The sequence below is a fragment of the Botryllus schlosseri genome, chromosome 6 (assembly GCF_051294905.1).
Source record: "Botryllus schlosseri isolate E-star chromosome 6, Bs_hap1, whole genome shotgun sequence".
Taxonomy (NCBI): domain Eukaryota; kingdom Metazoa; phylum Chordata; class Ascidiacea; order Stolidobranchia; family Styelidae; genus Botryllus; species Botryllus schlosseri.
In genome coordinates, this window is record NC_137241.1 from 28,670,736 (window position 1) to 28,777,739 (window position 107,004).

Below are 107,004 nucleotides of genomic sequence, written 5' to 3' on the forward strand. Positions count from 1 at the left end.
GTATCCCGCCGGCCATCCGACAGTCGACGAGCATGTCCACATTCAAGTCGAAATACAAGCAATTACTACTAAATAAATACAGTCCATCCTCAAGATTACCGGACCACGACTGACCTATCGATCTCGCTTCCCATGACATGCCGCCCTATTTCTTGTCGCTTTCTTTTTCTATACTGTATTCTTTACTTTCATTCAGTGTGCATGCCTCCTTTTTTACTACGCCTAGGCCAAGGTGGGTGTCCGATTCCATTGACAAATCCAAGTCGCTTCGACATCTTCCTGTCTATTCATTGTATCGCATTTTTTGTGGTGTATTGAACTGATAAAATTGCTAATAAACCAATGATGATGATGATCCAATCCAAATCCGAAAAAATTTCCCAAATCCTGTTTTTTCAAATCTCAATCCTAATCCATGCTCATTGCTCATCTCTGTTGGCCAGCCTACTGATGCGAGTAGTTTTAGTCGATATGAAGCAAACTGCTTTATATGATCAATTTGTCGGTGTCCGGTCAATACCGAGAATGGACGTTACCGAGAATGGACAATGCCGAGAATGGACATTACCTAGAAGGCAATGGGCCTATAAGCAATGCACAATGCAGGCATGTTATGCATATGAACAGGTCGTGTGTGTGCATCACGGCGTGGCCACATTCGCTATCGACTCTCAGGTATAAATTTCTCTACAAACGTCCGTCCCAGTAAGCTAGATTCTTGGCATTGGCCATTCTCGGTAATGTCCGTCCTCGGTAATGTCCATTCTCGGTATTGTCCGTTCTCGGTAACGTCCATCTCGGTAATAGCATTCTCGTTAATAGTACGGAACCCAATTGATCTGCCTTCGCTCAGAAAATCATAGGCTAAATTAGGTTAAGTTATCAATCATGTTGCAAATTTTATGGTTTTGCGGACAGGCAGATATAACCGCTGAATTGAGCCGAAACGCCGGATAATCTAATTTGCGAAATGCTTCTATGCTATAATTCCAATCTAATTTTTGTTATTCCTGAAAATGACACAGGAGAACTGTATTGTGCGATGCAACGAGTCAAGCTTGGTGTAGCTCTAACTCTAATCGACTTTTTTGAAAGTGTCATCGGAGGACGCCTAGCTGTTCCCTTCTTTGAGAATTTGTCCGTTTTTTAGAATTCTGGTTAATGTACGTGGAGATTGGACTGAGATATGGGAAATCAGCGGCCAAGTAACGCTCCGACGGGTATTTCGGGTCTGGAGCCAGAAAAACGACATTTTTTTGGTCAACCAACGCAAAATCTCATAGCAAGCCGGTAATTCGGGATTTGAGCTGGAAAATTTACCTTTGTTTAGTCGCCCCACCATATAGTCGGGAAAAATTTACGATTTTTTCAAGGATTTTACTCCAAGAGCTTCTTGGAGGTACAGAACTTCAATATACAATTGAATAGTATATTCATATTGCAATGAATACACTATTCGATTTTACTCCGGTATTGCAAACCTGAAAATTTTGAAAAAGTGTCCTCTATTCAGATTACCAAAATATGGTAATCGCACGGCGTTTGTGTTCGGAGTAGGAAATTTAGAAAGGGCATGGGCACTTGTAGCCCAGACGATTTCACTGACAACACATCCTTGCAAGCTCCGTGAACTGACAAGATAACAAATCTTCGAAGCTGCGCAAGTAAACCACCTTAACAGCAAAGACACAAAATTGAACCACGATTCATTTGATGTTTATTTGTCGCACAGTGAATCAGGTCTGCGATCGGCAATGTCTCGACCGCCGATGGCAACAACATTCGTAAGACACGTTACGACGGCTCCGACAAGCCGAAGTAAGACAGTGACAAAAAAAAGAAACCGCGAATGAGCAAATGAAACAGGCGAAAGAACAAATAAACGCAATGAAGACCCGTCTCGACTACAGTTCGAGTTACGGGATTCCGTAAACGCTGCACCCTCTCCACCGTAAAATATAAGAAATGGCAAAATGATAAAATAATGGCAATCGAGCGATTCGAGGTCTTGGCGCAGCGGACGGCCGATGCATCTACGAAAAGATGTCATCCTCCTTTTTGTGACGTACGCTTAGCATAGATTTAGCATTAAAGAAAGAAATGGATTCGATCATTTCGGCCAAATTTGGACACGAAATTACACGTAACTTTCCGTTTTCAAGCGACTTTTTGATCTAATTTCAACCGTTACCGGATTCGATCCCGGATACATTAATTTTTTTTATTTTACAAATATTGCTGCATCAATATTGCATTCAAAACTCGGAAATATATATATTTTACTGAATGTAGTCGCGGTGGAATCAAAGTAACTTGCCCAATTTTATCTATTTTCGAAATGCATTTTCAAATTGATCAGAAAATCGAGATTTAGTAAAATCTCCGTATCTTGCCAATGTTCATGTTTGTCACGTTGTTTCAAAGTTAATCGTGGCCGACATAGGGCCGAAAAAAAAATCGAGTTCTATGAATGCACTGCACACTTGCACAGCGACTATATCAGCGTGAATTTTGATATAAGACGCTTAATGACAATGGGATGTCAAATTCGGCGCTTGGCGGCCCGTAATCACAACACTAACCTAATTAGTACATGCATACCAAGCGTCGTATATCACAATTCACGTTCACATTCCGTGAAATGTTAATTATCGAATTTAATGGACTTGGCTTGTTTTAGCATTGAACCGCTACCATGTCGTCTTTAATAGCAAACAATACTGCATCGTTCAGGTGTTATTAATGACTATAGATGACAGGGGACAACAGACGCTTACTGCTCGCAGTTCTCAGCCTTGAGCAGGATATTATTGGCTCCAGATCGGGCCAGAACACAAGGTTAGATTCATGACGCGAAAAACCATCACCATAAATACACCTGCTCTTAGATCATGACAAAAAAGCGCATATCTAGGGCCCGACCGATTATCGCTTCGTCGATGTCACACGTTGTAAGAAATATCTATATAGGCAGTCAGAGGGAACGAAAATATCAGCAATTTTCGCGTCGTCACAACACGCAGTTAGGGTGCCAGAGAACATAATAATTTGCGACTGCTATACAGGGAATATTGATCTATTGCTTACACCTTACAGGTGCCAAGGCGCAGACTCCTAGTTAATTTCAAGCCCGAGCATACCAGTGGTCTTAAAGCAGGGTTGTTGAATTTCCGACCGTAACTACTGTTTTTTCATATCCAAAACTTCGCTTCTACAAGTGATAATGGAGCCAAATTGCTTGTACACGGGGTTGACAGTAAAATGCGATATTTGTTTATAAAACATAAACTTTTCGACTCCAATAGCTTTGCTTCTGCAGGTTGGAATTAGTACAAATTTGGTGTGCGGCATTCTTTTATCCCAGCTATTCAATCAAATAGCCAGTAGAATTTGAAGAAAAACGTTATTTTTGAACATGCCTATTGTAAAGCCGTGCAGATAAATGCCGAGAAGTTTTGGAAACGCGCCTTAAGCTGTAGAGTAGACGCCATATCTTTTGAACATCGGCTGAATATATCGGCGAAGGTGCTAGTAGTAAGTGTTATCAATATCTACACCAAAAACTGATATCGGTCGAAGCTCTAGTCATATCGAAAAAGCATCGAAGCGTAAAAGTCACGTCCAGCGCTCGAATTCGGAAACGAAAACATACGAGATGAAATTGCGTCACACAAGAAAAGATAAAAACGCGACAAAATGCGGATTTCGTCTAATAAATAATAAAGGCAGCTGCTTCCCAGTCTACAAACAGTCTGTTTTTTCTCGATAGTATACCAAGACAGCCGATGCTATTGAGGCGGTTGCCAGATTAGCTTGACATATCCCGGGTCGCCTTCGATGGGGGTGGCGCAAAAGGGGCAGGCGGCGTTGAAAGCCTGGGTCCCGTGCGGTAACGGGGTGCACGCCCAGAATCTGCAGAGAAAACAGCGTGTGAACAGAGTTTCTAGGAGGCACAGAACTTCAATACACGGTTGAATAACATATTCATATTGACATAAACCAGTATATCGTCAGCAACCAGTAGAGAATTGAAGTGAATATTGCTGATCAACAATCGTATCAATGTTGACACAATGTTCTTTCCAATTCACTACTAGTCGCTGACGAATACCCCTGAAGTAACAAGCAACAGCCGAAAATAGTCGGGTGTATTTCAATATAAATACACCACTCAATCGACCCTCAAACCATACACTAACAACAGACACCGACTGCTCGCGCCTACCAGTGAATTAATCAGGTTGAATTCGGCATTATTATTATTATTATTACGAGAGCGATGTATCAATAGTTCATTAATAAATTCAAAGGCTTAGAATATTTAATTGAATACGAGTGTGAATTCTCTGATATACTGCACTCGGCATGTTTAATTTAACAATTGGCGCGCTCTTACCCCGATTGTAACCGAAATACATTAATAAATTACCAAGTACAGCACATCACACTTAATTGCATTGTGATTATCGTGGGCCACGCGGAACGCCCACAATTTCATTGGGCCTTTATCGGAGTATTGTCTGTCCATATTGATTAGTATTCTTTGAAGGGTCGCGCATTTCAACATTAGTCCAAATATAATGAAACGATGTCGTACGTAGCGAGGCTAGCTATAGGACATTACTGACAATGGCAATAATCGTCGACTGATCAGCTTTGAAATAATCAATCAAAAAAGCGTGTGCTGTCTTAATTAAAACGCCTGCGTATAGAAGGCATAGTCGTCAAAACTAGGGTATACCAGACGCATACAATGTAAATGTAATTATCCTAAGTATGCAGCGTATTCACTATATCGTTGGGCATATATCAAGCGGCCGCCAACAGCCGAATTCACAGGCAACCATCAGAACAACCTTGCCGGCCAATTACGCGGCTTGACAAAACACGAGCGCTATCTATTTCACCTAACGTACTGATGCTTATCAGCGCAAACGTCAGCCTCGCCGGTCAGCGATGTTCCCGTGTGAACTGTACAAGCGTACACGGTTCGGCGCCCGCAAAACAAATTCCGCCAGCCAGCCGGCCATAGGCGCATTTTCGAGCGCAAATTGACAGGATGGCGCTGTAGCGAAACACGGATATCCTACACCAAACTTTCGAAGGAATTGGATTAGAGAAAGACGCCGAGCACGACTCAAAAGTATAAACTCTTTAGGTACATAATTCGATATACAACTGGATAACATATTCATATTGCAATGAACCCTTAGTAGAGTTTTCAAAAGAACTTTGCACATCAACAGTCGTATCACCAAATATCGCGTCACAGGCATAAAAATAATCGACGGTGACGACATAGTTAGTGATACGACCGTTGATATTTAAAGTTCTTTATCGCAGTATGAATATATTATTCAATTGCATATTGAAGTTCTGTGCCTCCAAGAATATCTTCAGTGAAAATAAGCGTTTGGCGATTCAAAAGAAACGCGTTTATCAACCTGCAACTTGAACAAAAGCTAATTGATGTTGAAAAGAGATCAATACTATTCACACAATGCCGTTGAAACGATACTGCAAATGTAAGTATTAAACACGCGCGTACTTTGCCGTAACTTCCGAGCAAACATGTCCGCAAGGCACCAGACAATGGGTCGGAGGTCCGTGGTCGTAATAGAATGCGGGCTCGTTACCCATCCACAAAGGTACGTATTTGCCGACCTGCGGAGAAAAACCAAGAATACCGAATTAAAACGAATGTATTCGCGCGACTCATCATCGTCAGGGTAGGGCAAAATTCGATCCTGAATCTATGGTATATTACAAAGATCTTTCCAATTCTCTACTAGCTGCTGACAATTACCCCGAAAATATCAAGGTATACTTCAATATGAATGTACTATTCAATTGTATGTCGAAGTTTTGCACCTTAAGAAGCTCTTCCCATAACATCATAACAGTATGAATGACGTTGGAAGTTAAAATATGCACCTTTTATGTGAGCACAAAGAATACGACGCCAGTTTTACATCGTATTAATGGCAATTTGGTATCATTTCGTTGGACTTTACGACAATACTGCGGGGGTTGAGATATGACCATTTCCAAACGTGCGTGGTGGAGTTGTTCAAAAAAATTTTTTCTCCAGATTCCGGGGATTCACTGATTACATTGTTAGGTTGCCTAAAAAAGCGCTGCACACCAAATTTGGCTCAATTCCAATCAGTAGAAGCCGCCGCATAGCCTATTGAGGTATTTGAATTTATTATAAAGATAAAAAAAAAAAAAATTTCAAATTTTACTGTCAACGCCATGTAATTGTCGAGTTGCCTGCAAAAACAACGCAAAACAAATTTGACGCAATTACAATCCGTAGACGCGAATTTATTTGAGTTTTTCATTCATAATTCTAGGTTTTCCCACCGTCGAGGCTATTTTTGCATATCCAAAAGTTGCAGCTCCAATAACTTCGCTTCTACTGGTCGGAAGTGAGCAAAAATTGGTAAGCATCGTTCTTTTAGGCAAATTAACAATTATATGGGGTTGACGGTACTCAAATCCCTTGTGCCCATCCCTAGTCGTCATTCGAGTCCTTACCGTGCGGCATAGCGGGCACATTCTTTCCTCGCCCCGACGGCCCCAATCGATTCTGCCGTGGACGTGCCCGCACGCTAAATACACCCAGGGCTGTTTGTCGTTTTGCTGCTGGGTCTCTCCGCGCCGGGGAAAAGCCAGTGTAGTCAATCCGACTGGACATTGAGGTCGGTCGCCATTCAAATCTTCGATTAATCGATCGATGTGGCGTTGCGTCTGGAATAAATCAGGAGGATATGCTTACACAAGTCAAAAAAGCAGATCTCACTGAATAAATGAATGATATATACATATCGAAATGAACGCTGTGATAATCATCAATTACTAGTAGAGAATCGATAAGAACATCGTGTATTCATATATCATATCACCAGATAGGATGTTACCGGCATAAAAGTTAAGAGTAATTGATACGAACAGACTGCTGAAGCCATCAAGCTTCGAATTAATTTGATATTTGGTAATGTGTAAGCTACGGAATGTGGGTCTCTACAAAATCAATATTGAATATTTACGCAATTAGTGTAAACAAATGTAGACAGCAAGGGCATACCACGTTACTAAAACCGTTATTCAGATGATCATCTTCAACCTAGAAGCCCGTTACTTTGTTACAAAGTAGAGAGCTCAAGCCTGTTATTAGCATCTTTGATTAGCAACAAGCGGGGGAAACTATCATCAAACGGATTTGCTCAAACACAAAAAGACCGCCAATGACACATAATTTCGAGTTGTAAAACGAGAGAAACAGCAAAGCTTGCAAACGTTCCCATCGTAATTATGTTCCCGCTTGAAGAGCTTTTTCCTACCTTGCTAAAAAAACACGGTCATCGAAGTTGATGACTATGGTTACAGGGTTGGTAGCACAAAGAACAATCCTCATGGTATTGCTGAACAGTGAAGTCAGAATTTATGCCTAGGATTACAGAGTTCAATGATCAGTGCAATGGGCTATGTTTGAACGAGCATTTACAATACAAAGTATTGCAATATGCATCTCATTAACGAGTCATCTATATAATCATCTTCTTTAACATTGGAAGAGCTTCCTGGAGGCATAGAACTTCAACACCAATGAACAATTGAATAATATATTTGTATTCAAATTGACCGACAAGATAGCGTAATTGTTAAATCCAGCTTCTTGATTGGTAGGTCGTGGGTTCAATCCCCGGTCGGGTCAGACCAAAGACCTGATTAGTAACACTGGTATCCATGACTTCCCTGCTTGGCGCCCATGCATTACTGGGATAGCATGGAGGGGTGGTGCAAGACTTAAAAAGCCATAAAAGGCTATATCTGCACCTTCCTTGTCCAGCAGCATATGCACATCATGCACACATGGTATGCATATGCACTGATCGTGTGTATATGTATCATGAGACGGTATATGTGCCGCAAAAACATCAAGGACAGAAATAAACTACATTCTTTCCTTTTTTTCCTTTCAAATAAATCCCAATATTTCTGGCTGACACTTGTTAGGATCACCGTCAGCAATACAATGTTATTTCCAATTCTCTACCAGTTGCTGACGATTACCCCTGACTAGTGTCAGCCGAAAAGATTCGGGTTTATTTCAATATGAATATATTACGCAATTCTTTGACATTTGTTAACAACTTTCGCCCAAACATCTAGGTCTGAAGACGAAAAGCTTTTTAGCCCAGAAACAAACACTGTATACTGATTGCATCAATGCTACAATCACAATTAGTGTGTGTGATATTTGGATATGATATCAAAAACAATTATTTTGTGCACAATGTAACACAACACAAGGATGTATTATCATATTGGTACACGGGAGTAATTTTCATGTTAGGCATCGAAATTCCAGACGAAAGTAAAGTGCTTGTTGTTGATACGCTGAACCCACCCTAAACTCAAGGGCAAACATGTAACCTGGAAAATTCCGTGACGAAACAGACTTCGCCAACTTATATTAGAATTGGGATAGTACACAGACCACTTGAGTGATTGTATACTATCAATGGTCAAGTTACTGAACCTTGCAAGTAATATTTACGAGGAACACAACACACCATTGCAAACTGCATATTACACTGATAGTACAGCGTGCTACTATGCGCGGTATATTTATCTACTGATCAGAAACATTTACAACATAATATCCGTCACCGAGCAAACACGCCATGAAATACTTAAACAAAACTTACTGGCATCCGTTGCATTCTGGCCGCAGAACGCCATAATAGCGTTGCGCCGCACAAGTCTATCAACGTTCCGTCTACCAGCACGTTGTCTTCACCTTGCATCTGAGTAAAGATGTGTATTTGAATTAGTTTGACGTCAGAATGCGTGTAACAAAATTTGTCACATTGTCAATGCTTTTAAAGCACTCGAATAAAGTGACTATATCTGCAATTATTCAGTGATAGACAAATATAACAAAATCAAACAAGCCCAGGCCATATAAAATATTATCGGCAGTAAATGATGGTTTGGCGTAGCAAATATTCGGCAATTTGACCTATATACACTATACAGCCACCGGCAAGAGAGGCAACATCAGAAAATAAGCGGTGTTACAACAAAAATATCTACATTTGATTACAACTTCATGAAAGTTGGTTGGATCGAGATTGTTATATCATTAGATGTCGGAATATCCCATTCATCTTTGTGCTCTAGACAAGGAGTGTGCAGCCTTTTTGATAAGTGGTCCAGATATAAATAACGCAATGAAATCATGTGTAGATTGACTTTTTAGTAGTTGTAACACCCACCATCTCATTAAAGAACTGGTAGAGTGTTATCAGACATGAAAACAATTTCAGTGTTGTTTGAATGAATCTTGTCAACCATATTTGAGTGCAAACTCAGCATACGCATATTATTGTGATTTTGGTGTTTTCGAGTCCTTATCTCGCCCCACTCAACCTTGGCGCAAATGTTTTGAACTAGGTTAAATTTAAAGCCCATCTCACGCTCCATGCAAAATTGGCACTTCTCTGCAGACCGCACAGTTTTACTCTGCAGGCCACACATTGTACACCCCTGAGGCTCTTGACCACAATTGTGCAACACTTCTCCACTGCTGTCAAAATTCCCACACGTAAGAATCCAACCATTGATATTTGTTTTATGTTACCTGATGATTCATTTTCACAGTTACATTTTGTTACCAACGAATCATTTCATCTTACCAAGGGAAAAATTCTCAAATGCATCAGAATAAAATTATTTTCATGTATGAATGAGTCATTTCAGGAAGTGTGAACTATTATTATGAATAAAAAACACTTTGAAAACAAGTTGCAACACAGGATTTTTCGTATTTTTAAAATTACTGTCCAACAACAATCATAAATTTGATCAAACACCTCGTGACATCTGATAAACAATAGCGTCACTAGCTATCTCATACGCTTTATGTTTAGAAATTTCCACATATCACACATTTAAAGAGCTTCTTGAAGTTACAGAACTGCAATATACAATTGTATATTATATCCATATTGAAATGAACCCGAATATCTTCGGCTGACACTCGTCAGGGGAAATCCTCAGCAACTAATTATTATTAGGATGCTCTACTAATGGCTGGCGGTTACCCCTGATGAGCGTCAGCCAAAAATATTCAGGTTTATTTCAACATGAATAAATATTCAATCACACATATTTCCTCTACTGCCTTTACTCGTGGATTGAATACCAAGTTGTGGACGAATACTGTTATATTTTAATGATGTGTGCGTGTTTGAGAATTCATGCTCTAGTAGTGTGACACATTAAACTTGCAATAAAAATTGTTTGAACCTTTTTATGACGAGTTCCCTCAAAGTTATGATGTTTGTAACACATGAACTGGCAACTAACGCAGGACGATATCTATTATGAACGCTGGAATGTAAACGGATAATCTGCATTGTCAGATCAGTTCAGGAGAGGTTAAGATGATATTTTGATTTGATTGCATGCGCTGATATGAAACAGATTTATTACCAGCCAAATTAAACACAGCCAACGAGGTATGCTATTTGACACCGCAAGACTTCTGAATGCTTTGAAGTTCCAGTTTCGCACAAATGCAGTCAAGATGAGTTTGAAATTTACATGACATAAGAGCTTCTTGGGGTTACAGAACTTGAATATACTATTGAAGAGTATCATCATCGTATTTAGCGATACGATTGTTGATATACAATGTTCTCTCCAATTCTCTACTAGTTGCTGACGATTATCCTTAACGACTGTCAGCCGAAAACATTCGGGTTCATTTCAATATGAATACACGTTCCAACATTACATAAGCATATCTCAACTTGGATTATGTTTATCAGGAAAGTGTCACCAGTGTTTGTCTTGTTAGAGTCCACACTACTGAACAGGGGTCGTGCGGACAATCAGTTCGCCTTGAAAACTCAGAGGTTCGCATTTGCAAAGAAATCTTGACAGGTTCCACCATATGAACTTTTTTTTGTAAAACGTCAGTATTTTAAATTAATCTTTAAACCAATGACCAAAATTCATACGATTTCAACTGTACCACGAATACAGCAAAGCAAATTCAACACAATATTTAGATGAACCTTGTGACCTTGTGATAATGCCACTTGAAATATCAAACTGTTTCAGCTGTTACTAATAAAATTACTTACTTCACTATTGATACATCACATTAATTTCAATTCTAATCTAATTTCTGGTTTTACTGAAAATACTATAGATAGGGAGAACTGTATATTGCGAAATGAGACAAGCTTGGTGAACAGACATGTTCCATTATCACGCTATAAGATTGAACTCAGATTTGATATCATGTGAACATGATTTGTATTGTATTTCATTTGAGAATTCGGTAATTCTAATTTCAATCTAATTGAGGGAAAATAAGCATCTATATTTGTAATTATAAATTTGGAAAAACTATGCAGCTGCAATGTTAATTCTAATCTAAAAGCCGAACATATTCTTCTGGTCAAACTCTGCCTGTAGGCCTATTTTATTCATGTATGTGTCTGATGAAACCGAAATGGTATATTGGTTTGGAAGTAGCCTTGAGAGTTGTGAGGTCGCATGACTTCAAAAGTTGGTGTTCATCATAAACTCAAGAGTGACAATAGCCCAATTTATCTAAATATTATAAATCTTAACCAGAGAGCCCAGAGATCCTTGAGAGTTGTGAGGTTATATGACTTCAAAAGTTGGTGTTCATCATAAACTCAAGAGTGACAATAGACCAATTTATCTAAATATTATAAATCTTAACCAGAGAGCCCAGAGAGGCGTCAAATCTTCCTTCTTACATAGAATGACATGAAATTTGTGATGCTGCAGGATATAAACATATTCAGTGACTCACAAAACAGCGAGGCATGAAATCATAAGGCATTAGCAGTGAACTCGGGCTTTATATGGAAAACAGTTACGAGGCAAATTCCAGAACGAAAACTAGGTATCTGAAGACCAAAACATAGCTCGGAGTCAGAACTTGAGACCGAATTCCGTCATGACGACACTTCCAACTTGAGAACGTCGAAAACAGCCCGGCAAGCAAAACGGAAACGAGTACAGGCCATTAAAAAAGAGTAGAATTACCCAGGAACGGCAAATAGCATATTGGCCAATAATCGAAGAATCTAACAGAGACATCAACACAATTTGCCGTGCATGTCCACTACTAGGGTTGTCCAAAAATAACTCTATTCGACAAAATCATTCGGATGGCTAAAATATGCTGCAGTTAGAAAAGTTAGTAAGAAAATTTCAAATTTATTACAAAAGTAAAATTTTTATTTTCAAATTTTACCGGCAACCTCAAGAAATTGCTCAGTTGTGTAAAAAAAACGATGCATAGCAAATTTGACTCAATTCCAACCGGTAGAAGCTGAGTAATTGGTGTTCAAAACTTATGATTTGAAATAATAGTATTTAGGTAGTTCGTTTTGACTCCTTATTTTATCCCAATCTTGTGGGTGTTTTGAAATGACGAAATAATAAAAAAAAACTCTACGGAACGCAAAAATTGATAACTCACAGGAGAACCGGGTTTCTGCGCGGACCGCGTTTCTCGAAGTCGATACATTCCTCCGTTAACCGAGACCTCGTTCCATCCGGCCGGATCAGGAATACCATTATCGGACACTCTTTTAGGCTTCATCAGTAATATTCCGTTCGTCGTGAGCCCATCCATTGCACCGTTGGATTTCCATTTGGGAGCTTTCTCCTATTAACGGGCAATGGAATAATCCTGAGGTCACGCAAGCCACACATCAACGATACATAATCCTGATGCAGGCTAATTACGTAGGCTACTCATCAAGCAAGTAGCTTATTTTTCTACTGCAATTAGCAACCTTGGCTTATAGGATTGGCTAAATGACTAAACCAAACCTTGATTCTGTTGTGAGAAACGCATATAGCATATTCCTATACTATAAGTCTCATGTCCAAACCAAAATTTTAGCAGTAATGTAATGGAAGGTTAACAAAAAAATGAATTACATCATTGCCGACGTGGTTCTAAAACTGCTGATAAAATGTAAAGCCTTAAAACAGCCATCTTCACAAGTAAAATAGCACTCAGAGCTCAACAGAATGTGTCAATTACGGGCTAAAAGCACACAACTTTGGTCAGTGACCTACGCAATCCAATCCAGTAGAACAAGTACTATATTGTATGTAATCTTTTTGTATTTGCGTAATGCCTCTTGGGGACAAGAAATGATTGATGTAATCTGGTCAGTGTCAAGTCAAAAATTGAGTAACGCACAGGCTCGGAAATTCACTTATACACATATAACACATGAAGGTAACGTCATGAATAATGCAACGCTTCGAAGTTGATCAATCAAATGTTCTATCCTTACCCCCAATATAATATTCGTGGACGTGTCGAAGCCTGCTGCATATATTCTCGCCGTGTAGGGTGGTTCGCGGTCACACAATATTCGACATGAAAACCTTCAAAGATAATTAAACAGTTGAATATATCCTTTTTGTAAGATCATATTTGTCGAAAGGCGCCGTACCAGCGATGAAAAGATGTAACTATTTAATCTCAAGACGGCCCCACACCGTGTCGTCTATTATGACACTGAAATTGCATATTTGAGTAAGAATTCAAATGAAAAAGGGTGTGTGGTTCAATCTATCAAGACGAAATCCGTTTAAAAAGGTGCATGTGACAAAGTGCAAGAAGGAATACAAAAGAATATTTGGAATGTGGACCATTTATTAGCACACATAAGGTTGATTTTAAGCAGACCTATTTGTGTAAAATTATATCAACACGGCGACCAACATTGCCTTTTCCGGTATTTATTTGCATCTGATAGCGAGTATTTGTGCAGACTACCCAAGATCCTGAAGATAATTATAAATTTACGCTCTGTTACAACAAACATTCGAGAGACCATGGGAAGCGCTATTTTTTACAATAAATTGAATACATTAACCACTATCAATACAGTGGAGGAAAAAGACAATATGGCCAACACCAAAAAGTTTGAATTATTTTTGCTTATTGGCCCCACAGAAAATGACAAATTTTCAAATTACAAAAATAAAAGTATTTGTATTTAGACAACAAACGACGCTTTGCTACTATTACCGATTGTAAAACTGAACAAGAAATTAGTAATATATCAAGCATTATTCTATAACAGTTATAGGTATGGGAAGCCTACTATGTAACACTACTATAACAGGCTGTCAAAGCTGACATATTTAGGACATACATCAGCCTAGCTTGTTTTTGACTTGCAAAGTATCCTTTTACCTACTAAACGACACTTGAAAACAAACTCAAAAGCCACAAATTAGCATACCTGCAAACGCTATCTTCATAATGACAAATCATTCGTGATAAAAGGGTGTCATAAATAACTGCACAAGACAGGCACGGCAGAATGCGCGAAGCATTAATACAACAAAACCGCCAAAGCAAGCAACATTATCGACGCTGGGTCAAGACGATTGATATTAGCAGTAGATAAATGACACTCCACAAGACTGCAATCACGGTTATCATGCCACGAAGTTTACCGACATTGCCGACTAGATTTGCACGCATGATAATTAATCTGTAGTCACATATTTACAGGACGTGTTTTCAGCGCTACATTGGTCATTTCAAGCTCTAATTGAAGAGTCATATTTACCTTGATATGGTGCTTTGCTGGTGCTGATGGTTTTGATTGTGATTGGACGGAATAGACGCGCCGGGGAATATATCCATTACCACGAAATCGATAGGATCTTCCGTTGAACGGCCGATCTGATGAAACAATACATAGTTCAAAAACTGATGAATGGGAATCATCCGATGCTGTGTTTGTGTGTGAGATAACACGTGGTGAGGGTTGACGAAAATGAGACTGAATCACACTCGTTTTACCCGTCTGCGCGAGGTCGAATCGTGTACAGACACACGCAGAACGCGATATTCAGACTCGGTGTTCTGTCAAGCCGCAGTTACGTCATTTGCACTAAAACCAAAACCATCCGAGCTAGTTGAAAGTGCTTTTAATGACGACCAACAGCCGCTAGTATTTCCCAAGCGTAGCTCGCAGCTATTTACTACGGTGCGGCGCAGCGATTTTGAAAGACAAGCCAAGCGAGAAGAAATGGCGCGAAAAAGGCGATCGGGCAAGCTCAGACTTGTCCTCTCGCTCGCCGCCTGCCAAATGCCGGCGTATACCGGAAAACAAAATCTGCGGGGCATCACGCATCCATTATCAGCTCACAATGTTATCAACTAGTATTTCTCAGCGTGTCTCAATCCATACTCCATCCAGCGCACATCAACAAGCTATGAAAACCAACGTAACGTCAGGCTTGGATCACTAGATAATTATAGTATATCCAGACAGATTACAGCGGAATGCCGGTGAATTCAACTCGAATTGGTGAAACGTTCCCATGCCCGAATTTTTATCCCAATGTAATTTCTGGTTTTTATAAAAATGCTATACGAGAACCGCATCGCGCGAAACGAGCCAAGCTCGGTGTACAGACCGTTGCAATTCTCGTGCTTCTGTGAACGAACTCTGCTTTGGTGTGAACCGAATTAGATTTTTGTCTTAGCAATTCGGAATTGGTAGTGTTAAATTCTAATATAATTTGGAAATAAACGTAGCTATAAATCTAGTATAAATTAGAAAAGCACCATTGAAATATACCCAAATATTTTCGGCCGACCCTCGTCAGATGTTGTCGTCAGCAACTATAGTAGAGAATTGGAAATAACATTGTACATCAACAATCGTATCACCAACATGGAAAACGTGGTCGGCGTTCTCAGCGTGATATCGTCTCGGGAATTTCAGCGAATAATCGCAAAGGAAACGTGAGGTTTATTCCGGGCGACCGCTGGAATTCACGCCGCGATAGCGGACAAAGAATATCCCATCACCAAATATGTGCGGAATTACGTTATCGATTACGACAACGTCTGGTAAAAGCGATCGATTTGAGCCTGGCCGAATCTCGACACGACGCAGACTAGGTGGTGTGCGGACATTACCTCAAAAACCCATTATTGATAAGTATTGAACCGCGCGGTATGTGACCCGAGGCTAAAAGTCCAGAGATACACGCCGCCCGATTACGTAGCCGGCTGATATTCAAATTGCCCGGACGAATAATGTGGGGAAGTCCTTAGAAACTATCGGTATTCAACGTATTCCGCGCGGTAAACATAACATGGCACGATTGACATACATTAATCGAAACTAGGGTCCACACAAAGCAACTAACTCTACCGTATTTCACTGTGGGAGTTATCCAACCGCATAATAAATAGCGTTAGGCCTCGTTATACTACTTTTACAGCCTAGAAACGGTCTGTTGATAGACGTAACACCGTTTGACTCAGGCGGAAGGGCAGCCTTTCGCTAACTTTTTCCCGAATTCCTGTGCAAATAAGCGAGACGCAATAACTAAAATTCTGTAGACGAGACGAGACTTGCCATCTTGGGAGGGCAAGAAGGTGCATATCAACGGTTTTATTTCAACTCTTCGATATAAAAGATGAGTAATAATAATAATATTTCTACAGTGTACACATAGATCGTAACGCACCGCAGTTTAGACAGAATGATTGCTGGCAGCACAGCAGTGCAGAATCACGTACAGGCAAATTCGGAAACTCACTTGGAACATATCAGTACTTGAACTGGGTTCGTAAGTCACACAAATGACATTCCTGGTGAGCGTGTAGAATACACTATGATGCTCTTTGCTGGAATAGATCTGAAAACAAAATTCCATCCAGTGTCACTGGAGCAGAAATCTTTTCCACGTACGTTCCGGATAGAAGGGTATCTACGCTACGATATACCCACAGAATCTGAAGGGTGTACTTCTATAAAATTCTCATCTTCATTCAAAATTCATTGCGTTCGCTAGGTCCGTATCTCACTGGGTATTTACTGTCACGGTCATCTCGTTCAGTACGTCTGCCTATGTAATTCAGAAGTGCATAAGACATGGAACTGGATTTCATGCACAGTTAAATATTGCGGTAAATGGTTACAAATGCAATGATAACCTAATAGGTTACACAAAACCGCATCAAAATGAGAATATCCAATCAAGTGTTCAGACTCATGAACAGTCATGTGGAAACAACATATATCCCGAATTCAAAACAATATTTGTTGAGTATGAGTATGTTCACGAGATATTCAGCATCCTCAATTAATTTGTGCTCACAAGTATCTTTATTGAGCATTTCTTTATTCATAAGATAATACGGCACCTTTTCTAAAAATCGTGATTTTGAAGAGCTTCTTGGAGGTACAGAACTTCAATATACGGTACCATTGAATAAGGTATTCTATATTCATATTGCAATAAACTTGAATATTTTCGACTGACGCTCGTCAGTAACTAGTGGAGAATTGGAAAGAAGATTGTATACAGTATCAACAATCGTATCACCAAATATGACGTCACCGGCATGCACTTTCGAATAATAATATTTCCGATTCTCAACTAGTTGCTGAAGATTACCCCTGACCAGTGTCAGCCGAAAATATTCAGGTTTATTTCTATATGAATATTATTCAATCACGATTTTTCATGTCATAAAAAAACAATTAAGTTTCCCACCCAAACTCATTAACTCAATTCGATTAATGAATACCGTAAACCGGGGTAACTTTGGACTTAAGGGTAACTTTGGACATTAAGCAGTAAAAGATTTAAATGGTTATTGATGGAAAATGGTTGCCGTTGGATGTCCAATTCTTTTTCATGAGGCAAGAGTACCACACGTAGTCTCAATAAAAGATGGATTCATTTCATTACAAGTTAAACTTGACCCAACATTGATAAATTAATGGCGGGGGTCAATTTCATCGAAATTGATGGCCATCAAACTTCTTACAACCAAACATAGATAGCATGTGATTCATAGATTCAAAACTTGGCAGCAGATACCTCTAAGTAGTCTTAATCCATGGCAAAAATCTCAGTAGGCTCACCCTTAGATCAATACAAGAAAATGTGATGTCCAAAGTTGCCCCGTAAAATTTCATCAGAACGGGGCAACTTTGGACAGTGAAAAATGTGATATTGAGAGCTCTGGAAAGTGGCTGCTTCATCTGTGTCAAAGTGTATCGTCAACTATAGTCATTATGACCGGCCTGATGGCTTTTTAAAATGGAATGAGACGGTCAACAAATTAAGAGTTTGCCAAAATATGAAAAATGGGTAGGCAATGAGTTGAGAGATTGTAATCGGGCGTAAGCTACTTCAAAAACTTATCACATACTCCTAAAGATGTGCCTGCTGAATATGGGATATCGTAAATCATGACAAATATATCCATCAGAGGACATAATAAAGGAAATGTGATTCTTCTAAAGAACAGTAACATATTTGAAATCGGCAATAATTCACGGTAACATGCTTAATGTTTGCTGTCGATTGCTGACACTGCCAGTGGGATACCCCTCATCACCATATAGGCCTATATGTTATTAATAAGTCCCAATTGGTGAAGGCATGAGGGGAAATTGAGATAAGGGATGAATAAGGGAGCATTACCCTTCATAAACTACCTAATTTTTTTTTTTTGGGGGGGGGGGTGGATTAGGTAAAAATCATGCAATAGGCCAGACATAAACTATTTTGTTTCAGTTTTAGCCACTGCTCTCATCTACTCTTGCCAAATAAGCCTTATTTACGAGGTTTCATAAACAATAGAGTGTAAAGGCATACAGAAAACTGCATGTCCAAAGTTACCCCACATGCAGGGGTAACTTTGGACACGGATAATTTAAGAAAATAAGGTACTTATTTATGACCATGAAGATTTTGGATTAGGTAATTCTAATCTTTGCTCCATGACCCATGAAAAACACAAAACTGGCCTCCCCTACACCCCAGCATTTCCAAGATACAGAGCGGAATTGTTGAAAATTGTCCAATGTTACCCCGGTTTACGGTACAACAGTATTGTTAGCAAAATGTGGTGACGTAACCACGCATGCGAAAAGGAAATACACATAGTCATTAGACAGTTGCTACTTCCTCAAAATGACACAACGTACTGGATAGTGACCTATCTTGATTTCCGATTGTGTTAGGCTACTCAGCCAAGAGATTGAAACTATATACGAATGCGTGTTTCAGGATTCAACAAACAAATAGGCCTAATGCACATAATTGCATTATCAAGAGACTCTTGGAGATACCGAACTTTCATTGAATAATGCATTCATATTGAAATTGACCAAAATATTTTCAGTTGACACTCGTCAGGGGTGATCGGCAGCAACCAGTAGAGAATTCAAAGGAGCTTTGCATATCCAGTTATCCACAATCATATGGCATTTGAATGCAAGAGGACCAAATATCATTCAAAATCTTGACCACACACATCTAGTTAGAGTAAACAATCACGAGATTGTGGTGGAACATGCACTAGTAATTTTGCAATAGTAGAGAGGAATTATGATTATCGACTCACACAGTCACAGGACATGACACTAATGATACACAGCTCACATGAATAATGTCAGCTTAGAATCTACAACATGCTTTATGACGCCGCTTTGCGATATCGCATAAACCGGGTGAGAAAATCAACTCACATCAGAGTTGGAGGGTTTGTCATAGACTTGATGATTTTTCGAGGGCTTGACGCCATTTGGTTGGAGACGTTTCTTCAACGTAAAGCTGTTTTTTCTCCGTCCCCGGTCGCCGCCTGGCAAACTACCATTTGTTCTGTAACAATGACAGATTACTTCACACAACTAGTTGGACAATTAGAAAATGATCAGTTTTCCAAATTACTATCAGAATTACAGAATTCGCAAAAAATGAATCCCGGATTAGAAGGAGGTACAACAAAAATCAAGTTCAGTTCATACCAAATTTGAGTTCATTTGCATAAGCATGAGAATAGGTACGTATCTGTACACAAAGCTTGGTTCGTTTCGCACTGTACAGTGATCCTGTAGCATTTTCAGAAAACCTCAAATTAGATCAGAAGGAAAATTAGAGCATAAAAACATTCCATAAATTGGCATAAAATGGAATTACCGGCATCTCACTCTCATTAGACAGCTAAAATTATCTAATTATCCAAGTCTTCTGTAGAGATGAAGTATATAGTATTATAAAATTTATGATTCTTTTCGACATGCAATGAAATGGCTTATATGTATAGATATTATATTAGCGATTTTATTGATTATATCAAGAATCAGTGAAGAAAATGGAAACAAGCACACTACGTTGATCATTCCTAAGCTATTTAGAGTCAATAAACGAACGGCTTACCCTAGGACGATCAGCTCTCCATATACCATGGGTTCATCAACCTCCATCGAGGAAACGGTGGCTTCAGCCATGGATTTAGATATGGAGATGAAACAAATCGCCGCGACTTTCAAACAAATATGTCCGCCTCAACGTCTCAATATCTAACCACAAAAATACCGGCAGACGAATTACATTATTACCTGATTTAACAGAATTCTTGATAAGATTCCGCTGAACCCTATTATAACACAAAGCGACCTGAAATCTAAACTTTACATTCAACTACGGCTTTCTTATACGCTGCAGATTAAAACGATACATATATCAAGAGCTTCTTATAGAGGTACAAAACTTCAATACACAATTGAAAAATATCTATTCATATTGAAATAGTTGTAGTAGATAGTTGTCATTTTTATGAGATTCCATCTGATACACACACATACCGATTTACGTATTAATTACGCGAAACATTCGGTGTTAATTTACAGAACTGCATGGTCAAAGATAGCCATATTATGATAGCCTACTCAAGTAGAAGCAATGTCATTAATTTCTACACAAGTAGCCGGCTGTACAGAGAGAGTCCATTGCCAACGATTTTTAACATAGCTACATAACTAGAGCAAGTTGTAAGATTTTCGACAGCTTGACCAGTCGAATAGCCTCTGAAAAATATGCTCCAGCCTTTGGATATACAACCTTAGCATTACGCGATCAATCAAAATCAATATTTACTCGATCATAAGAACAGCGCAGTAGACTTCCGCTTTTGCGTCTGTTATAAGCAGCCCAACAATACTAGCTTACCTTGAATGCGTAGTAAACACAGTAATCTGAAGAAGTTGGGCCACACAGTATGACTTTTACCATCTAACGTAGGAACTCCATTACCATATAATAGTTAGGTAGAGCTACCATTTCGAAATGAGGTCGAGCTCGCTATATTACCTCGCCGCGTCACCGCAGAGAGAGAAGAGAGTATCGATGTTTGTGACTACACTCTCCGCTCTCTCGTATGAGAGTTGTCAGCTGTTATGCGATGCCAACCTTCCACTTGCAATACATTCCCGCATTCTCAACAAGAGGCGCGAACGAAAAAAAGCTCAAAATTGTCTCGCACAGTTTACTACGAACGGAATTGCCTACGAGGCAGCCTCGGATAAAATCGCGAGACGCGGCAGGTTTGGACGTGTCTCCGCCGCTATTCAAACCATCTCCGATGATGAAACCGACCTTAATCACCGCAATTTCGGAATAAAGACGTGAAGAGCTAAACATGAAAACATCTGCCGCCGGGATCTAACGGATATATTGCATCCTGCAGTGAACGCGGGCGTGGTCAATTTCTACCCTTAAACGTGCACTTTATCCAAATCCAGCTCCGAATCAGGGTTGCAGTTGGACAACTAGAAAATCTTGAGCCCTTACAAATTAGAGTAAATTAGATTTACAGCTACACAGTTTAGTTTACAAATTGGATTCGGGTGGCTACACAGTTTTTTTTTTGCCAATTAGATTTGAATTATTGAATTCGCGAAAACTTGGAAATTGAATGAAGCTCAGTTCGTATCATATCATAAGCTCGAAATGTTTGTACAGTAGTCTTGGCTCGTTTTGCACTATGCCGTTCTCCTGCAGCATTTCAGGATAACCACAGAACCATCCTAGCAACATTTCACAAATGATACCGGCATTTCGTTCAGATTAGTCTAGATGTCCGTGCCGAAGTCTGCTGGGACGCGTTTTGTTCCGTTTCACTGGTGGTTGCTTGTAATTAATTTCAATTGCATTATGCATAGTGTCCATTGGACACTGCCCAACTATGGAGACAGCCTATCATATGACCGACACAGTGCCCCTTGAACGAATACCCGTAGCAACCTGTTGGAATATTACTACACCATTTCACGTTCAGTACAACCGCAATAGAACAAACTACTTAGCATCACCGATCTCTCAATGTTTCGCGGCTGTACCTACATCATAGTACTTCTGCTGTTTTAAAGTACCCAGGTAGGTTCCACTTACTTGGCACTAATTACTCATGCAGTTCAGATCTGTAGCCTACTTCAGCAGCAGTTTGCTATGCAGAACTAGGCCATCAACATTAACTATTCTATTTACTTGGAACTAGCTATCTCTACTTCAGATTTTTTAGGCAAAACCGGGACTAACTACAATTATTTTTTCATAATTGCACACATACTTTACCTACTTCCTCAAGTAAAAAGTTACATTGCTTCTACTTCAGTACAACGATGACCAATTTTACCACCCCTTTTAAAATGCATTTGACTGCCATAAACGTGTGTAAGCTTCCGCTTTACGGGGCTTCCAAGACCACAGGGTTTCACCCACAATAGTCTGGTGGAATGCTAATTGTGTTTTAGTTATTTCTGAAGATTTGTCAAACAACAGACTGTCTGGAGATGAGGACTTCAAAGAACGACGAGAGACACTTTTCAAAAATAATCCATTCATATTCACATGAACTCACATAAAATACTAATCTACTCTCTAGCATCAAAATCTGTAAGTTTTTTTTTTACAAATTATGCAATATATGAATTCTCAATATAAAAAAGCGAGTAATTTTCCGTACAAAATCTATGATCACAGTTAAAAAACATTGTCCAGCGAATAACAACGCCGTCGAACAAATCTTGGGACACGCAGACTAGTACCGAAACATATCCATGATACTGCTGCTACATTACAACGATCTGAATTGGATATTGAACATTAGATAAAGATCTTACACCGAATCGAAACTACAATCCCAAACATGATAAAATGTAACGAAATCCTGACGTAGCTGACAAGGTCATATTTTATAATTTACGAGACATAAACGACCAACGATGGATGATCACAAGTCAACACGAAATACGACACTAGTAAATTGAAGATGACTGAAACTACCTTGAAATATCTGTACAAATCATATATTCTAAATGAAGATATATTACTGCATGTCTATGTAGACTTGACCAAAAACGCTCAATACCTACACAGCAATCCCAAATTAAGCGTGCACAGTATTTTACCAGCTACACCGGAAAATTTACAATTGCACACACATTTTTGGTGGCGTAGGAAGAACGGAACAAGCCTACGCAACACAAAACAAACAGTTCACAGCGACGGTTTACACAATCGAAATATTTCAAAGGCTTTAGGCGTTTCCGCGGGATACATATTTGAAGAATCATAAAAGCACCGCAGATTGCCGTTTTTTTTAAAGCGTGTAATGGATCTATCGGGAATTACGAGTAAAATGTCAGAAAAATGCACAGTAAATATATTTCGGTTCCGTGAAAAAGTCGGGGTCGGTTTACACTGTCATTATAGCGGACGCAGATTTGAACTAATAAAAAATTTTCAGGCTTTCCAAATTAAGTTAGAATTATACCTACCTACCCACGCAGATTTTTCCAAATTACATTAGAATTGGAATTGCTAAATTACAATAACTTGGAAATTCACTCAAATTCAGTTCATATTTAATCACATTTCATTCTTATAAGCACAAGAATGGCAAATGTCTGTACCACAGGCTGCACCATACAGTTCTCGTGTCGCATTTGCAAGAAAACCAGACAAAAGATTGCCACAAATTAGATGAGAAATAGAATTTGGAAACTGAAATTAGATTAGAATTAAAAAGAGGGCATAGAACCGTTTCGCTGTAATTAGACAACGAGAATTATTGGCGCTACTTCGATATACCCCCGAGATCAAAATATATAAACAGAAAAATAAATTCTTTTTTCGAGTTCGGTACGAAATAGTAGAGTTGGAAGTGGGTTAGGGTTATGGTTGGGGTTAGGCTTTACCAATAGTAGGGTTGTGGGTGAGAGATATTAAGGTAAGGGGATGACAGATATTAGGGCTGTGTCAAAGGCGTATATCAGGGTTGGGCGTGAGGGATATTAGGGTTATGGGTGATAAAATCTCCGAACTAATGTCCAAAACCCCCAACCCTCATCTCTTTTATCCCCAACCCTAACATCTGTCATCTTTCAACCCTAAAATCTCCCACCCAAACCCCTGATATTGGAATGCCCTAACCAATACCCTAATCCTAACCCACTTACAACCCTAATATCCAGCACCCACAACTCCAATCCCATCCCAATCCCGAGAGAATAAAGAATGTATTTTTCCGTTTATAAATTTTGATCTCGGGGGTATATCGAAGAAGCGCCGAATTATCTAGCCGCCCAAGTCTGCATTGATGTTGGGCGTTGAGTCGCTTTATCATTTTCAAAGCTCGCAATTAGTTGTAATCCCCTGAATTTGTTTTGAAACAAGCTTGCAAACAATTTTACACCTTGTTTACAAACCAATAACGGACGCGCCGCCAGCGTAAACCGCCCCATGCTCATGAACACGCCTGCGTTAAAAATCATCAGAGTCCCGCTGCTGGTCGCTCGTCTTACTGTAGCTACGCAAGCTAGCCAGAGAATGCGCTGAATTGCTCTTTATCGAGACGGCTTCGTTCAGACCCTCTTCGATACTGACAGACTTTCGCGACAACGGAGGCGTCTCGGCGGAATCCAAAACCTCGGCCAATTCAGCCATATTCATTTCGCTTTCTGTCACGTCCTGTTCAATTTCGTTTTTGTTTTCAACACGCGACTCGGATTCTCTCTCTTTTTCGTCGCCAGAAGACTGGGCGGATCTCCGATCTAAATCGGAGCCGGACGAGGACTTCAAAATGCCTCTTTTCTTTGGTTTCGGGGTGAAATGGTCACCGTCGGACAGGTCGACGCTGGACTCTTTCGTTGCCTTGTATGATTTACGGGAGGTAGTTCTGTCTCTCGAGCTGCTACGACATGGAACGCCTGAAAAAACAAAAAAATTACCAAACACACCAACCACTAGGATATAGCTGTAAGTAGGGCAAGTTTATTTTGACCTAAAAAACGGAAGATTTTGACCTAACGTATGCAAATTAGGTGTTTTCCCACATGATATTAGAATTGTACTACTTATCATCATTTCTGGTTCGAACTGTTTGTACTTACGAAGTAATTCAACCTGAAAAAAACTTTTTTGACTTAAAAACTGACAAATTTTTTCATGAAAATACTTGATTTAAACGAAATCTGGCCCTATGAAGAATTCCAGTAGTTAGGCCTACATCACGTACTGTGGTAGAAATAATTAAAATCTGATGTAGTACAGCAAAAGATACTTTCCCACATTCTCGGGTAGAAAGTGTCTGTCCTTACCAAGTAGCTTGCCAAGAACGGAGAAAGAACGTTCAACAGAAGCAGTTGTTGGCTGACAACACTGAAGTTGTGCGTATACTGCTGGCGACAAACCATGTTGCTTCATTCTGACAATGTTGTCTACATCACAATTCTTCATCATGCGCTTCTTGATAATAAGAACCATGCAATGCCCAAGCAGTCTTGCTTCAGTTAGGATATTGCGGTATGTTGACCATAAAACAATGTCAACCTATTTGTTTCATTTGACCGTTTATGATTCACAATGAGCAGACCTAACAATTTTATCATGCCAGTAAAATTTAAAGAAAAAAAGTTAATTTTGAACAACCCTACACATCGTATATAAAAATGATGACTGCTAAATCCTTGAATATACTCATAATCAACCTGTCAAACATAACCACACGAGCAACTGTAAGCTTCATCATATCAAGCAAATAGAATACTGTTAGCCTACTTGTCTGTCCCTACATAAAGCAATTCCTTTCTGAATTGTAGCAAAAATTAATGAATGAAATTTCAAGCTATTCAGCATATATCGTCGCTGTTGAATTAAAGTAACTTACGTCCAATTTACGGGATTTTGAGGAATTTAACTTAATGTGTCAGCCTAGCTTTTCCAAGGTTAACTTTGAAAGAGCGAGACAAAGATAAACACGTCAGAAAAAACTTGATTCTTGATCTCAACATTTAAAAAAGGACATTTTTCTACTGCGATGGTATAATTGTAAAAAGTCCATGCCAGCAACGCCCAGAGAGTTGATTGATTGCTCTCGAAGTGACAGGGTCAGGCTTGAGCTAATTAGAGTCAATAAGGCAGTGAATGATCTCAAACGATTCGCCGACAGGAAGCCAAACAACAGATGCACCATCACAGAAAGGTCATGGCGGTTCAAGAGCAAAATTACAACAAAGCGCTCTCCATCTTGAGACTTGAATTGAAATTTCAAAAAGGCAATTACTCGGTTTGAATTTTGTTACATACACAGCAATATAATTCGCCAACTGTGTGCAGACAAGGTTTTTATTATCTCTGAAACTGAACATGTCTCAACACGATCGATTGAGCTTGCAGTTGGCATACTTTCCAGTTCATTTGGTTGATTGCTTTGCGGCAGTAAATTGGATATTTCACCACTTTATTACTCATGATATATACTTGAAATAGGTCAGAGCTTTCAATCCAACCTTCTGTCTCACGATTCATTTCACAAGATCAATCCAACTAGCAATAAAATTGGAAGCTGCAGTAGAAATGTTCTGCTACATTTGGATTGCATGCAGTGTTAACCATTGATGCTGGGCAAATAAAACTAGACTACACATTTCTCGAAATTCAGAACTAGAACTAGAACTACTCGTACTCGCATTTCAAAACTAGCAACTAGAACTAGAAATACTTAAATTTCAAAACTTGCAACTAAAACTAGAACTACTCACTTTTCAAAACTCACAACTAGAACTAGAACTACTCACTTTTCAAAACTCGCAACTAGAACTAGAACTACTCACTTTTCAAAACTCGCAACTAGAACTAGAACTACTCACTTTTCAAAACTCGCAACTAGAACTAGAACTACTCACTTTTCAAAACTCACAACTAGAACTAGAACTACTCACTTTTCAAAACTCGCAACTAGAACTAGAACTACTCACTTTTCAAGACTCGCAACTAGAACCAGAACTACTCACTTTTCAAAACTCGCAACTAGAACTAGAAATACTTAAATTTCAAAACTCGCAACTAGAACTAGAACTACTCGCTTTTCAAAACTTGCAACAACAATTAGAACTACTCACTTTTCAAACTCGCAACTAGAACTATCATACTTACGTTTCAAAATTCACTATTAAAAGTAGAACTACTCATTTTTCAAAACTCGCAGCTAGAACTAGAAGTCACGTTACTAGAATCGGCATTTCAAGTTCCGAGCTTGAAACGGAATGGGGTTCCGACCCCCCCACTCACCCGCTGGCAGCACCACTGCTAGCAGTGATGACTGTGAGCTAGCAATGGCTTTAGGAACATCACACAACAGAACATCGGTATCACGATTCACGACAAATGACGACACATGCTTTCTAGCTGATTTAAAACTAAATTATTTTTAAAACACTCAATTGGAACTATTCACTTCTTAAAATCGGCAACTAGAACTAGAAGTCTAGAACTACTCACTTTTTTCAATATGCCACTAGAACTAAAGCTAGAACTACTAAAAAACACAGTATCTAGTGTTGTGGTTGACTGTCAACCAACTAGTTTGTCAGTTTGTACCAGCCCTAGTCACCATGCACTCTATGTGCGCGTAAAAGATGTTGTTAACACATACTGTACGCATGATGATATTTTGTAGAATACTCCGATGATGTCTCGTATTGTTCTTCGGTGGAGCCGGGCGAGACACCGATATCTTGCAGTAATTTCTTCAGCATAAGACGCATCCTGCCTTCGTCCAATCTGTCTCTGTTTGCAATCACGTGCCTCTCCATTACCTGAGTCAGTACCCTGAGAGAAAAGGAAACAGATGATAAAACGCTATGCTTTTGAATCTGGATAAATGGTGGTTCAGACGTGGTCAGATCTGCTTCCCAAGTAGAAGTAACACTGCAATTTTTACACAATTTCAAGTTCCAGTAACAAGTAGCAAGTAACAAAATGCACAGGAACAGAGCATAAGCAAAAATTGCGTGTAAAAAAGTACGGTTAATTCAGACACAGGTTCGCAATTCCTTTCGTTAGGTTATGGCACAACAAATAGTTCTTCGTTCTTTTTAAGACAAGATGACTGACAATAGTGAATGACGGTCCATGCAGTAACAATCAACAATGAGATCATATAAGGCCAGCTTCAAAGTCATTTTAAACAGGGTACAATCGCGTGCATCTTGTACAACAGGTTGGTACAGAAAAAATTGAGCACAAAAAGTGAAATTGCTCACTCAAGTAAACGAAGAAAAAAGTAAAGAAGCTTCCTGGACAGAGTAGCAGTTAGTTGTGTTGGTGGGGATTAGGGTGGAGTGAAAAATAGAAAATTTTGAATTTCAAAAAGTGCCTCTGATATTTGGCCCCAAATCAAAAATGAATAACTTCTATCATAATTTCAGGTTCTTACGCCCTCTAGTGGCCGAGCTTATTCACCAAACGAGTCGAAAATAGCTAATTTTGCCATATCCTGATAACCGCTTATGCTAGAAAGCCAGTTTTGGGTTTAAAATCTGCGGAAGCAACATGTTTCTATCTCACTTCCATAGAACTTTGTCCTGAAAATGTACAGAAAAAAAGTTACAAGCAAATTGTCGATTTTTAGACCGCCATTAAAAGTGTTGGATGGTTGTACCAAATTTGCAATGCCGAATAGCATGTTACTGTTTGTTACATTGCTGCTTTAACAACGAAATCTTGTTTGAAGGACTTATCAGTTGATTTTTATATCAACCAAGTATAATTTGGATAGTAGAGAGCATGATTGAACTTTCTTCATAGTTGCAAAGGAGCTACATGACCATTGGATTTGGTGCAATGTATTTTCCATAAATGAGTTCCTATTGCGCGAAAAGTCAATAAACTGATGTTGAAATTTAGTCAACTAACTCGGTATCACTTACAGGAGCTGCTGCTGCAACTTGTGTATTGCAAGATGTTGGAATAATCAACTAAAAAAGTGATTCGTTTGTGGTAGATCACGGCAAATTACGAGGAGAGAGAGAAAGGTGCAGAAAAGAAATACAAAGGAGAGAAGCAGAAAACTTAAATCTTGTGTATGGACTCTACTTCGATGGAAGAAAAGATGACACTTTGAATATGGTTGAGGCACCAACTGGAGAATGCTCTATGACAACAGAGCTGGAGAAACATATTGTTTTAGTAGGATAACCAGGTCAGTATTACCTCTGTCACTTGTCACCTCCCAATGGAAAAGGTCGTATTTTGGCAAGAAATATATTGGTTTATTTTCAACACCGACCTCTGCAAAATCCCAGCTGTTGTGAGATCAGACGGTACAGCTTCAATGACAGGGAGATTCAAAGGCTGCATTCGTGCAATGGAAGAAATTTTACAAAGATCACTTCAATGGGCTATCTGCTTGCTTCATGATAATGAGCTGCCATTCTACATATCCGCCTTGAAAGTTGTAATTTATAATATTGTATTGCGTGTTTGAATTACGCATTGCTGTGAAAACATATCTTAATGGCAGCTCATTACCATGAAGCAAGCAGATAGCCCATTGTAGTGGTCTTTGTAGAAGTTCATTGCACGAATGCAGCCTTTGAATCTCCCTGTCATTGAAGCTGTACTGTCTGATCCCACGACAGCTGGTTTTTTGCAGAGTTTGGTGTTGGAAATAAACTGATACATTTCTTGGCAAAACACGACCTTTTCCATTGGGAGGTGACAAGTGACCGAGGTAATACTGACCTGGTTCTCCTACTAAAACAATATGTTTCTCCAGCTCTGTTGTCATAGAGCATTCTCCAGTTGGTGCCTCAACCATATTCAAAGTGTCATCTTTTCTTCCATCGAAGTAGAGTCCATACACAAGATTTAAGTTTTCTGCTTCTCTCCTTTGTATTTCTTTTCTGCACCTTTCTCTCTCTCCTAGTAATTTACCGTGATCTACCACAAACGAATCACTTTTTTAGTTGATTATTCCAACATCTTGCAATACACAAGTTGCAGCAGCAGCTCCTGTAAGGTCCAATACATTATACCGTTCACGAACTCTTGCCAAGTTGATCCCCAACACATGGTTTTGGTTTGATGGTTGAGCACCTCCCATAAAAGTTCAATCATTACCAGAAGATGTTGATTAAGATTGCATCGACTCTGAATCACTTTGATTAAAGCTGAATTGCCAAATAGAAGTGCTGGCACCTGCATTAGAATCACCGGTTGTTGGATTGAGCTTGACTGCCTTAGAAATCTTTCGTCAGCTGATGAAAGAGGCACAGCGTCAACCAAACATTTTCCCTTGCGCTCTGCTTTCTGATCTTCAAATCTTTCGGTGCCATCCTTAAGCCACATTGGAGTGCAATTTTATCTCTCTGTTTGCTATCGCAGCAGAAGATGCCAAAAAGCCTATCAACATCTTGCAAGAACGTAGTTTCCATTTCTTTATAAGAATTTGATGTTCTAGATTTCTTGGGTCAGATCATGTCAAGTGATCCAGAAAAATTTCAATTTATGCCCCCACCATCTCAGATTATCATGGAAATTGGTATGCTTAGAAAACTTTTCTTTCTGAATTCAGAAAAACAAATTTTATGAAAATCGGTCAAGTAATACTGAAGATGTGGCCGTTCAAAAATTGCTGTTTTTGTGATCGCTCAAGCGGAAAAAATGTCAGAAATTTACACATGTAATTGAAATCTGCTATATTTTGGTCAAATTAGGGTTGTTGAGAGTGACACTTTCACACTTGTTCATTTACATCCTACTTGATACTTTGCCCCCTTCTTTGACACCTGGGGTTGCATTGTCTGACCTTTAACCCCGCGAATCTGTTAATGTCTTCAAAAATCACTCATGTGTGACGCCATTTTTAATTGCAAATATCTTTTGGCTAAGACGTGGTGTCATCAAGTATAAGGTGTCATTGGAAAGCTCTTGGCAAGGACTTTCAAAATCAAAAATAACATTCCTCGCTAAAGAACCATTACACACCGTAAGAGTGCAATGAAACTAACCTGCAAATAGCATGTTTTAATGAAAAATTCTCACATTGCGTACTTATAGAACAAACCGATTTTCAAATATTGAAGGAATTTTTGCTGCACAGTTTGTGGTGAATACACAAAATACTTCATAAACATATAAGAATTCCAAATTAACACAATGATGAGATACAATATTTTTTGTGTCTACACAATAGATTTGAGTGACAATCAGCACTAAGCATGACAATAAACATCAATGTCCTGTGGGTTTTGTAGTTTTTATATTGTGCAGCGATGATTACTTTTCACACATCAGATACATTTATCTTTTATGATATTTTTCCCAACCTCGATCCACTTTCACTTTTGATTCTTTTGACAGTTCATACTGTCCCCGACTATTGACTAAAGAAGGAACGTCTACTGTGCACAAAATGTGCTGGAATGGTGTCCAACAACAGTCTTTATTTTGTGGCCAGTGAAAAAACAGAGATGGACCTTTACGGTGCATGAAGTTAACCAAAGCATCGTTGTTTAGCTTATCCAACTCTATGACCATGCCAATGTACCACTTTTTGTCATAAACCGCGCATACAAATTGGTTTTGAATAATTTCACTTTGAAGGATGTGTTCTTGGTTTTCAGAGTCTTCATTCAATTCAACTTCCAACGCATAGTGCTCATCTTGGCTGACACGTTTTGCTCCTAGCTTTGTTGATGACAATGGCCTAAAATGATGAAAGGCTCGAGTACCTTTGACTGTGGCTGCGAGCTGAAATCGAGTTTCCAGAAAAGATTTTGTAGCATCCAATTCGTCTTTGAGCAAATGTATAAATTTTATTTTTTGAAGATTTGGCACGCAATAAGACATCATTCCTTCCACATTCAAAATCTGATCATTCAGTGGGCGTCTCAGACTTTCCATTGCTGTAGCTCTTTTGACAGTGCCACCAACTCCATCACATGGCGATTTACCATGGCTGGTGGCAAAAAAGGACCAAGCGGCGTCCACTTTAAAGTCATCATTGTGCTTGCACAAATTGTAAAAAGATTTTCTGTTTTTGTACTGCGCAGCACAACCATCGCTAAAATATTCAATATTGTCCAAATCGGGAATTGTTGCTTTGAGAACTTGAATTGTTTTACGCTGAATCAAATAAACCATGACTGCATCATGCAACAACTCTTCGGATAGAAAACAGAGACTAAAATGCAAAATTTCATTGCTTGCAGACTTGTAGTAGCAAACTACTGGGTGCACAGTGCACCTTCGGTGGGTCCAATGATACCCCTGAGCTTCATCCTGAATGTGGAAAGAGTAATTTTCTGCAAAATCCATTAATACAAGAGCTGTTTGATGATCCATATCTTGTTTACGTTTTTTCAAATATAAAGACTGTGAATGCGAAATGTGATGATGTGGTGCTAAATTCGCAAGCCTTTTCAATAATAATTGAATAAACTCAGTTACTGATAAGGTTTGAGTTATAAGATCAGTTCGGTCAACTGACACCCACTGTTTGAAAGAAATTGGTTCATCCACATCTTCAAATTTTGAGTTGAGTAATTCCTGAACTGGTTCAAATCCGGGACAGTTCGAACAACGCTGCAGCATGCAGTCTCTGTTTTCAATATTGCAGACTGACAATTGAAGCAAATCTTTATAAGTTTCTTCAATGTGGGCAGCATGCAACATAAGAACAACGTTTTGATGTATGGTGCAGACACATACTGCATGTGTTCCAGATGATCCTGCACTAACACACCATTTTGGCCTCAATTCACAAAATTTAGTGAATCCAATCTTCACATGCGGGTTTTGCTGTTTAAACAAGGTATACAATTCTTTCAGAGTACACAAAAGTAGACGTTTTTGTTTATACACCTTCTTTTTAATGCTAACTCGGTCTTTCATCCCTGGCATCAACCTGCTGTGTTCATTGTTTTCAAAAAACTTCACAACTGTTTCAATTGTTTCATCTGAAAGCATCTTCCCTTTTCGTGGTGGTGGTAAAGAAAAAACTCCATTGTCTTTTCGTTGCTCTTTCGCATGTCTCACTAACCTTTCACTTACTCCAAAAATTTCCGAGATTTTCTTTCTTGGCCAATTTTCTGGAGCCATTGTTAAGACTTGAATTTTTTGAGCTCTTGTTGAATTAGGGCTACTGATTTTTTCTTTCATTTCTGATATATTTTCAAAAGCAGCTTCATTTTCATATTCCTCTTTTCCCGTCTCTACTAATTCTTGAATCTCATCAACATGTAAAACCGTGGCAAGCTTTGTTCTAACATTGAGATTCAATTCTTCTAATTTTCTTTTGCCGTATCTGATTTTCCGATTACCAGAAAGAGCATGCAGCTTTAGTGGAGATTCACCAACAGCATGAAGACTCTTATTTAGAGATGATAGTGAGGAATCTGCTTCAAACTGTGATTGTATTTCTTCCAACTCACTTCCACTAGTACTCAATGATGTATCAGGATTGCCTTCAAGCTTTTTTTCCATTTTATATCTGCAATTGTTGCACAGTTTCCTGCCCGGAATTATATTCAAGCTACTGTCGTGGTGCTTAATTCGTTTAAACCAGTTCAAAGAAATGATGCCTAGTTGTTTTTTGATAGGTCTTGTGTGGCCTTCAAATACATCACAGCAGGATTTATATGATGCAGAATAAGTGTCAAGAAATTTATACTTGTGAAACGTGCAAATTGTACCAGTAGTCAGAAGATCAGCACCGGTACTAGTATTGATGTTGCATTCTGCTCCAACCCGGATTTTCAGAAGCTCTCGTTCTTCATCATTTAGATCATCCAGTGACACTAATTTTTGCTTTTGATATCGGTAGGCCTTTATGTGACAAACAGCTTCCAAAACAGAGCCTATACTACAAGTATCCATACTACAAACATAAGTCTTAATCCAATACCGTGCAGCCTGTAAAAGTAAAATTGTAATAACATTTCAAAATACAAATATTTTTTCAACACTTTTTTACAACAAATTTTTCTAATATAATGATTCTTTAGCGAGATGACATCACCTCTCAGCCAAAAGATATTTGCAATTAAATATGACGTCACACATGAGTGATTTTTGAAGACATTAACAGATTCACGGGGTTAAAGGTCAGACTATGCAACCCCAGGTGTCAAAGAAGGGGGCAAAGTATCAAGTAGGATGTAAATGACCAAGTGTGGAAGTTTCACCCTCAACAACCTCAATTTGACCAAAATATAGCAAATTTCAATTACATGTGTAAATTTCGGACATTTTTTCCGCTTGAGCGATCACAAAAACTGCAATTTTTGAATGGCCACATCTTCGGTTGTGCTCGACCGATTTTCACAAAATTTGTTTTTCTGAAATCAGAAAACAAAGCTCTGTAATCATGCCAATTTTCATGTCGGCTCGAGATGGTGGGGGATATGGCTTGGATCACTTGACATGATCTGACCCTCTTGTGATACCGAGTTAGTTGTCTAAATTTCAACATCAGTTGATTGACTTTTCGCGCAATAGGAAACTCATTTATGGAAAATACATTGCACCAAATCCAATGGTCATGTAGCTCCTTTGCAACTATGAAGAAAGTTCAATCATGCTCTCTACTATCCAAATTATACTAGGTTGACATAAAAATCAACTGATAAGTCCTTCTAACAAGATTTCGTTGTTAAAGCAGCAATGTAACAAACAGTAACATGCTAATCGGCATTGTAAATTTGGTACAACCATCCAACACTTTTAATGGCGGTCTAAAAATCGACAATTTGCTTGTAACTTTTTTTCTGTACATTTTCAGGACAAAGTTCTATGAAAGTGAGATAGAAACATGTTGCTTCCACAGATTTTAAACCCAAAACTAGCTTTCTAGCATAAGCGGTTATCAGGATATGGCAAAATTAGCTATTTTCGACTCGTTTGGTGAATAAGCTCGGCCACTAGAGGGCGTAAGAACCTGAAATTATGATAGAAGTTATTCATTTTTGATTTGGGGCCAAATATCAGAGGCACTTTTTGAAATTCAAAATTTTCTTTTTTTCACTCCACCCTAGTGGGGATATCAAAAAGTACTATTTTAACCCTATATGCGTGTTACACAGTAATACGGTACACGGTATTTGTTGAATGGTTTGGTATCGAAAATACTGTAGAATACAACTAACCTGAAGGTATAACCCATGCGCGTTTTATGCGATATGTACCAATTACTGCAGTATAGCGCAGATGCAATTAATTCATTACTATCGGACAAAGCCGTTTACTAGCTTAATTCGGCAAAAAGTGAGAGGAACCAAACTGTCCGAATTAATTTGACGGTATGCCTTCTCAGGGAGTCCCCATAATTTGAGGTAACGAGTCTATTTTGCAGTTGCTGTTGAATCATGTTTTTCATGCCAATTCTAGTTCTCCATAAGAAATGACTCGATATCTCGAATTTCACGGTGGTCCGCAACTGATATTCATCGCAGAGAAGTCAATTCGAAAATAGAATAGTATTGACAGATTTTTCACTCTTCTCAATCGTACTCGCCACAAGGCACAAAAATGCAATTACGGATTTGACACGGTTCACAATTTTACAGTGCTTAAAAAGGCACACAAGCTGATAATTCGAATGAGTTCACGCCTCATTGGCTCATGAATCGTGCCAAGTTCAGAGATAATTTCAAACAAACGAATCCAATGGCTCACAGACCTAATTTGGTACAAACTACCAACTACCATATTTTTAGTAGTTCTAGTTGCGGATTTTGAGACGCGAGTAGTTCTAGCTCTAGTTCTAGTTGACAAACAACAAGAAAACCACGTGGTCATGGTCTGGTGTGAGACGTGATACCGGTGTTCTGTCAGCCATTGCTATCTAAGACTTATCGCTGCTAACAACGGCGTAGACAGGGATGGTTTTAGGGGTTCGAAAGCACTCCCACTTCTAACTTGCAATGATGTTTATATGGAAAGCCAATCCAATTCCGACAACATAAAAATAGACAAGTTGCTTTGAAATTTATTCCAGTTCGTTGTGTTTTTGTTAGTTGAGGATTTTTGAAGGTGGTTAGTTCTGGTAGTGACTTTTGAAAAGTGAGTAGTTTTAGTTTTAGTCGCAACTTTTGAATAGCGAGTGGTTCTAGTTCTACCGTAGTGGTGATTTTTGAAAATCCAGTAGTTAGAACGAGTCTGTCACAGACCCTAGCTTCGGAAAACATTGCACTGGCACACCGGCTTGTTCAAGTTCACAAATTGTGGCGCACCTGTCAGAATAAACTCCTCTCGTGAGTATATCGTTGGTGACGGTATTGATAAATTCAAGGTATTTCATTTCCTCTTCTTCCGCCTCGATTCTGTCTTTGGTATGTGAAGAGAACGCGTCGTTCCTGTAGATGAAAAACGAATCGTGTGCTAACAGGAAAAGTGATTTTACATGGGAGCTTATTGGAGTTACAGAACTTCAACATACAATTGTATTTTGTATAGCATATTCTCATTGAAATGAACCCAAATATTTTCGACTGACACTGATCAGGGGCAATCGTCAGCAGCTAGTAGAATTGGAAAGAACATTGTATATCAACAAACAATTGAATGATATTTTGTCAACACTGTGATACGATTGTTGATGCACGATGTTCCTTCTCTACTAGTTGCTGATGATTACCCCTGACGAGTTCAGCCAAAAATATTTGTGTTCATTTCAAAATGAATATACTATTCAATACTATAATAAAGTACAATATTTTCAGCTGACACCAAGTCAGCAATTAGCAGAGAATTGAAAAGAACATGGTAGCATTTGGCAGATGGTATGATTCTCGATCATAAGTGCCATCAACAAACAATTGCATGCAATACTCAGCAATGTATAGAATTGATAGCTTGAATAGCATTTGCAAGTAGAAGTGCATAAGCATATCTACAAAAAGCAAACCATCACTCCTCATTTGAAAACGCGAGTGGAAAGATACTGGTAACAGCCAGTGATCAGTCATAAGAAATAGCTCTATAAGCCACCGCGGTAGTCTGAATATGTTTGGAAAATTACAGATAGCTTATGGACAAATCTTAATGTTTCATTGGGATTTTGGCCATCCAATAAATATCTGTGGTTTAAATCAGCTATTAAAATACATGTGCAAATCATCAAATTGCAAACTCAATATCTGATTAAGCGTAGATGCCCGGAACAAATAGGATTATAGCAAACTGTTGGATACCCACATAACATGCGATATTACACCTAGCGACATAGAATATATGAGTCATCAACTACATCAATTTAAGTTCACCGCCTGTAAATGTAACGCAGAGCGAGCTTAAATTGCATCAGAGCGAGCTTAAATTGCATTTCCCAATCAATTCAATAGACATTGCAAAATTACCGAGAAAATTTCCCGCTATAGCTCGAAGTTCCAAAGAACGTATCTTCCGCCCCGTGTCGGAAACCGTATGCGTCATAGGAGCTGAAAAACAATAAAATTGTGACAAGAGTTATCCCCAAAAAATTAAGTAGCCTACTGCCAGTACTTGCATGGAGAAGTAGAGAATTTCAACACTCAGTTCACACATTATCATTGTTCAAAACTGCAATATATTACAGACGAGTGAGTGAATAATATCAATGAGCAGCTACATCTTTCCTTGTCGCTATAGAGAAAAACCTTTGGACTTGCTTACAGAGGTCGTTTGCCTCCAAGTAGGCTACTTCTTACTAGTTTCCAGCTAAATCTCTCCCTTTTTTGACTTCAGTTTTTTGAGATTCACATTACTCATATTTTGATTTTTTCTGAAGCATAAAACTGTTTTTCCATAGACTTGCGGAGATAGCATAAAATGCTATCCATTGTAATGTCATTGGATTAGCCGTACAGCTTTGGTCACAGATTCATGTTATAGTTTTAGTTTGTTATTAACAAGTATATTGTCAAACATAATTCTGGGACATATCCACCCCTCAATTGGATAAAAACTAGCATGAATTGGGAGTCATCACAGTTTCGAAACTTCCTACTTCCTCCGTACCTGAATATACAATTGAATAGTACATTCATGTTGAAATATACCTGATTATTTTCTGCTGACACTTGTCAGGGGTTATCGTCTGCAACTGGTAGAGAATTGGAAAGAACGTTGTATATCAGCAATCGTATCACCAAATATGACATCACCAGTATGAAATTTCGAATAATTGGGGTGAAGAAATCGCTTAAGCTCAATGTACTATTTTTAGATGGTACGCAACTCCTTGTGTAGAGATTCTACTTCAGTAACACCTGTTCGCGGTGTGCAATTGGTTCTCAAACTGCATCAAAAGTGCCCTCTTTTTACTCTTGAATCGCTATATTTCGAAAATGTTTTCAATGAAGACCTAGTCGAGAGTTTAAATTTCAATATACTATCAACTCTCTACAATACATTGTAGCTCCATTACGGTGGCGTTCTGAAGGAAACAACCGCGACCAAATTTTTTTTTTTCGTTTTGCCCTTCAATTTGAGACCACATCATTTTTAGAGTGCAGTGCCCCTTTAATGTTAACAGGGGGCAAGAATTATACTACTCAGCAACTTCAACAGTCGGCATTTATCGAGGGATAAAAACTGACATTCAGAAGAGCAAATACAATCCAAACAAGGCAATTAGAAAACGTTCGCGTCACACATAGGCTTCTGCAAATAGTAAATATTTGTAGCTTCAGCGGATTATTTGAGCAGCGAAACCAATTCTTACTTTCGACCAGGATATATGTTGTCATAAGTCTTTCTCGAATCCAGGGAAGATCTCCGTTGCGAACGTGCCTGGTCCTCAATCATCTCGCTATCTGATGCAGTCCTGTGATTCAAAGAAAGGTGATAATATAACATTGGGGAGAAGCATCAAAGAAATGTTTATACAGGGTTTTGACACGGTAGGATTACAATTATAAAAATCCACCGAGTCAATGTTACTAGACGGTTTCAATGAATATACATTCTCATCAAACATATGATAGAGAGCAGCATATTTGCATCCCACCAGAATCTGCAACATATTGGAAGGTTCTATCTGAGATGTTAGCAGTTATGTCAACAACACAACCAAGCAAATAAACCGTGAAGCGTTTTTTCTTCCTAGTGTGCTGCTCATTGAAATTATTATGGGTCATGAAGCAGCAATTTCGAACATTTCAAAACTGGTCAAAATACCCGAGTCAGTGGTGGGTATGATATATGCTTTGATGTCATAAAAATCTGTGTCAAATCTTCAATATAATCGTAAACAGATGCAGCTAAACATTAACTGCATTTTCACTGTTTCTATTTTTGCTATGTATTGTTGAAACATACTAATTTGGCCCAAAAAACCGAGAAAAGCAGTAGGATAGTTGGCACCATAAGTACAGCTGAAACAGAGGAACAGAATGAATTGGTCAAATGCAAATCTAAATCCCGAGACAGACACCATCAGCTAAAACGCCACACACCCATTTTGGCTCAATTCCAACCATAGGCTATGAAATTGTTGAGTGGTCTGAAAAACCAATGCACGAACAAATTTGGCTCAATTCCAACCAGTAGAAGAGAAGTTATTCAATATTCATGTTCAAAATTCAGGATTTCAAAACATAGTATTTCAAATCCGAGTATCGTGATAAATAATTAAAGGATTTGACACCGTAATTACTATATTTTTCAAAGCAGTAAAATTTGATGATTAATATTTATTAAATTTATGTAAAACTTATAAAGCAATGCTTCTAAAGTTTGGAATTGAGCCAAAATTGGTGTGCAGTGTTTTTTCGGCAACAAAAATTTTTATCGAGTAGCCAGTAAAATTAAAAAATTATGTTATTTTTGAAAAGCCCTAGCTTACTAACATTTCTGCTCAACCGCAAAGATACATTCTGCAATTTCGAGTAGCCGCCGTCAAGTAACCAGTAGAAGGAGACGACGTTTCCACCAAATCTACTTTTCACATCGTTTATTTGAGTACTTTTCAGACATTCATTTTTTACGTCACTTGAAGTGGTTTCGAGTGTTTTACTGAGTCGGAAATAGCTACTTCTACTTGTATTCTACTGGAGTAGAAATCTACAATCTATGCTGCTTCTGCAGAAGTAGTAACGGCGAATACTTTGACCACCTCTGGAGAGCACTAGATTCATTATTACTGTTTTCTGAAAATATACGATTGAATAATATACTCATATTGAATAAACCTGCGATGCAATTGCTGATATACAATTTTCTTTCCAATTCTCTACTAAATGCTAATGATTACCCCTGGCGAGAGTCAGCCGAAAGTATTCGGGTTCATTTCAATATCGATATATTATTTAATTGTATATTGAAGTTCTGTACCTCTAAGAAGTTTTTCTAAAAATAGACGCAGCATCCCTACCTAGCAGACACATTAGGCTGCGCGACACCATCCTCATCCGCGCTTCTGTCACAAGAAACCTTATCAAATCTCTGCAACAATTCCCTCTCGGCTTCCCTGGCTATCTTCGCAACAATTTCAGAAGCGTCCCGTTCGGCACACTTGTCCCCCTTCCCCTTCAAACCCGAGATGATAGCCGCCAGCTGCTTTCTCGAGTACGAAACAAGATTATCGCACTTGTCCAAGTCTTCGAGATACTTCTTCCTAAGAAGGGCCACCAAGTCTCGCGAACACTGTCTTGTTTTAGAGGTCCATTCCAAAAAGTTGCTGTCACAGGCCTTTTTTGAGTATCCGGGCGGTGTGATGTTTATACACAGCCCAGGCGGGACTGTTCCGTTGGAAATGTGGATCTCGACCAACTTCAAGTACGAATGTAATTGATATTTGCGGTTCATCACGTTCCTAACAAAGCGTATATGACTACGAGCCAGCAGTTCTTGACTTTCTTCCACAGGCACAAGACATTTGTCTGCCTTCCAAATACACCTTGGCTTTTTCGAAGCCATCCTTACGGTCGTAAATACGCTCAAAAGCTAACATGTAACAGCCTCATTCAAGTCACTCTTACAAATTGGAAACAAAACCATTTCAAGCATTGTTGAGACACTCTATGACATCATAATCAATAGTGGATACTGGTACAGCCAGATAACCTTTGATGTTTACAGGAACAAGGTTTTAATCAATGTGTGTAACAATGTAACATGTGTTTATCAATGTAACTACTATTGCAGTGTCACCGTGTTGATGAGGGCTGCATTTGCAAATTCAAAAAGGTCAGCATATTGATTTGTAACATAGTAAACAAGTTTGCAAACAGACTTTAATCTCAAGTATTTCCCCTGATCTGGTGATATATGAGTAACTCTGGTGCGCTCAGCCTGAATATCTGTGTTGCACGATGTTATTGCTGCACTGACTTATTTCAAATTAATGAGCTACATCATTACAGCATACAGTATGATTCTGATAACACTACAGCACACATTGAGACAAAATGACATCCCTGTGCATCTAACGTTCATTGATTTCAGATTCGCTGAAAATTATAGTGTTCATGACTGGTATGCCTGAAATTATAGTATGGAACGCGTGTACTGTGCTTGCGTGTCGCATAATTGAACTTAATGTGATGACATTTTTTTCAAAGCCAAGATCTAAATCCAATCTTGAAACAGACCTTCAATCGTTTCAAAGTATGCAAATTGAAATGAAGCCTAATACTGATCAAAGGCATAAATTGCATGAGAACTCAATTCATTTGCAGATCTCAAATTCCATGGATCTCGAATTGCAAACTATTATCAGTCACACGAAAAATTGAATTCTGGTATTGAATTTTATGGTATCGTTATTTTGGAACACAATTTCATAACAAATGTTCAGTACACCGGTATTAAAATATAAAACACCTTAAAAATGTAGCTTCTAGTTCTAGTTGCCAGTTTCGAAAAGTGATTAGTTCTAGTTGCGAGCATCAAAAAGTAAGTAGTTCTGGTTGCGAGTTTTCAAAAGTGAGTAGTTCTACTTCTAGTTCTAGATGAGAGTTTAGAAAAGTAAGTAGTTCTAGTTGTTTTGAAAAGTCATTAGTTCTAGTTCTAGTTGCGAGTTTTGCAAAGTGAGTAGGCCTACTGGCAGTTCTAGACTTCTAGTAGTAGTTCTAGTTGCGAGTTTTGAAAAGTGATTCTTTCTAGTTCTAGGCGCGAGTTTTGAAAAGTCAGTAGTCCTAGTTCTAGTGGGGAGTTTTCAGAAGCGAGTAGTCCTAGTTCTAGTTGCTACTTTTGAAAAGTTAGTAGGTCTAGTTCTAGTTCTAGTTGCGCATTTTGAAAATCCAGAAGTTAGCACAAGTAGGCTATGTCTGCTTTAATCAAGCACGATAGTTCACACTTGCAGAAACGCTTACTTTTTCGGCGCCTTTTCCTCTTTACGAACGCTCGAACGGGGCGACGCGGTCGGCGTGTCCCCTTTAAACTTATTCTTGACGGCGACCTTTCTCTTTGTCTCCTTGCCAATGACCAGAGGAGGCGCGTAATGCTTGGACCGCGACAAGTACGATTTTCCCTCGCGCTTTTTCAGCCTAGGCGTGAACGGCGCGTCTCCGTTTTTAAACCTGTCCTCATGCCTGTCCAGATAGTCCCCGCTGTACGTCTCCGTGAGCACGTCTGGTTTCCTGGCTTGGGTTTTATCACGGGGCGACTTCAACTGGGACGACGTGGGGCGGGGACGGCGTGGCGTGTAGTCCGAACGGTAGGAAGACACCGATTGTGGTCTGGGCTCGTCCAGTCCGTTTTTAGACACAGTGGCCGAGAGCATTCTTTGTGATCCGTACCCTCCTGAGTCCAGGCTCTGAACACACAAAGTAATAAGCAGGGCGATTTTTTTTTACCTAAAAACGGATGATTTTGCCCTAAATAATCAAAATTTTAACTTTTTCCTACCTTAAAAAACTACGTAGTCACGTATACAAATTGAGTGTTCTCGCGCATAATTTTAAAATTGTATTACTTATCTTCAATCCTGGTTGGAACTGTCTGCCCTTACGAAGTAGTTATGCCTGAAAAAACGTTTTTGACTTGAAAACTGACAAATTTTTACAAGAAAAAACTTTATTTCAACGAAATCTCGACCTAGGAATTCCAGTAGTTACATCACGTCTTATGTTTAACATGTCAAAAAAAAATTGCCCAGGTAATCAGTAAGGGTGGGCACAATGATTTGAGTACTCGAGTATTAATTCTAATGGTTCGAGTCAATAAGAGAATGATTTTTTTGAGTACCGAAATTTCATGCTCCTTGCCACAAATATTAATTTATCAATGAGATTTATAGCTTGGTTGTATATCAGCAAACGAAACATGTAGTACAAAGCTACGAATGTTAGTGGAAATTACATATCTGTGATGTTGTGATCAGCGCACAGCATTGTCACAAAGTGCAATGAAATAGGCATGGTAGAAAAATACAAAATATTCTTCAACAAGATAGCGGAACTTGTGCTACATTATTTATGGTGGTGTAAAAGGTACATATTTACACTTCCCACATCAGTTATACTTATTGCCACCATAATGACTAATATCCAAATACTGGTTAGAAGCCAAATACCTGATGTAGAATCAAGATTACCCTGCCCCAATCAGGCAAAGAAAATGATTGTCACAGCAGACAGACTTACATGTCGATTACTGGCACCGCCTCCGTGCTTCATACCCTTCTCGAAATCAAAAAGTTTCATTTGTTTAGCCATTGCTTCGCGACGCATCTGATCCCTTTTCTTAACACTGGTTGTCATAGACTTTGGCGGCTTGCTGTCGATAGCGGCTGTAGAAAGATTTAAAAAGAGCAATTCAAAGTTTTAATATGATGATTTAAGACAGCGGTTTTAAAGTCTGGGTATAAACTTGGGTAGGCTGCAGAGTGCAGACTCAATTCCAAGTACCAGAGCGATCATTCAATCCATTTAGTTCAAATATTAATAAAATGCTCAGTGACTAGACAAAAGGATAGAAAAAACTGGTGTTAGTGGTGTGGCTATGCATTGTGTTCGATAAAACAAAGTTGTGCCTTGAAAATAGGAGAAATTCTGTGTCATTTATCATCTTGGCCTTCAATTCAATAGATTTATTCGACGTACAGCTACAAGGACATGGAGCTACCAAGATCTCAATCATTTATATGTCGTGTATATCGGCTCCACAAAGTAATGTTTCCGTGTAATATCTTACCGAGTAGCCTACTACAACTGGTTGTCTGTATATTTTATAGCTCATGGGTAGCAAGACCTGTGGTTGAAAAGTAGGCTGCAAATATAATGGAGTCATCTTTTTCAAATAAAATTTCAAGAAATTGTAAAGAAATGATACGGATTCTTACATTTTACAGTACCAAGCTTCATGTAATGACTTGACATATGATCCTGAATGAGATATTGTGACGAGAGCTTGTTGATGGTAGGCTTGAATGCTGTAAATGACATTGTAAAATTACATCATTAATGTAACAGACAATAATTCAGGAAGAAACCACTGTTTATTCAAAGCAGTAGAGGAATTATAGAGTAGTTATTAGGAAAATATTCAATGTCGGACATTGAAGATTAGCCTACTTTGGATATACAGAAGTATAAAGGCCTAAAATCAAAGAAAAATACTGATATGAGTGATAAGCATTGCATGGTATACACCAGAGGCTCAATATAACATAGTTATCAAAGTTGAGCCACAAAGGCCAGGAGCATCTTACCCAGAATTCGTTAGCCTCAAAATTATATGTTCAATGATTGAATAGTATATTCATATTGAAATGAACCCGAATATTTTCGGCTGACACTCGTCAGGGGTAATCGTCAGTAACTAGTAGAGAATTGGAAAGAACATTGTATATCAACAATCGTATCACAAAATATGACGTCACCAGCATGAAAGAGAGAGCGTTCAATGTACTATTTTTAGGTGGTACACGAACTCCTTTTGTTGACAGAGTTTTGGTTGGTTCATCGAGACGACCGATTTCGAATCGTTGGACGGGGCCGTTCACAATTCCATTTGTGTGCCTTGGAGTCGACTTTTATCAAAATAAACCAACCAAAACTCTGTCAACAACAGGAGTTCGTGTACCACCTAAAAATAGTACATTGAACGCTCTCTCTTTCATGCTGGTGACGTCATATTTTGTGATACGATTGTTGATATACAATGTTCTTACCAATTCTCTACTAGTGTCTGACGATTACTCCTGACGAGTGTCAGCCGAAAATATTCGGGTTCATTTCAATCTGAATATGCTATTCAATTGTATATATAAGTTCTGTACCTCCAAGAAGCTCTTCAAATATTCAATGATGAAAAATAAAATAAAAACACACAGCATCATGGAAAAGTTAGAGGGATTCCAAAGACTACTCCAAGTCGTTTCAACACCTTCCTCTCTTTTCAATGTATCGCAAATTTTGTGGTGTATTGAACTCATAAAAATTTCTAATAAACCAAACCGAACTATAGATGTAGCCTGAGTTTGAGTATAGCAGAGATTTAAAGTATTGTTTTGAAAGTGACGAATTATTAATACAAGTTTGAAACAATCCAATAACGAAGCTCATTCTATAAATAAATGAGTACTTACGACTGCTATTAGGAGCCATGTGTCCTCTCATTGGACCAAGCATCATACCGCGGTCTTGCCTCGGCATTATAGTCACCATTTGGTTAGCTAGCCGGTAATTTCGTGACGATGCGGAGCACAGTCTGTTCTTTCTTGGTTTTTTGCAATTCACATTGACCGATCACAAGATATGTGACACATTTAGAGTCTATCTGTAGGGCAAATTTACATCTGAAAGCTAACCTAAAACAACATTTGCCCAGCACTGTGTTTACTACGCTACTATCATGTCCTTTATTTCTAACGTTATTCGAGATGCACCCACTAGAGGCGGGATATGCGAGTGGTGATTTATCAACTATATAAAGAGATTGTCAGTCGGATCGGACTATAGAAATTTCTATAGATCGGAAACAGATTCTGTTTCAGGTATTTTTTAGGATCTTTTTGGATAGTTGTAACTATCGAATGTTACACACTGGTCAACCCTCAAGATTACCGAACATATCAACCTATCGCCTTTCGCTCGCGCCATTCATTTTCATCACTAGTCGCCACTGCAAAAACTACAACATTAGATCATCCTTATCATAGCAGAGCCCCAAAGGGGCCAGGATGCGCGTCAAACAAATCACTGCTCAAAAGATTCGGTGACCTAAACATAAAAGATATGCGAACACTAGAAATTGTCACATTCCAATAGAAATACAAGCGATTTCTACTGAATCAATACAGTCAGCCCTCTAGTTTACCCTGATCACGACCTGACATATCGATTTCGCCTTCCGATACATCCTTCATTGTATCGCAGTCTTGTCGTGTATTGAAATGATGAAATTGTGAGGAATAAATTGAATTGAATTATAATATTCATTATTTCTTTCCATCCACTGTACAGTGTACTCTACATGTCTCTTTATTTGCATCGCCTAGGGAGGCCTACACCCAGGTGGGAGTCTGATTTCAAAGACTACCCCAAGTCGTTTCGACACCTTCCCTTTTTTCCTTATCGCGCGCAGTCTTGCGGTGCTTCGAAATGATGAGATTGTATACGAACTGATACTGATAAATTCGATATTATTAACTTTTCTTCATCATCATCATTCATCATTGGTTTATTAGCAATTTTATCAGTTCAATACACCACAAAAAATGCGATACAATGAAAAGACAGGAAGACGTCGAAGCGACAAGGAGTAGTCTATGGAATCTGACACCCACCTTGGCCTAGGCGATGTAAAGAGGAGGCATGCACACTGAATGAAAGTAAAGAAGATAGTATAGAAAAAGAATGCGACTAGAAATAGGGAGGCATGTCATGGGAAGCGAGATCGATAGAGGTCAGTCGTGGTCCGGTAATCTTGAGGATGGACTGTATTTATTTAGTAGTAATTGTTTGTATTTCGACTTGAATGTGGACAACTGGACATGCTCGTCGACTGTCTGATGGCCGGCGGGATACTGTTCCACACATCAGGTCCGGCATATTTGATGGAGCGATGATCTTTTCGGTCGATCATATGATATTTGGACGACGTGGACGCGCGTGTGTTGTACTTGTGCGCTTTTGATTCAGAGGTAAAGAAGTCATTGAAATATTCGGGGCAACGACCGCAGTGAAACTGATACATAAACTTGGCGATTTCTAGTTTCCGCATATCTTCTATGTTTAGGACGCCAAATCTCTTCAGCAGCGACTTATTGGATGGGCAGCCAGGCCCCTTTGGGGCCCTAGCTATGATTCGGAGTACTTTATGCTGTAGTTTCTGCAGTGGCTTGAGTGCAGTTTTACTGGCAGCCCCCCAACAGAGGATGCCATAATGTAACTTCGATTGGATTAAGGATTTAAAGAGTATCAGAAGAACCCATGCTGGCATGAAGCGCCCAAGGCTGTAGAACAGGCCGCACTTCGGTGATAATTTAGTTTCTAGGGACTGAATATGACTCTTCCAGGACATGTTCGAGTCCAGTAAAACTCCGAGATATTTGGCATTATCTGTGTTGGAAACGGGCTGACCAGTGATATTAACGGTTAGGTTATTTTTTTAATTTACTGTCAGGAATTGCGATTTCGAGGCGTTTATGCAAAGGTTGTTCTGGGCCTTGACATTAACTTTGTAGTTAATTGAACTATGATATAAACTGTAACTAGTGACGCGTACACTGACCGGAATTTCCCGCGCTGGCAGATCAAGGAGATTATGCGTTTACTTTTGTCAAAAGTTTCGAATAGTCCGGAATTGATAAATGAACGATACTCTTTTTCTATTAGCTTACAACGACGTCGCAACACCGAAATGCAATGATATACCAACACAGCGTACCGATCGCTACGCGATACATCGTCTCGTAGAAGCCGGCCAGCTCGCCAAAGCACGTATAGATGTGACAAGATCGCCTGGCCTTACTTCTAACTATCATGTATAGAAGTGACGAAGTGAAGAGTGAAGACGCGTCGGTTATTTATTCACGGAATTATAGCTAAATTAGAATTCATTCGACGGAATCTCAAACAATGGCAAGTGAATTCTTCGTTCCCTTCTTAAATCTGTTTGTTGCCGAAGAAATTAGTGCGATTCCACGGCCCCCTATAGCGTCAAAATGCACACGTTGATGGCACGGGATTGTTCAATGCACTTTCTCACAAACAGAATCAACGTCTTTCTGCTGAATCATTCTACTGTCGGACGCGACACCCACGATACCGACAACTTGATACTGTCGTTTTGACAAGTCGGAAATTGGCTTGAAAAATCTCTCGATGCATAACGTCTTCTCGTCACGCGCGGAACTTGGACTCTGTTTGTTTTTCTGCATTTAAAACATCACTGGATCAAACTAGACAGAGCTATGCTCAAGTCCAAATATAAACAAATTGAACTGATATTGACGAATAACATATTCAAAATGCATGTTGGTAATGAGTATGACTAATGACTATCGGCAGCATATACTTTTCTTAATCAAGGAAAAGAAAAAACTTGCTTGTTAAGTAGACAGGCCTATCAGACCAGTTTTTACGCGGAATATACTTGAGAAAACCCGAAACGTCTTTGACGAAAGATATTCAAAGTTGCCCTGAGCTAGGCTATGTAGCGCGAACGTGGTACATGGATGTGAATCCAATATATTATATCCACCCATTATCGGAATTGGACAGCTAGATTAGAATTAAGATTATAGTTACACGTTTTTTTTCTCAAATTCGATTAGAATTAGAATTACTGAATTCGCAAAAACTAGGAAATTGAATTAAATTCTGGACTAGAAAGAAATGCAACATAATCCACGTTCAGTACATATCAAATCTGAGTATATCGCTGATTCTCATAAACATGAGAATGGCAAATATCTGTACACCGAGCTTGGCTCGTTTCGCACCGTACAGTCCCCCTATAGCATTTTTCGGGGAGACCAGAAATTAGAATACAATTTAAATGAGAGCATAGAAACATTTTACAAATTGGATTAGAATTATATCATCGGAATTTCGCTCTAAGTAGTCTTATTCGACAACTAGAATTATCTAGTTAGCCAAGTCTGCTCATCGCTCCCTGGTGGATATGTCGGGCAGTGGGTCGCGAGATATCCGAGCTTTAACAATTAGGGTCGGGACCACCGCTCTAGAGTCGATCTATTTTCATTAAGTCATAAAAAAGTTAAGTTATGATGCGTGTAATACCTTCTTCCAAATAGCGTAAGAAGAAATTCCCGGATCAAAGACAATAAGCCTCGTCACTTTCACAGAAGCGGCAACTTTTGACGTTACGATTCCGAAAATAGTCCTGCTATGACCGTCGTGTTGAAAGTATAGTGGGAGCTTGTTCGTCATAGTTACTAAAATAGGAATCATTACAACGGGCATGTGAGGTTCACAGGAGTAAATATGTGATCTTTGCTCTTCGATATAGTAGCATATGGACAATGTATGGTAATTTTAGGTAGAGGTGGTCAGTAACGAAGTACTGCTACTTTTTATAGTTACTAAGTATGTTTTGTCCAATTTCACTATACATAGTCAAGTGCTGAGTCGAGTAATTTATAACTTTTCATTTTCCACTTCCAATTGAAGTAGTTTTGACATGTGTTGAAAATTGCTACTTGTAATTGTGTAGAAATTTATGATCATAAAGCTGCGAAAGCCGATTCTCTGTCGCCAGAAGGAACGCCTCTACACTCTTGGAATATTTCATTGATGTTCTGAGTTGTTGTCTCCGGTTATATATATCCGAATATGTACTCATTAGCGTTTGTTTTGTATCGCTACTACTGTATCTTGCCTGTCCACTAGTTGTTTGTTATTGTTACGTTATACAGACAAACTAGTTCCTACATTTCAAATTTGATTCGCCCTATTACTGACGTTCGCTACTGATGAGAGTCGGTCGAAAAGCTTTTAGCGAATATATTAACAATATGAAGTTATTGTTTCGCGTTATTCTGAAGTTCTGTACCCCAAATGGATTTTCTTCTACTTCTACTTGAGTAGCAACACGGACTACTTTGACCATATTCTATAATCAACTGATCACTACAAATACCGTTATCCGCTCCGTCGCAGACTTCAAAATATTCCATCAGCCACTGCAATAGTCGATCGTGCCGTGGTTGCGATGCGGACCTTAACATTTGATGTGAAGCGATATGTTTAATTGGTTATAGAGAGGAATATTGTGGCGAAGCCCCCAGTTCTTACTTTTCAAAATCCACTATACGGCAGTGAAACTTGAGATTCGCAAAATATGTGAAGGCTTCCGTTGCGCCAATCCATTTTTTCGTGTTGACCAATTTCGACCCGAGTTGACTGCACCCTTGAACATCGTGGCCGCTATACCAAGCTCTTTCAATGGACTCCTGAATTTTACGTATTGACGGAATGCTTCCTGAGAGATATGAAAACGATTTGTATCATATCATATGAGAATTTCAGCAAGAATCTAAGCAGGAATGTTGACAAAGAAGGACATTTTGAAGAAATTGACACGGAATGATTTTCCACACATGTACACTAGGTCAATATAAATGAAATACCTTTGAAACTGTCTTTAGCAATATCAGTAAATTGTGGGTGCTGATTTAGAGAAGAGACTAACATCTGTATGTTACGGTATCCACATCCCCAACCAGCATCACCTCCCCCTCTACCTAGAAAAGGTTCCGATTGAAAAATCACTCGATACAACGGTGATGATATTTACCTATAAAATTGACGGGTACACATAAAAACGCTGTCTGATTGCCGCGGATTGTGCTTTGTAGATGAGCGACGATGTAATGGAAAACGCTGCAGTCCATTGACAAGCCATCGTCAATTCCTCGTTCGAGTTTCTCCATTATATCAATCTGTTTACTAAAGAGATATGTCTCGGTTAGCTCAGTCAATGCTATTTACGAGGAGTGCAAAATTGTCAGTAGATTTGGTTAGCATTGAGTTTTGTTACTTCAAACGAATGCCTTGGTACGCTTACCTGGTAAGATATCAGATTCATAAAAATAAATGCAGGATAAAATCATACTTGATCATGATTTTTGTAACATTTGGATATAGGGACAGTGGTGAAATTTGTACATGTGGAAAATCATCATCTGATAGTCGAGAAATTAAAAATTTGTGCAACTTTATAACTGTAAATACTAATCAGGATCTGTGCTACGCTATTTCTCATTTATACCTTTGAATAGCAACTTAAACAATTAATCCATCTGATGAAGGAACTTAATGGCATAGGCCTATCACAATACCAGTTTAATGGATTAATGGTTGCTGAAGATGACTGTTTTCACAAAACAGAATAAATGATTCGAACTAGCAATTAGGAATTGATTTGCATAAGAATTTCAGGGCAAAAGGAATTTAAATGATTGCCGGTTTAATTTCTGCCAAAGATGTAATTTACTGGAATCAGTCGAGATTTGACTAGTAGCAACAAATTATTCACTATATATTTTTCAAAGCACAGGAAATCTAGATAGAATTCAATTCAATTTATTGTTAACTATTTCATCCTTTCAAAACACCGTAAGACTAAGATACTATGAAAAGATAGGAAGGTGTCGAAACGACTTGGAGCAGTCTTTCAAATCAGACGCCAATCTAGAAATTAGTTACACAGAAGACAAAGGATCGTGCACTGTAGCACATGAATATTTTGAATTTGTTGGAGAGCTGATGACTTCTTGTGTAACTACGAGGTAAAATCCTTTAATTACAAGTGAGGAAATCATTTTTAAATGAGTTCGGTCACAGAGCTATATAGTTCAATAATTTTAGGGTGAGGCTTATGGATAAGTTGAAGGAATATCGTTGCCAGTTTTAACCATGAACAATACTAAATCCAGTCCACAATTCTACACTGTACCTGTAGTAATCAAAAGGCGATATAGATCGTCCAACATCTTTCCTTAAATGCTGCAACACCTCTGAAGAATATGTGGAGGCATGCGAATTGCTTGCCATGCCATATTTGTTCTGCAAATCCTGAAAGCATAGATTTTCAGCAACCTGCGTCGTCTGCTTGTATTTTTTAAACTCTTCTTGTTGCTGTAGCCCTGAATAGAACAGAGGTGGTCAAAGTAGTCAACGTTGGTCTTATATGTAGAAGTAGACGTAACCCAAAAACAGTGATGTGCGGTCAGGGGAGGCAAGTGAGGCAGTGCCGCACCTGTCGCTGGGACAACTAAAGGAAAATTGTAAAGCGTTCAATGATTCCTGATATTTACAATCGGTGTTCATGAATAACATTTGAATATTTTTTCATCCAACATCACCAATTTTCACATTTATTGTTCAAAAATACAACGCGAAAGGACAGGTTATCCACAGGTGAGGCAGGGGCGAGTCGTGCCTCACCTGCGACAAAGCAATTCATCATAAAGATAAACTGATCAAAGAGTTATACCAATATATGTTTTTCATTTAAATATCTGCAAGTTGGGCCTACATTGTGCATAGGCTCGGTTGAAATCTCGGGCCTTTTTTTGCAATAAATCCTGTGTGATGGGAGCTTTCCTCGCGCGACTCTGCTGCATGACAAGTGAGGTTACTGAATTCGAATGACCAAAATGACTGTACTTTGAAGTCAGTGACAAGAGATCATCTGCTCGTTGTTAACAGCTGGCAAGATGCAAGGTACTTTACCGACAGATACTAAATAACAGACTCTCGTCAAAATATAAGGTCAAAAGATTATATACTAGTAATATTACATACTATAGTACATACCGGTACTGGTGCATAGCAATCGCATACCATACATACATTGGTTCTATAAATGTTGTTATCCAGATCATCTCAGTACCATAGTAAATACCAGAGAAACCTTACTTATGGCAACAAGCTCATCTGGAATATTTTTGGCGTTACATTCTTCATATTCATCATCCAAGAAATGTTCGTTCACGTGTCTCTTCAAGCTTTCTGGAGAATTTAGTTCATTTATTCCACACAGCGGGCAAGATAGTGTCGGTGATTTTCTCTGGTCGCACAATTTTGTAGCCTCATTAGAGGGATATTCTATAAACGACAAAGAAGAAAATAGAATGTTGAAGTAATTCAGTATTAATCATAAGTGGTGCCTGTGCAGAAATATCCAACCTTTTTTTGGCGTTTTGAGCTCGGCAATATGTTCGCTATGAAGGTGCTCATCAATGACAGCTGCGGATGCAGCTTCGTATGGACAGAAAGGACAACTAATCTTTGGGGAGCTGTCCTCGTAATGACGCGATTGTACATGTGAGTTCATCTCATCTTTGGAATAAAATCTTTCTCCACAGATAAGGCATGATTCATTCCATTGGTCCATGCCTTCTATTGCAGTTTTCTTAGACGGTGCATTTTCCTAAGTCGAACACAGCACTGCACCAGTTGAGCAACAAAATGTTACGCTTATCAAAGTTACTCAACTACCTTTGATGTTTACAAAACTTTGGCTTTGGTTGTTTCAAAGTCACTCAACTATAGTTGAGTGACTTTGGGTTGTTTATCATGTAGAGGGGGTTTCCCTCCATAGTCTCTTTATAGCGCACTCTGGCGGAAGTTCAAATTGTGCTTGGCTCCTATTACCATCACGCCTTTATAAAGGATATGCTATTAGCCTATTCTATTACTATGGATAACCAGGGATATCTAGAACTACAGCTACAACAACTACAACTACAACTACTCCGCCACTGATGCATGGGAGAAGAAAAGTTGGGTAACCCTAAAAGGAGGGACCGCGGAAACTGCGGAAAACGCGGAACTCGCGGAAACGGCCCCTAAAACGCGGGAACTGCGGAAAATGCGGGAAACCTCGATTCCTAAAGCGCTGAAACAAGAGGAAAACGCGGAACGCGGAACAGTCGGTCATTGACCTCTATAGATCACAAAGCAGCCACTAAAACGAGGAAACAGAGGAAAAGGCGGAACGCGGGACAGTCGGTCATTGACATTTGTGGATCTCATAGAGGAACTCTAAAGTCTAAAACGACGAAACTGCGGGACACCAATGTTAGAGTGAGGCGAAGTAGAACTCATAAATGGCAGAGAACTGTTGTTGGCGCTTCTTCGTTTTACAATACAAAAATTTATAAACGTCAAAATAAATTGTTTTTTCCTTGAGAGAGACGGATTAGGGTTGGCGGAGGGGGTATATTAGGGTTACGTGAGCATGATATTAGGGTTGAGGAGAGGGGAGATATTAGGGTTGGGGGAGACGGGGATGTTAGGGTTAGGAGGGTTAGGGTTAGGTTAGGATTAGGGTTAGGGTTATGATTAGGGTTAGGGAAGGTGGGATATTAGGGTTAGGGGAGGTGGAATATTAGGGTTAGGGGAGGTGGGATATTAGGGTTAGGATTAGGGAAGGTGGGATATCATGTCCCTAACCCTCTTTTCCAACCCTAATATCACCCCTCTCCCCAACCCTAACATCCCCCTCTCTCCAACCCTATATCCCGCCTCCCCTAACATCACCCTCTCCCTCAACCCTAATATTCACGTCCCCTAACCCTAATATCCCACCTCACCTAACCCTAATCATGACCCTAACCTAACCCCTAACCCTAATATCCCACCTCCCCCAACCCTAATATCCCACCTGCCCCAACCCTAATATCCCACCTCCCCTAACCCTAATATCCCACCTCCCCTAACCCTAGTATCCCACCTCCCCTAACCCTAATCATAACCCTAACCTAACCCCTAACCCTAATATCCCACCTCCCCTAACCCTAACCTAACCCTAATCATAACCCTAACCTAACCCTAACCCCTAACCCTAATATCCCACCTCCCCTAACCCTAATATTCCACCTCCCCTAACCCTAATATCCCACCTCTCCTAACCCTAACCTAACCCTAATCATAACCCTAACCTAACCCTAACCCCTAACCCTAATATCCCACCTCCCCTAACCCTAATATTCCACCTCCCCTAACCCTAATATCCCACCTCCCCTAACCCTAATATCCCACCTCCCCCAACCCTAATATCCCACCTCCCCCAGCCCTAATATCCCACCTCGATGACCGACTGTCCCGCGTTCCGCTGTTTCCTCGTTTTAGTGCCTACTGTGTGATATATAAAGGTCAATGACCGACTGTTCCGCGTTCCGCGTTTCCCTCTATTTCAGCGCTTTAGGAATCGAGGTTTCCCGCTTTTTCCGCAGTTTCCGCGTTTTAGGGGCCGTTTCCGCGAGTTCCACGTTTTCCGCAGTTTCCGCGTTCCCTCCTTTTAGGGTTACCCAGAAAAGTTCTTGATTTCGATCTTGCCCTTTTCCGTTAGGCGGTAGCTTCCGTCACAGGCCACCTCACTTCGTCGCTTCGTCTTTGCGTGTTATCTTCTATATCATTTTTCATCCAGTGTGCATGCCACTGAGCCAGTGTGCATGCCTCCTCTTTACTTCGCCTAGCGCCCTAGTCCAAGGCGGTCGTCCGATTAGACTACTCCAAGTCGTTTCGGTACCTTCCTATCTTTTCATTGTATCGCAATCTTGTGGTGCGTTGATTGGGTTAAAAAAAAGTATATAATCAACTGAACTAAGCTAGTTTGGTTATTCACAATCGGAAGATTTTAGTTTTCACTCAAACTTGTCGAGAATCAACAACTTTTTCGACTGTGCCGGAGGCTATGATTTTTCTGTCCAAATTCTTTTCTTGTATTTGTCACTGTGATACCATAGCCATAGTGTAAAGGCTATGGTGATACAGCGGCTGTGAAACTGATGTGACAAACATAAACATAAATATGGCTAAGATATGGGCGAAAATGTGAAAATTTTACAGAAACTTGATTTTCTATCGATAACGATGGAGTCTGGTGACAGTTTTGTGTCGGAGTACGGCCCTTCGTTCGAAATTTGCGACGAGATCGATCTGTCCGGCGGTCGTGGATACTGTATATATATATATATATATATATATATATCTAATATGGTCATTTTGCACAGTTTCGCTTGCTAGAGTAATTATCGTTATTGATGACGAACCATATTTTGAGACGATTCTCTCATCTGAGTGCAGTTTTAAACGCTATGAAGGGCCATATATTTACTGTGATGAAATATTTCATACAGGCGGCAATGCGGTGTGAACGGAACCACGCAACCCGCTACCTAAATTATATACACCGATACGTTCGTGAAATCCTATTAATCGACTGTGCGCGAAGCGCGACGAAAATTCCGGGCTTTAATCAACTTTTATGAAAATTAAATGTTGCTATTCCGTGAAAACACCCCCGAAATTCCTCAGGCTATCTTTCTGATTGGATGGAGGATTGAACTACTTCTACCTGACAAACTGAAAATAGCGAGAAATAAGTAGATCACAAAATATTACTAAGTAGAAGTAGCGGGGAATTCGATCTATACTTGAGTAAGTACCCAAGTAGCGGAAAACTACTTGAGTACTTCAAAAATGACTTCGTTACTGAGCATGACCACCTCGGCTTGCGACGTTTATCTCATCGCTAGAGCACAAGAATTACTTGATCCATCCTAGGATATGCATCAGTAAAACGAACCCACTGACTTTTTAGGTGCTTTGACTGAAGTCGAAATATGCAACGACTTGACTTCGTCCCAACACTAACAGAAAATTGCTCACGACTCACGAGTATAGCAAATTCTGAATCAAAATAGGGGTTTATTCGTTTCCACAGTATGCGCTATGCGGTACCCAAATAGGAAATATAGGATCAAGTGGAGTCAAACTGTAATGAGGGAATCATCAGTTGATCATGCCCTAATTGAAGAATGGCAAGCTCAATGTACGGCAACGCTTCACTGAAGCGAATTCCGGAAGCAAGATACCTGATACCATTACTTAATCTCCGACCACTTCACACGAATCAATCGATGAGCAATAAGCCGCAAGTCAATCTCGCGAACAAGAACAGATGGCAATGACAGCAGGCAATATGTATTCCTGTGCCGAGGATGCCACGTCTGATGGTGTTGCTTCAAATTGACTTTTCGTCAATCGATACACAACAGTCACTTATCATAAGTAGAGCCCGATTTAGACATCAATAACTAGTATCGTCACCGAGGTTCAAAAGATATAGCTTCTAGCTCTAGGTGCATTTCCAATACTTCGGAACACTCATTTTAATATCTTTACAGTCATTGCCATGCTTGGACGGACATGAAATATGCCGTCATCTGGACTCAGCGGCCTACAGGATTGTAATGACTCGAATCTCGATTCTTTGGTGACTCAACTTGACTAGAGCCATTTTTTCAAAATGCGGAAAATGACTTGAGACTCGGACGGCCAAGATATAGGGATTCTATTGTAACTTCAAATAGTAAAAGTCGGCATTATTCGTCTATTCGTTCTGGTACTTTAAAAATGGGACCACAAACCAATCAATATGAATGAGGGGGCACTCGGCATCACTCAAACAGAGTTGTAAAAAATGGGTTGAACATGACATGGAAGTGAAAATAATCACTTGGACTCAACTCGGTGGTGAATTGAAAATGACTCGAGTCAAAACAATAAATGTGACATGGAACCTTGTTACAACCCCGGCAACCTTACGAGAAATGTATGCAGATTATAGTTCTCCGACTTTCTACTGCCATGATTGCGATGTCACGAAAATTGCCGATATTTATTTCAAAGTGTGATGTCGACTTGACATTACATGCCAGCTCTCTGATGCTAAGGTAGACCTGCCTGGATCCAGTATAAACCTCGAGAAGTAAAACGACAACGACTCGCTATATTGTCATATTCGCACCAAACTGTGAACAGTGTGGACAAGCGGAATTTTATATATGAGTAGCACGCGACAGCGAAACAACGAATGTTGGTTGACACTCGACAGCATGAAGAATCTTAGATTCGGATTTATCAATTTCGCCAACATCAACGGGACCGGGGTCACGAAATCGGCCGTTCCCACAGTAAATTCATAAATATATATTTCAAAATAATTTCCGACAAACAAAACCCTCACATTTTCATCTATCTACAATAAAATCCCGGCGCGAGCAGCTTTTTAAGATTCAGCGTAAAATTACAACTTCCGTTGGCAGTAAAAAGGGGCGATTTTTGCTACAAATATGGAACGAAACGATTCGCTTACGCGAGTTACGAAGATGGAAATGACATTGAGGCATGTAAATATAGGGTGCGGGGTTGGGCACAATGGTTCGATGACTCGAATCTGAATCGAGTAATAATTGTTATGATTTGAGTGAGAAGTGAGAGAATTTTTTTGGGTACTGAAATTATACCGCTGAAACCAATATTCACAATACTTTCTTCCTAACTTGGAATCTTTTAGACTAATCCTACCGCAGCATCCAACACTAGAATATGGTAGAAACCCTACGCACATAAGAGGGAACGCCATTTCTATATACAATTGTATGTATGGTATATTCATATTGAAAATAACCCGAATATTTTTGGCTGACACTCGTCAGCGACTAGTAGAGAATTGGAAAGAACATTTTACATCAACAATCGTACAATATACAAGATTCTTTCCAATTCACTACTAGTAGTTGAAGATTACCCCTCACGAGTGTCAGCCGAAAACATCCGGGTTCATTTCAATATGAATACACCAATCAATTGTATATTAAAGTTCTGACCTCCACGAAGCTCTTCAAATGACATTTCTGTGAAATTGCAATTGATAACTTAGCATCGTCACATAGTGCAATGAAAATTTCGAAAGTTATCAGCTACATGCGACGTAGTATCACATTATACTCTTTGCGGTCGCAGAAAAGGAACATATTTGTACTTTCCGCATCGGCCTATGGACAATGGACATAAGCATGCGGCGCTTGGAGTATGGGGTTAAATTCCGGGCTAGGGTTACCATTAGGGTTAGCGATGCGTCATGGCTAGTTTTGGGGTTATGAAGTCGTCCATTGTGTCGCATGCTCAAACGTCAGGCAACCCATCGAGACTGTTATGACGTCATATATGACGCCTAATACTCAATTCAGAGTCGAGTCACTCGATTACGCCAAGCCCTAACCGCGAGTTGGCAAACAGCCGCGTATAATTTCATTCAAACTCACTATAAATTTGATTAATTATCCCGATCGTGTCGACAATTTCGGACACGGTACAACGGGTCACAGTCTCGAAAATAATCTACACTAATCATCTCCTATTGACGAGAGAGTTTGAATAAATCCAATTCCCGCTTTCGTCCTCCTTAAAATGGATTGTCTCGTATTTTATTTCGTTTTTCAGCCTGTGTTTCGCATCCTGCCTCTGCTTCTCCTCAAGCTGTCTTTTGTACTTCGTAGCTTCATCAATGTTATCAATTTTCAAATTGTGAGTCACATCCTTCCAAAGCCGCCTGGACTCCATTTCGCCTTGATGCTCGATTTTCTTCACAACTTTACTGACGGTGCTCATGCGTTTCGTGTCAATGAAGCATTCGTTCCTGCCTTTTGGAGTCTTTCCATACATAACTCCATTCCATTCGCCTTCCACCAAGAAGAAAGGTTTTTTCTCATTGGGCGCGAAAACTTCAGCCGATATCTTATGGACTTTACCTCCATAAAACGGCTTCGTATGGAAAGTGATGTTTGCAGAATATCCGGTTTGCTCACAAGTAATGTTACAGTCACCGCCTAATTCAACCCACGGGACTGTGAGTATCGATCTTCCATACCCGCTAGGGAAATTGACAATATACTCCTCTTCTTTATCAAGCAATCGCACACATCCTTGCCCCAAGTTATGCACGCCGATCGACAAACCCAGAAACTTCGATTTGGTCCAAATGTGCGCGTTGAACTGTATTTTTTTATTCAAGTGTTCCGCATAAAATCCCGACACAGGAGGGTGATGAGACACCTGCTCCGCTATAAAAGTTACGTTATTCCTGTGAGCCCATGGTACCGGACCATCGGCTACTTTATATTCATCGGGCGGTGTATCGGGTAGATTATAGAAGCAATGGAAAGTTTCACCCAAAATTGGATTGTAAGGTTTCTTTGCGACAGACCCTTTGCGTCCTGCATGAAACGAACTGAGATACCAACGTAAGCAGTTGATAATTCTGTCTTTAGGAGTCGGGCCGTCCGCAATGCTGACAAAAATGTCAGGATGAGCTAAAAAATCAGCGTACATTTCCAACAGCGACCTACGTTCTAATATAAAAGTAGGCAGCACCACTTTTGTAAGATCCATTCCGAGTTTGACTTGTGACAACAAATGCATAATCACGCTTTTATGTTCCTCCACCGAGTCACCATCTTTACTACTGTGGTCGTCTTCTTGCATGAACATGTCGTCAACTGATGTAACTTCTACGACAGCTGTATCACTTTCGTTGTCCGTGTTATTTTCACGACTACACAACTCCGGTGCAGACGCATCATGCCTCATTTCGTTATGTACTGGAGCTTGTGTCACATCTATTTTTTCTTTCACCATCTCATCAGCATCGTAAAATTCATCGTCATCATCTTCGTCACTGCTAGAGTATGACCTCGGTGGAAAATCAGATCCCGAATAATACGAGGGCGACTCTAAAGGTGTCGGGACGTCTGGTTTTTTGGGAGACACTAGAACTGGTTCTGGCGCAGCACTCTGCGCAGGCGTTAATCCGTTCTCTTCTTTTGCTATGTTACTTCCCTCTTCAGCCTTGGACTCGTCTGTATCGTTAAAACCGTTAGCAAGTCTTGTATCATCACTTAATTTGGGCGTATTACTACCGACACTTTCGTTTTCGACTTGTACATTATGCACAGCACTGTTTCTCGAAGGAGCTGGTAAATCTACAGGTGATCCTTCCGCAGGTACGATCGCGGTCTTAGCAATTTGCAAAGTAACTATCGACTGCTTCACGGATTCTATCAGTTCGTTAGTGGAAATCTGCATTCCTTCGTATTTTTGTCTTTCCAGCGGGTCTTCTGCTTGATTTATTCGATTCTCAAACGATTTGGCGTTGTTGATTAATATTGTCATGTATGCGTCGGCTTCCGCTAGTTTTTTATCAAATTCAACCAGGCTGCCTGTGGTGACGGGAAGATCGAACATCTTCTTACTGTGTCTTGATATTGTGTCGTCCAATGCAGACACCCACTGTTCTCTTTCCTCTTGGTCTCGTGCTTGAAAGTGAAACACTTTCTGATCGACTGTGATTGTAAAAGTAGAGTCTTCCTCGTCATCGATGCCGATATTCGCAGAACACAAACGGACGCAGCCTCTCCGCGAGCCACGCTTCATCTTTTCTTTCGAAGTGTAATAGGACAAGAGTCCCGCGTTGTCGTCTAGAACAAACCACCGATACTGCCATCCTTTCATGACGTTGGTCCACTTGCTCAGCGGACCTTCCATGCCGTTATCCATAATGACGAGAGGCATCTATATGTTTTATGAATACAAGTATATGTAATTTTTTCTGAACAAGATCACAGGTGAAATTCGGGACTTGCTATTAAGTAAGTGGGTAGGAATTCGGTGATGCATTTGTAGGCAGAAATGGATAACTACAAAAGTTTCAGATTTTCCATGTCAGAGTTAGAATTACAGTTATAATCAGTGTTGTCGATTGTTGATATACAATGTTCTTTCCAATTCTCTACTAGTTGCTGACGATTACCCCTGACGAGTGTCAGCCGAAAATATTCGGGTTCATTTCAATATGAATATACTATTTAATTGTATATTGAAGTTCTGTACCTCCAAGAAGCTCTTCAGAATAGCAAGTGTTTACACATCAAGCTTGGCTCGTTTCACACTATACTAAACATTTATCAGGAAAACCAGAAATTAGATTAGAATTAAAATTGGAGCATAGATAAATTTCTCAAATTAGATTAGAATTAATATCAGACCATAGTAACATGTCACAAATTAGATTACAATCCGATTACCAGCAGTTCACTCTAATTAGACAGCTAGAACTATCTAATTGTCCAAGTCTGTTGGTAGTAGGTTTACACAATGTTATACCATGTTGAATAATAATAACATTCATGTTGAAAAAAACCTATATTATTCAATATTGAAGTTCTGTACCTCCAGGATTTTCATACTATGTTGAAGCCAAATATCGCTTATGGTCACAACTGCGACAAGTGCGACATAGTAATGAATACGAATGCATACTATAGGCTAGATTGTGCATCATGACAATATTATGACTAGATCAGAAACGGTACAGGTTTTCACCTAAAACTGTATACTAAGCTTTAGGTCGGCATCTTGCTGAATGACGTTATAAGGAAGTAATAAAGACTTCATTACTTCAAATACTTTTTACATTTCTATGAGTATGAGCTGTTCCACAGTATTTGAGTTGTTACCCTACTGAAAAACAGATTATATTTCAAGAGTATTTTGGACTGATGGTGACTGTGACATAACAGCAGTGATGCGCCCAAGTACCTAAACTACCTATCCGACAGAATGCTATACATGTGCACTTGTACATGTAAATGCTACATAGGCAATCATATAGGACTTTGAACAGACAAAGATGCATAATAAACCGACAAAAAAGATTCACCTGTACAAATTATCACAACAACATTATCTGCTTGGTACCAAGATTTTACTGCTAGGCTGCCAGTTTGTGAAATCTTTCTCTCATGGAAGCTTGTAATGTTACCGCATTGACGTGCTTGAGAATCAATAGGAATTTCATCTTATTTCCAGCAATAGAAAAACTTTCCCATTCTATAACGAATAGGGGAAAAGTGATTCACAATATGGACACCTTTAGACAGGAACTAAAACCGGGTGCAGAAGATAGACACAACAATTGATGCACTGATTGCAACAGATTCAAGACCTTTGACAGCCAGCAAGTTTCTTATTTGCTTCAATATATTAACACATTGAGAATCAAACTGTGATGCTTATTGAAACATAAAGGAAGGTAAAATATGTTCACAGCCGTACAATTATCCAGTTCTAACAGACGCAATGTTGTCAGCTTGACAAGAAATTTGAAGATCAAGACAGCATGATGGTTTCTACCGTTCTACAAATGCATGGCGTCATGGGCTGATGGATAATTCCAGGGTATTACTTACCCATTCAAATTTAAATTCAACATCTTATTGTTCAAGTGACATAATATTTTTGATCTATATTGGATAGCTGAGATCATGGCCGTGGTTCAATAGGTTTATATAACTGTAAACATTCCAAGCACAAAATGAGGCGACTACCAAATTCAAACCTTAATTACTCATAGTCCTGCAGATTGACATTTCTGAACTAGAAGAATTGTCTACCTTCCAACTCTAAATCTTGAATTTGCTATATTGACATTCATCTGCAGATTATACTTGTAAAACATTTTTGGATTCCTTCCTTACACTTTAATCTTGTTCAATACAGGATAATAGTAGACTGATACTAGGTATCTTGTGAAAATAATCAAGTCTTGACCTGATGTCACTATTTCTAGGAAGTGCTGTATGCTGATCAACTAACATCAATTACAATAGCGACATACGAGTTCTTTGTATTGATTTTTGACTAAAATAAACATCAGTTTCATTCAACAGTCAGTCAGTTTTAGACGTCACAAAGAAAACAATTGCACAAGAGCAGGGTCTATAAATAGGATTGGAAATTATGAAGATGGCATTGCTGACATCACTTTCTTGGATGGATATCTTCAAAATAGAATAAATGATAATGATTAGTTTGAAACCTCTGTCAGCCTTTTCCGTCTCATTATATTTCCTATGCGCTAAGCAGTTCATGCATCGAAACAAATGTCAGCAATTGCCTGCTATTTATCTCAACTTGTGTCAAGACTGTGGCTTGAGTAGTTCATGTCCCATAATTCACTAACACTATCAATAATGTATATGCATTCAATTCAATAGATCTCACTTAGAGCACAATAGCCCCGCTGTAGGAAGTATGATTCGTGATGATGACACAGCCATAAAGAAACACTACATGGGCTCCATAACTAACTAATCTAACATCTATCATCAACACAAAGGAGAATACTCAGTTGCTCACACTTACAACTGTTTTATGTATATTTGTATGACAAAGGGAGTTTTGCATCATTGAATTGAGTTCAAGTCCTACATAACACTATGCTTCAAGAAAGAAATAATCGCATTGCTGATCAAATGTGTAACTCCCCTAGACATTCTGGACATGTTTGAGCGAATTTCTATTTCACATAATTCTTTGTTTGTTGATCAGCATTGATGAAACAACAGTGGAGATAAACTTACCAGCGTTATCAAACTAAATAATATTGAAGCTACTCGCAAAATAACACAATTCTCACTATAAGCTAACATTTGAATTGTCACACCCCAACCTGTATATTATATATCCCCCTTTTTAATAGAATGTAATCTCACAATAATTCAGTTCAAATTCACTATTTACAACTAATATTATGCACAATATGAGAAATCTCACAATATTTCCAGCTATTTCTCCTGTGTTCCTAGTCACAAAGACATGACCAAACAGAATTAAACTTGAACTAATCTGCTGAAGTAAACAAGTTAATCTCAAAATCAGGGGTGATTAACATGATAATTGGCCAATATATAAATCCTTTCAGTGACAGAAATCACATGACATCGCACACCTTCTTATCGGAATTAATCTAATGAATCTTGTCTTAATGAAAATTACCCTATTAACAAAAGATTGTCATCAAAGATGATAAAACTACAAAAAATACTGTTACGAAAGAATTCCTACAATTAAATGATTGACAACTCTGTGACATATTACACAGGGGGCCACTAGTACATTAAATCAATAAGGAAAAAGTAAATGAAAATTCTAATTGAAAAGTCTGGCTTGATATAGAAATCAATGGAATGGTCCAAAATGCCACCACCGCCCACCGGCATATAAAATAATTATCTGCCGCTCTATATGCAGCAAGATATATACCGCATGCTGGCAGCACAAATACAAACAATAAAAGTCAATTACAGTGTTTACTTACACCAAACAACTAAACAGGCACACCCAACTAAAAAAACAATAAAGTGGGTTAGTTAGATTGAATGGTCAGTCTCGTACCGAGGTTTAACCACGCTATGATGGTAGCAAAACAGGCACACATCATATTAGGTCACACTCATGAGTTCCATATACTCGAATAGAACCTTTCAAGACCGCTGGACTATTGCAGCTGAATTGCATATTTGATTAAAAAGAAATAACATGTAAAAGAGTCCATAGCCCTCACTGACGTTTAACAGTTAAGGTTCAACATTTCACCTCTTCATAAATCGTTATATCAGCAAATCAACTCATAACAAATATAATATAGGCTATATCAATTACGTCATATCACGATTCATATCACAATTCTTATGTTTTGATCTACTGTAACCAGACGATGTATATTTTCTTAATCATGTGTAGTTTAAATTAAGTATAGTAAGTGCTTATTCATCTTCTTTTTTGCGATAACGAATTAATTTCTCTCTCTGCATAGAACTCATACATTCGTGGCTAAATTTGGTAGATTCTGAAAAAAATCAATTGTCAGCAGAGAAACGGTCTAGAAATAATAATAACAAAACACCAACACCGTCACAGGTAAACTAAACAACGAAGAAGTGAAATTCTTGGAATTCTCACCCACAAAGATTACCATCTTAATAAAGCATGAAAAGGTCCATCTCAAGGTTATCAAGTGGTAATCTGAGAATTGGCTGTAGAGCAGCACTCGGAAGAGTCAGCCGAAAGCTTAGAGTGGACGAAATTTGGCAATTGTTTGTTGCAGAATTCAAAATGTTATAACTGTCTGGTGCTCATTAGATTATCATTCTTGTCTTTACATCATACATTGTCATTGTAAGAGGATTAGATTATTACATTTTCCAAGATTTTGGCCTATTCAATCAGGATGAAAGAAAATCACAAACTCCATGTTACAACTGCTAGTGTTATAGACCAGTGGTAAGTTCCAAACTGCCGGTACATAGCAAGATTCCTGACGGTCCGCAAAATATATTAGAATACCAAAATACAAGAATTGGGACGGTCGTCCAATAATTAAAGAAATTGAATGTAAAATTTATATTTATTTCAATTTTTACAACAAATTTTTCTGCATGGTGTCTCACCATAGTTTATGAACTACTGGTGGAGGTGTTGTACGAAACGGTTCAATAGTAGCCCACGATTCGCTCCAGACATGTTATATATGAAAGCTATAGAGACTTTCTAACAAACTTCGTTCAATTTCAAAAGTACAAAATAATAGAGCCACCATATAAAATTTTGCACTTCAATATCTTCGCTTCAACAGGTTACAATTGAGAAAAATTTGTTTTGCACTGTTTGGAGACAATTTAATGATTTCATGGCATAGCCAGAAAACCTTGAATTCAAATTTTCATTTTAAAATACAATTTTTAAACTAATATCCTTTGCTTCTATACAGGTTGGAATTAAGTCAAATTTGATGTACAGCATTATTTTAATCATCCTGATATCATCAGATAGCCAGTCAAATTTGAAGAGAAAACCTTTTTTTCAACAGCCCAAGTGTGCAATACTCAATGAAGTTCAATGATTGCGCCTCCCATGGACCATGAATCCACTACGGTACTGGTAAATAATCACAATACTTTGCGGCTACTTGTGATCCCAATGGCAACTATTGTCTACAAATCAGCGAGAATCAACAGCATCAACCATGATACTCACAGATCATGTAGATGCGCCAAGCAAGGATGATGCGCAGGAAGAAGATAAGCAGTATCAGGTACAAAATGTAGCATCCAACATATGATACCAAAATAAATTGCAGATGCGTAAGAAGTAGTGTCAGGCCGTCAGATCATAAAAAGACAACGAGACCCTCAGATGCTGCGGTATGCATCAAATATCAAACACCACATGGAGCAGCTAACAGAGCGGAGTAGGGCAACGAGAAAATTTTCAGCTCATCCAAATTCGATCAGAATTTAAATTACTCAATCCGCAAAATCTTGGAAATTGAATTAAATTTCGAAAGAAATACAAGAAAAATAAAGTTCCAAGTTCAAGAACATATCAAATCACCAATGTCTGTACAACACGCTCAGCTCGTTTCGCACTCCTGTAGCCTTTTCAGAAAAGCCAGAAATTAGAATAGAATTAGAATTTACACATAGAAACATTTCAAAAAGTAGATTGGAATTAGATTACAACTTGCGCTTTAATTATGGTCTAGTTATCCAAGTATATTACAGAGGGAAAAGACACTTCCCTTGCATGTTGCATTAAGCTGTGACTTGGAAATTCGTATGTGGTGCCGTGGTGCGTGGACTGCTTCATCTACAGACTGCAGTGCAGGCCGTGCATGGTGATGGTGTCATGTCCAGTGAATTTCAGTATTTCTACAACAATCATTATTTCATTTCAAGCGGCTACTGATACGCCGCTATAATCAAGAAGATTAATTAACACAATGGTTAAGGGACTCGATAATGGGTATAACTGTAACTGCAACTATAGGTTATATGAGTCGGTCAGACACAACCAAGCCGAAAACGAACATAACAATGCAAGCCGAACTGAACTTAGATTCAAGTTTTAATGACGCCCAGCTTTTGTAAACTGTATTCAACCTACGGCTTAACCAACCAGCACAACCGGAACCTTGCAAGTCAACAGCAAGTGAATACGCTGAAGTTAACACGCAGCAAGCAACCGCCCAGCACCTGCAGAGAATGGAGATGTGCCGATTTATATCTTTTCTGAATCCGGGTCCTGACCATATCCGGAATTTAGTACCTTGTGAAGGAATGATAAAGCACAAGCACAAAACGCACTTATGAAGTCGAGATAACTATCAGATTTAAAATATTGTTCTGGAACGGCTTTTGTGCAAAGATACGAGTCCGTACCCGTGTTCTGATGAATTCGCCATATTTTTTTCGTGTTAGCAGCTGTCCTGCTACTCTTTCATCAACTAGTGTGGGCTGTAGGCTACTAGTCAGCCCTCAAGATGACCGGACCCTATCTGACATAATATCACCATAATATCAACCTAGCCTATCGACAAATGCGTCATTCATTTTCATCACTAGTCGTTTTATGTTATCCGTTATTTCTTTCCATCCAGAGTGCGTGCACTTATTCACATCGCCAAGTCCCAGGTGGGTGGCTGATTTCAAAGACTACTCCAAAGACGTTTCGACCAGAGATGAGCGGATATTGATTTCTGAGAATCCAAACCACTGAGCTATATCCAAACCCGTGCGACAGTTCGAGTCTATGAGGATCCGTCAGAATCCGAACAATCTCAACCAAAGTCCTCACGAATCCGAATAATGCCATCTAGAATCCAAAAAAAATCCGAATCGAATAACTATGTTCCGAAGAATCCTAATTGTAGATCCCAGTAGAGTAGTCTTTCTTTACTATTGGCCAATGTTAGGGTTAGTTGATTTGGATTTCCCTGAACTTTTGATAGAACAACTTTGGATTGCTACCGACAAGACAGCGACCTACCGATCAAGAAGCCGGCTTCTTATGATCGGCAGGTCGTGGGTACGATCCCCGGTCGGGTCAGACCAAAGACCTGATCAGTAACACTGGTATCCATGACTTTCCTGCTTGGCGCTCATGCATTACTGGGATAGCATGGAGGGTGGTGCATGACTTCGACAGCCGTAAAGGCTATATCTGCACTTCCTTGTCCAGCGGCATATGCACATCATGCAACGAGCGAGATAGTGTAATGGTTGTGCGTCCGGCTTCTCGAGCGGTAGGTCGTGGGTTCGATCCCCGGCCGGGTCACACCAAAGACTCGAAAATTCGTATCCGCAGCTATCCTGCTAGGCGCGCAGCAATCACGGATAGCACGGAGGAGAAAAAAAAACGGGGCGCAGACTAGATGACCTCATGGGTCCGTATTGCAACTCCGTCGTCAAAGCATCTCGATGGTGCAGGCGTAAAAGAATACCATATCTCTCTCTCTCATTGTAAGCTATGCAATGCCTAAATATGCACAGATCGTGTGTATGTGTCAGTGTTGGGATCAAGTCACTACCTTTGAGTCATGAGTCACGAGTCATTGCACATTTTGACTCGAGTCAAGTCAAGTCAATCGATTTTCAAAGGTGACTCGAGTCAAGTCACTCGTTTTTTGGAGGTGACTCGAGTCAAGTTAAGTCACGAGTCAAGTCACGATTCCAAGTCAAATTAAATTTTCGAAGTATGTGTGATGATGCAAAGTCATTACATTTTGCTAACTGTGTGAAGGATAGTTTAATTGGCCATATATATCTTGAATCAAATGACGAATATAAAGTTTTGAACATGCAAGCAAAAAGATGTTGCAACGCTCACGCACACGTACAACTGCTAATAAAATACATGAGTAGCTGAATAGCTACAGACTACAGTCTTTTTTTATCAGCCAATATGAAGGATCGAATACGAAGCCTCGAGAAGTTGAACAATTAAATTGATGTAGTACAATAGGCACTATACCAATGATATATATACATTATACATATATATATATATATATAGGCTATATATATATCAACATTGAAGTTGCCCGGGCAATGGTTCGTAAATCTCATGTGGCGTGGCCCTTCGGCCGAAAAGGTCGGCCACCCCTGACATAGATAGTGTAACAACCGGTTAAATTGTGAGGTAATTATGTCTCTGTAATTAGAACTCAGACGAGTAGTTTGTCCTTGCGTAGGCTGTAACTGTCTGGTACTTAACTCTGAGAGAATGTCCTCTTCGAACCGTTGCTATCGTGAACTCTTCAGACGGATATATGTTCAAAACACAGTTTATTCTTCTACGTAATTCAGTAGGTTAGCATGAAGTCTCATCTCGAATTTGCTATCGCACGAGTTTATAAATGCTCGATATTATCGTAATAGGAAGTAACGTCACGTGCGCATATAGCGTGGAATTGCACTGTTGATATACGCCCTAGACACACCGTCGCAATAGATAGAATTGAACATTATTTACAGCTTACAATTCAGTTGCATAGAGCGAAGCAATATGCATATTCGCGATGCAGTTACAAATTGATGCAATTTTTGGAATTATAGCATGGTATTGTGACAGAGCAAATATATCGTCTGAGAGAATTCTTTTATTCGTCAACCATGACATATAGTATAGGCCAGTGGTTCTTAACCTTGCCTGGCGATTTTGAAGGGGGCGGAAACGCTCAGGGGGCGATATGGGGGCGCTGAAGAAAAAATGGCTTCGAAGTAGATGATGTGGTAGTGGGACATATCCGTAACGAGTAGTGGTAATTATCCGTCTAAACTTTCCCATGTAGCACAATAGCTACCAGTCCTACATGTGTTGTATAATGTGGAATTTCAACGGCTGTCAGTGTGCAAAGAAAATGCTCTCTATACCCGCTGCTGTTATTCACATTTTGGATCTCTTTATCAGGTAGGCTACTTTACGTGCGTGTTTGTGTGTGTGTGGGGGGCGTGAATCACCAGCCACGAACCTCCCCGCACGTCACTGCCACCCACATACGCTCTTATCAGATCGAGACACACAATACCTACAGTAGGCGATGTGATATGCTGGTAGACTTATACTGCAATAACTAATACCTACCTAGTTCTATTGCTATTACTATTATCATTGCTCGACAAAAGAGAGTTACATCTTAAGCTTTCGGCTGCCTTTCTTTTGACATTCTCTTCCTAGTATCATAAACAAAAAACTGCATCGATGACGTACATTAATATTAAACATGAACTTTAATAGAAGGTTCGGCGTGCGCACGAACATTCAATGTCACAATCGCAATTCAACACCTTCCCCTAACCCCATTCGTTGTGTGGATCGCTCGAGAATATTCACACCTCTGAATTATGCAAGCGGAAACTCCCATCCACAATATCATGACTGTATTTGTTCGAAATCTTGCTTATGTAGATATTCTAAGTGGTAACTCTGCCCTGCGGATTGACAGTCTGCAGAACAGGTGAACACAGCCAATATTCCCCAGTCAATACTTGGTCCGTCAATAGTATTTTGCACGTTCAAATAGTTCAGCAATTGTGGCATGACCTGCAACGAAAAAAACCGAACTTTGAAATGTACTGGAAGTCCAAAGCAGGTTGCAATGACTCGCTCGAGTCGCGATTTATTGATGACTGGACTTAACTCAAGACATTTTTTCAAACACTAAAAATGACTCGACTCAACTTGAGAGTGAATTTCGTATTGACTCAGATTGTACTCGAGTCATTTCATTGTAACTTCGAAGAATAGTAAAGTTACCGCATCATTGGTAGTTCGTCGATCAGTACTGAACCCAATGACTTGAGCTCTGACTCGAGTCACAACACTATGACTCGAGCTCGACCCTCTGTACACCGACTTGGACTCACTGGTGATGACTCAACTTGACTCGAGTCAAAACTGTAAAAGTGAGATTGACTTGTGACCCACGTGCATCGCTTTGGACCAGGGTTGCGACCAAGTCACAAGGTTCCGAGTCACAATTCAATCTTACTTCTGAGTTTTCATTCTCGAGTCAAGTCGAGCCATTTTCAATTAACAACCCAGTCAAGTCTGATTCCAAGTCATACTGTTTATTACTGTTGTCTCAAGTAATATAACTCGTTCGCCTGACTCTTAACCAGAGATGGTCAGTAATGAAGTACTTCTATTTTGTCGAAGTACTCAAGTAGTCTTGCCTACTTGGACTACTTCCTCAAGTGATTATGATTTATACTACTAAACAAATACGACCTCCTAGTTTGTGTACCATCTAAAAATAGCACATTGAGCTTAAGCGGCCTCTTCGCCCCGATTATTCGAAATTTCATGCTGGTGACATCATATTTTGTGATACGATTGCTGATATACAATGTTCTTTCCAATTCTCTACTAGTTCCTGACGATTACACCTGACAAGTGTTAGCCGAAAGTATTCGGGTTCATTTCAATACGAATATATTATTCAGTTGTATATTGAAGTTCTGTACATCCAAGAAGCTCTACAAATAAATGTTATTACCTGAAATTCAAAATAGCGATCGGCGCCACATGAGCACTTCGGCACTTTATCCGACGACAGCTTATTGTCTCCAGAACACCACAGTGGACTACCAGCTTTGTCGTAGCGCAGCACCTATGCAATACACGCAACATGATACTTTATGATATAGGGAGCGGTAAACCGGTGTCAAAAACACATTTACTTGATCGGGAGACGTCGCTGTGATTTTTCTGAAGGAAGAGAACTCCTGACCAACTAGATTGACATTCGCAAATTGTTCCAACTCGGAGGGGGAAAATTGCCCGTTCGCCTCAGGAAGCTCATCCTGACTCAAAACGTCACAGGAGTTCGATTCTTCAGTTTCCATCACTATTTCGTACTCTGTTAAGAAAGCACCTTATATATTTTTGTCCTTGATTTTTTAGCGGCATATACACCAACTCATAATATACATGCACACAGCTTTTAGAAGACGCACACAAGGCTTTTTAAAAGGTATTAGATGGAGACTGGGTGCTATCTAATAAAACCAGCTTTTGCCTCAAAGTCCCCATGCAAACATCACACAACTATACGGCTCCACCGCAGTGCAGGGAGAAAGTCACTAGATCTTTTATGCAAGTCGAGTGAAGTACGACGCATGATTGACGTCATTGCATGTTGCAAGAGGATTGAAATACAGATTGTGTCGCTATTTATTCTGCATTGGGAGAGAATATTGCATTAAACATGCATGCGAAAGGGTATTGCGTCGTTCGCACATAGGTAGAACTGCTAAACTACGTAATTACTGACCAAAATAGAGGTTATGTTGCCGCAATGGAATCGAAGCAGCTTATGTCCATTTTCTCAAATTTAGATATCCTTTTTTCCAATTGATTTATGTAACATTACCATATTTTTTCGGTAATATCTTGGCCACGATTATGTTTATCACATCGTTTCAAAGTTAACCATGGCCGACAGAAAATTAAAACTTTATAGGCCTATGAAGTTAACAACCCACCTACATTTCCGTAAGACACAATTTATGCCCACATCAGTTATTGACGTATAAACTAAACTTCATCAAGGTGAGCACTGAGCATGAACTAAGGAAACATGTCTAATTAACATTTGGAGAAAATTAGAATGGAAATTACCTGGGAACATCAAGTCTCCGGCGAAAAATCCATCATCGACTCCGGCCGTGGAATCATGAGAATCGCTACCACAAGTAACCTTATGGAATTTCCAATGCAATGTCTGATGCTCCTTGCAACAGTAGGATGCCTTGTGACATCGGGAACATGTCTTGTTTCCAGCAAACCCGCAGACGCGACATACCTCAATGAAGTTCTTACACGATCTGAATAAGAATATTAAACATTTAAAATCCATGAAATTTTCGATAGAAAGTTGGCTCACTTGAAGTACTCTGGAGACTCGTAATCAGGCGGATTTCGGTCGTAAAACTCGTTATCTTTGGAGAGTTGGCATCGCAGGACACGAAATGGGATATTTGAATTATGCTCGTAGCATGATTCTGATTTGCAGCAGAAAACATATATGGTCCTGGAACAGACTCAGTCAGATGTGTCCTCTAGTCAAAGATCGTAACTGAATTTGCAATGGTCAATATACCTGTGGAAAGTGTCAGAGTTGTCATCATTCGGAGCATAAATTTGTAACAACAAAGCCATTGCTTTACCGCAGAGACTGCATTTCAAGTCGTCAGTTTTAGGAATATCCTTCGGATTTAGCCAAGCTGGTTTTCCTCCGATCTTACTGGGGAAATAGCACCTAAGAAGTATTAAAATTATGTCACACAAACCGCCATAGGTTCTGTTTAAAATTTCATACTATACCTGTGTAACCTCCATTGCTGTCCAATCTCAAGACGTTGAACGAATCCAAGCTCGATACTCGATTCAGAATTGTCACTATTCTCAGAATCAGAAGATGCCATTGATGAAATGATGACCAATTCTGTTACCTATAATGATTAGCAAACTGTGGAAATATATTCAAAAAGATCATAAATTCAAAATATTGTAAATATGCTAACACAGTGTTAGCACGCCGTACATCATCAGGTTTCATACATGCAGCGAGTTTTCAAATTGTGAAAACGATTTGATCAACAAAATATAATTATGCTCAGAAGTGTCAGCTGCATCCAGCTCTCCACAATACATATTATAATAGCAGCCCAGGATTTCCCACCACATTTGTTATTTTCCCCTATTGCAGCGACATTGCCCAATGCCCATATGCCCACGTTGGGTCCGACTGTTCTACAAAGTCAAAGGGTATAGTTTGATATTTACTGAATCTCAGTCTTACTTATGAAGTGCGGACTGGAAATTGAAACTGTTTGAGCTCTTTAAGACCATATTGAATTACCGGTCGGTTATTTTGTCTCAATGATCAGACCAATAAACCAATTGTTTGTGGTCGCATATACGGTAAATATAATGAGTTATACTCAAATTCCCAACTCGTTCCTATAATATTTGATTAGGAATCTAATTACTCAGGTGCTCGATTTTGCCCAACCGACAGCCCTACTAACAAATATAGCAATCAACTTATTCGAAAAATGAAGCATTTCAAGCATCTTCCTCCCAGTGTGTAGTGCATCCCAGAGGAGCCGAATAGTTTTTGATGGGAAATGTTTCCGAAGGCCCCTCTATGACAAACGGTGCGAAGCTTATATCTGGTTCAATTGCTGCTTGATATAACTCTTCCGACTCTTTTCTCAATTCAAGTAGCGCTCTTTCCTGGCACCTCTTCAATCGTTTTATCGTTTCATCTTCAGCTGCATGAAATTTAGTAACGTGTTTGCTCCATGCTTTTTGCAAAAGAGTCCGTCTTTCAATTTCTTCAGCACTTAACTCAGGTAATACTCTTTCTCGTTCTGGAAGTTTCCAAGAGTATCGAATTTTCAAGTCTTTGACAGGTCTAGGTTGTAGAGCTTGTTTTTCGAGCCTTTTGATTAGTTTTTTCTTTCTTTCCATCATTGCTTGAGCAATAGTATTACCAGACCCTTTTACACCTTGGAATCCAGCTGTTAATGCAGTCGACGTGGACAAACTCCTGGCAAGCGTATTGCATAGATACCCAGCAGGAATCATGCTTGGACTCTGTAAATAATTTAGTAGAGAACGCATCAAGCTGGACCGGCCAATTGAAAGATTTGTCAATGAAAAAATTTCAAAAGTGGCCTTTAGTGTCTGTGAATAAACCGGTAATATGCTGTATTAGTGTATAACCTGGTATTTCAGGCGCTTCTTCGTTTTACGATCATGACAAGCCAGTGTTCCCCCATGACACCAACAAATGTTTCCCATGAACACGAACAAAAATTTATAAACGTCTAATAAATTGATTTTCTCTTGGGAGAGACGGATTAGGGTTGGCGAAGGGGGTATATTGGGGTTACGTGAGGGGGATATTAGGGTTGAGGAGAGGGAAGATATTAGGGTTGGGGGAGGGGGGATGTTAGGGTTATGATTAGAGTTAGGTTAGGATTAGGGAAGGTGGGATATTAGGGTTAGGGGAGGTGGGATATTAGGGTTGAGGGAGAGGGTGATGTTAGTGGAGGCGGGATATTAGGGTTGAGGAGAGGGGAGATATTAGGGTTGGGGGAGGGGGGATGTTAGGGTTGGCAAGAGGGGTGATATTAGGGTTGGAGAAGAGGGTTAGGGACATGATATCCAACCCTAACATCCCCCTCTTCCCCAACCCTAATATCACCCCCTCTCCCCAACCCTGATATCCCGCCTCCCCTAACATCACCCTCTCCCCCAACCCTAATATCCCACCTCCCCCAACCCTAATATCTCCCTCTCCTCAACCCTAATATCCCCCTCACGTAACCCTAATATACCCCCTCCGCCAACCCTAATCCGTCTCTGCCAAGAAAAAAACAATTCATTTAGACGTTTATAAATTTTTGTTCGTGTTCATGGGAAACATTTGTTGGTGTCATGGGGGAACACTGGCTTGTCATGATCGTAAAACGAAGAAGCGCCTGGATTTACACATCATTATGAATTTGAATATAGTATATCTTCATATTGAAATCAACCTGAATATTTTCGGCTGACACTTGTTAGCGACTAGTAGAGAATTGGAAAGAATATTGTATATCAACAATCGTATCACAAAATATTAGGGTTCATTTCAATATGAATATACTACGGTATTCAATGGCCCCGTGGATATACTCAGCTATCGCAGCTATCGCAGCTCCCGCAGCTATCGCAGCTATCACTTGTGGATATACTCAGCTATCACAGCTATCGCAGCTATCACCAAAAATCGCAGACATACAGGTCATTTAAAGGTCACGTATCGTTTAGGGCGCAGCTATCAGCTCCGGAGCACGTCTGGGTTCAAATAGTGCGCAGCTATCAGCTCCGGAGCACGTCTGGGTTCAAATAGTGCGCAGCTATCAGCTCCGGAGCACGCCCAGATGCAAATAGTGCGCAGCTATCAGCTCTGGAGCACATCTGGGTTCAAATAGTGCGCAGCTATCAGCTCCGGAGCACGCCCAGATGCAAATAGTGCGCAGCTATCAGCTCCGGAGCACGTCTGGGTTCAAATAGTGCGCAGCTATCAGCTCCGGAGCACGTCCAGGTTGAAATAGTGCGCAGCTATCAGCTCAAAAGCACGTTTGGGTTCAAATAGTGCGCAGCTATCAGTTCCGGAGCAAGTCTGAGTTGAAATAGTGCGCAGCTATCAGCTCCGGAGCAAGTCTGAGTAGAAATAGTGCGCAGCTATCAGCTCCGGAGCACATGTGGACTCGTATTATGCGCAGCTATCGGCTCCAGAGGTAGTCCGGGTTGAAATAGTGCGCAGCTATCAGATCCGGAGCACGTCCGGGATGAAATAGTGCGCAGCTATCAGATTTGGAGCACGCCTGGGTTCAAATAGTGCGCAGCTATCAGCTCCGGAGCACGTCTGGGTTCAAATAGTGCGCAGCTATCAGCTTCGGAGCACGTCCGGGATGAAATAGTGCGCAGCTATCAGCTCTGGAGCACATCTGGGTTCAAATAGTGCGCAGCTATCAGCTCCGGAGCCCGCCCAGATGCAAATAGTGCGCAGCTATAAGCTCAAAAGCACGTCTGGGTTCAAATAGTGCGCAGCTATCAGCTCCGGAGCACGTCCGGGTTGAAATAGTGCGCAGCTATCAGCTCTGGAGCAAGTCCGGATGCAAATAGTGCACAGATATCAGCTCCAGAGCACGTCTGGGCCAGTGTTGGGATGACTCGAGTCAGGGTTGTAACCAAGTCACAAGGCTCCGAGTCACAAGTCACTCTCAGTTATATAGTTTTAAATCGATTCCAGTGAAGTCATTTTCAATTCGCCACCGAGTCAAGTCCGAGTCCAAGTCATCGAGCAGAGGTTCGAGTCCGAGTCATGGTATTATGACCCGAGTCCGAGTCCAAGTTATCCTGTTGATGTGTTGACTGCTCGTTTTCCATTTAAAGTCTTGTTAAACCCACTTTCTATAACTCGCTTTGGTGATATCGAATGGTTTGCATTCATAATATACTAATTTTCCTCACTTTTAAAGGTTTCTGGTCGCATTTTCAAGTATCAGTAACAATAGGGTGGTTAATTTACAATTCTTCGAAGTTTCAATGAAATGTCGGTTTCGGCCGTCTAAGTCTCGAGTCACATGACTTGGTTCGAGTCATGTGCAATTACACATATAGACTCGAGTCGAGTCATTTCCGTATTTTGAGAAAATGACTTGAGTCAAGTCGAGTCATCAGAAAATTGTGACTTGAGTCGATTCATGATCGATTGATTACAACCCTGACTCTAGTCATGACTCGGATGTTGAATTTGGTTCAATTCCAACCAGTAGCCGCATTGCTACAGGAGAAGAAAGATTCAATTTATTATAAAAAAATAAATAACAAAAAATTTGAAAATTTTCTGTTCACCCCACATGAAAGTGTTAGGTTGTCTATAGAAACGATGTTCACCAAATTTGGTTCAATTCCAAACAGTGGAAGCGGAGTTAATGCCGTCGAAAAATTTGGATTTGAATAAAATAGTATTTACGATGGGCACCACTATAATAAATAATTAAAGAATTAATCACGGTAAATACTATTTTATTCATAATCCAAATTTTTCGACGGACGGCAATAACTCCGCTGTAGTCATTATGTAAAACGTGAGACTTTCGTTTCATCCAATCGCGGATATATTTCATGAAAATATATTTGAATCAGGCTTGTTGGCACGTACCCTTATGCATGGAATGTGCAGCGGCTTCATTTACTCATAGTAGTTTGATATAGTTCCCAGGCGAGTAGGTCTCCGAGCTATATTTTATTCATGAGATACCAATCAAAGTAACACACCCTTCTTCTGGTGCACCAGTATTGAAATATTGTCTTTGGGCCGTGCATTATATTAATTAGATACGTATAAGGCCCGTGTAGTGAGTATATAGGCCTCAATATACTATACCTGCAGTCGCACACGTCCGATATCAGATCAGTGAATATCTATGATAGGCAGAGCCGATAGTAGGGAAGGCCTACACTACATCCACGGAATCGCACAGGTGTTAGTCAATATTATAACAAATATTTATTTACAGCTGCATAATTATTCGTAAGCAGAGCTTTTAATACAAAGTAACGAAATTTTTTTTGATCCCGTGTGGATGTCAGAATATCAGTTCACCGCCTGTACACTGAAAATCAGGAAGATAGTCCTTGCATGCAATGTAATGAATGAATTCGAGTCCACAGGTGCTCCGGAGCTGATAGCTGCGCACTATTTGCATCCGGACTTGCTCCGGAGCTGATAGCTGCGCACTATTTCAACTCAGACTTGCTCCGGAACTGATAGCTGCGCACTATTTGAACCCAGACGTGCTTTTGAGCTGATAGCTGCTCATTACTTGAACCCAGACGTGCTCCGAAGCTGATAGCTGCGCACTATTTGAACCCAGGCGTGCTCCAAAGCTGATAGCTGCGTACTATTTCATCCCGGACGTGCTCCGGATCTGATAGCTGCGCACTATTTCAACCCGGACTACCTCTGGAGCCGATAGCTGCGCATAATACAAGTCCACATGTGCTCCGGAGCTGATAGCTGCGTAGGCTACTATTTCAACTCAGACTTGCTCCGGAACTGATAGCTGCGCACTATTTCAACTCAGACTTGCTCCGGAACTGATAGCTGCGCACTATTTGAACCCAAACGTGCTTTTGAGCTGATAGCTGCGCACTATTTCAACCTGGACGTGCTCCGGAGCTGATAGCTGCGCACTATTTGAACCCAGACGTGCTCCGGAGCTGATAGCTGCGCACTATTTGCATCTGGGCGTGCTCCGGAGCTGATAGCTGCGCACTATTTGAACCCATATGTGCTCCAGAGCTGATAGCTGCGCACTATTTCATCCCGGACGTGCTCCGAAGCTGATAGCTGCGCACTATTTGAACCCAGGCGTGCTCCAAAGCTGATAGCTGCGCACTATTTCATCCCGGACGTGCTCCGGATCTGATAGCTGCGCACTATTTCAACCCGGACTACCTCTGGAGCCGATAGCTGCGCATAATACGAGTCCGCATGTGCTCCGGAGCTGATAGCTGCGCACTATTTCAACTCAGACTTGCTCCGGAGCTGATAGCTGCGCACTATTTCAACTCAGACTTGCTCCGGAACTGATAGCTGCGCACTATTTCAACTCAGACTTGCTCCGGAACTGATAGCTGCGCACTATTTGAACCCAGACGTGCTTTTGAGCTGATAGCTGCGCACTATTTCAACCTGGACGTGCTCCGGAGCTGATAGCTGCGCACTATTTGAACCCAGACGTGCTTTTGAGCTGATAGCTGCGCACTATTTGCATCTGGGCGTGCTCCGGAGCTGATAGCTGCGCACTATTTGAACCCAGATGTGCTCCAGAGCTGATAGCTGCGCACTATTTCATCCGGGACGTGCTCCGAAGCTGATAGCTGCGCACTATTTGAACCCAGACGTGCTCCGGAGCTGATAGCTGCGCCCTAAACGATACGTGACCTTTAAATGACCTGTATGTCTGCGATTTTTGGTGATAGCTGCGATATCTGTGATAGCTGAGTATATCCACAAGTGATAGCTGCGATAGCTGCGGGAGCTGCGATAGCTGAGTATATCCACGGGGCCGTATTCAATTGTATATCGAAAGTCTGAACCTCCAAGAAGCTCTCAAAGTACTGTATCACACTTTACCTTCACAGCAATCACAGCATATGTATTTTCACTTCACTCTTGTGGCAAACTCTAGCACAGAAGTCTGATGTTATTTTTTCAACCAAGTTTTTGAATGTTGGTATCACTATTCACTTTACTATCAATCTATCATAACTGACATGACAGCAACCCCTGGTGAGAGCTCAAAAAGACTCGGCTAATAACTATGACCTATGCGGTTAATAACTATGTTTTGCAATGATGAAAACATTATTAAACTGATACTGATTACTGATAGGTGATAATGTATTATTCAATTTATAGCTATTCCGATTTCTGGTTCTCGACTCTTGACAATGTGTTGTTGATGATTTTCAATGCTGCTGCGATTGTGACAGAAACTTCGTATAAACGGAAATAAAAATTTATTCACTCAGCAATCGCAATGGTCAGTATCCACAATAAAATTTGTTTATCATAATAATCACAATCGGCGATTCTAATATTTTCATCCTCTTTAGAAACGCAATGTACAATGTGAAACACAAGACACGATGCGATCATTCGACGTACTGAACAAATATGGGGACACTGAGCGAGATAGTGTAATGGTTATGCGTCCGGCTTCTCAGAGCGGTAAGTCGTGGGTTCGATCCCCGGCCGGGTCGTACCAAAGACTCAAAAATTGGTATCCGCAGCTATCCTGTTAGACGCTCAGCAATCACGGATAGCATGGAGGAGAAAAAACGGGGGCGCAGACTAGATGACCTCATGGGGCCGTATCGCAACTCCGTCGTCAAAGCATCTCGATGGTGCAGGCGAAAAAGAATATCATCTCTCTCTCGCTCTCTGAAACCGTAGCAATTTACAGCATAGCTACGCCGTAGATGCTGAAACGACCAAGTGCAGCCTCTGTAATAAAGCACGGGTTTTCGACTTATTGCACGAGTGCTCGACAAAAATTTGCAAGTTTGGAAAGGCTTGATGGATAAATGCTGACCAATACTAAATACTAATTCACGTCCATGGTTTTGCTACTTTACATGCTTCAGTGACCGTTCGGCAGGCTATTCGAAAGAGTTTTGTTATTTATCAATGTGGGATTGAGTGGTGAAATCCTTGTAAAGCGATTATCTAAAAAATAGGCCTATATAACTAGTGTACTGACGTAGTTTTCTATTGTAATCTACAGATTCAATAGAACCAACAAAAGGGGCTCGTTGCTTTCTTATGTCGCCTAGGCCATAGTGTGGGTGTCTGATATTGAAGACTATAATACTCCAAAGTCGTTCGACACCGTCCCTTTTTTCATTATATCGCAGTATTGTGGTGTACTGAAATGATTAAATTATTGGAAATGAATTGAATTGGGCACGCAACATTTGACCACGTGGGTTGAAGTTGGTCTGGGTCTGGGATAACTGAGGGCTGAGGAGATATTTGGTAGTCCTGACTCCTGGACTTTTGAAGTCACATGCTCAAGTGTCACGTATATGCTCGTCTGCCGTTTTTCATTGTGTGAGTGTTGCAAGCTTAATGTCTTACAACCCAACCAAAGGTCAACAGTTTTCAGCTTAGTTTATAAATAATTTTAAAATGAACAAAATCGAGGAGGGTTGTTTCGATTGTGTTCACAATAAGAACAGTCTAATGTTCACAATAAGAACAGTCGTTATATTCACAATAACGTCAGTCGCAGCACCAACATATCTCCCAGACACGATGTTGGAGTGGCAACATAGTCCGAACACATCCCCGACATGATGTCCGAAGACTCCCCAGACACGATGAAATGAAATGACAGGAAGGAATCGAAACGAAGGGCATACCGGTATTATAGATTGTAGTAGCCTTTCAATCAAATACCCAAAGTCATGGTCATGTATGAGGTACACTGAATTGTATGTAAGAGACTAACGGTAATATTCAGTATGTCGATGGACATGTGTGAATTGGCTCCTTGAATATATACTCGGCAATCGTGTTAAGGCTCCGTCTAGCGCGAGTTCACGTCCATCTGGCACAGGCATCACATGTATTCATACATGGACTGTATTTACCCCCATCGAACACTCTGTTTTTTATATGACATGTGTTCACTGTCCAAGTCTGCCTCTATGGCTTCAACTGACAAGATAGCATGATGGCGAAGCGTCCAACTTCTTGGTAGGTCGTGGGTTCAATCCCCGGCCGGGTCAGACCAAACACCTGATTAGTAACACTGGTATATCCACGACTTCCCCGCTTGGCGCTCAGCATTAGTGCATTACCGGGATAGCATGGTTGGAGAGGTGGTGCAAGCTTTAGAAAGCCTTACATTCCTTACATACAAGGCTATATCTGCACCTTCCTTGTCCAGCGACGTATGCACATCTTGCAATCATGGTATGCATATGCACATATCGAGTGTATCAGTGTTGCATATCTTGGACAAAATACATAACTTCATTTGCTTCAAGTCTCGTGTATGTGTTTGCGTCGCTTGCCAGGTTGCTATCTACACAAGGTTACAAATAATGAAAGACAACTATATACATATTATTGGATGTTTGTGTGACCAAATTATAAAGTTAACATCCAATGCGATTGGGTCCTCGGGCTACCTCTCGGTGGAGCTTTCATATAGATTTAAAATGATTCTACCTTGTTTATTCTATATACAACAGGTAATAAATACCATTATACAGTTATATCATACCACAATACTCTTTTTGAATACGAAAGACATTGCCGAAATGGAAGTACAACAGACGTCAGAAGCGATGGAAGCGTTATTGGAAATATCCCGGATCCTTAACACTGGGCTGGATGCAGAGACACTTGGCATATGCACACAACTATGCGAACTGGGAGTCAATCCAGAGGCTTTGGCGACGGTAATAACAGAAATAAGAACCCAAACCGCCAATTTGTCTGCAACTCAAGAGCGGAAATAAGACTGGTTACGTCATGGTTGCAATGTTCGATGAACTATTAGTGTTTTACAACGTGAAGCACACAACAGAAGCTGAGATTTAAAAAATTCTGTTGTAATAAAATATTATGCTGCATGCCCCTGCTTACCGTGTTGCCGTACACCGCTCAACATATCGTTTTTTGTAAAATATTTTATGTGAAATACACGTACTGGCCATTAGGGTTGTTAAAAAATGAATTTTTGTCTATTTAATCGAATTGTTAGGTTGACCAAGAAAATCGCTGCACACCAAATTTGGCTCAATTTCAAACTTGTAGAAGCTAAGCTAGATTAGATTCTGAAAATTTTGACTTTATTGAAAAAAATGTAAATCTATCATTTCAAATATTACTGTCAACCCATAAAATTGTTGAGTTGTCTAAATAAATTATGCATTATGAATTTGGCCCATTCCAATCAGCAGAAGCGGAGTTATTGGACTGCAAATTTGGGGTTTGACAAACATAGTGGTGGGAATTTCTTGAATTATTAATTTTATTACTACCCGCCGCCGTTACTAAATGATATCATTTAAAATCCAAAATTTTGAACACAAATCACTTCGCTTCTACCGGTTCGTACTGAGCAAAATTTGCTACGGTATACATCAATTTTAGACAACTTGACAATTTTGCGGGTTGCCAGTAAAATTTTAGAAAAAAATTATTTTTAATAAATTTAAAATTTTCTTTCTTTCTTTCCACTGGTTGGAATTGAACCAAATTTGGTGTGTAGCATTCTTTTGAACAACGTAACACTTTTCTTGGATAGCCTGTAAAATTTGAAGAAATGAGTTATATTTGAACAACCTTGCTGACCATATTGAGTGTCTGATCCGATTAGTTGTTTATGTTAATAAGAACGAATTATATATTTTCAGTTCGAAAACATAATACCTCATCAGATCATGACCAATGCTTGTGCGGGTCTTATCATTGCTCGCTGCAATAAATTAGTTTCTAGGGTCATTGTGAGATCATCGTCATTGTTGTCATTTGCGTCCGATCGTGATCCCAAAGAAGCCGAGGAACTACCTGTACATCGATATGTCAGTAAGAAACACAAACCGGTGAACATGGTGTATGCCTGTGGTCTCAATTCAACTGGTAAGAATTGTGGTTTCTTCAGTCACTAGAATTTATTTCTGCACATCAAGTTTCAGTATCAGCGAGTCTTGACCTTTTTTTTTATACTGTTAACGCTCTGAAATGCCCCCCCCCCCCCAATTTTTTCAATCTTATCAAAAAAAAACATCATGCTAATTTAAAAAAGGGTTTATATAGCGGCTGTAGTTAAAACGATAAGATATAAATACAACATGCAATAAACATGATAGGACATTAATTAATTGTTAAATATCCTATTCAGAATGTGATGAAATTGGTCTTGTTTTTACTCTGGCAACGCCTTGCGCAAACTCAAGATCAAGATAACTGTATTAGTATTTTTATTGAATAGTAATTCATTTCTTGTTGTAGTGGAGCAAACATGAAAATGATAAATTTTATGTCCCCTCTGAAAAAAAGGTCATGGCCCCCAGGTCGGGAACCCCTGATCCATATAGATATCATTTATAGCTCATTTAGGTTTCACTAATTTAAAAATGAAAATAGAGTACTCTAGGGTAGTTCGCCAATTGACTAGCAAAGCACCAGGTCTTGATGCTGGTATATCCTGTATTGTCAACAGATGCCCGTGTGCTAATATTTTTACTTGAAATAAAGAGTTATTTGGGATCATAGGCAGCAGGAACTAATGATCTTGAATGCAGTGCATGAAGTGTTGTTGAATAGGCTACCTTATGATACAGTTTAGACTAGGGTAGACCCCGACCAATTATTATCGGTTTGTTGCCAATATCGAGCTATATCGCAGTAGAAAGAAATATTGGTACCAGCCACTAGAAAGAAAATATCAGTAATTTTTGTGACGTCGCAACATAGTAGGGAGTTAGTGAACTATAATCTGTGAGTGACTGCTGGACTAGAAACATTGATATTGATATATTTCTTATAGCTTACGAGTGTCCTGTCCAGATGCAGCAGTCCTAGTTTATTTCATGTCCAAGCGCAGTACCCATAATTGACTGTAAAGCTGTCGAAATGAATGCTCCAGAGTTTTTGAAACAAGCCTTTAATCTAGACCCCATATCTTTCGAATATCGGCTGAATATACCGGAGTCGTTGGTGAAGGTATAATATATAAGACTCTGGTTTACATCAAAAGACCACATCTATTTGTTATGGCATTACAAGTTCTTGCTGATAATGGTAATTGCTCGGTCAGGTGCGCTAGGTGTTTTATCAAGAACGAAGACAGCAAAGCATTTAACTTCCTCGTCATATCCTCATCGAGTCCATCTCGGAGATCTGAGGATAAGCACGGCAGACTGCGGGTATGGATACACCGTGTTAGGAACGAAGAGTAAAGTAATTCATTATATATATTACTTACATTTTTACATTATTGCAGAGGTGGTCAGTAACAAAGGAGTAGTACTGTAATCCGGGGTAACTTTGGACAATTTTCAACAATTCCGCTCTGTATCTTGGAAATTGTGGGGTGTTGGGGAGGCAAGTTTTGTGTTTTTCATGGGTCATGGAGCAAAGATTAGAATTACCTAATCGAAAATCTTCATGGTCATAAATAAGTACCTTATTTTCGTAAATTATCCGTGTCCAAAGTTACCCGCTGCATGTGGGGTAACTTTGGACAATGTAGTTTTTTGTATGCCTTTACACTCTATTGTTTATGAAACCTCGTAAATGAGGCTTATTTGGCAAGAGTTGATGAGAGCAGTGGCTAAAACTGAAACAAAATAGTTTATGTCTGACCTATTGCATGATTTTTACCTAATCCACCCCCCCCCCAAAAAAAAAGAAACAAATTAGGTAATTTATGAAGGGTAATGCCTCCTTATTCATTCCGTATCTCTATTTTCCCTCATGCCTTCACCAATTGGGACTTATAAATAACATATCTATGGTGATGCGGGGTATCACACTGGCAGTGTCAGCAACCGACAGCAAACATGAAGCATGTTACCGTGAATTATTGCCGATTTCAAAGATGTTACTGTTCTTTAAAAGAATCACTTTCCCTTTCTTATGTCCTCTGATGGATATATTTGTCATACTTTACGATATCCCATATTCAGCAGCCACATCTTTAGGAGTATGTGATAAGTTTTTGAAGTAGCTTACACCCGATTACAATCTCTCAGCTCATTGCCTACCCATTTTTCATATTTTGGCAAACTCTTAATTTGTTGACCTTCTCATTCCATTTTAAAAAGCCATCAGGCCGGTCATAATGACTATAGTTGACGATACACTTTGACACAGATGAAGCAGCCATTTTCCAGAGCTCTCAATATCACATTTTCCACTGTCCAAAGTTGCCCCATTCTGATAAAATTTGACGGGGCAGTTTTGGACATCACATTTTCTTGTATTGATCCAAGGGTGAGCCCACTGAGATTTTTGCCATGGATTAAGACTACTTAGAGGTATCTGCTGCCAAGTTTTGAATCTATGAATCACACGCTATCTATGTTTGGTTGTAAGAAGTTCAATGGCCATCAATTTTGATGAAATTGACCCCCGCCAGTAATTTATCAATGTTGGGTCAAGTTTAACTGGTAGTGAAATGAATCCATCCTATAATGAAACTACTTGTGGTACTCTTGCCTCATGAAAAAGAATTGGACATCCAGCGGCAACCATTTTCCATCAATAACCATTTAAATCTTTTACTGCTTAGTGTCCAAAGTTACCCTTAAGTCCAAAGTTACCCCGGTTTACGGTACTCAAGTATTTTGGGCCTACTTGCACTGTGTTGTTGGAATACTTGAACTTGAACAGTTTTTAGTTGGCAAAACACAACGTTACACTTCCAATTTTGTAGAAAGTAGTTTTGGGACAATGATGCAATGCTTTTGTGGGTAAAACTGTCATAAAAATATGTGAAATAGCCACCGTAACTCAATGTTTATTCAAAGACTTCATATATTTGTGGTGTCAGCAGTCACTTTGTTTTAGTCAAGAAGATACATCATTGAAATTTCGAAAGTTAGTCCTCTGTTATTTACTGTTGAAAATATGCGACCCCTCTGTTAAATCTACTTCTTGAACGACTCATGTACTTTTCAAACTTCTCGTTTTTATTTCTACTTGTATTTGAGCCAAAATTCACAGCTTTTCTTGTACTTGAGTAGCAACATTGACTACTTTGAGTCTTTGATCCACCTCTGCATAGATGTAGCCTATATACCAATCACCTTTACATATCACAACCTCGAAAGTTAGATCTACCCATGTTTCATTCGAATTGGGCAGTTGAACGGAAACTTGGAACTTACTCGATGAGATTTGTGCCAATCTCTACTAGAATTACCCTACGGTAGTTACATTGAAAGAGTTTTGATACGCAGACACTAACTTTACTTGTGGTATGTTGTGGAAACCGCACATACTCGATGTATATAGTTTTAATTAGTTCATACATTTCTTGTTCAGGACTAAGAAGTCTGTAATTGCAGATTTTAATCGGAGACGGTCTGAGTTGTAGTCTTGAGAGTCAAATTCAAGCTTGCCACAACATGAATTGGATCATTTATGAACATGAATTGTGGAGGAATCCTTATTTTGGTTCTGAACGAGTCTGTCATTAGAGACGTTGCCATATCAAAACTGACCTTGCATGTAGTCGGAACATGCGGTTCAGAAAAATTGCAGACGCTAATATGAATTTTGGATATTTTGAATTCGAGGCATATAAAATTTGTAACCCTAATCTTATCTAAAAGCATGCTGCTATCAGTCCTCCATCATGCATATATTTTACAGGACATGATTAAGGTGTACGGAATGGGCATTAACACAGAGTCACAACTCGGATACCATAAAAGTCGCAGAGTGACAGATGGCGATGATGAGAATCTGCATTACGATTTTTTAATGGAGCCATCACCGATCGGGATTCCGTTTGAGAAATACAAAAATACGAAAGTTGTTCAGGTTTCATAAATCGTTGCAGTAAATGCAATTAATCTTGTGTCACTCATTGAGCGCTGTTTTTTTTACCCAGGTTGCGTGCGGCAGAGCCCACACATTTGTTTTGACTGATAAAGAAGGCGTGTTTGCTTTTGGAAATAATTCGCATGGCCAGTGCGGCCGGAGGATCATTGAAGGAGAATTATTCCAAGGTACCGGTACACTGGAGTGCAAAATATTATTATCGATTTCTAGTTTATAAGTGATCACCAGGTCTGGCAAAACCTGAGTGATTCGAATGTGCTCAAAGTTGAAGTATATTCCATTTATGCGACGACAAATAATATAATTTGTTATTTTTTCGACCACGCCTATCTCATTGAACTTTATGAAAATGCTGTGGGTTAATCACAAATGTAGCATTTCCGCCAACGTGTTTCGTAAGCTTCCTCGGTGGAAAATAGAATCGTAATTTTTTTTGATAAATTCACTCTTGGTGGTAAGGAGCGTATCATTGGTCCCATCCTCAGTCATCACATATTGCAGCTTTGTTGTTAATGGCAGTCCTGTTTATGTGCCTAGGCAGCCGCAAAATTCAGCATATTTCACAAAGCCGCTGGCCGTCTCCTGTCAAGCAGATTGCGTGCGGCATGGACCACACTTTGTTTCTCTTGGAAGACGGGAGAGTGTACTCGTGCGGATGGGGGGCTGACGGACAAACTGGCCTGGGGCATTATAATAAAACGGCAGTCCCGCAAGAAGTGAAGGGGGATCTAGCAGGGGTGAAGGTTGTTAAGGTCGGTATTTTTGGTATATCTAGGGTAGAGTAATCAACCTTTTTTCGTCTCTTCACTACTAGAAAATCATTCTTTATGTATAGTTTTGTGGTTGCAAAATATATACAGTAAGTGGTGAAGTAGGTTTTGCCGACTTTTGCACTGCTTACTCAGGCGGTTGTTTTTAAACTTCAACAGTTATTTTTGGCAAAACTAGTTACTTGGCACGTTTTGGATTTTGAAAAGTAGATGCAGGCACTTTTGTGAGTGAAGTTGACGCGAAAATTGCCCAAAATAGTCCCGTATCCCGGTAGCGAAATAGAAGTTTGAAAATGGCATTGGTATTGTCATTGGTCGTTTTGAGTTAGTCACGAAGATACATTTCCCAGATTCGAAAGTATATAGCAAACTAAAATTAACTGCGAAAAGGATATGACCAAATCAGACCTTCAATTTTCTGCTTGTTCTTTAGTAGAAATTTCTGGGGATATTTCTACTTCTACTTGTATATACAATTGAATAATATTTTCATATTAAAATAAATCCTAATATTTTTGGCTGACACTTGTCAGGGGTAATTGTCAACCACTAGTAGAGATTTCAAAAGATCTTTGTATCACCAAATATGACGTCGCTGGCATAAAAGTTCCGATAATATTCTACATGAGTAGCAACCTTGACTAACTTTGAAACCTCTGAGAAAATGCCAGATAGATACTACTTAATATCTTCTTGTACCTAGGTCTCCACATCTGCCGATCTGAGCTTAGCGATATGCGACAGAGGCCACATCTATGGCTGGGGCAACTCGGAATATTATCAGTTGGGGTCCGTGACTGACGCCACCCAAGTCCACACCCCAATGAGACTGCCTTTTAATACTGTCGGCAAAGTAACTGATGCTGCGGCAGGTGGAACAATCTGTTGTCTGCTGAACGATAAGGGTCAAGTGTGGGTTTGGGGTTATGGTATTCTAGGCAAAGGGCCGGATCTGATGGACAGCAAATATCCGGAACACATCCCGATGACTTTGTTCGGGCAGAGTCATTTTAATCCTGATGTGAGAGTGACTAAAGTTGCGTGCGGAATGAATCATTTCGCTGCAGTTACGAATAAGTATGAACTGTTTACCTGGGGCAAGAATAAATACGGATGTCTCGGTATTGCGTCGAATCGGGATCAGTATTTCCCGTGGAAGGTTCTGCTTGCTGTACCGGTTCGTGACGTGTTTTGTGGTGTTGATCATACTATTATTATTGCACGCTCGATTGTATAATTCTTGATTTTTGTATCTGAAAAGTTCTCCTGAGGGTGTTTTTGATGCACGATGACGGTATGGTTTATTGCTGCTACTGTGGGTTTTGGAATTGACAGAGCAATGGAATGGATTCTGATGTCTCTTCAGAGCCGTGATCTTTTATTGTAAATGTAAAGCTTAGCCGAATTGTTCCACCTTTCTAAATCGTGAAATCACTACTTATTCGTTATTTATTATGAAAATATAGTACTGATATTTGCTATTATTTCATCAATATGAATGCGCACAACGGTTATCAGTTGCGTACGCTATTAGTTAGACTTGTCTAGACTAGGTAGATAGGTTGAGACGAAAGAGTCTAGCGGAGAGGTGTTTCGCGAGGATATTCGAATGGTCGGGTCTGTCACTTGGATTTTGTAAAGACGCTGTAAGAACAGCGATTCAGGGGAGGACGAGCCTCAGACACTTCGAAACATGCTACCGCATAGATTTCAACCACGGTCTCTCGGCGGTGGATTAGCCAACATCGCACTACCATGATTCAATTTAATGCTAAAAATTTCATCATTTCGATACACCACAAGACTGCGATACAATGAAAGTTAGGAAGCTGTCGAAACGACTTGGGGTTGGAGTGGTCTTCGTAATCAGACACCCACCTGGCCTAGGCAATGCAAAAAGGAAGCATACACAATGCACAAGTAAAATAAGGATAAAAGGACGGGCAACAAAAGAGGTGGTGTATGTTGTATGTTGTATCGCATTTTTGTGGTGTTTTGAACTGATAAAATTGCTAATTAACCAACGATTGTGTCGGAACGGAAGGCGAGATTGATATGTCAGGTCGTGGTCCGGTACACTAGAGGGCTGGCTAGTATTGATTCACGCATACTATATACTGCATATCAGAGTTGGATCAATTGTAATTTATAATTGTAATTGAATGTAATAATTACATTTTTCAATGTAATTGTAATGTAATTGAAGCATTTTTATTTTGTGTAATTGTAATTTGACAAAAATTTTGCTCAATTACAATTTCAATTACATTAAATTGCTACTGAGACCTGACAAGCACAACATAAAATAATTGACTTATAATGCATTCTCTTTAAATGTCGACAAGGAATTTGGTGGATCCATTCACGGAAGCCCTTGACTGCGTCCTTGCGGGTGAAGTTTTTTTTTTTAATTTTTACTGCTATGCTGGCCTCGGCTGCCATTGTATACAATTTTTAGATTACTAACCACCGGATGGATTCGCAACACGTGACTCACGATTGAATACGCCGAGAAGCGAACTGCTGAGCCGGCTAAAAGCAGCAGAATTGATAGTCCCATAGCTGGCGATCCAAGCGTCGAAATTTGATATGTATGGTCCTAATCGAAAGATAGTGTCGCACTGATTCCGCGATAAAAGTATATTTCCAGGCAATGGTACCATCCCAAAATAGTCGTGAAAGTCTGGGAATCCGCATTGTTCTGAATAATCGCTGGGCGTAATCGGTAATTGTTGTGGTCATGCTGCTGCAGCGCTCTCACTTTTCAGAACAGTTGGCCTTAAACGGCTATTTTGGAGCAGTTACATTGCCCTGACGAGATTTTATTTTGTGTTTTCGGAATTAGTACATCAATAGCTTACGGTAAAGACCAGATGCATCAAATTTGGACGCATGGATCGCCAGCTCTAGGGCTACAAAGTTTGCTGCTTTTAGTCGGCTCTGCAGTACGTTTGTCGGTGCATTCATCCGTGACTCACATCTTGCACATCTATCCGTTGGTTGGCAGTCTACAATACAATTTCAGATCACGATGCTGCATCATTACTTCGTCTGGCCAAATAACCAGACCACTGGATATTATATAACGTCTTATCTGACAAAGTGCGGTTTCGTTTTCACTCCTCATCCTAATTTCTACGTCCCTCGATAAAAATAATATTATTTCTTTAATTATATACTATATACGCAAATCCAACACATGCATATATTATAATACTTTTTCAACGACATACTGCACCCTATCCTTAATCCTAACCCATTGGAAATTAGGTAAATAACATTTTACATTTCCAATTACGTGAGCCATAATTACCGAGCATACAAAACACGCTTATATTACGTCACAATGACATCTTACATAGCATACTATGTAGTATGTACGCACATAAACGCATTTATTACTACACATACGCACATAAACGCATTTATTACTACACAATCTGAACTATACTTGAATTGTTGTTAAATACGACGCTACGGTTGTCAAGGAGCACGGTTGAATTTATGATTATTCAATTACATGTTCAACAGCAGCAATTGTAATTGTAATGTAATTGAAGCATGCAAGGAGTAATTGTAATTGTAATTTGATATTTTTAGCATGGAGTAATTGTAATTGTAATGTAATTGAAACATGCATGAAAGTAATTGTAATTGTAATTGAATTAAAATGAAATAATGTAATTGATCCAACTCTGCTGCATATCATGCACGCCACACCGAGTGAGAGATAATACCCGCTTTAGTTCGTCTCGATGATGTATATACGATGTCATTGGTTTGCCTTTGACCGTGGAAATACAAGAAACCTCGATATCTGTTGATCAGAGGAATAGAGAGAGAGAGAGTGAGAGAGAGAGCCTTCATTTTCATCAAACCAAAATACATAACACACGGCAGTGGTGGTGGTACAGAAAATATGCATGCACAGTATTCGGTATTAGATAGGAATGATCGATAAGACCGTGAATGTCATCTAGTCTGATCACACCAGCATCAAACAGGTACACTTGACTCTAAACAGTCTGGCTGTAAAAAATGTTACGGTAGTTAAAAAAAAATAAAAGAAAAATTAAACGATGGTAGCAAATGGTCAATGAAGCAATGTCTTGGACTTTGCCTCCTGCAATTAGCATGAGTCATGCTTAATCATATGCAATATACTTTAGCGCAGATGATATCGATTAAAGGTTCAGACGTGAAAATTCGAGCTGCGAATTCAGTGGTAATACGTAATACAACGCAACAGGTAAATTGATAAAAGCGGTTGGTTTACTGCCGCTGATCTGTGATTACGCCATGTGAACAGTAATTTTCGCTAGATGGCGTGTTGTCAACACGATCAGACGCCAAAATAAAACAGCCCAGTGAACTCGAAGTTTCATTATTCATTATCATTAGTATATACAGAGCTACGGGCCTAGCAGACAGAGAAGAAGATATATTGCTGCATCAAAAACACCAATTCGAATGGAAATTTTGGCCATATGCTTTGTCAATGGGTTATTACTCGCCAACAACTTCCTTCTTTCTCTGAATATGTGCAAATACCGTATAGTATTTGGTATACCGGATAGGGAATAACCGAAAAGAAATTAAAAGTTATGTCTGATCGTATCTGGAGTTAGTACAATAGCTCTTGAACTCTTTGAGTCGCTCTCTCTCTGACGACAGTGAAAATTTTCTCGCCCCTCTCGTCGTCAAATCCAAAACATTACCCAGATCAATGATGGTGTTTGCAGCCGCAGAGGATCGTTTTTAATAGCTTTGTGTTACTTCAAGGGCATATAGCCATGGTTTGGGCCAATATGGAATCGGTGTCTCGTGCACACCAAAGATTCTACTGACTACACACAGGTGTGACGCTGAGAACCGTCTTGGCACACCAACGATATTACGCTGAACGTACGGGGATTCCAACCCGAGGTTTGGGGGTATTCAGCTGGCTATATATCAGTGGTTCCCACAAACTATATTTTTCCAAGTACCAAAGTATCTTAAGTATTCATCATGCAGGCTATATGCTGATGTTTTTGAACTACTATAAGTTATAGAGTTACCAGACTGAACCAAATATGTGGATATTGTATTTCTATATATTTCACCGGTCTACAATTTGAAACCTGCTTGGAGCTTGTGAGCAATTGAGCACATCTCTTAGCCCACAAAATGGAAATAGTGGTTGTTTTCGGCAATAAGTTGTGCGTGGCAGAAAGGTTTCTTGCATATATATAATAATTAAGTAATAAAACGGAAAGTTGCGTGCGACGTTGCCACCAATTTCGTTCAGGCTTAGCCCGTATATCGCTAGGTCTTAAGCAACTTGATTTTCTATTCTGCTTAGTATTAAGCTTACTTACAATGCCTAGTATTGGAGAAGATGATCCACTTGTAGAGAATGAGATAAATTTTAGTAAATCGTAAGTTGATTGGATATATTTTGCCCTTCAGTCTGGTATTCTTGAAAATACTCTACATTTCAGGAGAGGAAAACCCTATCTTCAATTTGACAATGCCATCTTTGAAGATGACGATTTGAGCGATGTAGAGCAGCCCGATCAATCGCTAAATCTGTCAGTTAAAGAGCAAGTCTACCCGGGGAGGAAGCTGATGATTTTGGAAGCGATATGTCTCATTGGTGAATATTTGCAGGTACGTTTCTTGAGATTCAATATATGCGGTATAACATCTTAAATATAAATTCTTGCGTTTATTGACTGCAGTATTTCGCACTGGTATTTTCACTGTCGCTACGGTGGACATGGCCGTTAGACTGGACCAGAGCGACATCTTTCTTTTTTTTCTTCAACCTGGACATGTGGGAGTTTGTCAAAGTTGTCAGTGGCGCGTGGCAATCTTCGAGAGACTATTTGGTGCCATCGTCCGATGTGCCGTTTGATTTCAGGTCAGTCGTATTCCGTTTTATTCAAGTCCAACTTCAATCATTTTCGTAACTTGCTCTTTAGTGTTCGTAGTTTGGAATATACCTTGTCAATTTCTAGTTCAAGTCCAGGCTGGAAACAGTGGTTGTTTTCGGCAATTGAAGTGTGCATCACAGAAGATTTAAATCAAATACATTTGGTGTGGTTTCGTCATTAGGGCTGGGCATAACCAAGGGCTTGAGTGATTCGATTCTAAGGACGGAGATAATAAAGTTGGATTAGCAATAAAGTCGATTATCGCGTTCGTCAGGATTTATCAACCCAGGATTAAGGAAACCGGTTCATCGCAACGCATAAAGTTAGTGTTAATCTCATGATTTAACAAACCGGAACAAACTATAGATAGTTAGTTGAAGTTGTCTATAAAAAATGTGTACGGTACCATTCCTACGCACAAATATTTCCGATAATGGCCGTGCCAATTGTCTCCAGGTAATGGCTTCACTAAACAGTCAATGAATTAAGTAGCCGCCATTGCAGAGCGATATCAATATTCTTTAATTTCTTAGCTGTACTGTACGAATTGGACATGACTATAATTTCGCGATGATGATAATTCGACCTGTCACAGTGGCAGTATCGCTGTCAGCAGGCTGCTGTTTCGTTCATCAAATTGACAACTGATAGCCAATAACGCGCTTTCGCATTATGATGCAACAGATAACGCCACTTGATTGAAAACTCGGGACACCTCGACTAACCATCGTGCATAGCCTTTTCCAACTTCATGCGTCGCGATTAGCAGTATTTAATCACACGATTAGCATTCTTCCGGATCAGCTAACTTTATTATCGCCGCCTAAAATGCGTCCCGATTAACAGTTTTAATCACATGATTAGCGTTCTCCTGGATCAGCTCACTTTATCACCTCCGCCCTTAATCGAGCATTACGCGTTGAGTCGGCTATAAACTGTTGTGGCGTCATGACTCTCTGAAAGACGCGGAAACTTTAAATATATAGCTTACCTTTTATGCTGCCGCAAAGAATACACGCCGGTTCTACATTACATTGAAAAAAAAAAATCTACTATTTCATTGCACTTGCGACATTGCCGTGGGTTGATCACTACTTCACAGATATGTCATGGCCAGTTGTCCACTAATGTGCCTAGCTTAGGTACTACATGATTTGTATGCTGCGATACGACCAATCGAGGTTTTAGGGCTTCTACTGTTGAAAATACTATCGAATAATATACTTTTCGTTGATAAATTCACTCTTAGTGGCATGGAGCGTATAACTTCAGTACTCGAAAGAATCATCTCCTCCTACTAGACTCGATTCAGATTGGAGTACTCGAATCATTTGTGCCCAACCCTAGTTGTCACTAATTACACGTAGGGTCCGTTTTGTGTAACACTCCAGTCCCCTAGCTACATAAAAGGCATAAATACATCATTACAATGTATTTTCAGGTGGTGGATAGTGTCCTGGTACGCCTGTCTTTTTTTGATCGTAGTCGGTTTTATTGTTGGCGACCGGTACCTAAAGAAAAGGGAGATAACGCAAGGAATTGCTGTTGGAAACATACTGCCGAAAATTGCAATGTGCTTGGCACAAGTTAGTTTGTTATTAAATTATACTTTGTATTTGAACCTCACGCAAATATTTTTGGTCTGTAGATTCTCGCTTTGCCACTTGGGGTACAGCTCGGAAAAGTGTTTTGGTGTAACACGTCGACTGGCGTATGGAATGTAGCCAACGATGTGGTATGCTGGTCCGGGCAGCATATCATATTTGTGGTGATAACTCTAGTGATCATGATGGTATTTTATCCACTGTATGCGTTCTGGCTGTACCTAAGGATAAAATCTCAGGTAAAGGGTTTTTGGATTCTATTAAGCGTTGCTTTTAGCAGTAATTAGATGTGCAAAACAGAATTATCTTGGGTTGTAACCAAGGCACAAGGTTCCGAGTCGATTATACTTTTACGGTTGTGACTCGAGTCCAAGTCTCTGTCTTCCCTGTTCCGTTCCAAGTCATATTCAACCAACTTTTCACAACTTGCGTGATATCGAATAGGCCTACCTCACATTCATAATACAGTCATTTTCCTCACTATTAACAGTTTCTGTCCGTATTTTTCAAGTACCTGTACTGATAGATGAAATACCAATAATGTAGTTACTTTACTATTCTTCGAAGTGATAATGAAATGCCTGTTTTGGCCGTCCGAGTCTCGAGTAATGTGACTTGGTAGAGTTGTGCGCAAGGAATCGAGCGCAAGTCGAGTCAACACACAAATTGACTTAACAAATGACTTGTTCAAGTCGAGTCACTAAAATATCTCCACTCGAGTGACATTATCCATCAATGGCTATTGAAAAACTTTGATGCCCATTCACTAATTTTCTAGGTGATAACTTTCAGTCAGTCCAAGCATGAAGCTTTTCTGCAATTGAAGGATTGCGAATATAGATTTGGTTTACACAAGGCCTGGACTGCGAGACTTTTTATTGTGTTTGCGTCGTATCGAAGACGCTGGGTATATGCTCGGCCCATCGGACATTTGCTGAAATTCTTCACAATCTGCATGTATGCGGGACTTTTCAACTTCAGGTGAGATTTTAACATTGCTTGCAAAGCGCATAAATAATGAACTTGTCTTCAACTTGGTTAGCATGTTCATTTTTCACGTTTTGCTGCTTACAAGTGACAGTAACAGGAATATTCATGCAAAACTTATTTGTATAGATTCTTCGTTTTTCCTTCATCCGCTCATCACATGTAATTATCTACTCGCAACTAGATGAAAAAAGTCTAGTCATATTTAGTTTTGACAACGGATATCCTGAATGCATGATTTGAGTCATCCAAGAAAACTTGACAATTCAAACAGCCAGCAATACAAGGACCACACAAATATTCTTTTCCTTTGTATAAATAACAGTGTCCATGTTCCGTGCAGGAGCTGGAGTCAGTTGTTTGAAAAATAGCTGCGGCTCCGGTGCATTTCATATGATACCATTTGACTGGTATTGGCTGGCCCTGGTTACAATTAGTTAACTCAGCCTTGCATCATTTTCCTAACTAAAATCATAGTCTTCATATCATATCTTCCCTTTCTTACATTGTTACTTTGCTTGTTATTGAAATGCTAACTGAGGTTAAATATTAAGTATTCTACTATTGATGTAATTTAGAAAGCAATGATGTGCAAACTTTACATATTTACATTGCAGGTTGCCTCAGATTTGTGTGATTGGATTCATGTTCTTTGTGATGACCTTTTGTTCCTGGATTCCAAGAGTTTACAGAGTGAGTATATCATCATTCTAAAATCACTAAGACACAAAGAGAAATCTGTTGGAACTCGCTGATGAAATTGACAATGTGCCCAGATTTTAGTCGCTGCACTTGAGATCTATTTTGCAATGTTATGGATTTATAAATATTATAGAGTTACAATATTTTGGAAATCTGATAAGAGGGCACTTTTTCAAAATTTTCAGACTTGCAAAACCGGAGGAAAATCCTGAAAAAATGGTAAATTTTTCCCACTTCGTGGTCGGTTGACTAAGAAAGAAAAGGTCAACTGTTCGGCCCAGCTCCCGAAATACCCGCCGCAGCGTTACTTCAGTGCTGATTTACTGTATCTAGTCAAATTTTGCCATCTATATAACCGAAATTCTCAAAAAAGAGGACAAAATCTCAAAAAAGAGGACATTTGGGCGTCCTCCGCGCTATGCTACACGACATAACATAATAAGCATCGTGCCCAACGCTACTAAATGTATATTCAATTCGAATCCTTACAGGGGTCTAGCCCGTCTAGGTAAAACAAAATGATAACACGGTTTATTTGGAGTTTGATGCCTAGAAGCAAAGCATGCATATGATTTAGAGATAAATATTTTGTGGTCAGGTCAGATCAGGTAGCTAAATTTGTGGTGCTGGGACATGTGACAGTTGTATACTTGGCATGTGATGAGCATGTATAATGTATATACTCTTTATTGCAGGTAAAATGCTACAATTTTCTGTCAATGTGGTGTTGGCTTATTCTCTTCATCAATGCAGTAGTTGGAATGTTCCTGAACATAAGCACTCTGGAAAGTGCATTCACCACACCGATCTACGTACAGGTAAGTTTAAAATTGATGCGGCGTAGCATTTCATCTAATCATATTGTTACCATAAAAGGTTGAGTTGATAGTAATCAACGTGTCGTGGCTCGTGATTGTACTCCTGTGGATCGTTTACGTTGTGCTGAGGGCGAAAGGCGTTATTTATGCCGCGGAACCGGTATGGCCTACTATGCTAACAAAAGGTGTCAAGAAACTTCCCAAAAGTACTCTCAGGTAGTTGAATTCTGTCTACATTATTATTTTATATGTTCCAGTCAGAGTTAATACCATCGATTATTCGAAATGTCATGCCGGCGACGTCATATTTGGTGATACGATTGTTGATATCCAATGTTCTTTCCAATTCTCTACTAGTTGCAGGCGATAACCCCTGATGATGTGCTATCCGAAAATATTTGGGTTTATTTCAATATGAATATATCGGTTAATATTTGTTATTACATCAGAGGTGAGGGTCATTACTTCTACTATTTCAAAGTATTCAAGTCATTTCGTCTACTTGCACTACTTACTCTAGTGGTTATGTTTTTAAACTACTTCTACTTCTACTTGATCTGTTTTTAAGCTCAACTACTTAGTTTATACACTCTGGATTTTGAAAACGAGGCAGTTGTTTTGGGATAGGCCTGAATCACATTAATGTGTGGAATCGTCGTAAGAAATAGCGTTACAGTAACTGCCAAATATGATTATGAAGATTACAGCTATTGTAGTGCATTGTCATTATTCATTTTGCATTAGCCGCAAGGGTTTGTAATTTCAAAAGTTGACACCACTGATTAACTGCCATATGCATGCGACCAAATCTTATTTGAAAAACCATTTACTTTGGTACTTCCTGACATTTCATTTTCTAGTTTCACTTGAAGTAAGGAAGTCTAGGAATTCGCTACTTGTACAGTTTTACTTGTAATTGAGTAGCAACGCTGACTACTTTGTACGATATTCAAGTCTGTCTATGAATTGGAAAAACGTAATAAAATATGCCGCAACAATCTACACGTCTCCTGTCAAGTAGTAGTACTGACTTGTGCTTTTGTGACAGATACATGACATCGGCCTTGGAGGGAAGACTTGCGATCCAGAAAACAGCGAAAGTGCCAGCACTGCTCGCCCCTGTTCATGAGCTGACCCACCATATTCACGTCATGAATGCTCTCGCCAGGGAAGCTGAGTAAGTGAAAGTGATTTATTGGTGTTGGAAGTGTAATGGGATTTCATGAAACCCTCTCCTTCACTTATGAATAGCGTAGTGGTTTTTAACCTTTACTAGCCTGGCGAACCCGTCAATGATTTTCACCTGGTTACAAAGTCTGCCGCCATTCACATATAATACATTACCATAGAATACTGGTGTGCAGAATCAACTGTGCATTCACAACAGTGTTACATGAATAAAACCATTACAACATGATTTTCACACAAAACTAAAGGATTATAATGAATAATCACTGCAAATCTTTGTGACTTCTATTTGAGTCGGATGTGTGTCTTGACCTCCAGCTAACCCCAGAGGTTCGTTTGAGCCCTGGTTAAGGTCCACTGCTCTGCATGAACTTCTGAGGCTGAATTAGGAGTCGTCTTGAGCAGACACTACATCGTTTCTCTTGCCAAATGAGCCAATGACTTTGGACTGAACTCTTCAGATACGTGAACGATCCTCTGAAATCTTCACTACGCGATGTCTTGGATGAGTTGATCGACTTGCACACCAGGGTGGCGCCACAGTCACTTTTTTCGGAGTCTTTGAAGCCCACTGTACACTCAACTGTGAAAGAACTGCTGAAAGTAAGTTCTAATTTTGGTTGTCCGCCTATGATGATTGACTTACGCAAAATCTAAAAAACTCCATGTTTATTTATTGTTGCATTGGTGGAACCCATGTCTATGCTGTCGGAGACCGTTGCATCAACTCACTATGAGTTCCATGTAGTGCCAAGTGCATCTTTTTGGTCAAGTTTTTCTCAGTTTCTTTACAGCTAATTACATCATTTATTTGAGCGGTGTATGTGTAAATAAATTCAGGACTGTAGGTGATTAAACTTGATACAACCAAATATTCCAAGGTTCTGCCGCAATTCTCTCAACGTCTCAAGCAACGAGAATTCGACTTTATCTTGACTTCCCCCTCTCGTCGACGGATACTCCTCAAGTTATTCGTGATATCGTGCTTTCTATCCAAACGACGCGACCGCGAGGACCCCACCGGGGGCGACACGGGCAGGGGAGGAAAGGAGAGGGTGTTAAGGGGGCTGTGGAGACGGGATTCTCAGCAAAGTAGCGATTGTGTTTCTGATGAAGGGTTTGGCGGCGATGATATCATACCGTATGATGTGGAAGAGGAAGATGAAGATGTTTTGTATTCTGTGGGAGGTAGGGTTTGATCGGACTTCTTAGAAATTGGAACTGATACGATTGTTTATATGCAATGTTCTTTACAATTCTTCACAATTTGCTGACGATTACCAATGACGAGTGTCAGCCGAAAATATTCGGGTTTATATCAATATCAATATACATTCATTTTTTTATTTAGTTTGTTTTATGTTGTATATATGGTTTTATGGAAAGCACGGTTGTTCCGTGTGCGCTAGGGTTATTCAAAGAGAACTTATTTTCATAAAATTTTACTGGATAATCGATAAACATCTTGCGTTGGCTAAAAAAAACGCTGCACGCCTAATTTGGGTAATTGCGGCGTGTAGAAGTGAGGTCTATTCAGTTGGAAGATTTTAAAATTATTTATAATGTACTGATTTATTTTCTTCAAATTTTACTGTCAATCCCATGAAATTAGTAAGTTGTTTGAAAATAACAATGCATAACGAATTTGGCTCAATTCAAACGTCCAGAGGTGAAGTTATTGAAGTACAAAATTTCGGATTTTGGAAGTTTTCTAGATTATTATTAATTATAGAACTAGCCACTACTATGATTTCAAATCCAAAATTTTGAACACCAATAACTTAGCTTCCATTCCACCTGTCGGAATTGAGCCAGATTGGCTGTGTACCGTTTCGTTTTTGCAAACTTTACGATTTTGTGGGATTGCCCGTAAAATTCGAAAAAAAATGTAACTCCAATTTCTACGTTTCTACAGGTTAACAGTGTGCCAAATTTGGTGTGCAGTGTGTTTTTTGCCAACCTGACAATTTTATCCAGTCGATACTCCAGCAGAAGTAAAAGTGGCGTAAATTCACACTCAAGTAGAAGTAGCAATTCTCAAGTAAAATTGACTAGACCTAGGTTTCCTAAAAATGAAATCTGTTAAGCACAAGTGGAAGTGGTATTACGTCATAACTACTTGAGTAAGTGGTGAAAGCGGGCAGAACCTACTTGAGTACCCCAAAAAGTAGAAATAATTTGTTACTGAATGACTGCTTTTGAATATATGTTACAATTTCGCAAGAACATGTCGTCATATGGCCATATTTTTCAGATGGAAATCCAGATTCTGTCATCGTCTCTCCCACCCCACCCAGTGTGGGAAGGTGAGTATGATTGCTTCATGTAGCCTATATTGTAGATTATATATGACTGTCGATATGACTTGACTGACCCAAAATGACTGATCATTTTGCATTTAACAGTTCAGCGTGAGTTGAGAATTTCTACAAAGGAGAAGATTATTATGCACTTGCTTTTTTTAAATTTTGTATCCATTCATCATATATATGTCGCACTTTGATTTTTCACGTTACTTTTAGACTTCTGCCACGCGATTGCGCAATGCAGTTTGGAAGAGCACGGCGCACGCTCTAGTCTTGCTAGTTACGATCGGTCCAGTAATATATTATGCATGACCTCGACTTTATTGCCGCATCAACGATACACTGTCGCTGTGGAATGAAAGTAGCGATGTCCGTTTTACACATATTGAGAAAAACAACTTGAAAGTTATTATTTTCTTTCGGCCGTTATCTTGGGTAAGATTAAATTTGAAACAATGTGATAAACATTAACATGGTCAAGAAATGGCTGAAAAAATAACACTTTTACTTCTATGCGTTTGAAAAAGGGATTTCGAAATTTGAATAATGGACATAAAGTACTTTGATTCCACCGTGACGACACATAGTTGGGAACTAGTTCATATTTTGCTACCGAGTACAATATTCCTGTGTATCTCAATATGAATATCTTACTCAATTGTATATTGAAGCTCTGCAAAGTATCTCTTGAAATGTTTAGTAACGACACGTTTGTAAGAGGGAGAGAGAGAGAGATATCAGATGTATTATCGCATGCACCATCGAGATGCTTTGACGATGGAGATGTGATACAACCTTTAAGTAGGGTCATCTAGTCTGTACCACCGTGCTTTTCTCCATGCTATCCTTGGATGATGAGCGCCTAGCAGGATAGCCGCGGACACCAGTTTTCGAGTCTTTGGTCTGACACGGCCGGGGATTGAACCCGCGACATACCGATCGACAGGCTGGACGCATAACCATTACACTATCTCGCATTACGAGTGCTGGAGCATAACGAAAGCTTTATCCAATGGTTTACAATGCCATTGATCACTTTCCGGCTACAGCAGGGTTCCATATTATGGGATCGGAAAAGTAGGAGACTTTCAGTTTTTACATATCATACAAGTTCGATTCGATTTGAAAAATTTTACTGGAAATCCTCTGGTGTTGACTAAAAAACAGGTCGTTTTTCTAACTTGACTCACGACAGACCCACGTTCATGAAAGTTCAGTGTCCTTGACTATAAAAAAGCTCATTTTTCCAGTCCGACTCCCGAATGACCGGCTAGAACAGTGGTTCTCAACCTTTTTGTCTTCAAGGACCCCCTTTGGATCGTCACGTACCCCCGCGGACCGCCCAATTTCTGGTTCAAACTTAGCGCTATTACCGTGCGACCGCCATCTGTCTTGTGCAAATATTAACTTAACTGCAGGCTTGTGACAGCTAGTGACAAAATGACCTTTGTTGAAATTAATATCATACTATATTTATGTAGAAATTAGGAAGACGTATGTTATTGTTTCAAAGTCAATTATATGGCTACATTTCTTGGAATACACTGCCGTGTCGACGATTTGACGTGAGCGAGTGACGAAAATCCATTAATTTCCACAAAGATGGGTGGTGGCAAATGTAGCCTACAATAGCGCGTAACACTTCCGACGACACCTTTGCGTCTGATCGCAACTTACATGGCATCAATATAACGTCCAGTCTAGTCATTTCTATGTAGCAGCTAATCTTGAAGTTATTCTGGAATAACGGTTATGTAGGCCTATGTCACAGGATGAATGTTTTTGCGAGCGAATTTATTCCGAAATCCCAATAAAACCTTTCCAATCAGCAATATCAGTAGGCCCTCGGCAAATTGACGATTAAAATGAGTTTGCACAGTAGAATATTTCATCTCCGATGGCCATTCTGTTTACGTGAGTCCTTAACTTTTAGTAGTTATGAAGTGAAACTACTTCGTGATTTCTCTCTTTAAAAAAATAGAAATTATGTTATCACACATTTTGCAAATTTGGAGGTTTCGCGGACTCCCTGAAATTGTTTCGCAGACCCCCGGTTGAGAAGCATAGCGCTAGAACATCCACATTACAGATTTCGTGTCATTTATGACGTTATTTTGTTGTGCCTCTCCAGTGGCCTGGCTGTCAAAGCCTGAAAAAGAAGGACAAATCCTATGTCCTAGGCTAGAGGAGGTCAGACTATAGCTGCTGACTAATCTGCCGTAGGGCAGTAATCTGTAATCGGACTCGACGGTGTTGAAATGGTTGTGCAATGTGCACTTGCATAAGTGATCACTGATCAGGGTTCAGCGAAAAATGAAAACGCATACACGTTGAGAGGCCCCATCGGCAAGAGAGTACGAAGCATTACGCGTCCCGTAGAGCTTCAGTTAAGTTTGTTAACAAAATTTCAGCATTTCAAAACAACACAAGACTGCGATAGGCTACAATGAAATATAGGAGGTGTCGAAACGACTTGGAGTAGTCCTTGAGATCAGACACCCACCTGGGCCGAAGTAATGTAAAGAAGAGGCATGTGTAGGCCTACGTACATTGTACTGCACACTGAATGAGAAGTAAATGAAGGTAATATAAAAGGACAAACGGCAAAATGAGGTGGCATGTGACGTTAGGCGAGATCGATATGTCAGGTCGTGGTCCGGTAAAGTAGAGGGCTGACTATTAGTAACTTGTAACTTAGATATGTTTTGCAAAACCGGGTATTCTATTAGTCTGAAATCAGATTCGATCCGTTATGATGTCGTACAGGTGAGACGAATTGCCGAACAGCGAGTTACTCATCACGACTAGCCCCGCGACGTTGGTACCGGAGTCATCCTGCTTTCCTGCTCAGTCACATTTCAAAACCTATGTAAACATGCAATACGCATGCTCATTGCTCATACATGTACGACGTACGGTGAGCACCTATATAGTAGGCTATAGGTTAAGTGAAAGTGATATATATTTGAGATGATTTTGCGCTTTGAAAGTACTATCAGTCAGAAGTTGGTTCGTGGAAGTTGCCTATATAGACTGCTCTCAGCTAGCCTACTTTGTCGTCCCAATACATAGTCGGTTAGAGAAGCGGTTGTTGCACGAGATAACCTTCTGCTGTTGGTATCGAATTTGGCTTGTCGATGCATGGTCTGATCTGTGTTTCTGTGTAGATACAAATCGATGAAGCGCCGATGAAAATTGAAAACTTGAGGGATGCAGAATATTCCAGAAAAGATATGTTCAAACTCCCCCCTCATACATGAGTCAGATTTATTCGCCAAAGGAATCGGTGTAATGAACGTGAAATTATCTATTTTCTTCCGGTCACGACACACCATACAAGATACAATATGTTTTAATGAACAGATATGACGATGCTGAAACGACCATCATTATTTTATTTAAATTTCACCAGATCAAAGCACCATAAGATTGCGATGTAATGAAAATATAGGAGGGTGCCGCAACGGCTTGTGTATAGACGCCCACCTTGGCCTCCTAGCATATAAATAAGAGGAACTCACGCTGGATTTAAGAACTGAAAACATAGAAGGAAGCGAAGAAAGTGAATGCGGCATGTGTCGGTAGGCGAAGTCGATATGTCAGATTGTGGCCCAGTAATCTTAAGGGCAGCCTAGCATATGCAATGCATTCAATAGAAATTGCTTGTATTTCGACTTGAATGTGGATATTTTTGACGACTGCCGGATAGCCTGCGAGATGCTGTTCCACACTTCAGGTCCATTCTTGACAGAGCGATGCGTTCTCTTGTATTCCGTCCTGATCATATGGTGGTTGTTCTCCGAGGTCGCGCGTGTGTTATAGGCCTACTTGTGTGGAGATTCCGTGGTGAAGTTGTCGTTTAAATTTAAGAGACAGTAATCGCAATGGAACTGATGCATAACTTGGCAATTTCAATTTCATCATATCTTCTGTTAAGAACACCAAATCTTTGGAGTTGCGATTTATCAGCTGTAAATCCAGACCTCCTAGGGATCTTGGCAATGCAGGGTTGTAATGACTCGAGTCATGACTCGACTTGAGTCACGATTTTCTGATGACTCAACTCGAGTCAATCTGTGTATTGATTCGACTTGGACTCGAGTCATTGCGCATGACTCGAACCAAGTCATATGACTCGAGACTCAAACGGCCAAGACCGACATTTCATTGTCATTTCGAAGAATAGTAAAGTAACCACTGTTAGAATTTTGTCTATTGTTACCGGTACTTGAAAATGCGACCAGAAACTGCTAAAAGTGAAAAAAAATTAGTATACTGTAAATGCGAACCATTCGATATCACCAAATAGAGTTATAAAAAGTGGACTTAACAAGACTTTAACTGGAAACTGAGCAGTCAACACAATGACTTGGACTCGGACTCGAGTCATAAAACCATGACTCGGACTCGAC

General features: G+C 39.7%; 7 protein-coding genes and 1 long non-coding RNA gene across 11 annotated transcripts; 2 read left to right on the forward strand and 6 right to left on the reverse strand.

Moving 5' to 3' along the window:
• Positions 1–1,694: 1,694 nt before the first annotated feature.
• LOC145442018 (E3 ubiquitin-protein ligase pellino homolog 2-like) lies at positions 1,695–21,472 on the reverse strand. Of its 2 annotated transcripts, none has more exons than XM_080319993.1 (11): positions 21,091–21,472; positions 20,299–20,441; positions 19,608–19,740; positions 16,660–16,758; positions 14,667–14,782; positions 13,374–13,467; positions 12,542–12,730; positions 8,718–8,816; positions 6,541–6,753; positions 5,549–5,664; positions 1,695–3,912 (listed from the first exon to the last, which is right to left on the reverse strand). In XM_080319993.1, exons 2-11 carry the CDS (start codon positions 20,367–20,369, stop codon positions 3,789–3,791), a joined length of 1,254 nt encoding a protein of 417 aa, XP_080176119.1. In that variant the 5' UTR covers positions 20,370–20,441; positions 21,091–21,472; the 3' UTR covers positions 1,695–3,788. The 2 variants fall into 2 exon arrangements, with proteins under 2 accessions (XP_080176119.1, XP_080176120.1); XM_080319994.1 differs by lacking the exon at positions 21,091–21,472 and adding an exon at positions 20,059–20,109 and having other exon boundaries at positions 20,299–21,063.
• A 1,270-nt stretch (positions 21,473–22,742) lies between these two features.
• On the reverse strand, positions 22,743–45,995 carry LOC145442012 (spermatogenesis-associated protein 7 homolog). Of its 2 annotated transcripts, XM_080319983.1 has the most exons (9): positions 45,719–45,995; positions 44,471–44,560; positions 43,773–43,918; positions 42,501–42,943; positions 38,909–39,010; positions 37,563–37,643; positions 36,438–36,560; positions 27,857–28,032; positions 22,743–25,130 (listed from the first exon to the last, which is right to left on the reverse strand). In XM_080319983.1, exons 1-9 carry the CDS (start codon positions 45,795–45,797, stop codon positions 24,685–24,687), a joined length of 1,686 nt encoding a protein of 561 aa, XP_080176109.1. In that variant the 5' UTR covers positions 45,798–45,995; the 3' UTR covers positions 22,743–24,684. The 2 variants fall into 2 exon arrangements, with proteins under 2 accessions (XP_080176109.1, XP_080176111.1); XM_080319985.1 differs by lacking the exons at positions 42,501–42,943; positions 43,773–43,918; positions 44,471–44,560; positions 45,719–45,995 and adding an exon at positions 40,559–41,232.
• A 2,147-nt stretch (positions 45,996–48,142) lies between these two features.
• On the reverse strand, positions 48,143–53,632 carry LOC145442014 (zinc finger-containing ubiquitin peptidase 1-like). The gene is made up of 9 exons (XM_080319987.1): positions 53,292–53,632; positions 53,022–53,210; positions 52,057–52,246; positions 50,896–51,047; positions 50,729–50,842; positions 50,394–50,580; positions 50,239–50,318; positions 49,380–49,534; positions 48,143–48,508 (listed from the first exon to the last, which is right to left on the reverse strand). Exons 1-9 carry the CDS (start codon positions 53,497–53,499, stop codon positions 48,326–48,328), a joined length of 1,458 nt encoding a protein of 485 aa, XP_080176113.1. The 5' UTR covers positions 53,500–53,632; the 3' UTR covers positions 48,143–48,325.
• Positions 53,633–54,443: 811 nt separating this feature from the next.
• LOC145441994 (uncharacterized) lies at positions 54,444–54,966 on the reverse strand. The gene is made up of 2 exons (XR_013915928.1): positions 54,894–54,966; positions 54,444–54,695 (listed from the first exon to the last, which is right to left on the reverse strand). It is a non-coding gene; the product is annotated as an uncharacterized LOC145441994 (long non-coding RNA).
• A 2,917-nt stretch (positions 54,967–57,883) lies between these two features.
• Positions 57,884–61,649, reverse strand: LOC145441993 (oxysterol-binding protein-related protein 9-like). The gene has a single exon (XM_080319962.1). It carries the CDS (start codon positions 61,524–61,526, stop codon positions 59,307–59,309), a length of 2,220 nt encoding a protein of 739 aa, XP_080176088.1. The 5' UTR covers positions 61,527–61,649; the 3' UTR covers positions 57,884–59,306.
• A 9,350-nt stretch (positions 61,650–70,999) lies between these two features.
• On the reverse strand, positions 71,000–75,363 carry LOC145441995 (uS5 assembly chaperone PDCD2-like). Its single transcript, XM_080319964.1, has 7 exons — positions 73,962–75,363; positions 73,738–73,896; positions 73,522–73,668; positions 73,257–73,462; positions 72,317–72,495; positions 72,133–72,246; positions 71,000–71,177 (listed from the first exon to the last, which is right to left on the reverse strand). Exons 1-7 carry the CDS (start codon positions 74,060–74,062, stop codon positions 71,007–71,009), a joined length of 1,077 nt encoding a protein of 358 aa, XP_080176090.1. The 5' UTR covers positions 74,063–75,363; the 3' UTR covers positions 71,000–71,006.
• Positions 75,364–83,236: 7,873 nt separating this feature from the next.
• LOC145442015 (RCC1-like G exchanging factor-like protein) lies at positions 83,237–90,583 on the forward strand. Of its 2 annotated transcripts, none has more exons than XM_080319988.1 (6): positions 83,237–84,366; positions 85,547–85,689; positions 88,108–88,278; positions 88,349–88,466; positions 88,837–89,051; positions 89,773–90,583. In XM_080319988.1, exons 1-6 carry the CDS (start codon positions 84,168–84,170, stop codon positions 90,304–90,306), a joined length of 1,380 nt encoding a protein of 459 aa, XP_080176114.1. In that variant the 5' UTR covers positions 83,237–84,167; the 3' UTR covers positions 90,307–90,583. The 2 variants fall into 2 exon arrangements, with proteins under 2 accessions (XP_080176114.1, XP_080176115.1); XM_080319989.1 differs by having other exon boundaries at positions 84,350–84,366; positions 85,547–85,655.
• Positions 90,584–94,353: 3,770 nt separating this feature from the next.
• LOC145441997 (uncharacterized) lies at positions 94,354–103,255 on the forward strand. The gene is made up of 14 exons (XM_080319966.1): positions 94,354–94,489; positions 94,553–94,721; positions 94,793–94,974; positions 96,429–96,573; positions 96,636–96,830; positions 97,370–97,572; positions 98,196–98,271; positions 98,976–99,098; positions 99,157–99,314; positions 100,147–100,275; positions 100,748–100,889; positions 101,168–101,474; positions 102,541–102,592; positions 102,692–103,255. The coding sequence occupies exons 1-14, from the start codon at positions 94,431–94,433 to the stop codon at positions 102,699–102,701; spliced, it is 1,950 nt and encodes a 649-aa protein (XP_080176092.1). The 5' UTR covers positions 94,354–94,430; the 3' UTR covers positions 102,702–103,255.
• The last annotated feature ends 3,749 nt before the right edge of the window (positions 103,256–107,004 follow it).

Coding starts and splice junctions, on each gene's coding strand:
- LOC145441995 (XM_080319964.1), bottom strand. CDS start 74,062: ATGGCATCTTCTGATTCTGAGAATAGTGACAATTCTGAATCGAGTATC. Junction 73,897..73,961: donor CAGCAATGGAGGTTACACAG/GTATAGTATGAA, acceptor AATACTTCTTAG/GTGCTATTTCCCCAGTAAGA. Junction 72,247..72,316: donor CAGCGACGTCTCCCGATCAA/GTAAATGTGTTT, acceptor TGTATTGCATAG/GTGCTGCGCTACGACAAAGC.
- LOC145442015 (XM_080319988.1), top strand. CDS start 84,168: ATGACCAATGCTTGTGCGGGTCTTATCATTGCTCGCTGCAATAAATTA. Junction 84,367..85,546: donor CTGTGGTCTCAATTCAACTG/GTAAGAATTGTG, acceptor TTGCTCGGTCAG/GTGCGCTAGGTGTTTTATCA. Junction 88,279..88,348: donor AAAATACGAAAGTTGTTCAG/GTTTCATAAATC, acceptor TTTTTTACCCAG/GTTGCGTGCGGCAGAGCCCA.
- LOC145441993 (XM_080319962.1), bottom strand. CDS start 61,526: ATGCCTCTCGTCATTATGGATAACGGCATGGAAGGTCCGCTGAGCAAG.
- LOC145441997 (XM_080319966.1), top strand. CDS start 94,431: ATGCCTAGTATTGGAGAAGATGATCCACTTGTAGAGAATGAGATAAAT. Junction 96,574..96,635: donor TTGCAATGTGCTTGGCACAA/GTTAGTTTGTTA, acceptor TTTGGTCTGTAG/ATTCTCGCTTTGCCACTTGG. Junction 100,890..101,167: donor CTGTGAAAGAACTGCTGAAA/GTAAGTTCTAAT, acceptor AAATATTCCAAG/GTTCTGCCGCAATTCTCTCA.
- LOC145442012 (XM_080319983.1), bottom strand. CDS start 45,797: ATGGTGACTATAATGCCGAGGCAAGACCGCGGTATGATGCTTGGTCCA. Junction 37,644..38,908: donor AACATATATCCTGGTCGAAA/GTAAGAATTGGT, acceptor ATTGTTTTTCAG/CTCCTATGACGCATACGGTT. Junction 25,131..27,856: donor AAAATATCATCATGCGTACA/GTATGTGTTAAC, acceptor TTGTTTTTTCAG/GCGTTCCATGTCGTAGCAGC.
- LOC145442014 (XM_080319987.1), bottom strand. CDS start 53,499: ATGGACCAATGGAATGAATCATGCCTTATCTGTGGAGAAAGATTTTAT. Junction 52,247..53,021: donor AGATGAGCTTGTTGCCATAA/GTAAGGTTTCTC, acceptor TGTTCTATTCAG/GGCTACAGCAACAAGAAGAG. Junction 50,319..50,393: donor CGTATAGTGGATTTTGAAAA/GTAAGAACTGGG, acceptor TCAAATGTTAAG/GTCCGCATCGCAACCACGGC.
- LOC145442018 (XM_080319993.1), bottom strand. CDS start 20,369: ATGGCTGAAGCCACCGTTTCCTCGATGGAGGTTGATGAACCCATGGTA. Junction 16,759..19,607: donor ACAAACCCTCCAACTCTGAT/GTGAGTTGATTT, acceptor TTTTGTTTTCAG/ATCTATTCCAGCAAAGAGCA. Junction 8,817..12,541: donor CGCAGAAACCCGGTTCTCCT/GTGAGTTATCAA, acceptor ATCTTTACTCAG/ATGCAAGGTGAAGACAACGT.